The following is a 144,179-nucleotide window of genomic DNA, read 5'->3' on the forward strand; positions in this document are numbered from 1 at the left end:
CCAATTTTGTGTACGGACGAAAATGGATCAGGGTTAGTGTATGGGGTTTTTCTAAAAGGATCTCAACCTGATTCTCAGATCCTCAGCTGGCACAATCTGCCTAATATAGCTATCCTTCTAAGCACAGGGTACCAAAACAAGGAACAAGCTCGAAACAAATCTTTGTAATGCAATATCCGTGTCGGAATCTTTTGCATTGTCAGTATACGGGCTATTCCTGTTTGCCACATGGTACGTTCATTGAGCAATACCAAGAAGAATTTATTATGAACGGTAGCTAACATAAAATGAGTAATACATTAGTTTGTATAACAAATTTCAACTGCTGAAAGCTGCTGTTATCGGTATAACGTATAACGTATAACGTATTGCAGACTTTTATAAAAAGGTTAAATTAACTTTCTAACGCAAGCGATACAAAAATATATTTACATTTAATTGTAAAACTTTTATAACCTTCAACCTTAATAAACCTTTTAGCCATAATAATATATGAAATTAATTGGTTCCAACCGTATGCATATTAGAAAAATCTATCCATAATTAAAAATGTTATCAAACCAAAACTATGTCTATTCAAGTTCTTCACAAACAAATCTGCTTGAAACGAGCACAAGTAAACGCTAGACGAACCGAAAAATCATGGCAACACATACTTGAAATAACATATTTATCGACATATTTATGTAACATTATATTATAATTTTTTTACTTGTGATTCCGATTCAAAATAACTTTAAAGTTCTGACGGTAAAACGAAGCTAGTTCATCAAACTTTACATCTCTACCTCAATATACTGTTCGATGCGGAGGAAAATTTCTGTTCCAAAAAAACACGAAAAAGCATAACAAAAAGAAAATCCACTCTCATCTACTCACTCATGGTGAACGTGACACAAGTCAAATAAAACAATTTTCTTATACATAAACGGGCATCGACAGAGAGCGCAGATTTCCTCAATGGAGACGCACCTTTCTTGTGCTTTCTATGCCTTGTTTGTCTATGTACAACAAACAAAACGAAACGCACATGGCACATGGGCGCGAACGAGAAAATAAACAACTTCCTTCCTTCAGGCAGAAATTACCCTCACGTGAGATACAAAATTACATGATGAGATACACACGGAACGCCGAAAATGCTTTCGGTGAAGTTATGATGTGAAAATGAACAAAAAGACAACATAAACATCCCCAGTCAACGAAATAGAACAGATTCGTTATAGAGATTTTGTCTCACATTAATGATCGCTGTTATACGACGAGTGTGTCTGTGGCCTATAATCATTGCTGTTGATGGAAATGATGATGATGACGATACGTTCACTCATACACTGATATGCACTACCACTACTAACGGTCTTTTCCATCATCATCATCATCATTGATATGGTTGGGTGGGAGCATAGGGAGCACTGCGTTTGCCTTTGTCTCATATGGTCCTTTCCTCCTGTGGTGAGGTCAATCCTCTCTTCGGCGGAAAACCCATCGCCATCACAAACACACGTGCCTCGGATGTGCACATAAAATGTGGCTCTGATTCTCGACCGAGAGTTCAGCTTCGGTTCAGCTTTGGTGCGCCATTTGTGACGCGATTTTTCCCGCCCCCGGCAGGATCCCAGTATCTGCTTTTCACTCTCTGCGTCATGTTTAAGCTCTACCGTCCCGGACATTCTCACATCTGTGTATGGGACACGCGTATGGGTGCGATGGAAGATTCAATGATACATTCCCTTGGCGCTTTGTGGACGCTCGTTGATGCTCCCCAGACGATGTACTACACTTTTTTGGATCAGATTGCTGCCATCAGATTGTGTTGGGACTCGGCCTGGCAAATAAGTGATCAAGGCGTTGGTTGTCTTGTTTTGATGCTTTTGCTCGTTGATAAATCGGCTTCATGGCACTTTTTGCTTATAAAAATTGTCAATGAGAGAAACTGTGGAATAAAGCGAGATCTGGCAAAAAAACTTGCTTAAGTTTTACCAGGTTACGCATTCTGATGCAATTCGAGCCTATTTGATATTCATCCCCAAATAAAAACGATCTACACCTAAATAAAACAAACAGACAAGTTGTTGGGAATGCTGAACAGATCCTTTTTCCGTATTTTAACCTCTGGCCATTAAAGTCAGCCATGTGAATGAGATTGAATCTCGTGATTCCGCACGACCGAAACTGATGATAATGGTTCGGATGCCAAACTCCACGCAAAACTACTCGAGTTTTTGCTAGGTTCGTCGACTCACACTTGCTCTCTTTTCTCTTACTCATCCTGGTCGGTATTTGGATGGATAGTAACGGATGGTTGTATTTGTGCGATAGATTTTCCGTATCCGCCCCCTGATGCGCTCAATCAGTGCTTTTCCTTCCGTCATCACAGACGTGTTTGATTTCCGCTTCTCCGCCTGTTTGAGACCACTAGACTAAACACTGTATGTGCGTGTAATAAAAGGTACAGGACTTTTTCCAGTGATTTTACGTTTATTGCTAAACGTGTAAACCTTTAAAGCATGGCATCACATTTTCGTGGTCAGGTCAGGAAATTACATTCCATATTACTTTTACCGGAGACAGCTGTCTACAGTTGATTCACGATTCCCGATCCGTAATTTTGCATTTACTGAACCTTATCAGTAATCCACGCAATAATTGAAGTATTTTTAGAATTTCTTCCTACAACCGTTTTGACACGATTTCATGAACATCAAATTAATTAAAATAGTTGAGAAAAGGGTTCGGAATCAGTTCCGACCGAGATTATGATCTGGAGATCTGGATTGTTTATGTTTGACCTTTTATTCTATTTGGTCCTAATGGTGATAAAGCTTTCACTAAACGGGAAAATCAATAATACCTTCTCAACGGCATTCCACGGTATGGATGAGTGGATAAGGTCAAGGGCGTAGGTCCAACGGTAGTAAAACGTGAGACAAAATCAGGGTCATTTGACGGAGCACAATCACAGGGTACATAAGCATCGGTGGGTTCTGATTTGGGTCGGCACAGAGAGATATTCGATGATAATGGAGTTCCAAGATGGATCGTGTGTTTTCGGTGAAATGGAAAGGGTAGACGTGAGAAAAGGTGCTCCGTTTTATGCTCCATTCTATCTTCCGGTATAAGTGTGGTATAGTGTGTCCTCATTTTATCCGCAAGTAGATTTCTAAATTGCTCTATTTTTTCCGGTTTATGCCAGAGATATGGACCGCAGATTAAACTAAATGACGAATTCCAACGATAATTGTAAACAATCTAGAGCTTTTGTTTCGTTTGTTATCGTATCTACATATTTCATTAGAAAACTAGAACTCTCAATTGGAAATTGATAGACATGTCTTATTAGTATAAACTCTTCCCCATAATTCATCAAAGAACAAAGCATGAATTTCACCCTCCGATCATTCGATTCCATTTTATCATTTTCGATTTAATATCACCTTGCACACGACATTGGTATGTGAAGCAAACTGGTTCAACCCTAAGGTGATCAATAATTAATGACTGTTAAGTATTTCATTACAAATCACATAAATCATTGTGACGTTAATTGCCACCGATGGGAAATAGTTGCAGATTATCGTGAAAATCCACTTTTATAAGTTGTCGTTTGAATATTTCATAGTCTCGTGTTAATGGTTTAGCTTGATATATACAAGAGGTTGTCGACTGGAACACGCTTGTATTTTGCCAACAACTATCCAGGAAATGTATGTAACATGTACAACAAAGATATGATAAATTAATTCAGTTGCTGTTCATGGCTATTTGAAAATACATTGCACAAGAACTCACAAAATGAGGAAAATATATCAAATTTCTAGCCTTGGGCAGATTTGGACAATTTTTCATCACTGTCGTTTGATGTTGTAATGCGAAGACTAATCTGGTTGATTACAGCGAAAATCCGACAGCGATTTAGGTTTCCAACGCTACGGTCCTTACTGATCTACCGGTTGATGATAATTGAATCAACACTGGCAGTACGAGGTTGATTTTGATTGACACACCCTATGTTATTTTAAGAATCACCTACTATCCACAAATACGCAGCTAAAGTAAAAGATAAACACCACATCAAGCGTCGGTAAACATCAGTAAGAGTACGAACTATTAGCAAACCCGTGCCACAACGGACAGGTTGACGGTGTAAAAGTGTCGAGCCGAACGCTGTGCTGCATATAACAGAAACTCTACTCCCCTCTACCTTTCACTTGGCCGGAAAGGATTTGCCATCGGATGATAAGCGGTAAAACGTTAAATCGTTCAAAGTAATCTCATTTTCACACTACCATGTGGCCACATACAAACACACAACGCCACCACACCACATTCACATATGTACACCCGGCAAAAGGGAGTTTAATGTTACAAATGGTTCGCGGTTTTGTTACAAATTAACCAGACAGGATTTCCACCAGGCAACCATTAGACAAGGTACAGGCTACGATAAGGAAGCTGGAAACAGACGAGAAACGTTGCACCATAAATTGGTTTTGAAACACGAAACCAGACCAAACTAGATCGACCAGAATCAGAGCAGCAGACGTAACTCAGTACGGCTTATGGACATGTGGTTACGGAGTGGGCATGACTGATGGAAAAGATTTGTATTGCGAGGCACAAGTATGTGGCTTCGCGGGCAAAGAAAAAAAATCATTTGAATAATTGTTACGTCGCAGTAAAAATCGTCTTCAAAAATATTACAATGTGTTGTTTGTGTGCAATAGCCTAACGTACACCGCAAAAGCAAAATGATTGTAATTATAACAGCAGAATATTTTTGTTTGCTCTGTCTGGGTGTGTTATCATCGTTCATTTATTTCCACTTTTCCGCATACACATCCTGAGCTGCTGGGGGTGTATTATTAATGAATCCGAAACGTTCTGCGCACGGTAGGTATTTATGATCATTTGTTTAATTTTGCACATACCCCGACTTGCGCCAGGTCGATAAGCCTAGCATACTGCACCGAAAATCCTTATTCTCGTGCAAAATTACACATTGTTCATCCTAACCGTTCCCGTACCTGTACCTTCATTACATCGGTAGCTGTATAAACTGCTGCTGCATCAACCATGCACCCTACGTCAGTATTCATAAATTTATAGTATTTATTGCACCGGAACCAATTCTTGTGGCGACCGCTCACTGTCCTTATTGGGATGGTAGAAACTCTTTACATGCTTATGGAACGTACGTTGTGGTTTTGAAGTTGAGGTCACCCTTGAATGTCCAGTAAATGGCTCTTACCCACTCCGAGAACACAACAAAGTCTATGTGGTAGTGATATTTGCCGTGTTCTAGATGGTATGACCAGTACCACCAGCACGGCATAATATGGAAAGTAATTAAATGATGACCATTATAATGCGACCAAAGCCATTCGAAAACTTCTACCCTATTGGGTTTGTGCGGTTATAGTTTGCGTACCGGGGTTAAGCCATTTCAGGACGTCTTTTGAGTTGAGTTCACACAGCAGTTGAAGTATTTATGAGCGGGAGCTGTGGTTGTGCAGATTCGAGAAATTGACAATCACACGTGGAATGGTTCAGAAAAGGAGAACTGGTGCAGGCGGCATGCGTCGAACGTGTGGACCACATACCTCATCTTGCAGGACGTTGGTCAAACTGCTTCCCTTTGGATATACAGCACCAATGCTAGAATGTGGGATGGCATTTCACACGGGAAATTTGTGGCGTATCAATGGCGTGAGATATTAATGATCAATTATTGATGTGTTGCAGACGATAATTAATTTTGTTAGGATTTACGGATCAAGCAGATGCTACTTTGATATCAGTATCCCTCTTTCACTTATCGTTCGTTGAATCGTGCTTTAATTATAAGCAATTTCTTATCGAGCATTAAGGCTTTTAAATTTCCTTTTCCTTTCATTTTCCAATTTTCTGTGTCATACCAGCTGTAAGAAAGATTATAAAACTATTTAGCTCATCAATAGCAACATAAGAAAAAAGCAGGTTCCCTTTACTAGAAGTCACTTTCATTCTCGGTCTTGTCTACAAAAATTATATTATTTTTTCAAATTACTTAATGGTACACCGCTACTTATCGAAAATCAACTTGGTAGACGGGCTACCGTAGCCCATCACTTAGATGTGATGCGTAGGTGCGTAACATAACATAATCAACTCCAACCATTTCAGTGAATATCAATCCATTGAGGTCCGAAGGATGCGACGATGAAAATTGTCAACCTCGCTCGTAATTGACTCTCCCATTTTCACCTTTTTTTTGTTTGTAATTTGTGTAGACACTGTCAGCTCGGAAACTGATACTTGAATCAACCCCGTATGTGTACCCAAGCCACAATCATCAGTGCTGTTTTACCGTTCCCTGCAATGACTTGCCATCATTCATCAACACACCATATTCTTCCAGCAAGGTTGTAGTCACTGCGATTGTTTTCCCAGAAATTGCACGACGTTCCCGTAAATTCGCTGGAAAAAACAATACTCCTGACTGGAATTTAAAACCACCAAAAATTGAGTTTTAGTGTGATGGATAAGTTAAAAATATTATTACTTTAATGGATCTGATGATGATTGCATTATATTAAAATTGCTCAAAAGGAAATTGATTCTTGTATTTGCAGGCAACTCTTGGGCAGAGAACTCTTCGTATTGGTTGTCACTAAGTGGAAAGTTGACGCCAACGTGCGTCATCAATTTATCGTGTTAAGGAAACAGGTATGTAATATGACACTGATTTACCCGGAAACATTGAACATTGCTTCTTGTTAAGATATTATCAATTATGAGAAGGTTATTATGCATTAAAAGCTTATCATCATCTTTCCCGCCTAAACATGGTGATATGAATATGAAAAAGCGATGTCAGAAAATAGGATCCAACTTAAAATTTCCTTTATCGCAAAATTATTCAACAAATGGGTTCGTCAGCAGCCGAAAATTGTTTTCAAACTTAATAGAATATGTAGAATGTCTTCGGAAGGAAATTTATTAGGAACATTTTCATGATAATTATTGCATCAAACAACCTTGCGGCATTCAGTTTGAAGATGAGAAAAGCTATGCAAGGCCTGGAATGTTCTTTCTGTCCATCAACTTGCGAGTAGGACTTCGTGCGAAAGTATTCAGTAATGAAACGCGCTTGTAATGAATTCACTAGACCCAACAAGAATGTGCAGGCAAAAAACCGATCCCTTCGGCAAACATAATTTGTAATTTATTCGTCGCAATAACGCAAAATGTAAAGCAAAACATGAAACACATGAAACTGAGCAGCTAAACATGATTGCAAGATAGGTATGCTGAAACAAAAGGATACTCGTTGAGGATACGAATTTATCCAACGATTGAGTGATGATGAAAACTAGTCCATGAAAACTGCTGTAAACAGTGTGGTTACTTGAAAAGGATTGTCTAAACGAACGCAGGTAAATTCCTTCCATCGTCTCTACTCTGCTCGTGGAGAACAATATCCGTATTATCGTTTATCTTTGCAGGCATTCACCATCTTCAGATATCCGACCGATCAACCCACCAGGGCGGGATAATAAATTATCGTGTAAATCACTATGAAATTTATCTTGCAACGATTACCGTAATATGCATCACCCCAAAGAATGCTCCTGCAAACATAAACAGCAAATCTTTAATGTATTGCAAACAATATGAATGAGATCGGTGTCCAAACAGCAGAACAAGCTTGTGTTAATATCTTATCTATTTCAAAGGTCTATTTCCACAATACTAGTATATAGTAGTAGAAGGATTGGTATGCTTTTTCCATTTATATCTACTCGTTGTTGCAAGAGCGTTAAACAATTCCCTCAAGTTATTTTCAAACTAATAAAGCTCCAGCGATTGAGAACATTTAAGAAATTTTAAAAAACTTTGCTCCAATACTATATTTTGTGACTTACAAAAAAAAACATTCCACATTATCAAACAGGAAGCAGCGAACTCCTTCGTGATCTTTGAACAACACTCAAATCACCCTCAAAGCGACCTTTGGCACTGTGCTCAAGACAAACGAAAATATATTGAGTATATTATAAACAATACAACAGCACCAAGAAACATCATCGCACTGAATAATAATCTGCATTAAAATTATATACTTAGAAAAGAACTTCATACTATTACCTGTGGCCAATAAAGTTTGCATCATGCTGAACGAGCAGCACAATAGCTTTTCCACAATTGATAATGTACACCAAAACTCGTTGAAAAATGTTACGCTCAAGACGATGCTTCAAAATGTTCTCCTCAATACAATAATAAACATTATCATGCTACCGACGTGCTGCATTAAACCATGCACACACCGTTATTATTGTTTGTGGATCAAGTTCCTCGCTTTCCCGGTGAAACAAAAAGAACTGACACACGAACGCACGAACGTCTTCATAATTTGCATCCCGGTGTACATTCGTGTTTACCATTTTGCCGCATTGGAGTACCGTCCAAGGCAAACGAGTGAAAGGATTATGCTTGGGTTGTGAAATTTACCCCAAAATATAACCCTGCTGCTTGAAGTGTACGTTTTTGAGATGAAAGATCTACCTTTATTTTTGCTTGTTATCGCAATTCATCTTCTTCCAAAGTCCAATCCCGGCCAATTTCAAACCGGTATGAAGTTTAATCTACGACACAAAGTTCCCGCAGTTCACTCCATCATACTTCAATTAAACTTCCTTTCTCACCTAAAACAAAGGGTACGATGTGTAGCACAACGAAGAGACTTTTCTGCAAGTAATAATAATGTAAATTTTGAGCAAATGAAAACGTCTTCAGCAGCAATAATAAGCTCACGGTATGCAGCGGTGTGCTACTTCGGTTAGCCCCAATGGCAATACTTTTCAAATTTACCTTCCTCTGCTGGAAGGTGCTGTGACTGGAGACGGTACTGAAGTTTGATCTCCGTCCCTAAGGAGATGTGGTTTTCACTAGCAAGCTCGAAGGAGTAATCACATCTTTGGCTATAGGTGTATTGCACTGCAAACATCTTGCAAGAAGGTGGAAGGCTCGTTAAAAACAAAGCAAAAGTTTTCTCCCACAATCATCCCAAGAGTGCATTGAGATGCTGGTGGCGTAACTGTATTCCCAGGGCCTGAAATGTTTTGATATGCCGCATTGAGGAACTCAAATTGTCATTTAATAGCTAAACAGGACTGGAATGGTAGTACAACGATGAAACAAAGGAGAACGTTTAAACAAAAATTAGAATAAGTTTCAAGTGCGTTTGCAAGTAAATTATTGCACAAAGGTGAATTTCAAAAAGGAAACAGGGTAAAATTTTTATTGTTTTATTCCCATGTAAAACGATTTTAATGCAAGATGTGACATAGAATTACCTGTGTTGTTACAATAAGTCCCTTGAAGTATTTAAGTTTGTAATATATTACATAGATCATAGTTTGATTTCTTCACAGACAAAGAGTCGTCAACAAATGGAACCCGAGCAGGAATGATAATTTGTAGTTATTTTCCTCTTTATCCAGGTAAAGTGCACATTGATCGTATCGATCTGATCGCGACGTCGTTGACCAGATTAGCAACGTGCAAGCTGATGGTCAATAATTTCCTACCATACCGAATGGTACAAATAAATGGGGCTTGAATCCCTTGAAGTCGAAGTCGAAGTTCCAGAGTTTGATTAGAACTTTCTAGAGCCTTAAGAGGCCAAGAGACTTAGAGCAATTTTTTACTTTCTTCGGTGGCGCTCTCCGACCGATTCGGTTGGGATGTACGTCACATAAAAATATAAAACATTTCACTAAACTTATGACCCTCTAATTGAACGACAACTGAAAGAAGCTCGTTTCGTTCGTTGCTCCCAATTAGCAGATTGGTTTCCTCTGATCATTTTTACAAAGTCAAATTATTACGACCGCCGCTGTGAAAAATCTCACGGGAAGCAAAAAAATGTCTTCTCAAATTATGTCCCCTATAAATATGTAAACACATACATAAGTCAAATACACGTCACGCTGTAGGTTACGGGTCGGTGATATGATTCCCGTTGATGGACAGTTGGCATATCAACCGTCTAGAAGACGTCCGCCAATACTCATATGCTTTCGTATTCATATTCGTCGAAACCCCGAAGGAATTATGACATATTCTTGCGGCAAAGGTAGGCGAACGGGTCGAGTTAAAAGTAAGGACACGATCATAAAAGAAGCCGAATATCAATCTCCTGGCCTCGTGTATATTTTCAATCAAGCATCAAAACCAATCAAATTTACCTTAGGTTCTCTGCTTCGGTCACAACATCATTACTTTATTTGCAATCTTGAAAGATATCCTCTCCAATGGTCGAGGATTGCACACGGGCTGCTCGATTTAGATTCGAATTATGATCGTCATAATCCTTTACTGGCCAGTTTCGTCATCAAACGTTTTGACACGATTTCAATTTATTGGAAAAAGGATCCCGCCGTTACAGGGTTGAACGGTGATGGATTCATAATTCATTCGTCTTATTCTAAGACACGCTTGATTCCAGCATGAGTAAAGACCAGCCAAACTTCTACCAATCAACCGTCCATTTTTTTATGACTTCAACGCACCAATCGTTCTGTCTCTGGGGGCTGTGCTCAACTCAACGTTGACTCTAGGTGGCTCACAAGATACAAACACATCGAACCCACACGTTGTCACACCGCTGAAAAGAAAACTGTCCCCTGCCAATCATTGGAGTGTATTCCCCGCAGTGCGGCCAACTGATGCAAATGGAAAGTAGAGAACCCTTTTTTTGCGATTGAAGCGAACAAGCATGAGAAGTGCCCGGGTTGTCTTTCGAATGCCACCAACCTTTTGCGAAGACGACATGGGGGTTTTTTCTTACTCCTGGATGGGTTTTCGAAGAACCGGGCATGAGAGTTCCATAAACATATTGCCATCCTGGAAATCAACCAATCAACCAGTGTAGTGGCATCTCCGATGCTGCCCATGGTGATTGGGCGGGTCAGTCTGACAGGTTGCGGTTAACCCAATGGAAATATGAATATTAAATGGGAAACCCATTTCCACCTTTACCGGTGAAACTCGATTTTCCACATTCGGCTAGCGATTGACAGAATGTTTGTTCAATAAAATGACACCTAAAGAAAGGATGCTTTCAAGATGCATGATCTTTTCTTTTTATGTTGAGAAATGGCCATAAAAGAAAGCAGGTAAGTTAAGCAATTGAGAAAATAGTGCTAGTAAATTATCCTTCTGAATGATCTAATCATTTGTTGGACAAATTTAATTGAACTCCAAATGTGTATCTTTGTAGAGAGCCCCCAAAAATATATCACTATGATACTTTGCGATATTCTATTGCTTGTGAAACTGTATAATGTATTAGGAAAAAGATGGACAGTTGATTAAATAATTTAACCTATTTGTCAAAGTTTTCCTATAAACTCACACAAGTGTAAGATACACAGAGAGCGAAACAAGATTTTGAAGACCTTTCTTAATGAATCTTTTTGAAACAGTTCTGCTGCATCTAGCCTGTAGTGTATCCTCAATAAGGAAAGTGAAAACTAATTTCAAATTAGTGTAAATAATTCATTCAGAACTCTGCAATTTCAAAGAGAAAAAAATCTAACTGAGTGGTCGTTAGTTTAGGATTATTTAACCATTTTTAAGAAGCAATGATAACATTAGCTGATGTTTTAATAATGATAGTTCGAGCAGCTTTATAAAGTTTAAAGCAGCTAACTACTTACCACATATCAATACCACATACAACTTCACCTTGTCCGAAAGTCATTTTCCAGCAGAAAGTTACTATAATTCACTTGCCGCATATCACGCTTGACAGACGGTATTGAAAGCAACAAAGCTTTTGGCGGATTGGACAAAGCAAATTGAAAACCTTTGCCCTGGAAAACCGATCCATCAATTCCCATGTGGGCTTACAATCATTTGTGTTTCTTCTTTTGAAAGTGCATCACACGCAGTGCCGAGTATTAAATGCTCAGATGAACAGCGCCAAAAAAAAGGCAAATAGCAAACACATTCGATCCGATTGGTTTCAGGATTGGTGCGCATCACCAGGGAATGAAAATGGCAACAACAAAAAAAAAGGTATTCCGATTGCTACCGTACCCACTCGACGGAACACTTCCAAACCGGAACTGGGGCTCCGATTGTCCACAGCGTGAAGGTATGAAGTTAAAAAAAGTGAGAACGAAAAGATGCGCAGGGTATCGTCGGCGGACGGCGAAAAACAATCGCCGTACGTATTGGAATAAATTGCTTTATAGATATTGCAAATGTCGTCGTTTGCGAAGTTATCCAAAGGGGACCCATTTGGCTAGCGGATTGGACAATTCCGGCGCTGGAAGAAGTGGGCCCATGTTTCCAGTGCTGTAAAATAAAAACCAAAAACCGTTCAAAATCGTTTAGGAAATTGAATGTTGGGGAACAGTTTGGCATGGTTTCGGTTTGCGTATCGAAACGATTCCATGGGCACCTCGTGGTCAATTCGTATAAATGTGGTTGTTGTGGTTTCAATGATCACTACTCAACACTTAAAACCGAAATGTGTGAAGAGACCAAGAGATACATGTTAAGCCGATGATTGCAAAGACAATTAATGTGAACGCCTAGAAAAGTGATATGAGTATTGGAAATAATCACAATCATTAACAAACTCATCAATTGCTGGAGTTATTAATGATTGTGGTACTCCAATCGATAGCTGACATAAGTCGGATACAAAGAAGCTGGCTTAAGGACTCTTGTAAACGTAAAGAGCGTAGTTTAAAACGCATTGTGCATACGTATCATGTACTGTATCATTGACAAATTAGATTCATCCGCAGCGAAACGTTTCTGACATGACATGATATATTTAACCCACCGAACCCTAGAAAGGAGCAACCCATCTCAATAGCAGTGCTCTATAACATCACGAGGAGACGAACGCTTTCGTCTACGTGTATGGGCCACATCGAAATAAAATGATCATCCCTTCAGCTTTATTCCAGATATCGCTCTATTTAATAAAGCTATTATGCAAATCGGAACTCCATTGGCTTTATTTCAATTTTTTGGCCCATGTATCTTAGCAGGGCGTTTTCTGCAGCACAAAGTGTGCAGATGTTTCTCCAAATGTGACACTTTCTCGTAGTCTGAAATCCCTGGCGTGCTGCGCCTTCGTGTCATCCGTGAAATTCAGTCACGATTTCAACTTGTACATTTTCGAGAAGCGTTCACTGTTCATTCAACCGAGTCCTAAAGAAATAATAGGAATGTAATAAAGTAATAGTAATAGAAGTAACTATAGGAAGGGCTTCGTTTTATGTTTAGCATTTGTAGAATAGTGAAGGGTACCAATTGCATTCAGAGTTGCAGATATAAAGACATGAAAAAAAAAAACATTACTTTAGCTCACTAAGAAAACTATCTTCCTTTTCTTGATAAGATGTAAATTTCTCACATGTTTGTATTTTTATTTGTTTTGTTGGGTAGTAAGCTTCATGTGTAGGTAATATGCATAGGATACTAGGCGGCTCCATGATCTCTTAATAGTGACGATCGAAGACTACAGGACCGTCAAGTGAAAACACTGAGGATCTACCGTAAGGAAGGGGAAATAATAATACAACAACCAGCAAAACATTAGGGTATCTACTTCGTTTTTAACAAAGCTATCACTATCGGAAAGTGGTCGTGATGTACACGTGGTTGGAGCAAAGCAGCACGGTCGATCTGGGAATGATTTCCGACGTAAGATTTTAGAATCTTAAGCGATTCGAAATTTATGGATAATGGATACTGTGCCAATTTTTAATTGTTATGATGCACACTGAACAACTGAAGATGGTAAGAGTAGAGTTGTCGGAATTTAAAGATAACTCTTAGTACAAGTTTTGTTAGAAAAATCACGATGATTTTATTTTCCATCAGTAAATAATTGCATATCCAAGGAATTACGTCGAGTCGTTTTCAATAATAACGTACTTTTTAAGCCTGGTTTGAACAATGGAAAAATTGAATTTTCCACTGTGCACAGAATTCGAGTTCGAATTCCTAGCAATCATTACGCTGCGTTTATCACACTGGCTTGAGAACTTCCTAACTCACATCGTTTGACGTTTGCTGTCAAATTCGCCGCATTGCTTTTCTCGTTTTTTTCTTTCACCACAACCCCTTGTGATTCAGACGAAGAAGCGTGTTTTCTGGTAAATTCCGGCTGTAATTTTCCTGCTCGTACAATGGTGTCTCTCAATCCGGTTCGCATTCTGAAACATGAAGCCGAGGAGGAAAAGGGCGAAATTGCCCGTCTGTCCTCGTTTGTGGGCGCCATCGCCATCGGAGACCTCGTGAAAAGCACCCTCGGTCCGAAGGGTATGGACAAGATATTGGTCGCAAATGGTCGCAATGCGGGACAGATTGAGGTAACGAACGATGGGGCGACGATTCTGCGTGCGGTCGGTGTGGACAACCCGGCAGCGAAAATTCTCGTCGATATGTCACGAGTGCAGGACGACGAAGTTGGAGATGGTACCACATCCGTCACGGTGTTTGCCGCCGAGCTGATACGGGAGGCGGAGAAACTGGTGGAACAGAAGCTCCACCCACAGACGATTGTTGCCGGATGGCGTCAGGCGACGGAAGTGGCTCGTACCGCACTGCAAGGAGCTGCCACCGACAACTCAGCCAACCAGGAACGTTTCCGGGAAGATTTGCTAAACATTGCCCGTACAACACTGAGCTCGAAGATTCTGTCCCAGCACAAGGAACAATTCGCAAAGCTGGCTGTTGATGCGGTATTGCGTCTGAAGGGATCCGGTTCACTAACGGCGATCCAACGCATTAAGAAACTCGGCGGTTGTTTGGAGGAATCGTTCCTGGACGATGGTTTCCTGCTGGACAAAAAACCCGGTGTCCATCAACCGAAGACGGTGAAGAACGCCAACATTCTGATCGCCAACACACCGATGGACACGGATAAGATTAAGGTTTTCGGTTCCTCCATAAAGGTGGACTCGATGTCGAAGATTGCCGAGCTGGAGGTGGCCGAGAAGGAAAAGATGAAACAAAAGGTTGAAAAGATCCTATCGCACAACATCAACGTGTTTATCAACCGTCAGCTGATCTACAACTACCCGGAGCAGCTGTTTGCCGATGCGGGCGTGATGGCAATTGAGCATGCCGATTTCGACGGTATCGAACGGTTGGCTCTTGTGACTGGAGGTGAAATTGTGTCCACGTTTGATAATCCCAATCTGGTGAAGTTGGGCAAATGCGACCTGATCGAACAGGTAATGATCGGTGAAGACACACTGTTGCGCTTCTCGGGTGTCCAACTCGGTGAAGCTTGTACGGTTGTCATCCGTGGTGCGACACAGCAGATCATCGACGAGGCAGAACGTTCGTTGCACGATGCACTTTGTGTCCTGGCCGCTACCGTGAAGGAATCGCGTGTTGTTTATGGAGGCGGTTGCTCCGAGACGCTAATGGCAACGGCCGTCTTCAAACTAGCCGCCGAAACTGCCGGCAAGGAATCGATGGCTATCGAATCGTTTGGCCGTGCCCTGATGCAGCTTCCGACGATTATCGCTGACAATGCCGGGTACGACTCGGCCCAGCTGGTGTCGGAACTGCGGGCCGCACATTCGCAGGGCAAAAACACGATGGGTCTGGACATGACCGGCGGTAAAGTGGGCTGCATGAAGGAGCTGGGCATCACGGAATCGTTTGCCGTTAAGCGACAGGTGCTAATGTCGGCTGCCGAGGCGGCCGAAATGATTCTGCGTGTGGACAACATCTTAAAGAGTGCTCCACGCCGTCGCGTACCGGATCGTGGCTATTGCTAGAAGCACAGCTCACCGCGATCTTCGTCGGAATCTTCGTGCATTTGTTTCCGTTCATTTTATACCATCTCCTTTACGTTTTTGTGCACCGTTCGATCAGACTCCATTGCATCTCGTAGCATGGCTGGTGTCATCATTTGCATCATTGCTTTATTAACGCTCTCATCCTTTTTCTTTGCACGCGTATCGTATTAACCCCCAGTTCCATATCGTGGACTCACTTCAATTGCCTTCATATTGTAAAAGGACGTTTAACACACACTTACAAACATGTTTGCCCCTTTGAGGGAGCATCTGCGTTAAGGAATACTCTGTCCGGCGCAAGGAAAACGAATAAAATCATTTAATAACTATCTATTTGATAAGATAAGGTTGAGTTTAGATGAATATGAAAGAAGACAATTCATATGCGGTTGTGCTCGTGACCATTACCATTGTCAGCTGACGGCCAGGGTGGAGGAAGTTCCTTTTTCGTTTTTCCTTACAAAATTGCCAAATTTATCCTGAACACCCTGTATATGCACGCAGGATGGGAATTAATATTATCTTCTTATGTTCAAGATGGTCTGGTATCTGGTATGGAATTTCCTGCAAGCCGACGAAGAGTTTGAGAGAGATGAAGGATGCTTTACATGTCATCTTTCTCACTTGCACTAGCGATCGTTCTCCGAGTTTGATAATATGCATTACTAAAATTGTCCATCCCTCAATCCAGTCCTTCAGACATTATGTATTTAGATCAACAATACAGATACTATGGAACACAATTTGTTCAACTTATTCATTTTATTGTCCTGAACATCGTAAAGATCATATTAATAGTGGGCACCGTCGTATGTGTCTCCTGCTGTATTAAAACATTGACAAAATCAGCCTTATATTAATTGCAACTATAAAGCTTCTAAATCCCTCTCATATTCTACCTACATAATATCATTTGTGTTACGCCAAAAACAATATGTGCTCAATTCTTGCGAACCCATTGTACCTAGTCACTAGAAAAAGGTAACATTTAGTTTAATGTATTCTTTTAAAACCCGTGCACTAATGAGTGTCCTTATACTAGTCCAAATAAGGCAAAATAACACTATCAATCACATCATTCTTACGATGCCACTGATAGTGATGTACGTTTTCTCGCACTATTATGTGCAACCGGCCACTTTCTTCGAGAGTTTTCAGTCCTATTAAATCCTCAGTATAAATTTCACTTTCATGCAACGGTACCACATCGTACGTTTGATTATAAAAGCTGAAATGACTAGATTCCCACGGTGTAATAACGCCATCGTCCGGTCCACCGATCAACACCAACCGGTCCAGCCGCATGAGCGTGTCACGGAATTGCGTAGAATTTACGGACAAAATGCGATTATTTACGTACGGCAGGAAGATGCTAAACTGCTCGAACAGCTCCTGGTGGTGTGGATCGTTCCAGTAGTTGGCCACAGACGTGTGCTGCCCCACGTACGTGTAAAATAGCTCGTAAGCCGTTTTAGCAACCAACGCGGGGAATATTAAATGTAAAAAGTCATCTAAAACAGGAAGATTTCGATAAGAGATGTTGGTAATCGACCCAATCGTAGTTAATTACCTCCAAATTGACCAGCCTGTGGTGAGCTTAGTGAGATAAACGTTTTAACGCAATGGTCCGGATATGTTTGAAGAACCGCTCGTCCGAGAAGGCCCCCCTGAGAATAGCCAATCATGTTGATGCCCTCTTCGGGATGTAGATCACAGATAGCTTTTAGATTGGTCTGAGCTTCCAACACCTGATGCCAGGCATTTTCCAAGCTAGACCATCCACCGAACCGTTGAAAGTTGTACACCACCGTATCTGGATGAATCTGCGGGCGCGATAATTAAATTAGTATCAGTCCCCAAAGTTGCGCTCCGCACTATACATACCTCCTGAATCCGTTCCACCAAGTGATTCATACTATCTGCACCGGTGAGAATGCCATGATAGATGAAAATTGGTCGATAAGCCATTATTAGGCTTGTTTTTAATATCAATACAGTTACACACAGTGCTGCGAACATTTTCTGCGATAACAGAACACTTCCCTGTTGATAGTACAATTTTATGAGCTAATTACGAAGGCACGGGTTCGATGTTTTACTCCGTTGTTTATCAGTTTCCTGCAAGTAAAAACATTTAATTGGTTCAATTGTAATAAAAAGGAACCCACAAATTACTCACTGCAAGACGGTTTAGACAATCACATACTATTGTTTTCCTTATGTGATGTGTTTCGAAGTTTGTGTAGAATGTTTAACTCGCTGTACTACGAATTTTCCCCTGCTTTATCCAATTATTCCGGAACAATTGCGTTAAATTGCCTGTGTTCCGTTTAATTTCCTGCGTCACATAGCGTGAGCCTTTGTTTTGGTTTGCTCTGTCAGTGTGTGAGTTTCACTATACACGGTCGTCTAAGGTACCATGTCCAAGTGTTGTAATAAGACAACTATTCGAAAAGGGAAATTTATTATTGAATGAAATTGATGATTTTTTCATTTATCCAATGCCTTAAAGTGATGAAAATAGAGCAATTGCAATTAAATTGGCAAACATTCAAACAACGCGCTTGATAAATCACAATATTTATCAAAATATTGCCACTACACCGAACATTTTTGAAAGAGAAAATGTTTCCCTTGTTTCATGAAATATTTCATGTGAAAGATTTTGAAATCTTAACGGTCGATACAAATCAAACCCTTCAAAAACTAGATAAATGTGCCGCGTTTAAAACGCCACGTTTTACATTTTTGAAATGTGATTGTTATTGCTTCCATAGTTCACATCGTTGCAGGTGCTGTAGGAGCGCTGCTTTAACGCTGCTGAATCGCTGCAATAGCATAATAATAGCACAAACAGTAAAGTACACAATTCACCACACAACCCGGTCTGGGTTCAAATTTTCGCTGGATCGTGCTTTTGAATGAATGTAATATGAATCTAACAGATAGTTATCCATTATACATTGCAAACCAACACCATGGTAAGAAGTAAGAACAGTTTCTTGTGCAGATATGTTATTTTATTTCAGTTATTTTCCAAAAGTTACAAAATATTCCATTCCATTATCCTGTTTTCGCACACGCTGGTACGAGCTTTTGGTTGATATAATCCAACATCTCCGTACAATGGGCAATCGCTTTCCTTCTTTAACATTATTGTAGCAGCTGGTTAGGGAGTGTTTACCCGCGCACCTTGCACACTTGTCTACTTAAAACAAAGTTATTTGGAATAACTGCATGAATAATATCGCAATCGAACAGTGTTCAAGATGTACATTGTAATGGAAAAATTATGAAGCGTTTCACCGTACATTGTTGACACCTTTTTACCGACGTTGTATTACATATGAAGTTTCGCAAACTCTTTGCTGTTTTTCTCCCATTTGTTCTACGTATCGTTTGTTCCATGCTGTAGCTTTTACTAGTGTAGCATCGATACTTTCGGTTGTTCTATTTACATTACCTATGCTGATCTTGTATTATCACTATTCCCAACTATAAGAGCCTGATACTACTTCAATGGTAGTGTCTTGTATTGATCATGTCGGGTGTTTTGTTATCTCTCTGGCTATTCTATAAAAAAGACACACTACTTTATATATTTGAAGTTTAATATTTTTTTGTTTTCTTTGTCGTTACGTTTCATGAAGAGTACATATTTTTAGCTCCCTTTTCTGTTTTCTCCTTTTTTATGTAAATCTCTTTATCATCTGTCGGCTAATGTCATGTTTTAGTTTTAGGATTTGTTACTGTTTTGATTTTAATTCTTTTAATGCTAGTAGATTTCAAAATGAAAGCAAATATCGTGATTTAAAACTTGGTATTTGATAAAATAACAAACTTGATACTCTTTAAACTGCTTGAACAGGTAGAACAATCTGATAATTCCGCTATTTCTGATCTGATAATAATCAATGCGAAGAATTTCTCTGCTTGCCAGGATTTTTTTAACTAAAAATAATAATACAATTACGTACAATCGAAACTTTTTCAATAAGCAAATAAACTATGTAAAATAAAAGAAATTTTTTAAATTCCATGTGGATTTGTTTTTTTATTTAAACTTCATATGTTTAAGAAGAACCCCATGAGCTATTGAGCGTTCCAACGTTTAATCCAAGCGATGAAACGTTCGCTATTTAGGTATTACATTTAAAAAGCTCGATGAGTAATGATTATTTTGAATGTTGGTAGTAACGGTATAATAGCTATGTAGTATATTTGTATTTTGATCCTGTTAGTTACCACCTCTTTCATTGGCAAGATGTAGCACTAGTCAAATTGATGTTTTTGGCTACACAGCATCATTTCCAAGTTGTTATTTTGATTCTTCATTTTTTTTTTAAATGCTTCTATCTCTTGAAAGTGCTATGGTTTATTCATCTCATTTTCATGACTGTTGAATCATTGTATGGTTCTATTTTTGTTTTCTCTGTCCCCTTTAAAGCTTTTGATGATTATTTTTTGAGTTTTAAGTTTTAAGTAACATGTTTCAAAATGCACACACAGAGTACCAAATTTGATCTGCAAGTTTGATATAATTATTTCTTATAGCGAGTAAGGAAGGTAATAGTAATCTTAAGTAGTGAAAGTATTAAATAATAACATGAATTATCTATTCAAATATTTAAAAAAGTACCGAAAATCTAAAAAAAGAACATGACATAAGAAAAGGAAATAGAAAAGGAATAAGAAAATAAAATGAATATGGAAAAACATAAATAAATTCTAATTCAATTTTATAGCAAATTTGTTTAAAAAAAAGGTTTTTCTTTAGGGTTTAAGTGGTATTGATGGGCGTTCAAGAGCAATTTAGAATAATGGTTTAAAAAAGGTACATTGGGGCAACCTATGGAATTATTCATCGCCTACACTGGCCACAATCAATTGTTAGGCTCAACAATTGGTTTAACGAGAACAAAAACTTGATTTAACATTAAATATTTTCAGCATTCTACACAACATTTCAAGGGGTTTTTCTTCGATTTATGCTACTTTAACCAAATTTTTCGTTACAGTGAATGTTCTAAAGACAACTTGTAGAACACTGATCCTAAAAGCAAAACCAAACTCAGCAAAAAACAGGTATCAATCGTTCCATTCTTTAAATATTCCTTACGCTACGTTTTGGATGATAGTTCAAAGATGAAACACGTTAGTTTATTTGTAACTATTTTGTAAGCCTGCATCCACTATAAATAACAAATCCTTCCTTCATCCGCGTGTCCCATCTGTCGTCGACCATGTTGCTTGCTTGTGTGCATTGATTCACTTGGTTATTGTGTTTCCGTTTGTTTTAAATGCTCTACTTATCGTTCTTTTATTGTTTCCGTTTCCATAGTTTATCTGTGTACTTTTTGTTCGCTTTTTTTTCTCAAAAACCAGAGTAGAATTATTATGCTGTTTTAAAAATGTACCTATATAGCGTTGTATTAAACTTACATGCAATCATTAGAAACGGAGGCGCATTTATGTTTAAGAAATATGTGGCAACAATCACTATGACGTTTCAATTATATACTTTTTATTGTTACGATGCGCGTGATTATAACTAATGAAATTTAGTCGCTAGTAGCTTAGTGTAAGTTCCATCCATCAGCACCATCATTGGCAGCAAATGGACGTGGATGCAAATTATACAACTTTTCTTCAATATAACATTATTTTACTTCTTATTCGGCGCCTGGAAATGTTGTTTTTATTGTACATTTTTGACATCAATTTCCCCATTTTCATTTCCATTCTGTTTTATTGTTGAACATTCCGAACGGCATCGATACCGCACCGGTTGCTGATGCTTTTGATGATACGTTGACTGTTTTGTGTCTGTTCCTGTTGATGTCTTTTGTGCTACTCCATTAGTTTATTCTAAACACCATTGGTTCCATATACTTACCGAACCAGTTTGTTACTTTTGTTTTTGTTTCTTTGCGAGTTGCTTAATACTATGTTACGAAAGTTTGAATCGATATAAACCGGTCTTAATTCTAGCTGCTACCACTACTTGCTTTGCTGGTTTTTGCCTTCTTTTGTTTTTCATCTTCCTCAACTCGTTTATTAACTTGTTGTTTTCCTCTCGTCAATTTTTCATACTTTCTCACACACACCTACGCTTTGCTACAGAAAAGGCACAGATCATTTTTCTTTCCACTTTCCACTGTTTCACACTTTCAACCACCGTTTAGTGTTTAAATTGTGTATTCCTTATGAGACTTCACGAATGTACTTCCATGACTTTCTTGTCTTGGTTGCTTTTTTTCTATTACGCCTTTTGTAAACGCTCTGTATTTCATTGCGGGAAAGCTTTTAACTGATAAAAATATCAAAAGAAAGGGAAGTGAGAAAAACGGAATGCAAACATACGAATTAAGAACCGTGGTTGACAATTTTTGTAACGGACAGACAGGCACAAAGATCTCACACAATACCTTCCGCTTCTTGAATGCTGTGATTCCGGTCATTTTCCACACAATTTCCACGCTCGCTATTTTTAGCCTCCAAATAAACCAAGCTCTCGGAATTGGTCGGAAGTGGTCGTGGCAATTGGGTTCAAGCATGAATGTTGATGGTTCTGGTTGTGGGTGCTTTTTTGTTGTAGTTGCTTCTTTGTTGCATTGAACCAAATATTAATCAATCTTTCAACGATTTGGCCTGTCTTGATTTTCACGTGACGTGACCAGTTTTTATGTCTCCCTCTTCGATTACGAACTGCTTCCAACATTTTTTGCCGGAAATGGCACCTCAAACGACACGTTGCACAGTAAGTGATGGGGGAAAAACCTAAAAGCGAATCGGGTGTGTATGTGTGTTTTTTTTTTGACTTCCACTTTTTATTTGAAGGTCCTGACGTTTCTGATGATAATCGCTTTTCAATTTCCTGTGCGCCTGTTCGCCCCCTAAAATGGGGAAGCGAATGGAACCGCGGCGGACACAGCAGACACGAAGGAGTCACGGACGCAGATACGATCCATACCCCCCCATTCCACAGCAACCACAACACGGAGCAACGAACTGGATGGGCAAACAAAAAAACAAAAAAAGAAAAACAAATGCAAACAAACCAACCGATTCCGTGAAAGCAGGAACGGAAGCTCGGAGCGATGTCACCGTACGAAAATTGCGCAAACACAGCAAATATCCTATTGCCATCGGGAAACGGATTTCCTTTCGCTGCGCGAGACGGTCAAATGGGAAAAAGCTAAAATGGACCGCGCTCTGGACTTATGAAGCTGAAGGGATTATATTTGAGTGGATTAAAATGAAGGTAAAAGGCGAACCACACAGGGTAATCACACACCATTGATGGAAAGAAAAATTTGTAAATCGGAATAGAAGAGCACTTAGTGATGGGGACTCCGGGAAATAAGGTTTATTTTTTTCCGGTGGTTGAATGAATCTGACGCTGACACATTCGAAAGTCAAGTCCTTATTAACTGAAATCCATTATCAGTAAAAGGGGGTTAATACCAGTTTCCACACAAAATATCTAGATCACGACAATCACGATCCGTGGTACTCACAGTAGTCCAGACCAGCGAAGTCAATGTCAAAGCAGTCCGAAGTAATTCGGAGTAGTTGAGAGTAGCTCGGAGCACCGAAGTTGATAAACGATTCTGTCTGGGGAGTCGAAAACCACGGCTTTCAGCATCGATGTCGAAATGGATTAGAGAAACTCTTTACGATTTCTTATCACTTCTGCAGACAAATCTAACCGTTCACAAGAAACGATCGTTTGATCGCACTATCTTACAGGCTTAAGATTCAAATAGAACTAGGTGTCACCCTGTGTCACCAAGAGATGCTCAAAACCAATTACCTCCCCGACTTCAAAATGACATACCGGATCGGCAGTTTACACGGTCGAATCAATGAACCGCACCAGCAGAGTTCGACACATAAGCAAAATGAAGTCCTGTTCCGGTTTTAGCCCATTTCATTCTTCGCGCGAACGGCCTGACGTGGCAAACAGGACATCAAAAAGGCAGCACTATCGCTAAACTGGATTATCCTGGTAAGAAGGATGTACCGTTCGGGAAAGGTTACTTTCGGTTGGTATTTTGTGCGGAAAGCGCAAACCAAAACAAACAACAACAAGAATGTTCATGGAAAGACTCACCCCCGGGGAAATGGAAGATCGAACCGAAGAATGGGCCAAAAAATCGCCAACACACGCAGCAAAAGGAAATGCCTGATAATTGAATAATTGGGGAAGGAATTTTCGGATGTCGAGCGAAATGCCACAACTAAGCCATGGGAAAGCCCAGGGAAAATGGGAAAAAGCCACGAAAAGAAAACATGCGGCATAAGTACGATGATCCCCATTTGATGGTGGTAGGGCATCGATTGATTGTTGCGTTTTGTGTCTGTTGTCTATTAGCAAACAAATAAAAAATAGGCAGGATAGATGAGGTCCGAAGTAAAAGAAAACAGCTACAAACAGCAACAGAAAAGAAAGAAATGGAACAACGCAAATGGAAACAAAAATTATACCAATCCAATCACCGCCATCATCAACTTTACCATCAATTTTGGGAAGATTTTTCTTCTCTTTTTGTCCAGGACTGTCCACAGCGTCCCAGCCACAGGAAGATCAGAATGAAAACCCGAGTCTTCGACGCCAGGATAAACATTTCGATGTAAGCGAAAGCGTTTTCCGGAAAACGGGCGGATACTGGATTGTTAATTGAAAATTCCACAAGCCCAATTCTTTATCGTTTTGCTGTTTCCTGATTTCCCCGTGCCTTTTTTTTTTTTGGCAGCAAATCCTTTGATTATACCAATCACAAACCAACCACCGTAGTCGGTGTGTGAGTGCGTGCGGCGGTTAAGTTTTATGGGTTCTTGTACGGGTTTTTTTTTCGGGAGTTGGTCGTTTTTTAACAACAACAAAAGAGCAGAAAAAAACTCCATACAATTGAACGAATTTCGGAGAATTAATTGGCTTGGAGTTGGGGCAAAGATTGATATTTAGGGAGTTTGGTTTTTACGTTATTTTCCACGCAGTCATCATTTTTCCTGTGTATTGTAACTGATGGAGGAGGGTGTAAAAGGTGATCGTATGTTTGGGTTTGTTTTTTTTTACTGTTTTTGTTTTTTATTCATTAATATCGATGAGCAACAAAATTACAAAATGTTTAAACACGAATCAGCTTTTAAATTAAGATAGGTTACGAAAATTATAACTAAGAGTGGCACGGAAAAGAGAAAATATTGAAGAATAAAACAAGTAAGAAATAATATTAACCTATTTGGTTAAAAAAGGAAAAGAAACGTTAAAAACAAACAAAATTGAAAAACGAACAATCAGAAATGGATCTAATAAAAAATTAATGAAGAATTCTGCATTCGTCTGTTTGAAAGAGGACACAAAGGAAGTAAAAGCGACATTTTAAAGCAAAGAAAATTATAATATTTCTGTTACAACCGTATTTGATAACCACACAAGTAATAAACCTAATTTTTAAAATATAAAAAATGAATAAGTTTCCATTTATAAATAAACTAAACTGAATGTTCCTGCATTGTTGTCTGTTGTATTTTTGCACATATAGTGAATCCCATTTTTTTCCTAGTTGAATGCCACATGAAATTGTTGAATGGTGATAGTTGTAACACCGAGTAAACTAAATAAAATCATATTAAATAAAACATTTAGATAAGTAACATAACATCGTCGTCTATACGCATTAAACACATAAAGTACATATACAGGCAATGCACAACATAAAAAACATAGAAAAAGAGGAGATAATGAACATACTAACATGCTAATTCCAAACACAGAACATACTAACTAAACACTAGAAAAGAGCTCGTAGTAGAGCTGAGAAGAATCTTATTTCTTTAGAAGAAGAAAAAACATACAAAACCACTAACAAATTTAACACGAGAAGAAAATATTAAAATTGAATGATTAGAAAATGTGTCTTTTGTCGTTTACATGATCTCCCTGTCGTAAACATACGAATACGAATGAAAGAGCGAATGAAGAGAAGAATAATAAACTTGCCAACCACGTATGCAAAATGGCTAGCTTTACGGCTAGTATAATTGTATAAAAATGACACACGACTATGCCGGTTAACGGATTTGCACTGTCTCTCCCAACCATTTTGTTTGCAATAAAAGAAAAATGCACTTCGATTTTGATTTTTTTTAAATCCTTCGGTTAGCTGATGCACTTTTTCCCTACGTTCTGTTCTGCAAAAGAGCACAAACAAATATCATTACCGTCGATCGTTTCCGGTTGCAAATCATGATTTTCAAATAACTTTAGGATTTCGTAACTGTAAATTTAGCACAGAATGATACGCTTTCCACACCTGGCCTCTGGGACAATCAGAAAACGTAGCTTTCGTTGGGAAAACGGATGGAAAAGAGAGAAAAATAGTGCCTGTCAGTGTGCAAAAGACACGGTGGAAAGGAATTTTCATTTCCTTTGCATACATTTGCGAGTGAAGTTCCGATCGAGAACTTCCTACTGCTGCTCGGTTCGACTACGGCTCGATGATGGATAGTTTTCCTTACTTCCTGCTACCAAAATACGCTAAAGCTATAGAGCATAGTTCATCGGCTTTTTATAAAGCCAGGTCTTGGTAGATTTCCATTGCTTCCTGTTCTTTTGTGTGTGTTTTGTTCTTGCTACCAGGCGGTTCCCCTTTTTTTGTGAATTAATCGCCCACTCGGCTCACTTTTTCTTAGTCGCACTTTCACAGCTTAACACGTTTATGTCTTTTTTTGTGCGGTGTCTCAACTTGATTGCTCAGTAGAAGAACGTTGAATCTTGAAACCTGCTACCACCGTTCTCCCGTCTTATACATTTATGCTACATTTGATTTTTAGCTTTCAACTTTTCCTTGCTTTCTTTGTCCTATCTTTTCCGCAATCGCAATCCACACCACAAACACCCATCCCAGAAACGATTCCACCAAACCATCTTGTTCCATTTTTCGGCAAGGTAACTTGCACATCTTAGAGCAAAGAAAAAAGACTACAGCTCCATTCATATGTGTTCTATCTGCACAACTGTGTTTCAATGTACATTTCAACTTTCAAGTCTTCACATTCGCAAGGTGGAAAAGTTAATTTTCCAACAACAGCGTCTGTATTCGGAAACTTTTCCTCAACTCTTGAATTACCAGGGACAACTTCCTGCTCATACAGGTGGGTTGGTACACCTCGTGAAAAAGTATTCTATTCCTTTTCCCTATCCTCTCTCTCTCACCGTCTGTCCGACCGATGTCGCTCACAGGAAACCATTGCGTCGAGAATTCATTCCAATCAGGAACACACCGAAAATTGTCCCCTATGCAGCAAAATGTTGGTACGTGGTGCGTGTTGTTTTTTGGTGTTTTATTTACGTTTGTGAATTTTTGCCGTAAATTCGGATGGTTCCATTCCGACCACCAATTACTTACGGATGGAGACAATAACAAAGAGCAAAAAAAATATTCCTAGCGCACTCCAGTCGCAGCCAGTCGTCACCATTCGAATCGAAAGCCCAAACTTCTGGAAATGTTGGTCAAATGTAGAAAGCGCCAAAATCAACCATACGATGGTGGTGGTGGTTGATTGAATGACGACGTCGGTTGCGTGTGGTTTTGTTGCAGTTGTTTTCACCACGTTCTGCCAGTTGGCACACAGCAGTTGCTCGATCGAGAAAGTCCCCGAAAACTGCCCCGACAAGACAAATAAAAGCAATCAAATTATAGAAACATCTACCAAAAACAGAACTAGTAACGGTGGTTGTGTTACACCGTTTTTGTGTGGTGGCATTCATTATGCTGAGCCACACCAGAAACTCGTGGTTAGTTAACGATGATAACATATACGCGCGCTTTTGTCGTCTTGTTGTCTACAGAGAGTTTGATAAAGCTAAGAAAGAACATAAAAATAAAACACAACATACAATTAACTTTACTAACTAAACGTACGCTAATATGATAGTAGCAATTTACATTGCCGTTCGTCTTTTGTTTCGTGACAAGTTTTACTTTACGATAAATGTTTTTTTTGTTGTTGTTGTTTGATTACTTAAAGTAAACTCTTGTAATCTTCTTGTGGTCTTTTTGGTTGCACATTTTGCAAACAATTGATACACTTCGTATTCGTCTTCGTTCACTTATTGGTTCTATATGTAGTATAGCTACATCGATGTTTGCTTCAAAGAAACAATTCGAAAACAATGCATACAAACTATTTGGTATCCGGGAGGACGTTTTAACCGCTTACTGTTTCTTTACCGCTCCCATTTGTTTGGTGAGTCCACAACACCAAGTGAACTGAAACGTTGTTGTCACTGTATTGTCTAATTGCAAACGGCAATTTAGTGTCATTTCGTAACCTCACAAACCTCATTTACTACTAGTACATGTAAAGAGGCGATAAGAAAAAGAATAATTTAAAACCGCTAAACGGAAACCAAAGATAACGTATTTAACAGTTTTTGTTTACGGAACAATAAAGTTTAATAGCGGTTATAAATGCATTAACAGTTCAATTACCAAGAAATTGTAAGAAAAATACAAAATTTTGCAAAAAAAAAAGTTGGAAGTGAGGAAATTGTTAAAGAAAAACAGAACGATATCAATTGCTCGTTTTGCAGCATGAATAAGAAATGTTTTGTCATACGACGCTATTTAGAAGCCTTTTTTTTGCTATAAAATTCGCAGTAAGTAATAATTCAAAACACATATTCATGCACGTCTTGTAACATGCACATGCTCCCGCCTTTAGATGATGGATCCAATACGCTTCGATAACTATAACTAGCAATAAAAATATAACGTTAACTGCAGTGTTATACTTCGTACACCTCCACGAGACGGAAGAAGATCGTTACAACTGTTCTGCTGTGCGGTCAGACATCCTTTATGTTTTGTTGCCCAGTAGCAAGCTTTTACGCTATCGTCTAACGTTTGACATATATGATCCATTGTACAAAAAAAGTGTTATATTACATACCGCCGCTATTGGTAAGGGTTCATTACGGGGGTGCCTTTTCGCAATTGAGTACCCTCCTTTATCACCACACGCGATATGGTTATGCTGCCGGTGTATCCACTGCCGCTTCATTGAACGTTTGTTAATATATTGTATGTAAATAGGGATACACACACACACACACACACGCACGCCTCATTCTTTTCCAGTTTTGATTTATGGTTTTGGTAAAACTTTTTCTGTCCTTCTTGTGTGGTTTCATGTGCGTGCGGCTTTTCTTCTGCGATTGGTTCCAGTTGTGTTATTGTGTTTGTTATGAACATTCTTAACAAAAATATCCCTACTATTTTGAAGCTTCAGAATCTTTCACACGCTGCGCTATCCTTTACGGGGTGCAATTTGATCCATTCGGTTTGTGTCTTTTTTTCTTCGCTAAATTGTGATTCATGTTTTTTTTTTATAGTAGTCGTACGTCGACTTACGTTACGTAGAACACAATGTTTGAAATCACACGTGTTTTGGTCACAGTTTTGCCTTCCATTTGCCATCGGATTTCGTACAGCTTGCGTTTTGAGGCTATATTTACCACGTGCAAACTGAAAAGTTATTCGCGTGCCCTCCTAATCCCTACTCAAATTCATTATCGTGCCAGTCCACTCTAGCCCATTCCGGTAGTTCCGTTTCGTACTCCCAGCCAGGACCCTGCAAAAAAGGAATAGAAGAGGAAACAAACACACTATTAGTTGCGTATGCGACTAAGTTGCAGCTTAGTAGTAATTAATACATATTTAGGAGAATGAGTATCTTATGAGCTTTTGATCCATTTGATTGTCAGTAGTTGTCTAATAAAAATCTCACTATTTATTGGTCGTATTTGATCACATTTTTATGACGTGTGATCAAACATTCCACAGATTGTACCAATTACTGTGGGGCTTTGAAACGAGCATAAAATTCTGCTCTTGATGATTGCGAATTACGATCCATCATAGTGCACACATTAGACGACATTTGTTTGTGCCGGAGCTACAGAAAGGATTAGTGGAACCATCTGGGTTTTGTTTTCAACTTAGTCATCAGACATGTGCCGCGATAGCCAGAGATTACTACCAATGGTTGTCCAATGGTTTTGTCCAACTTCCCCAACGAGAGCGTATGACATTAAAATGTGCTAGAGAATGGTGATTAAACAGCACGGAAGAATGGCGAAAAAAAAACGAACTCATGGACATGCTTATGATGCGAACGGTATCCGTTTGGATTTTCCGCCAATGTGACCGCGCATAAAAAAATGTATGTGAAATGATAATTTCCTGCTGCCATTGCGGGCAGCGCTGTATTCCATTCTTGGCAGCAAATCGTTTAACCACCGGCTGACATTACGTGTGCGCAAAATGAGTGGCCAACTGAAATGACATCGAAATGTACGAAGGCAACAAAAAAAAAACATAATGAAACAAAACACAATTCTACGGCGGGAAACCACAAAGCTGGTCATCAGCTGGTTATTCGTACAAATGGCGCAAACATGCGTTCCAACGGGGACAGAGAGGAAGATGAGGATTACAGGGCGGCGAGTGTCATGATGGATATACGGTAGCCACGGTGATGATAAGCGAACAATTCAGTAAAACCCGTCGAGAGCACGAAGCATTTGCTTGCGTTATCCCTTTTCATATTCACGACAGACGTGCACGTCATCCGTGACACGCGAATGTGTCGCCGTGGTGTCCGAGAGAGCTGCTTAATTTTCTCTCCAGGGTTCTTTTTTTTTATCCACCTTCACCCTAGCTCCCAAGGAGTGTAAATGAAGAATTTAAATCATCATTGTGCATGGGTTGTTGATTTAATAAATTTATTCTTTACCGTCATTCGGAACCGTATTCCCGGATGATAATGCGGAAATGAACGTGCACATTGTTGTATAGTGGGGCCGGGAAATGTGTTACCGTGGCACAATGACTTTACGTTGTTTTTTTTTTTAAATAGCTCAAGTGAATAGAAACGAAACGAGAGGTAGCGTCCATAGTTAATCTACCAATCCATTAACCTTTTTGCCATCTGGGGTACAAAAGAAATGAATTATTTATTAAAACCGAATAAAGAAAGCTCGCATGTTCGCAACAGAGCATATACGTTGCAACCAAAAACCAAACATTACACAATTAAACCTTGTATTAATTATTATTCACCAACAAACATTTCGCGCACGGTAATATAATCGTTATCATTAATATCATTAAAAACCTACAACATTCGCCACCCACTTACCTTGTACTTCCAGGCGTGCAGATACATGACCAAATCCTGTGGCTTCGGGTCCCGGTAGCGCACTTTGCATTCGTAGCAGTGTTTGTCGGTTGTCATTTTATCGGGATTAAAGGCTAAGTCGGGCGATTCGTGTCCTGTTTGGGTGGCGACGGTAACCTGTGGGTTGGTTCCGAAAGAAAGACAAAATAAAGCGATAAAAAAATGAATAACCAGCAAGTGAAAGAAAAAAACACACACTTGGCGCGGGACATTGGTTATCGTAACAATAAAAAAAAACCAAACAAACGCTTTGCTTTATACTGAGAGCTTATGGGCGCTTATATTGGAGGATAACAATAAAGTAGAACATCTTCTCGCAAAACAAACACACAATCACACACTAAACCTTCTAAATGATATTTGTATGTACAGACAAACACACGCGTGCAGTACAACATTCCTTTAGGTGGAGGGTCAACTTGTTTGATTTGATACCGTTCAAACGTACGTGTGAAACAAACGGACACTCTCTTGCTACAAGACACACTTGTTAATGCGATGCTGTAGCCTGGTACTGGTAAAGCTACGACAGGATTAAGGGACTATGCAGTGGCCGGGTAAGCTATCACAACAAACCGACCGGGAGGGTTGCGGATTAGTGAGGAAAAACACATGAAGGATACTACGTAGGTGTTGGGTAGCACACAAAATGCTGCCTTTCGAACATACGCGAAGGAAGAAACGCAAACCGATAATTGGATTCGGTGATTAGATGATTCAGCAACTATCATGAAAGATTAGGGATGCCAAGGAAGCAATTTTGGTTAATGCATTTTTAAACTTAATAATTCGCCGCTGCTGCTTCTCGTCACACACGCTGCAACCAGCCTATGAGTCGGACTCGGTTCGGACCAAACCCAAAGATGCCGGACCGGTCGGATGCAGGCAGACGCGAGGATTGGGAATAGTAGTACCACACTGACATGAAATGAGTACCGGTACCATTGCTGTACATGGTGGTTGGCACTGGGGTTACGCGATGTTGTTGTAGGTGGAAGGGTTACAGGTTAAGCAATCTATGTGTACGTTTTTGGGGAAAAGCCGAAACACTTTGGTGCAGCCTAGCTGAAACTCACATTAGCACCAGTAGCATCAATGGCCACAGCAGCGGCAGTAGTAGCAGTAACAGCAGCAGAAGTAGTACCAGCAACAGCACTGCCAGCAATGGCAACACTCGTTGGTACTGTTGCCAATTTGTTGCACTCTTCAAATGCTGTTCCTGCATCATCAACCTGAGCGATGGGTGCTGCGGCTGCCAAGGTTGGGGACGGAGTAGTGGCACGTTTCGTGCATTCCCAAGCTGATTTTGGTTTCCGCTGTGAACACATACATAAATTTCATTATGAAAATCTATGGTCTAATATGAGGCGGGTCGAACGTTGAAGAGTGAAACAGGAGGAGATTTTCTAGATAAGAGCCGATGAGATCCTTTTTATAAAGCAAATGTTTTGCCTCATGTTTCTATGTGGTCCGGACACACACAAACTGTGCCGTTTTGCTTCAAAAAGATGGTAGCACCAGGCAGATCCTCCTTTCATTTGGTGGCATTCTTTAAACGTACAAACCAGGACACAATGTGGCTTGGGTAAACAGATTTGAACATACCAACATTGGAACAGTCCAGAGCACATGCCGCCATTGTTGCCGAAGCAGAACCAACCAATGGATTGGTGAAAATTAGTATAAATAACCACTAAACCGGTGGTTACCGGTGGGCACCCGTTAACCTTTCGCCTTTCTATTCTATTCGGCCACGGGCAGAACAACTAGCATCGAGTCATAATGGTCACGGTTTAGTGCAGTTTGTTCTACTTTTCCACACTCGTGAGTTAAAACAAAAAGCACTCCAAAAGCGAAAATATCGAGATTTCGACCAACCCTACTGAGAGAGAGAATGTGTGTGTGTGGAACACAACCAACCAACTGCAACTGTTGTCGGTATGCACTTTGGCTGGATTTAAATTGAATATTGCAAAGCTCCGGACACCCGGCACCAGGTCCCCAAATGGCTCATAAATCCCTCAACGAATGGTGAACCGAATGGTTTACGCGACCGAAACGGTGAAACCTGGTTGAGGGGGTAACATTGGAGCAATGCACCCTTTCCGTTTACCCTTTTAATGTAAGGCAACGGCCGGTTTTTTGAACGGCCGGATGCCGAGGCCGGATTGTCAGTATCTATTTATAATGAGATACTAATCAGGTTACGTGTTAGTAGTGAAATAATATCGTAGCAAATTGCCGAAAATGCAATAAACCCTCTTTAATATTAGATTTTGGTTGTAAATGGGTGGTTTTCACCCGTTTCTCGATTCGGTCCCATCGTTTGTAGCTTAGCCAGATGGTAAGCAAAGCATTCATTTAGCAAACTGGTGCCACCCACATCCACAGGAACACTCAACATACAGCAGGACTGTTATGGAGCTAATGTTACAAAAGCCTGCAAATTTTACAATTTGGAAGTACATTCCGTTCATTCCAGTCTAGCGAGATTGGACGCTACTAAAAAAAAACTCCCTGGTGGTAGAATCCGGCATCCAGCACCTCGGGTGAAAAGTTCGGAAATGGAACATCGCCCCCGCCGGCACCGTGGCCATTGCTAATGAATGGGCAATCGAATTAGTAATGCCACCAGGAATATCATTAAACAAACAAATTATCTTCCTCCGTTATCAATGGACGCGCTAACCGGGGACATAAACTGGGCAGCATAAAAGAGATGCACACACATATCGTCGTAACGGTGAGCAGCATATGCACAGGTACTAATTCAAATTTCCTTTTAGCACACACCTTAAGCGAGATTAATGGAAATGGGGATTAATTATGTGCTGGCGAGATTTTATGCTGCTCAGTAAATTACGCAAACCGTTGCATAATGCAGCACGAAGAACTTTCGCTTCTCCACGATTCGGGTCACCATCTCGCAACATTGTGTACTGTAATGTTTGGTCCGGGAAGTGGTGGAAAACGTATCGCTTTCCAAGGGCAGCAAATTAGTGAATTTTCTGCGCAACTGCACCATTGCGCTTCACGCAGCAATCAATTCGAGAAAGACTAATACGCTGATTATCAGTGGAATTATCATAAATGGAGACGGACATTTAGGTGTTCTTCCGTAAGCCTCATTAGATGATTGACTCAAGGATAATAGGGTATTTAGAGGTAAACTGTTTAGCGCAGACAATGTTTTTGAGCTTGCAGTAATTAAACTCGCTGCCAGACAATTATGTTAAAGGTATTTCGACACTTCCTTACGTTTCTTACACTTACTACTTACAGTTATCACAATGAATGCGAGAATTAGATGCCATGGCGCTTACATAGATTACAAAACTATCGTTTTGCTGCATACTGCTACCAAAACGAGATACTAATTTAAGCCTAATTAACATCAATGATTTCACTGTTCTGCTTCATTTCTATTTGCTCAAGCTGAATAAACATCATTATAATTCGTGCGTATGACGCCTGTGGCGGAGATAAGAAATACACACACAATGTTCGCTAAATGCGACTGTCTGCCGTTCGGTACCGTGAAGCGTTATGAGTGTCTGATGATTGCAGCTTTCTTAAAGTCACATAAACCGAATCGATGCAGGAATCGGTGACGGTGGGTTGAGTAAATGGTAGAATGTTCTTTGAAAATCTTTGGGCACTTCATAAATGAATGAAATGAATAAATCATAGCGTTGGTTATCAAATCACTACGTTTCTTATCATTGCTACATGTTGTCATAGACAGTTTCTTTTCTCTCAAAATAAAATTTGATATAAATTGGTGAACTGTGTGAGGACTTGATTTCTATATTTAAACAATGCTACACTATTTCAGCAACACTAATAAATTCAATTGGTACGGTTTTCCGTTCAAACAAAATAGCATTATAATTAAAATGGGTTCTATTTTATGACGGCACAAGTTTGAATTAGTTTTGCAGAATACAAGAACTCAACATTAAGTGTGTGTTCCTAAAATTCGTGGTATACCCGCATGGTTGCACCAACAAGGGGAACAAATAATACGCACTGAACAACATGAAATCCATTCTTCATCTATCATCCGTAAAGCAAAAAAAAACATCGCTTATCTGGCCCGCAGCGTTCTTGTGTTGCTGTAGCATTACTATTCCGCGAAAAGGATTCGCTGTGTCCAAACTGCCATTTTCAGCGTATTATTTTATGTTTGCTCGTTTATTCCGATAAGATATTACTCCGCAATCATAAATGGTGATGGCATTTCCAGATCATTATCATTGAAATAGTTCAACAGTCTACTCGGCAAAGTACACGGTTTCGCCGCATCGAGCGGGTAGAGTTTTCAACAGGTTGGACATGACAAGGGCTGGCATCTTATCGGTCCGGGCGCGACTGTCAGTGCCAGAACTATCACCGGAATAAAAGAGCAAACCATTACGAATTCAGTTGCGCACCGTAGGGGTAGAATCGTGCCAGCGCCGGAGGCCGAAGTGAAGTGTGATACTGCTGGTATTTAATTTAATTTCCTCTCCTGCTATTACGACGACCGAGTGAAATGCCAGAAGATGATGGCAACGGCAACAGAAAGAATGGAATAGACAAAAAGATTCATTTATGGGTGGTGAAAAACACTGCCACGGCGGTTCTATCGGAAACAAAAAGAGCACATACCGGAAAAAAAACCTTTATAATACTATAAATAAAATAAATGGTATAGGTCACAGTTCTGCAAATATAAGGACGGTAGCTCCGAAATACCTCGGAAAATATCCGAAATGCACTCGAGAATCACCTTGAAAATTCTGAGAGGTCGGTTAGAATACAAAATGTACCGTTTGCTTGTTTAACTACTACGATGAACAACTTAATACGCTCCCCAACTTTAAACCCCATATAACAGCTGTTGAACAAACCACTGGCGCTTATAGACAAAACCCGATAAAACGACAAATTCTACGATTTTTCAACAAAATCTGTTTCGCTTCCTTTTTCTTTTACTCTCTTTCTCTCCCCCAAGCTATAAATGTGAACAGTTTCGCATGGGAAACGAATGATTATCTTCGTATCACGATAACAAAAAGTTTTTCCATTCCTTCCGGGAGCTGATATCACGATTAGGTTTAGTGAACAAGCTGCGGCGCAGGCAAAGTTTTTAATGAACCTCGAAAATCGAATTACTCTTATTATTTAAAAATTAAATGAGCAAATCTCGCAAGTGCGTCACTGAGGTGCTAGCACGGCGGCATCACTTTTGGTTGTTCATGTTTGTGTTTAGAATTTAGCGTGTTTATCACCTTCTGTAGCTTGAGTGTTGCAAATATTTAGTTACTTCGACATTTTGCGAATATCTTCAACCCATACAGGTTCAGGTTGAGATAGCTATCCGTTATTAATGAATCAATTTGAACTGCAAACAGTTAAAACTTCACTATTCCCGGTCAGAAAAATAGGATTGAAACGTCTTTCTAAACAAATTGGTTATTTCCGTTAAGTTCAAATTTTCATAAAAAATTAAGACATCAAAGTAAATACAACAAAATGTATCTATCCATTTAAGGGTGGTGAATATATATGAATGATTTCTTCACGGTTCTAAAAGAATGTCAATATCTGAGTGCTAAAGTAAGCATGTGCCTATTTTAATTACCTTTTGGGACTGCATCCGACTGCACATGATGGTGTTGGTTCCCACCGCACTGACGGCACTGTTGCTATTGCCGGTACTAGTGTTCGTGCTAATACCAGTGCTGCTAACCGCGCACAGTGTATTAGGAACCAGCATCGAGGCGCACATATTCTCATGGGGACTTTCGCTGCCGAGCGATACGGGTCGTGGACTTTCCGAGCAGGGTGATGCCTCACGAGATACACTTTCCGAGTCATCGTCCGACAGTATTTGTCCTGTAGGCCAGAAATAGTACACGTTGATGCAATCAGTGAATGATGTTCACAGTGATCCATTATCCAACGGGACAATGGTTGCTGGTTGGTGGGAAGCAAATAAAAAAAAATGCTGCCACCCAATACCGGCGCGCTTACCTTTCACATCGTCCAGATCGTTTTTCATCGGTTTAAACATTGACAGTTCGGAGTCACCGTCGATACCGAGCCAATTTTCTGCATTGTGAATATTGATCAGATCCTTCACCAGCTGCTCGTCACTTTTGCCACCAATATCGCCACCACGACCCTTGGCCGGACCGAACACATCGTGGTTGTACAGAGGATCGTTCACTACCGGGTAGCCTATCGGTGGTCAGCGGGGAGCGAGAAAGGAAAAGAGCGCATGAGATAAAGCCTTATGCTGGTAGGCGTCATGGAGCAACACCAAGTCGTGATGAAATTGATTCATGGTGTGCAAACAAGTAGCACCGAGGGAATGGGACAGAGTACCTACCGAGATATTGCAGATGCACCCTAATCTGGTGCATGCGACCAGTGAGGGGTTTGCACAGGACGACACTGCTGCTGCCGTTGAAACCGAGCTTCTGGAATGTGGTCGTACATTCCTTACCCTTGGGGGAAACCTTGCACACACCGATCTTGTAGCTGACTACCTCGATTGGCTCCTTGCACTCGATGATGCCACTGAAAAAAGAGGAAAAAAATCGTGAATAAGTGTGTGATGCAAGGATAGCACGAAAGTCAAACTAAAACTGAATCAATTCCATCCGTCCATCCGGTCGGACATCCGGCAGCACTCTAGGTCCCTGTGCAACCTTACATCACTCAACAAACGCAGCAGGAATTGAAGGTTCCCCTAATCTTGTCTGCTTTGCAGATACTTCCCTTAACTACGACTTCAACGAACCATTGATCAGCTGATGTCATAGTCACGCAGAAAAGTCCACAGCGGGTGGTCGATTCGTTTTTCTTTCCCTTGCTTTGCTGTTTCAATCAAACAGAACCCGCAAACACACACACACACATATATCGAGCACGAGCACTTGGGCGGTGCGCTGAGGTAAGACTAACATGACACAGTTTTCTATCACTCGCGGAAGATTCACAAGAAGTCTTAAGAATTGCCCTCGTTACATGTCACACCGTCGGATTCATCCAAACGATGGCCAGGACCGGGCGTAGGGCCGAACGTCGCCAGCATCCATTAGTGTTTGTCTCGCTCGATGAAGCATAGTGTGTTTCCTTTCAAGGACTAACCGTGCCGGTCTTGGAAGCTTTCAGCATCGTAAGCATTCACAGTCCCTGTTAGTGCGACCACCGCTATCAGTTAACTCACATAATTGGAATCCTTATAAGCCGGCAAAAAAAATCCCTAACGATAGAATATCGAGGTCGAGGCTAGAATGTGTGTGGTTTAGGACCTCCTACGGTGTACACGCTGTGTTGAAAAGATTGCGTTTGTACAGTATTTACGTTAAACGATGACCAAACCTCGTAGAGAATAGCACATTCAATTGTACCACCTTTTCGGAGCGAGAGTGAAAGCCGTTTGATGTAAAAATCAACAATTTAATTTAATTGTAATTAACATATCGGCGAAACATCAGTCATTTGGGTGGACTTTGTTATTGTATACTATCGGTCTGATGTAATTACGAATCGTTTAAGGCTGATGGCTATCTAATTAATTTTAAAGATAACAGATAATCTATGCAGAAGTGGGATTATTTTGTCTTAGCTTGATTGTGATCAAACTTTTTCTGACAAACAAGCAAAAAACTCGATTGTATTTTCAGTAAAACAAACTTTATACCATTGATCTAGTTGAGCGTGAAGGGTTAGTGATACAATTTTCAGATTTCTATACATTGCTTTAATCCGTTGATGTTTTAAGAGTACAAAAACACAAAAACGAGTGCCTTGATTGTCAACTTAATTGAATGTCGTATTTCTTTTTCGGCTTAAAACAGGCTGGGTGATTTCGCTCCCAGGCTGGGAGATTTCGCAGGATTTACTTTTCAATCAGATTTCGAATCACAGTCCCAATCTACTTCACCAACAGCTAATTCATCTTATGTGTAATCACACAACGGCAGAACTGTTGGTTCTCAGTATCTGCATCTGAACCCGTTTATCCGATTAGCACAAGACGATTGATTGAACGGACGTGGATGATGCGCATGTGAGATTGCAATCACTTTGCATCTTTCAGCACTGACTCCACTTGCTCGGTCTTATCCACTGCTTGCCCCGTCGAAAACATTGCGATACTTACTCTGGAAATTCGCCTTCCACCCGGCAGATGTACTCTTTCTGCACCTGCCGATTCCGAATCTGGTGCTCCATTTGGCGGGCCTTCTTGGGACTGCGCCCAAACAGCAGCAATCCGGACGTGAGCCGATCCAATCGATGGATGGTGCGGAGATTTTTCAGATTATACTCCTTCGCCAGGATGAACACGACCGTATTGTGACGGTAACGTCCACAGGGATGTACCTTTTCGTCGGAGCGGTGAGGTAAAGTTTAAGTTTAGTAATGAGTTGCTTTTTTTGGACATTTTAGATTGATTTCATTTTGCCATCGGGCATTACACGAGCGAATGAATGTTGGAAAATCGAACAGTGTAAAAAAATAGGAAGGAAAATATCAAACAAATTCCATAAATGAAATGAAAGATATTATGCGGCACTTCTATTTTATGTTAGATTTTAAACTTTGAACATGTTTGAACGCTTGAATGTGGTAAAGAATAACAAGGGACAATAATTTACTATAGTAAAATATTTATCATTAGTAAGGCAAACGAAAATACGATAATAATAACGATAATACGACAAATCGAAATTAGTGATGTTTGTTAAGAATTAGTTTCTGAACATTGAACGAAGGATTATAACCATACTTATGTGTTTGATTTGATTTTTAACTGGTTGATTATGTTGTTGATTGTATTTTTATAATGCAAATTAAATTTGTTAAACTATTTACGGTTAATTAAAAAAAACACAAAAACATAGCTTAGCTTAATGAACGTTGTTACTGTGTACCGAACGTTACAGTCTTTTATGATTTGCTTAGTAAAATATTTATCGATTGCAGCGTAAAATTGAACAAGTGCTACACTCTGTCTTATTAAACTTGGCAATTAGGTCAAACCCATCCATCGTCTAATGAGTATACACGCAAGCAAAAGTTAGAGTAATCGGTGGGATTGGTTTTATGGGCAAGAATTATGAGATACAGTACCACACGAACTCGCGATGAAAAAAAGTTAATGCAAACGTTCAGTGGCCAGTGCACCTGACAAAATACTAATGGCGTGAAAATTCCTTAGAGTAATCATGGTACGGGTACGATCATTTGGCAGTGACCGGGCACTACAGCACAGACTTCATGTGGAATTATATCACGAGCATCGTTATCCCTTTTGGCCATCCAGACGTCCAGGTTGCAAAGGCCGAGGTCGAACAGAAATGCATTCAGTACGGTTTCACATGCTGGTTGAGGTGTTGTTGATGTGCCGTACGGTTGCACCTTTCGTGTAATAAACTATTTCACTTGCACGAAGCCTTTCGCATGTACTGTTGACTCTGGAACTTTATTATGGTTGGCTTTATTTGAGTGCAAAGTTGATATATTCCATGTTCCTTCCACTATTCAGAATAGGGGCTAAATTATGATGGAGTAACAACATGCAACCATATTTACTGCTTCATTTTACTCAACCCCCCCGGTAGACAAGACAGTCAGTTGATGTATATAACTGCTGGCTTTTACGAGCAAATAGTGTGAGATACGTTGAATCACTAACTATCTGCACCGTAATTGGGCAGGTGAGGTAAAATTAAATGAGTATTTCTTCTGAAGGTGACTACATTGGAATCGTATACCTTGCTTGTTTTTAAACTACAGCACCTGGACGAATAATGCAATATTTAGTGATGCACGAAATTCAATTTCCCTGATAAACTGAAATCTTTCGGTTATCTATTCAATTCAGAGATAACTTTTACGTCCCAAATTCAAACAAAACACTTCTGCTGGAACTACTAATCGTTCGGAAATATATGATCACATTTGTTTGTGCACAAGGTATTTTCGGTACCAAGTATGTAATCATCGTTTGGGACAGTAATCCTATTAGCACCCTTTTTCTCGGTCCTTAAGTCAAACCAACAAATCAAGCAGGAATTTGCCTACACTTTGCCACGCTGCTCGGTTGCCTCCATAAATCGACAGAAATTTATTACCGTCCCAAGGATACACCTACAAGTGTATCCGTGTAACATCCCGACCGCAAGGTGGTTTTGATACGCGATACGCTAAATCTCCAGTGGCGCAAATATTTTAGCACGAATGCAAAGTGATCCTAGTCGAAAAACAGATACCTTTTCCATTCGAAATTTCCCATTATCTGTAGTGAAAGGCTATGCGTACGCGCACGGTAAACGTGCCACCACGTACGGGTTTTCGAGGGAGGGGGAGGGTTGGTGGGAGGGGCTGAACCGATACCGAAACCATTGTATCGTTATTTGTGCTTGGAGCTCATGGGATTGAGTGTGTTTTAACGCAAAAGTAACGTAATGAATCCCAAAATTCCGGCTTATCGGTATCAAAACAAAAGGATAATCTTCTTAATATGAAAAGAAAAGCTGATGCAGGTTTAAGGATGTTTTTTATGGTCCCGCTGTGTATTGGATTGGACGATTTCCACAGAAAAATACCACTGGAGAATGGCTAAAGGGGCAACGCGATAAAAAAAGGCTACTACTTTTGTCTACGTGCTACTGATAAATATCTTCATGTTAATTACTGGCCAAGAAAACTTGGTCTAAGCTGATAAGGGATCGTTGGGTACAAAGATGGGGCGGTTGGGCTAAAATTAAGTTAATTTATGTGATTTATTGCTAGCGGTAAGTAGATAATTGGCCCTGTGTAGATCTGTAGGTAAATTATATTGTTGCAGTTACTTAGCTTTAATACAGCTTAGTACTCATTCGCCTAATATCTTTGCAGGAAATATTCTTGATACATAAAAAAAACACCAAAACCAACGAAGCGCACGTTGTATCTGTTAAGAGGTGACGAACAAAATTTATTGGCAACATTGACAAAGGGTTTATTAGGATCGACATAACATAATTGATTTAGAGTGTGTCACTCAGAAGCTATGGTTTTGAAGTTTCCATAGAACCCAGCTGCCAATCATTCGTGGTACGAAATAAAAAGAACGATCGATAGTATAACACTGTCCAAGCCGAAAGTATGGTTTACGTGATGTTCACCCTTTGGGATTGTAATTTAAAAAATAAAGTATTATAAATGCTGTATGCGATTACATGCCAATTTCAGTGTCCCTCATGAGCTTCTACATTGTCCAATAACTGAAAGAAAAATATGTTCCGTGCGCCCATTGGTACAAACAAATTGGTTGGTACAAAATGTGCCCATTTCCCGAAGCTACTTGTACGAAACTGATCGACTCAATAAAATGTGAACAAAATCATTAAAAATCCAAAACGGATACAGCCTCTTCCTTTCCGAGTGGAGAACTTTTACGTAGATGCCGCTCGCATCCGTTCGACTGTCAAGACTGTATTCGACGCGATTGCTACGGGCGAAGGTTTTTCCAACTTTTTTTGTTGTTGTTGCTAAGGTCCTATCCATTGGCACACCAAAAAACGTCCTAGAGAGTGTGTGTAACCATCGATCCGGTTTGCGAGGGTTCTTCAATTTGAAAAGATGCTTCCGTTACTCGCTCCTTCGATAGTTCCCCAGCTATCCTGCAGTGAATCGTTATGGAGCTACTAAAAGGACTAACTTTTCCCAACCTACCGAAGCCTTCTTTCAAATCCCATCGTTCCGTGTGGCAGGAGAGCAGCGGAACACGAATGGATGGCCACTAAATTTTGCTTCGTTACATCGCACCGGCGGGGAGAATCAGAAGCGTTACCGAAATGAAGCGGAAGAGTGAAATCGAAAACGAATAAAGATGAAAATTTATCTAAGAAATGGGCTCTGACAAAGCTTCCAATGGTCGCCAAGGGAATGATTGGGCCAAACAGGCAATACTTGCCTTTGAAACTACCGGGCTGCCCCGGGTTGCCGCACTGTGAAAACAATTTTCTTTTCACAACTGCTCAAACTAAAAGTGTTACGAAGTGGATGATGATAGTCTTCGGCAAGAAAATGGCCGTAAACTTGATAACGTCGATAATGTTGGGTTGCGTATATGAGGACACATTTGGTGCGGTTTTGAGCGAGTGTGACAGAGTTCCTCCTTAACAGAGGACATTCTTTTTATTGCCGGCATTACGATCTTTATATCATCGTTTGTTAATGCATAGGGAAAATTGTAACGGAGGTCTGTGATTTCTTTTGCTAGACGCCCAACACAAACAAGGCTATGCTGGTAAAATGTTATTTATTTGGCACTTAAAAGTAAGGCATCAAGTTGTACAAAGCCGGTGGGGCAGTTTTCTGATTATTGAGGGATGATGAAAGCGTTAGTTAGAAGACTTTAATATCTTCATAATTACATGCGTGTGGGTACAAAACTTGTTAGTAAAACACTTCTTTTAAGCGTGCATACCATAGGTAATCATTCTTGTAGACCAGGGAGGATTCAAATATGTGGTCGGCCTCAGTACAAATGTTTACAGGAATGCGAAATATAGCCAATCCAGTTGGTTTTTTTTCTCGGCAATGCTCGCCCGTTGTAGAAGAAGAACCTAGTACGGTTTGAGTGCATTCCCCTTACTTGAGGCGTTGTATAAAATACTGATCCAGCATCGTAATGTGGTTTCGCAAAATAAAAAAGAAAACAGTTGCTACAGCCGACCAATTGCCTGTTCTTGTCTGTAGATCGGCGCTAAGGGTGCGACTTCAACCAAACAACACAGTGAATAGGATGAGCCGTAGATACACAGCAGGCACATCGGAAGGAAAGGGGTTTGGTGGAGGGAGAAGAGGTCGAAAGACACTCGGCGATCTTCATGGTCAGTGGGGTTTGTCAAACTACTTTACTCACCGGCAGCGAACATGGTTTGTCCAGGACTACGAGATCATTATCGACATAAATTATTTTTATTGAATGATCTAGCACGGGTGTCTCATGTCTGTTGCGGCCGGCACGAGCGTAACATATAGCCAACGCAAGAAAAGAAACACAGAGGCGTCAAGGTGCCGATGGTGTGAGCATTTTTTGTTTCCGGATTGTTTCCGAACAACCGTGGGGTTGGGGTTTTTGATTGTTTTTGTTTTGTTTTAGCGCGCATCAACCACAGCATCCGGTGTTTAAGGTTTGCGCAGGGCGGCAGGTTCACATGTGACACGATTGCATTTTGCAAATGCGATGGCACGGCGGGTGGGGGGATCATTACCAATGAGAGTCACAGAATCCGATCGGCGTCCAGGTGCAGCCACCGTTACACACGCACACATACATACACACCCGGGCAGAGTAATATTTCAGTGTTATTAATATTTTTTATCATGGCCACGATCATCGCTGTCATTGTTTTGTTACAGGCATTAATTATTATGCTACAGTCGGTGAGAGAGAGCTGATTGTGGGTGGGATTGGATGGGCGGGGCAGGATTTTATGCATGAACCATGACAGACAAAACCGCAACATTATGATGATTATTTATAGTGCAATACAATTAAAAAGGGACAAGAAATTTATGTTCCACAGTAATATTATTCGTTTTGCTAACTTGTACGTTCGTCCGTTTATTCCTTCTGCAATACTTTAAGCGTAATTCCTATTCAACCCATATTCAAACAATCGAATTCAAACAAAGGTATTGTAATGGTAAAATAGGTAATGGAGTAGGAATAATTCCTTTGACAATTTATTAAGCTTTTGATAAGCTGAATCTTAGTGCCTCGAGTTACAAGCACAGTGTGAGTGTGTCTGTGAAATGTTCAAGTGTGTTTATTGAGTAATTTTTAGCAGATGCATCATCGACGTGCAATAAAGCAACAGGAAGTATGGATTCGATAGCAATGATAATTTAATTGTTGTATTTTCTATTAAGTAAATTAAAAACGACCATGCGCCTCCACCGACGAATTCATTCTCGATGAAGAGCGGTTTTAGCAGCAATTTATTTGAATTCGTTAGTTTAATAATAAACTTCAGCAAAAATAACACAAAATACACACACACTCAAAAAATTGCACGAGCACAAGCATTTTCAATAAATTCAGTAAATCTTTTCTTGCATTTTTATTGCGTACTTTGCGCATTGCAGGATTTACAAGGTTAATGATGCTACGGGTCGCTGGTGTACGCAAGACAATCCTATTAAATCGTTAGTCACATGTTGCTTCGGCTCACAAATATTTGCGGCAATGTTATCGCGCAAAGCAGAGTACAACACAAACACAAATCTTTCCTCTCTACAAGAGCCAGAGTCACAAGAAATCTTCATCTTCAGAACGAGTAAACAAACTTGCGACAAATATAAGTATAAATCTCTTCTCGTTTGAGCAAGGCCGATAGTGAAGCACAGCCTTTGAACAAAGCAGTAATGCAGGGTTATTAAGCTTTTTTATGGGGGAAAAAAGTGAATGATGAACCGGTGAATAACAGATTGAACGCAGGGTGGGATAACGGCGAGAAAAAAATGTTTTCTAAAGCACATAAAGCTTACACTGCTGACACTTTATGTTGCCCTCGGAGGACCAAAAAATATGCTCCCATGTTGAAGGGGCGACCATGTTTTTCGGTACGGAGCACAATTTTGTGTCATTTGCCGTAACCCACTCATATCCTTATCTTGACACACAAAACATACTTTGCAGTGATTTTTATATTGATTTTGGTTGATGTATGTTTAGTGCTTGTGTATGGATTTGGCTGCCAAACACACATACATAAATGAATGTTGTAGCTCTCACACAAGCACACAAAATAAACGGCGGATATGATTTGCAATATTTTATTAGATTAAAGTCAAATAGAATTGTTGACGTAGAACCGCGGCACCTACATGGCACGAGAGATTATAATTTTATCTTCCATTTCGTTCAATATTTCGCCCGACATTTTGCTTTCCGGTGTATGATAAAGGTTTAGCGAAGCTTTTGCGTAAAAAAAACATGTTTTGTTTTCTGTACAACCAGTGAATGATTTATAGAAGCTTTCATAGTTTATGTTAACGATTTTTTGCTGATCAAGTCACCACTTCAGCAAGTTTGGTAACAACAGTGTCTAGTCTGCGTATACATTTATATACATTATACTAAAAGAGGTTTGTCTTTTAGTGCTATGTTTTTCAAAAACATAATGTTTTATTTAAAAAAAACTTTTTCCTGATAGTATTTTTCTGAAGCATTTGATCATTTAAATATTAAATGTTAAAATTATGTAAACATAAGTGCACGAAAATTCTTCAGGTTATAGTTAAACTAAACAGAAATTAAAAAATACAACAAAATAAATTTCATTTTGAGAGTTACATTTTCCGGTTTAATAATCTTTGCCTTCCAAGTGAATTGTTCCTCCAATCACGTACCGAAGGAACCGTTATTCCCTGGTGAAATCAATCGAAAGTAGAGATAACTCACAAATACACAATAGGAATCGTTAGCAATGACGACTAATCCCCAACTGTCTGAGTTGCCAAAATTGGATCGACAGTAACCGCTTCATTATATTTTTTTTTGAAATACTATAAATTTTAAATCAACCATCTCAGTTGATCATCCGTTACTTTTCGTTTCGTTATGGTACGATGATATCGGAGGCAAAGCTGCTTTGATCCGCTCTATACAATGCAATCAGGATCTTGATTTCAAAAAACCTTTCGAAAATAGAGTATTATTAGATTGATACTCAATGCTATGGATATAGTTTTAGGTTTTGAAAACGACAATGAAAACTACATTATAAATCTTCTGATGCATGTGGCAGTTGAACCGTTGAATCCATTTATCAGTACAAAAATCAAACTTTCTCGTGGCATTGTAATCTAAGATCATTAATCTTAGATACAATTCGAATAGAAAATATTTAATAGTTAGAAACAATAGAAATTATGAAAAGAAAATTATTTCTCAACCTATTCTAATTTTAATACCGTTTTAAAATGTGAAAAATTGCACGACATTTGAGTGTCTTTTTGGCATACTGCATACCATGAAGAAGCATTAGGTAGATAGAAAAATGTAAAAAAACCTTAGTTTTTAATGATAAATGGCCAAACTCATGGTTGACGTCGTTTCCCAACATTGCACGAGCGTTTCTTTGTTCAGAACCACTTCAACTACTTGGTTCTGATCTTTGAAAGGGTTGGGCCAGTGCGCCGGCATTGTTTAGTGTTTTGTTTAGCTTTCTTTTAAATCATATTTTCAATTATAATGTAAGAAAACAATAACTGTGGCATACACAATTACTTCCGTTATCAAGGAAGACGAAAGAGAATGCATTAAAATGTTGTTTAATTTTTGGAAAAATTTACTAAACCATAGGACCGATTAAAAACAAGTTTTGCGTAAGATTAAACTTTAAAGAATCGTTCACGAAAGCGAGTATAAAGTCTAAATCATGAAAAATAAATTACGAAATGAGCTTTATAACAATTTCAAAATGAAGTCTTAACAATTTCAGCACTTATTTCTTTTAAACTTACGAAACGAATGGATATCGAGGTAAAATTTAAAAAAGAATGTCATTCTGGTGAAAAAATTGGTGGGAAAAGCGTTAATCAAATCAAACACAAGCAGGAACACATGTCAAATTCCGATTTGACGTATCGTTGCTACACGTTTAACAGCTTTTAATAATAAGCGTAACAAGCACTACGTATTAATTTGTAAACAACTATCCGAATGAAGTAAAGAAAATGGCGGTCATTTAAGCCACTTACTGGTATAGATGCTGGTTTGTTCACAACCACAATATCGTCGTCCATGTGCACTATTGTGATTGGCTGACTAGTTACTGGAACTTCATGTCTGGAAAATACAACACTCATATGTAGATGACTTTGGTAAGGGTTTTTGTTCGGGTTTGTTTGAAGTATATTCAATAGTAGAGAAAAGAAATTAACTGATTAAGCGATACACAAAATAACACAAGAAAGAGTAAAAAAAACATGTTCCAAACGAAAACATATTCCAAACGTTAATCAATAACTGCCGGTATATAATGAAGTTTTTGTGGTTTTGTTCATTTACATACTGTGACATTATTATCCCAATGAACTATGAAAGTAGAAAATGTACCGAACCTTGGGAAATATTGTATTGTTTATTTTAAGTGAGGTTTTAATCACATTTTATCGCCTTTCATTGATTGAATGAATTTTATCATTTTGCCTTTCAACAAAAATTAGAACAAATGGTTAAAGTTATCGAATACTTCTACGACTACCTCACAAGATCTATGCTTACCATTTCTGGTTTTTATTGATTTTATTTACCAGTAGCCGGATAGTCAGTCCTGCGTACGGGAGTTTTGTCTGGATGGAAATTTTAGATCGGTCCTGTCGTGTGAAGACCGGCGCCGCTACCAATACAACACCGTGCTGCGGTGATCAAGTTACATATCCTTTAATTTATCATTTATGGCTAGCAAAATACTTGAAGTTTCTTTTTACAGCGACCGGGCGAGTGGTTTTAAGCGTAGACAACTTTCGTAAATAAATTCCCCTTATCGCATGAGCATGACTTGGGTCAGTATGACCAACGGTGTAGCTTCTGATATCGTTTTTAAGTGATCATAATACAATGTTACGACGCTAAGCATAAATATTTATACGGCAAAAAACAATCCCATACTCTGAGCGGTTGGTACAATGTCTTCTTTCAGGAGGAAAAGGGGCAAGTTGATTAGGAGTACTGGAAGGAATGGCAAAAGCATAGGATAATGTAAAAGCATGAGCGAATAGAGTATATAGTGACAGTAAGGTATGTACGTTTGTAGCATGTTTTTTGGGAAATCTACTGTCAATTGTAACACAAAATTTAAGTTTTGCTGTTGTTTTGCACCAAATATTTACAATTAAATGCAAATTTATAACTTTGAGAGCTTGTGGGAGATCGTTAGTTCTCTCCAAACAAAAAAATGCGAAAAACTTCGTTCGTGATTTTGTACAGAACGTGATATGACACATGTTCTCGGATCGGTGTGTGGATCAAAGTATTGTTTAAATATTTGGTTAAAAAAGTACTGTGTTTGAGAATCAATATTCTTCATAAAGTTTATAAGCACCTTACAAAAGAAGGAACGGACATCTATTAAAGAAAATATTTGCTCAAAACTAGAGCTGTTTCGGGTGATAAGATTAAGAATAACAAAGAATTGAACTGTACATCTGTGCGATTGAACACAGAGAAAAATTAACGTGGTAATTTAAAAGATAAAGACATAAGCATGAGGAGTTATGATATCAAACAAAAGTACAATTTTTACAAAAAAAATATACCAAATTGAGGAACTAATAATAATGAAAAATATGCTTGTGGGGTAAGGTAATGTTGGGTTTTTTTTACAATTAATGTAATGATACAAATGATGACGAAACTTATCAAAAATGACGAACATAAATTTAACAATTCGGAACAAAAAGTTTTACTTGTAACAAATATTCCGCATGACGGATTGTCCTGTGATTTAAATAATTAATTCAATTACCTGTGTACGATGTTCGCTAGGAGATCGTTGTGTTTTAACCTATAGTCAGTTGGCACTTTTTCGTAGTTCACGGTTAGAGTACCTGCTTTGATGCACCGTTCGTACTCCTCGGCTGGGTGTGCTCGAAATTCTCGGGCAAATACGTCTAAAATTTTCTCACCAACCCAGCGGCCTTTAGTAAACGTGGTGAAAGTGAAATAGTACGGATAAACTTTTCGTAGGCCTGTTGAAGAAGTTAAATTGTACGTTAATATATCGCTGAATGCCAATCATATAGTGTGTTAATTATTCTACGGAGATACCGCTTTAAAAATAGGATATAGATTATGTGATTTTGTTACAAATCATGATGCTATTGCTAAGCAATATGTCCGTATATTAAAAAAAGGTTTTATTTAACGAATAACCAATAAGAAAATTTTCGCGGATTTCACTCACCATTTTCAATATAGTACGATGTTTCATGGTACCGCTCATCAGTGAAACCGGGCCGTTTTGCTTTCAGAGCTTTGGTTTCCAGCTTAGCCTGCAAAAACAAGAAAAACAATCAAACTCGATCACCTGTTTTGCGCTACGTTCCAGATATTCATGCATATATGACTAGAACTATATGACACAAATTGTGGCACAAGAACAATACTTAGTAACTATCTGTGATAAAATGCTTACATAGCATCGTAGTATTCAAGAAGTCTTTGATAATAAATTGATTGTTTGCTCTTTGGCCGTATCGTTTTCCCCGAATAACTGAACCAGAAGGGACAGAGTAATTGAGCTTGAAAGAGAGATGACTATAATTATACGCCAAACATTCCTAAAGGGGAAAGCATTTATCGATATCTGCATTTGACAAGTGCCTCCCGGACGCTGGACATCGACTAATGACGATTTAGGAAGAGGTTATTCCTTTACATGCATAAGCACCGTGTCATCCCTTCTTAGTGGATTTCAAATGTTCGTGATCAAACGATGTCAAATGCAACGGATATCCAGGAAGTTTGTCTTCAGAGTTGGGTAATAAATAATTAAGGTTACTCCTTTTGCCCTTATTTTTAAACATGAATCAATTTTGTTTTCTTTAATCATACAATCAACTCCCATGGTTTACTTCAATAATAAAAAAAAACTTTCGAGAATCTTTTTACTAATAAGCACATGAATTCATTTTTAACATAATTAGTTTTTTTAAGTTAATTTATTTCAATTACTTTACCATCCCTTGAGTTCCTAGTTTCATTTGCGGTCGTATTAATGAATATATCATGGATCTTTTTTTGTTACAGTTAGCAAACATATCTCACTATTTTCATGTTAAAATATACTCAAGCTACATAGCTTCAAGCAATTGTACAACAACTCGTTCATAACTTGGGGCTAACAAACTGTATACAATGGGTAATAACTTTGTTTATCATAGACCTTCCCGAACTCGCAGGCACAAAAAATGGTCTACATACTGAAGCGCGTGTCAAAACAACGGTGGAACGGTAGAAGAATATTGTGAAACATGTCACGCTTCTTTTCCTGCTCGGCATAACTCCAACTGGAAAGTTTTCTAGTTCTGCTGCATGTCGGCAAGATGCACCGCTTTGTAGTTGTGAAGAAAGCGGAATAGTTTGTTATGCAAAAATTATACTTGCGTTGGAATGGAGTTTCTTGCGCGGAAGTTTATCCATAGCCGCCGGATGTAAACCACACAGCACTAGCAAACTACAATGATAAACTCTTTCGCCTATGCTTTCACAGTTTTTGTTGCAAGCATATTCATTTCCCTGGGTTCCGCATCTGCTCGTATGCAAAACTCACTGTTCTTACATACGTTCATTATATTTGCACTTGCTCTCCCCATATGGTACGTTTGCTGTGCAAGGCATTTACGAGGAAAATGTACATCCAATTCGGTGTTGATGTGACTCGTTTACCGAAAAGATGCACATATTCTACACTATCACAGCCCAGTCAAAACAATTCATTATGCTTTGTTTTGTTTGATGAAAAAAGCCCATCTGATCCATATTTTGGGGGTTTTATGGATTCACCATCTCTGCTACGTACTCTCCATTAAGGTTGATTTGGTTCAAAATAGCATTACATGATACATGTTGTCCTATGTTGTGGATGAAAGTTGTTGCAAGCTAAAAAATAAACTCGGACCTGCGTATCTCAACCTCAACTCCGCTGTGACATAAGACGTACCAGTTTGGGAAATATCTGCATTAGAAACAATGCCTAGTGAATAAACAACTTTGGCGTAGACTTGTCCAAGGTCTAAGGTCTTTCATCTCTTCGGCGTACAGTGGACAGTAAAAGCAAGTTCAAATGAGTGTTACTATTTTGTTGCTACACTGCAGTCATTGTTACAGTATTTTATGAGTCTGTCGTCTGTGCGCTTCAGGTTATTTAATGGTTGATTACTCGCTATATAATAATACATTTCGATAAAAAAAAAATCATCGTTTCATACACGGTTTGTTGAAATGTTCAAAAAGCATCTAAAATAGACGGTTAACATTTTCAATATTAGCTTTTGTTCCGGATATATGTTACAAATAAACCGTTTGATAAAAAAGTGTCAGAAATCAATATTGCTAGCGCCAGTTCGCCCATCACCCACACACCAGCCAGCAAAATTCTTAGCGAAAGCAAATATTTTCCACTTTTCACTGTACAGTCCACACGCAAAGGGGGCAGTACTTTAATAAACCATTTGCAGTGTGTTTTTGTGCAATTTTACGTTTCGCAATCTTCTGGACGCCGAATGCGAAACCATATTTTACCAAGCCAGACAACATTCATTGTTGTCATAAACAATAACCTGCCCCGAGATCGGTTGGGCCTTTTATTAGAACCATCTCGGCCATCTCGGTGACGACGAGGATGTGGTTGGTCCGCTCCCAACAATACCCGGAGCGATAAGGCCAACGGTTCCATTGCCCGACTGTTGCTCGGATGCGCCCAGCGATTTTTTTTGTTTCTTTGTTTATTTCACATCTTTAGTATTTACGTCGATGACCAAACCCCATATCCGTTACGCGGGATATTTGCATTTGCGTTCGGTTCGTTCTTCGGCTCCTTCACAAAACGGAGGGTGATTTTCCGCGACTGGCACTAACACGCGCACCTCACACGCGCGAATATAGCAATAGCAACGCGCGCTGTCATACTTTTTCATTACGCCCCGTTTAATAACGCACACTGTGTTCCGCGCCGTGTTGTATAAATTAGCGTTTTCAATTTCATCCTTCGTCTGCGGCACTGAGGCGATATTTACTTAATCACGCGCATCCTGCCAGGCGTGGAATTTGCATCCAACCGCAGCTCACCGTTCGAAATTGTGTGCGCGTTAAGCCAGGCTATATTTTAAAATATGCTATCGCCCAGTATTTAACGGTTTGCGAGTGTGTCTCGGCGGGAATACTTTCTTCGGAATGTACTCGGTTTACTTTCGGTACAGAGGGAGAAAATTTATCACGCCAGAACATAGCGGAAGCCCGGATCCATTGGCAATGAACTTCGGAAACTGTTTTGAGCAATTAATTTAACAATTCAACGAAATCATCTTTAACGCCCATATTCTTTTGGAAGCGACCCAGTCTGATTGACGGTGTTAAGATGTGAAACAGATTAATCTTAAATACACGCAATTATTTCAGTGTAAGGAAGTTTCATTTCACCAGCAAACAGTAATATTTAATAGCTTGTTAATAATTAATCAATTGGAGCGGCCCATTGGAGTGGCATGATGGTAGCGGCGCCGGTCTTCACACGAACGGACCGGACCAAAATCCCATCCGGACCAATCTCCCGTAACAAGGACTGACTATCCGGCTACGTGGTAAAATAAGTCGATACGGCCAAGTCGCCCTAACTAAAAACAAAAAATAATAATTAATCAATCAGCTTTAGAGTTTAAGTTACAATTTTATTTGCAAGATACATCAAAATTTCGAAAGGGAGTGATTGGCATAACTGTACGTCGCGTTCTAGAAAGAATACAGGTAACTTTGCTGCTTTTTGTGCATACATAACCCCGAGATCAATTGATTTGAAAATGAAAAATTAAAAAAAATCAAGTTTGAAGTATTGTTTCTACCCCAGCATCCGGGCGAAGGTTCGCGCTTTGTTGTCGTCGAAAAGCAACTGCAAACCATTATCTTGATTGCTCTTATTGCACACATCCATCGCGTGATGATGGTATTTAATTAAAACGTGATCCAATATCTGATACGTGACAAAACACGCTCGATCGTTAATCGATTTACAGCACGCACGGTATCGGGCGCAGTTTACCTGATGGGTCGGCACCAATCGTTACGGGTAGATGGAATCACGTCAACCGGTGATGTAAAGCACTCCCACGGTACCGTCTTTTCTTTTGATCGGGCGGACGGGAAACAAGCTGATTCACAGCAAATAATCCACCAATGAGCAGGTGTCGGTAAAACAAGGTATACCAACGATAACGGCAAAGCGTAGATAGAAGGGCGCACTTGCTTCTGGTCCAAAAAACTACTTTAGAATGTATTATTCGTAGAAGAAGTTAACAAAAAATAAAACACATCAACGATACTAGTCAAGGGCGGTTCCCTTTATGGCTATTTCCTTTACACGGTGACGCTTTAAAAAGTACACAGTAAAACATGGCAAAACAACAAAAAACATAAACACACACACACGCACACACAACATCTAAGCCGCAGCATCCTACTGTTGGTACGTACCTTTTTCAAATCCTTGACCGGTTCGCTTTCGTCCGCTTTTCGCTTCTCGGTTGAGACCAGTTTCGTTTTTTCCTTTTCCGTCATGATAATCTGCGTAATGGGAACGGTCAGACGAGCGCCGGGAACCGGAAGTGGTTTGGGTTGGATGATGATGATGGTACGGACACGCGAATTAGATGGCCGAGGATGGGAATGCGAAAGGAGAAAAGAAAAAACAAGAAAGAAAATGCAAAATTAATCAAAACGAAACTTGGGACACTTTTTTTCTTGACGCGTAGGTTCCATTTACTCTACAGCGGTCGATCCACGCGCTGGTAGGATCCCTTCACGAAGTACAGATGTATAGGCGAGGTAGCATTCGCGGCGGAGTAGACGAATGGATTGAGAAGCAAAGTTTTTGCTTAGTGAACGGTAATCTTATTTTCGAACCTTTAAATATTTATATGTAAAAGCATGTGCTGCATTTACCCTAACGATTTTTATTCGCACATTAGGAACGGTCAAGTGAATGGAAACACTGAGGACAACATTCAATGAAAAAGATCCGAAATTCCGATCCGATTTTAACAACATTTTTATAAATCTCTCATACAAAGTAGAGCAACAACAAACTGTAAAGATTTCAATGCCTACAGTTGATGCAATTTCTGCGCCATATAAATCGGTACCTCAACTATTTGCTTTACCTTCACATACATTTTTCACAAGCATTCCAATGAAGATATCTACAAAGAAACATATTTACGGCTTAACTACATCTTTCTGTTTTTTTTACGGCAATTACCTTGAAAACGCTTTTTTTCTTACCCAAAGTCGAATGCCAGGTGCACGAAATTCGACAACGAGCTCTAACAAACTCTCTGCAAACTAGCGGAAAGTTATTCCACCGTGCTTTGGTAGGTTTAAAAAGGTAGTAGTAAAGGAATGCATTCTCAAAAAAAAGTTCGATTTCTTAAAACAAGCTTTCACTTCCATCCACCTCGTGCGAAGCGTAGCCTTTCAATTATTCTGCCATTTTCCGGGTCTTTTGGAACTGTTTCCCAAACGCAAAGACTTTCACAACTTTTTTCCACCATCATAACAAACAAAACCTACAAAAGAATGCAATGGCAAGGCTCAACGAGAAGGAGAAACAGAAACGTAAATCAAACAGCATCTCGATTGCAACGAACCCATCCTTTTGAATTCGAGAGTGTTGGACCACGGGTAGAAAAGTTATTTTATACTGTTTGCTGAAGAAATAAGACGTTAGATGCTCTCTCCCAGATTCCGTAGCCGAAAACCGAGGTGACTGTACCGAGCATCTGGTTGCACAGGGAAGTCTGTTGACCGAAGGTATTAGCGACCATAAGGTTCGGATTTCTTGGCCAAGATTTTTGACCGAAATGCGATTTGCCAATGGCATTTAGCAAAAGAAGTAGGAGCAAAAAAAACACACACTCCTCGTTACCCGGGTTAAACTGCAAACAGTGTTTTCTTGCAGAGTAACTGGTGGTTTGAGGTGGTGCTTATAACGAAGTGGTTGATTCAACTGTTGTTAAAAAAGTATGCCAGTTTGCATCACGAAGGGACAGTGGTTGTGAGTTGTTTCCAACAAGTTGTTTGATGACTTAATATCAACAATATGCTCCATGAAGTTCAAAGTGAAATGGTGCGATTAATTGGTTAAATTAGTAAACATTTAGTCTGTACGCAGACAGAAAATAGTTTGATATTATTCAGTAAATGAGATTGAAGTTTCAAGGCACATTCACCTGATTTCAACTATATACGCTTAGAGCTCTATTCATTCCTCTAGTTAAGAATCAAAGCGAATATCATAACCCAAATCAGGCAGTTATTCAAATGTAGTGCATGTTGTTCATTACCAAAACTCGAAGCTCATCATATGGTTTAAGGTCACACCGAGTGCAACTTGCATGCATGTCACCATGTGCGGAAATATGTGGTTGCTGATGCTAGGCGTTTGATTAGTATTCGGCTTCGTGACGCTTCCATGAAAATCATCAATAAGCTACTGGGAGGTAATGAAAATTATCCTACCTAGCCCGTGACTTCGGACTGACCACATTCTTCTGGCTGAATTCCATTTGCCGAACGGGTATTGATTTCAGCAACGCTCGCATCTTGGATACGACGTACGGCCACAAAATGCAATTACGATGCACAAATAGCATCATAATTTACGCTCACGATTATCATTTGCCGATTGCTGTGTGTCGGATCGTAGACCCGTGGTCAGGACTGTCATGAATGCGTACTGGAACAGGTTATGAGACGCAGATTTAAGCAGCTTGATTGTTATTTGTGGTTTTTGGTGATCATTAGATGTATTGCGATATGCTTCAGCATAAGGAGAAATAAGATTGTAAGAACAATCCTAAGACCATAACTTTGTTCAATTTTAAGAATTTGTTTGCAATGTTTCGTATTAGTAAACTCCATCCTAATGAAAATGGATTATTCCGTTGAAGCACTGTAATCCTGCAATACGCAGTGTATTTGTCAAAATAACAACTCGTTTAACACTTGCGAACTTATATATAAAGAAAAGGTATATCAATTGTACAAAAGCAGTATTTATCTGACACTCTGTTCTGAAAGTTGCACTTGCATTCGATCACTCCTCACATTACTCAGATCTCTGTCATACTGGAGATCATGCGGTCATATAAATAATGTTTAGTCTTGGGTCTAATCATTGGGCATTATTTGTAATTCAGTATAGGACAGACAGAGTTAAATGCTACATTAAGGATGACTTGTTTAGCAACTACTTGTTCCTCGATTTTTACAAAATATTTAAACACTGGATCAAAATTATTGAGAAAATTAATAATGGGGAACCTATCAATAAATACAATACTTCTCCACGTTTGTTTAATTTTTAAACTCACAGTTGGCAAGTATTGATTCGAATCACACCAACTCTACTCTCGGTAATCAAACTTTCCCATTTCATGTATAAATAAGAATAATATTTGAAAGAAATGCAAACAAATGGTAAATCTCTTTACTTTTCGATAAATCGTATTACATAACAAATCGGTGAGTGGGAACTGAAGGAAATATTCTTGGAGGAACAATTTCCAGTTCGTAAAATGTGGTGCCACAAGATGGTACGAGCAGGCAAAACCAGCTTGTGTAGGTAGAACATATGTATAAACAGACACGTTATGTTTATTGTGAAAACATAAGACGAACGCAACGTAAATAAAACAATATTGGACTAATCAGTAAGTTAATTTAAGCTGGCAAATTCCCGGGTGATCGTGGTTTCACATCTGCATGATAAACAGTCATATGTTTACGATGATTGATGTTCATCAAATTACACAATCGATTAATTTAAACGTGAAGATAATACTGCGGATATACCGCTATTATGTCGAAATCCTACAGAAATTAATTTTTGGTTCAATCCTATCTTTCCTATTACCTATTTTTGACATACATATTACTTGTTATAACGCCTGCAAAGAACGGATCGTACGGGTTTGGAATAAACTTAAACAAGTTTTAAAAATTAAAATTCTTCAAATTTTACAACTCAAAGTAACAACTTTTGACCAGAAACAAATGTAGCTTTTAACAGGTACAAGTAACACCAGGATTATCAAATTCGATTTTGAACCACTGTTTAACTGTTAATAGTCCTTGTTACAATTTCCATCACAAGTAACAAAAGCAAACAAGCGATGGCAATTAAGAATGCAGTATTTAATACTTCTCATCACTACAAAAAAAATCATTCACAAACAGTCCGAATGCGCAAGTTACAACCTGTTTTTTTTTGCCCCGTGCCTTCCTCATTCGCTTCGGTTTATGCCAATGCAGTAGCAATCAAAAATCGGCCTCCTTTTTGCGATGGCCAAGGAAACTAATTTATGACGAGGCAAATGTTATTGCTTCGTTGTCGCCACCCCTCGACACATCGGTCGCTGAGGCTACTCGCCTAACTATGAGCCGCGTTTTCGAAGGACTAGCACGGAAAAAGCAGACGGCAACTTAATGGTGAAAAAGCGATAAAAGTATTGATTTTTATTGTTTCAACGGCTCTCAAGCACTTGATTGACGTCGAAATTAGTACCTAAACTACAGGGTTCAATACCTATGACAACGGTTGGGCAGCGGGATCGGGGGTTGCATGTTTGCCGAAATGGTTAAATACGTTTGACCCCAAAACAAACAACTTAGCAACGACTAAAGCATAGGAAGGCGTTTGAGCTGCGATAATAACAGCAATCGGTGTTGTTTGACGCAATTGTTAGAGTTAGTTCGCTTTGTTTTTTTTCTGTACCCCAACAAAACTCAATAATACTTACGGAGTTAATATATGCGAGTGAGTGTCATTGCTCACAACAAAATCTTGTCTTTAAGCCTTGAATAAGTGCATCCATTCGTTTAGAAAGAAATGCTACGATTCTGTGCACTGGGTTGGGGTGAACTTTAAATTTTGAATAATTTCATTACCTTCATTCTACCACCATCATTGTACTGCCATCTTTAAATATGGAATGAAATAACCAACCTTACACAGGTTACCCCCAGGTCACCAAATAGATTCTACTATAAAAGTTTTGTTCTTTTATTGCAATGGAACAACGTACCAAGCCACCTTTTTTTATAAACCTGTGTGAGTGTTTCCATGACCTTCTTTCTCTTTGTGCTGATTTAGGATGAGCAAAAGTTTCAGTAACGGCGAAATCCGAGCTACTTAAGAAGGCAAAGCCTATCTCTCTTGTAGCGCTAAAAGGATGAGATGGGAGGACCAGCGCCCTGGCAAGGCGCACCGAGCGGCATAAGATTTATGGAGCTATATTTTATGAAATTATAATTATGTAGACAGAGTATAAACTTCTCACCAGTCCTTTGCGTTTAGTTGGTCCGACTTCGAAGCGAAGGATACGCTGGAAGTGGAAAATCTTCTGGGACAATCAGTGCAAAAAAAGAGGTGGCAGTATAAAGACGCCCTACGGTGAGGTAACACCTCGTAAGGCCAACGACTTCTTCATTCGTAAAACTTGCAGCTCGCGCACACCGTGACACTAATTTGGGTGAGCAACTTTTGCGTATGAATTTAAAGTTGTAATTAAATAACAGTCTATTGCACCCTGGTCAAACTCAATTTCCATTTCATGCACGATGAAGCAAATGCAATGACAAGTAGAGCAGTCAATCAGACTATATTCTTGGTTTTATTATTTATTTATTTATTTATTTGTCGCTCCTTATGAGCCAAATTTATTCCAGTTAAATGAACTCATTAAAATGGGTTGTTATTGGTCAATGTATGTATTGCATTTTATTGCATCATATCGTATTTTGTAACTTGATCAACATAATAAAATTCAAAGAAACCAACAAAAGTGTAGAAAATTATGGAGTTTTATTTCTTGTTTGAAATATCAAATGCTTACAATTTAAAATAACACAATATATCGAGGGTGCATTACAAACAGGAAGTCAGTAATAAATTTTGAAAAGAAGAACATAATACTCGGGAGTTACATTTTGCCATCGTGTAGATACTTCCCCCCTCAATGAACTATAAGAAGAACAAGAAGGATTTCCAAGAAGGAAGGAAACGAAAATCCTTTTTGCAGTGCATTTAAACGGTTGTTGTACGGATGACTTCAATGATTGTGTTCATTGGGTTCTAACGTTCAAATAGTGCGCAACGAGCATGGTTGCTGGTGTATATGAAAAATAGGCATGGTAAGGGTAGGGCATTTTAACTACGCAACAGTGCTAGAAGAAGGTATGTTATTTCATAAAGCTTCCCGTTGGGATTCATGACATTAAAATAGTTTGTTTATTCGCAAACTAGGTTGAGATACCCGTCCGAGTCGGCAGGCATTCGGTCGGTGACTCTTGCTAGCCACGGAAGCCTAACATACGCCTCAATTCAAACAGTTAAATCACATGGGTGTCGCTATGCACACAGTCGGAAAACTCTCCACTGACACGGAGGACATCGTTTCCTTTAGTTCACTAGTAAACGTGTGCCCCATGCGCACTGCTGAGCAAATAGCACACAGTGCAGCATACCCACCCAACTCGAACAGAGCCAGGTTGTGCCCGCAGTGTGAGGTGCGCAAGACGTTAAGAAACAGCAAAATTCAATTTAAAATAAATTTAATTTCATTGTAAACTTCTAGCCCAAAAGGTAGCATGACCTACGAGTATGCATGTTGATGTGTGTACTCTCTTGAGATGATAGAAAAGCATCCGGGAAAGATTTGTACGCCGAGAGGGCGGTTTTGGAATAGGGCTGAAGAAAGCCAAACATTTTGCTACACTTTTCTTCCTTAGCTTTTATTCGTGCTGGTACACAGCATACGACCACCATACACAGGTCTGGATTGTACACGTGGATGAAGCAGGACAACGCCGGACATTCATTGTTGGTTGCGTTGAAAATTGCTTGGTGTATTTGCTATACGTTTTTCTAGCCAATAATCGTGCCAACACAATGTACATATGCTGTAAGTTACAATAGTGATCAGAGCCAGCGGAATGTTAGCTGATAGCCCATGAAATGACTGCATGTTATTCATTCAACATCGTATTCATACTGCTTTTGTTCAGTCACTGTTTTAATTAAACATATTCAGAACCTTTGAAAAACAAAACAAGAATTGTATAGTTACTCCGAACAATTTATAACAATAAATAAAACCATAAGTAAACCATCTGACATCAGGTGAATAAATTTTAGATAATTATATTTAATAAAAATGGATTTAAGATATTATTCTTAGCTATGAGTTCTGTCTCAAGACTACAGACTTGGAATCACATATGTTGGACATATTTTAAAACATATGAATTATATTCATATGAATATGAATTATACATTAGACATTAGACACTTCAATAAGATTTCATTAGTTATACAACAATCATCTCTACAACATACCCGTCCAGAAACAGAAACAAAAAATATATTTTCAAACTTATGAAATAAACAACGATGGTATTGTGGAGGATGTGATGCATATCAATGTATGACGTTATGTTTGCCACACTGCAACTATGCGCTACGAACCATCATTCATAATCTTTGAGAGCCACCGACAATGATAGTGACTTCATGCGGCATAACCGACATGCGAAAGCCTCCGTATAAGCAAAGCGTCTGTCGTTCACCTGCAACCGAAGGCAACCGTGCATGTCGAATACTTAAAGGATGTCATATTCCCCACACTTGCCCTTCTCATCTGCGCCTCTTTTTCAAATGATGTCCCGTTTTTACAGCGTCGAGCAATTCTTCTCTATCAAGAAGCATCGACAGGTAAGTTTATATACACCCACACACATTCTCTTCCCTGCGTTGGCAGGTTTGAAACATTTCAATGATGGCTTTTGAGGTGAACCTCTTCCACGGAACAGCATGAACACGAATGGTGCACATCGATCTAGCATTTGCGCATCAACACCCACCAAAACGATTCCACCAAACTTTAAGGCCACCACACCTCTGTCTGCCAGCTCTATCCTGCCGTGGAAAAAAAAACATACGCCGTTCACTTACTTCGGTCTTCATGTTAACGTAGGGCGAAAGAGCGGCAACAGAAGAGCAGTAAATGAAATATGCAAAGCCGTTTTCATTCTGCCTTAACACGTAAAATATTAGAAACCATTGGACGGTTGAGTAGAGTGCCGGGAACCACGAACCAACCCTTTACCTCGTCAGTAAGGCGTCAGGCGTGTTTTTACAAGAGAACAAAGAGGCACGAAGCGTGGCAAAACGAGAGCGCTTCATCGAGATATCATAGGTGGATCTATATCATCGAGAAAGGTTCATATTTTACCGCGAAGATAGAATAAGATAAAACAATTTTAACAGCTCCTGCTGAACCATAAACTAGATGCATTTGGTCTGGAGCAGGAAAAATGTACTGTTGCAAAATGACAAAAGATTCGATAAAGACTCACAACTTTGAGTAATTTGTTGTAAGACAAAACAAGTGTAACACAAACAAGACAACACATAACGAAAGTGTAAGGCTTAAGCTATAGTCGTAACCGATAAAATGTAACTAGTTCTCCAAAGTTCAAGGTTTTAAGAAAGCTTTAATATTTCAAGTCAATATTTTTTATTCATTATCTACATTTTCAATCGTATATCTCAAATCCGCGACATATTCAATACCTGTGTTTTTAAAACCTTCTCGCTTTCCAACCATTCTTCGTTCAATAAGAGTGTTGATATGCATTTGCTCACCTGAAAATAAAAAAATTAAAAACTTATTAGATTTTTTGGCTAGTGCGTAGTTTAATATCGATTCTATACACGACACGTTAAGATATACAAATATACTTAATAAAACAGGGAAAAATTTCAATGTTCTGGTCGCGTAACAATAGACAACGCTGCTCGTGTTTATTTTATCTTCGTAATGAGCATTTGGCAGCCAGGAATTCATGAACATGGTCCACTGAGTTTTTTTTGCTTTTAAATCCATGGGTGTAATTAATTTACAAACTTCAACAAATCGCCCCGAGAGCGGAAAATCGAAAATAAAACAAAACGATTGATGGCAAGCGCGCGCACAAGGGTGCGAAAAGAAGAAAAAACCTAAATTAACCTATAAAAAATACGACCAGGCACAACGCGGGGAAAAATGAAAATTCAGAGAAACGAAAAGAATGTTCAAACAATACGGAAAACGAGACACAAAAGCTGACAGAACCATTAGACAACAGTGAAAAAGGTACACACACATACACATAGAGAAAGAACATCCAACAGGAAACCGTTCACGCAATCGGCCGTGTCCGTTTCGACAACCGCAAACCGTTCGTGTAGGTTGCGTCGGTCTGTTTATTTTTAGCCGTTTCTAAACGGGGACCGATCGGGGTCTCGTCTCTCACATACGCCCCGGGTCGCTAATGCAGTCCCTGAGTAAAAAAGACCACGCGGAGGCTAAGTTGCAAGGGCAGAGATGAAAGCCAAAGGAAAAAAACAACATCAACGAAAGTTTAAGAAAAACAGACAAAATTTCGTCCGAATTTTGAATGGAGCAGCATGGTGGTTTACTATATATCGTATGGCAAATGCTTTACGCTAGCCAACATAGAGAAATAGACAAAGAATGAGAACAACGCCAATTTTACTCTGAAAACGGCACGGGTAGCATAACGCAGGTTGTAATGGTAAACCAGACCACCGTGAAAACTGAAATTCGACAGCAAGCCAAAGGCATTGAAATCGTCTACACCACAAAACATTATTTTACATTAAAACAAAAGAATTTCAAGTTTTACTAAACACACTATTGTTATTATATACTGATATGAAACAAATATTATGTTTGGATTGACATAGCTGCCATACTCAGTTATACATATTTTTGTACTATGGTAAAAAAGCATCATGATAGGATATGTATATCTAAATGTGTGATGAAAAACAAATTCGCAACCCCTTTAGATTTCGCTATCTGATCCATAATGGTGACTTGGTGAACAAATATTTTGTATGCCCCGACGTACGGCAATCATTCTTGCCGACGATCACACGCGCACGAAAGGTGCGAAACGGATCGACCCCATAACCAAACGATATCCTTCGGAAAATATTACATTTATCTACACACCCAGGGAAACGAGAATGGTTTTTGTCCCGTTATGGTGTTGTTTTTTTCTTCAGTTAGAAAATCGAAAGAAAAACGTTCACACGACTGAATAGATGTCTGAACCATCTATCGTGTGGCCTATCGGAGAACAGATATCAAGATAAATTGTATTAAATATATTTTTCTGATTTATGACCCATGTGTGCTACACAGCACACCATCCGAAAGGGACTAGACTATGGGCACTACAGTATTAGGCAGGTAGACAGTTATTTTCAGCATCGACCAGAGTTTCAGTTTACTATGCAGTATATACAAAGCAGCCAAAGATAGTCTATGAAAAGACCGTCAGATTTTCAGGCTAAGAGGCATCCATTTCAGTGACATAAAAAAGTGGCTATAGAGTACGGCTTCTTTGTTACAATTTCCGATTTTTCAATGTGATTCTGATAGGCATATTTCAAACGTAAAACTTTTGTTCAATACTTTTTAGGCTACTTAATCTGTTCTAGGCTTTAAACAAAAATACTTTAAAATTTCTAGCAAGTGTTTCAAGCTATCATGCACAAGCTTACCTTATAAGCTGTCCTGTTATAACTAATTTTTCTTCACTAAATCTAAAGCTTACTATTCAGGTCAAGTACATTTCACAAAACACTGTTAAGCTGGAAATATTCGATGATGTTTTGTAGTATATATTTATAACGTCTTACAGTGACTTATGTTTCCCTTCCATAAATTGAATTTTAAAAATAAAAAAAATCCCGTTCAGCACCCCCAAAACACTATCAATTGTACATTTCAAATTCTCCAAACAATTACAAACACATTTCAATCGGCCCGATTTAACTAAACGATTATTTGACTGCAGAAAGATGTGATATCCTTTTGCACAGTTGTGGGTTTCGAGTAAAGACGAACCGAGAAGCTACAGTGTCTTGGACGGTAGTGCAACATGTTGCCCGATTTTGTGGATATAATCGTTAACTTTTAAAATCTCGTTTCATTTATCCGAATGCCTTTTTTTGGAGGGGGAAAACGAAAGAACATCAATTTCTCCACCCTGTCGATTAAGCACTCAATCGAAGGGAAGGGCAACCGTCAAGATCGTAACATTTTATTGAACGATCTCAGAATGATTTGAAACCTATCGTTCACTATACTGCACTGCTGTGGTCATACGAATCGTGCTGAAACTGAACCGAATCAGAGCAAATATAAAACTCGTTTGGAGAATTCTCCCATCGCGCAGATGATAGTAATGGGGCAATTGGATAATGATGATGACGTTTAGTGAAGAAAAGCGAGTAGAAAATTGTACGTTCGTCAGGATACATAATGCAATCGGGTTACCGATTTGTTTAAGCTATTTGAAGTATAAATCTCCAACGAACATGTAGGAAACAATGTGATTATTTGTAATTTATTTACTTTTCCGATGGTGTTATTTTGTAAAGCATTGGAAAGGATTTACAACTGTTAACGATATTATTTTAGAAAAAAACATAACTTCAACTTCATACACATTGTTCGGCTGTATTGACTTTTGAATGCAAGTTACTTTCGAAATATCGATTTTATCGATAAAGTTATTAATAAAACAATTGATTTTGGTCGTTTGTAGCGTTTGTTTAAATTAATGTACCTCTGTCAGTAAAAGCTCAGCATCGTTAATGGTAAACGATTCATAAAAACAACCGCTAACAAGAAGCTATTGTAATGGGTCTCAATTTATCGTTTCCATAAAATTCATTTTTATGATTTAATTGCGTACAAAATGAAAATTCTTCAGAAGCACGCAAACGCATCTGCGGACCGTCGAATGTATTTATTGCTCAAACGTCTACAACATCCCTATCCAACGAAAAAGGAACGAATTGAAGTTGTGTAAGTCTGTTTTTTTTTGTGGACCCCAATTTTACCGCCTTCTCTGTTATACGAAAAGCAATATACCTAGTTCAATCTTCAAGAGTTTACCAAACAGAAAAAAAGGAAGCAAATAATCAATTTTTTAAATTTCCAGACTTAACTGAACATTGTCCTACCAGTAAAATTATTGTTGGAGTTGGAACATACTACAAAAAAAAGCTCCAGACAAAGGCGTATGTTTGCTGACAATCTCTTGAGTTTTCTTTTTCTCCCCAGGATCATTGATGATTGCGCGCCTGGGTCATAAAAGAAGAAAGGCAGTAATTCCATACCCAGAGCAATCGTTTTGAATTTTTATGTTCGCCTGCGTCCGCCCGGCATAATCGAGGTGACTCATCGTAGACATTGTTGATATGTCGGCAATGTGAGCGTATTTTGACAGCCAATTGAAAGCAACATCGTTCCGTTGCCGACGAGCAGCGCTGCGATAATGCTACGTTATTAAAATGCGTTTCTATGTTTTGAAAAAAAAGCCATTAAACAGGCTTTGTGTGTGGAGCCGACAAAGCGGTGATTAGAAGTTCAGCTTCACCATGTCAGATAATCAGACAAGTGAAAGCATGCCGAAGATCCTTTACGTCGATTAAACCTCATCTCAAGCAATGAAAGTAGATTTTTTTTAAATAGTATTTTAAAGGATATAGGTCGTTCGGCATTGTAAAACTGACAGCATCCTCTGTACGGTACGAGCTTATTTACCAACTGTACCATTCTCACAACGCCTTCGTGCAATTGGTTAATGCATGCTTACGATACTTCAAGTTGACTTAGCAGAAGCAATATCAAAATACAGAAGTCAAGCGAACCGATACATCAACAACTACAACCGGAAATCCCAGCAATATATGTACATCCTTTCTGGAGGAAATCAGGTTTCTGGGAAAGAATCTTTTTGGAAATCTTTTTTTACCACCAGTCTACGTAACCGTTTATCGATTTTGCTCTCGAAGCCCAAGGCTTCGAAAAATACGCCATTCTTATTATCATTACCAGCAAACGACACATCGAGTGCGATGCGATATGATGCTACTGGTGATGCGCTTCGTATTCCCACCAGAAGCATTCGTTGGCGAAGTTATGTGGTGTGGTGTATATTCTATTTCATTTTCAATTTTTATTTCTTACAGCCAAGCTTCCTTACATAAATTTGCATGTGTCCCATTTGCACAATAAACAGCTATCAAAATTTGTTTTTCCCCTTTTTGCCAAGTGCTAGCATTATCGAACCCGCAGAAAGTCAGACGGAAAGGATTATGAAATCCTTCAGGGACGGAACATTAACGAGAGATGCATTGTCATTCTTTCGCCGCTAACGAAGAGAAATATATCCTTTTTTCCTTTTAGTTGTTGTTTGCTTAGCTGCACGATGAAAAATAACGATCGGTTAAATCTAAAAGGGGAATTATTCAAACGCTCAGTCACGAAATTCGTTGGCACAAGAAATGGCGTAAGAAATGTTGCTGCCGAACGTTGAGCAAATGGAAGAGAGCAATAAATACGTTCTTTAGCCCGGACGGTTAAATCGTTACATGCTTGGTTCAAAGAGGGAACAGCAACAATTAGACTGCATTTACGCAGGGCCCAAAAATCGACTGACTTGAAACCGGCCCCTTTTAAAGTCACACAAATTTTGCCCCCAAAAAAGGTACGGCCAGCGCGCCAGCTTTACCCGACACTACGTATGAAGGTCAATTATCTGTGATGAATCGGTGGCCTTAAGTTTATCAATGCAAGGGAAAGGGTTGAAATACACGCAAACATCACCCCATTACAGAGGTACAATCTCTGCCTTATACTAACACCGCAAGTACGTGTAAGCACGTAAAGAATGTAGAATACGTAAGAAAAAGGGTAAAATCCACCAAATGGCTAATGCGAAACTTTCTTGAAGGCGAGACAGACACCAACCAAACGGGGGTTAACTAGATTCGTGCGCTGGAAGGACCCAAGTGTCATGGCCCTTGTTTCAGAGAGCGCTTTTTACTCTAAGGAGCAAGCGAAAATGTCTAAAATGCAATAAAATTCTCTTGTTGAATAAAGTACTAGAAACGTTATAGGGAGCCACACATACAAAACACACTGCCACAGGTAAGTAGGATTTATCCAAACCAGAGTTGAGTTGGTCCTTACGTTACGACAGGTTTTATTTTTACTTTTAAAGTGGCAAGTTCCTACGGGAAGAAGAACATGGTTAACGGAGTTACTGTTGCTCGTCGAGAGAGAAAGGAATTTAATGATGCAACTGAAGTGCGTTGCTTGCCGATAAGACAGCTGTGATTTCGAATGTTTTTTGCTCCTCTTGTTTTGCCCTCTGTTTCGCGAACACCGTGCCAGAAAAAGAGAGCGATAAATTCTCCAAAGAACACAAAAGAAGAGGAACGATCTCTACTGCTCTTATCCCACCAGACACCGTGTAGTCCGTTTTTAACCGGTCCGTATCATCCGAATGCCCTTGGCCGGAAAAAAGGTAACCTCGCGACTCGAGCAAAGCTGTTCGCAAAAAGGAACGCCGGTAGAACGAGTTCTTACGGGATCAGGGGGAAAAAATGTGCCTGCAAAAGACGGTTATGGTAGTGTCCCTTTTGCGGGCACACGAAAGAAGTCGAATTGCTTGGCGGAGAGACAATGCTCATTAGAACCAACCATAACCCAAACGAAGAGGGACCATCCACTAACGGTGCTGCTTTGCCACAAAAAGGGGATACGCTTTCTGCTGTGTTTGAAGTAAAACACTTATGTCATGCCGAGGAAAGAATAGAAAGGAAATTATTGTGCAATCCCCTAGAGTAACGACCGGGACACGATTTTAATGGAAAGCTTACTTTATATTTTTTTAATATTTAAGAACGTACAGGTACTTCATCACTTATAAAGTTCCAAAGTATATAAGTGTTTCCTTTTGCAAAAGCATAGCATATTGTAAATGTCATTTCATTGAGGGGCTTTTTTGTAATTGATGATACATCACTTTAAACGTTATGATAAGTGAACGACTTGAAATAGATAGCGATCAGATGTGTATCTTGATTCGCCTGTTCAACCCTTTTTTTCCAAACGAATGCCCCAATATGGAGTCATTCTTCTCTTGCCATGATTCTAGACTGTATCTATTTCTTCGCAACCAGAAGAATGTATTTCCAGTACCATTTGGCACTCGGTATGGAATGGAATAAAATACCGGATTCTGCAAATAGTTTGCAGGCTGGGTATATAAAACGGACTAGCATCTGATGACGGCGCACCTTTAAAGTGAACTGGCGACGAATATGTTGCTTGAAAATTCTTACATCTACTGTTTCGCAATAAAAGTCCCTGCCGGCACCGATGGGTAAATTAATCCGAACCGCGAGATGGAAGTAAAAGCTTAGCCTATGGCCCCGTAATGTCCAAACAGGTTGTCCGGAGGCACATGCTGCTCATCCAACTTGATCACAAGCCGCATCACGAGTTGATGTGTTAAGTGAAGTGATGCGTGTACCGATGCGTGCGGCCACCATCAGACAGCTCATTTTATACAGAAGGACACAATAATTGTGTTCGGCTTCATGTTATTACAAACTATCCATCGTCATTTTTATTATATCTCCGGGGATATGGCAGGACTTGAAGGTTGTCCATGCAACCAGAGCACCCCAAACCTGTCTGATCGGTCGTTCTAGCAAGAATGCATTCTCTCGTCTCATGTTTGAGACAGAATGTGATCTTTAAAAAACCATCAAGACAAAATATAAACTTGAATCACCCGTGTTTTGATCGAAGTCGGGTCTGCTAAATTTGACCGGATTGGTAATCGAATTAACGGGCAAAGATGAAAATAATTGCAAGCAGACACAATTATCGTAAAGATACGCTGAAATTGCGTTTGATAACATGTTCCATTACGCTGGAAGACACAACCAGAAACACATGCGCACAGTACATGCGTTCAAGATGTACACAATTCTCAAAGGAAGAAAATAAGGCTTTTGAAATCTTACTTCAAAACAAATAACGAAAAATGCACTGATATCAGTTAGGCAATTCTGAAAACTTTATTTCAGTTTTTAGACTTGATGTACCAGAGCACTACCCTACTATTTTTGGCTATCATTCGTCATTCTTTACGCACACAGTTGTTGAATATTTTGCAATCATGTTTAACCGCAACTGCAAAAATAAGCTCATTAGCGTGGCGTACATTATATTTACTCTGAAAACATTGCGCACACACACAGGGTAAAAGATTCATTTGTCGTCACTGATGAGGCAGTCGTGATAATCTCCAATAATAAAAAAAATATTAATAAGGCAAGAGCAAACCGCAATCAATGGAAGTGAAGTGACAGTAATTAGTAAAAATCAGTTGAATGAGATGATTTTTTTCATGAGGATTTTATAAAGCAAAAACCCTTGAAGTAACAGGAAGCGATTAAGTTACGTTTAATCAAGTTTATTCAATCTCAAAACATATTTGTTGAGTTAATTTTAAATGGAACATCTCCCCAAGCGTATTGGTGCTTCTTATCTGTAGCAAGTTTTAATGAGGGTTTTGCTTATATTTTAACCGACAAATCCTAAATATTCCCAGATTAAACCTGAAAAATATTCATTTATATTAATTATATCCAAATGAGTAGAGATTGAAGAAGACAAAAATCAAGAACTGTTCCTATTACAAACTATAGAAAATTCTGTTGTAAAAAATGCAAACGAAACCAAAGTGTTGAACTGTTCCGTACCGTGACAAACGGATTCACTTGCCACTTTATCCCGATTACCTCGCTGCGAGCAAAATTCTACCTTTCTACAACACTACAGCAACGGAATGGACTAACATAAATCATACTTTTATGAGACCTTTCCCGAACCAACACGGGAAACCAGTTCCGAACACTTTTTGCTACTTGGTTATGCTTGATGCGCGTACACTATTAGAAAAAAAAGCATAGCACCAGGCTCTCCGTACAGTAAACGGTGGAAAAACAGTTCTATAGAATTACAGAAAAAGGTCAACCAATCGAACAAATCGCTACCGTTCGAGTAGGTCGGTTTTCAAGCAGCTTATTCGGCAGATGAGGTTCCCAGTGATTCCAAAAGGTCATAAATTACTGCGTCACTGAACCGATTTCTTTCGCCTTCGCCCTGGTACTTGTCTGTAAAATACGCACCTTCCAGGACTACCAACCGTTGTTAAACCCCTAAGAAAGCAGCAAAAGCCACGACAGTTATCCATATCGCACCACCCGCTTATGTACACGACGATTAAGAATCCCCGGCAAGCGTCATCGGGACGACAATGGCAATGTTCCCACACTTCATGGATTCCGCCAATGGGTTTTGGAAATGCGAGTCGCTTATCGGACGAAGCATTTCCACAGTGCACTTCCTGCCTTTCCAGGCGTAGAATTTTGGCACCGATGAAGATAAGTTTATTCTAGCTGGTCAACCGTATCCAATAATAGGAACGGAAACACGGACTGACAAAGTCTACCCACCTATGCAGGATTGCGGTGAACAAACGTTTACGGTATCAACCGGTTTGGGGAGGTCGTTGGCGTTCTCGGAAAATGTGCGTGTGCCTATCTTAAATTGGGCTATCTCAAGCCTGTTTTTAAAGCATGTTGATGCCCGGTGGACATCGTTGCTAAAATTTGGTTTTGGGCCGTTAAGAGCTTTGACCGGTTACCGTGCTTTGAGTTTCGGCTGTGCTCTGGCGTTGATACTGAAAGAACAAAACACATGTTGTGGCCGAATCTTTTGCATAATTTAAAAGAAGAACATGTGCGAAGGAGAAGCCAGAAATGTTGATAACTAGTTTTATCCGACACTGAAAGGGTACGGAACGGTTAGACCTCACTTTCCTTCGTGGTGACCCGTTATGCATTTGCAAACTTGACCACACAACTTTCGAACTACGCAAAGTTACGAGCCAGCGTGCAATATTCTTGTTTCTATCTGAAACAAATTGTTTGTATACGGTGTGCCCATGGCATTTGATTTTTCGTAACAATAATTAAAACAAATGAATCTTTTGCCCACCCTTAACAAGTATGTGGTAAATCGGAAAACGGAAGTGCTCCAAGGGTACCCAGAAGAAGATTTTTCACTACGAGTATTTCCGAATTATTCTGAAGCGATGTATCAGTACTAACGCAGAGCACCCGAAATGAAGATGAGAAAAGTTTGGACGATCCCTTATCATCTATGCTCGTTAACCGCCATAACAATCGCACTGTGTATTTTGCAGGTTAGGAGTTAAAGTTTGCGGATTTGCGGATGTTCACAACATGGTTGGATTAAAGTATAATCAACTTTATAATTCTAACTTTAATTTGTAAACACATCAAAATGTCACAAGATTACTTGTATCAACATTATTTACACGAGTCTTTAGTTATTCGGCGTAAGTAATATCATTCATTGAAACCTTACGTACGGTAAAGGTTATGAAACTGGATTTAAAATAAAAAATAGCAAGATGATGATGCCATTGAACGAACGAGTTGTGTACATCTATGCATAAGAGAAGAATAAAGAAACCCACTGGTATGAGTCATAAATATTCGGATTCGCGAGCCAGCAGAACCTGTGTTAACTAAGCCGGGTAAAGCTATAAATTCCGACTCATCCTCAATCAGGCTCATTATAAATGAGCGGTTCTTGGGTTTTGAGATTGTAAGCTGTATATTGTCCTGCTCATATGAACTACACGAAGGATTCCTTCCCGGGTGAGACTTCGTTGCGCTTCTCGCGGATGATAATGATCTTTATTGGCTTTGGCGGATGAGCTTTGGTCAGTCGTGATGTCGTTCACGCTTACCTACAGATCTTTGTTATAGGTAATACAAGAACAAATGCCAGGGATTTTGTGTTTAACATAATGATTGAATATAATGTAGTTGATGTATAACTTTAAATAAATAAACAGCGATGTAATGGTTAAGTTATGTTATTTTAAAGGAGTTAAAATTTGAAGAGATATTTGTAAAAACACAATTAATATAACTTTTATAAAGTGTTCATGCCTTAATTCTGCACCTATATTTTATTGAACAAATCCTATAAGCATAGCACCTAAATATAAGCACAAATAATGGCTAAAACCATACTCTATCCTTTTTCTAGACGACTACACGATGACGTGATGATATCCAATGCCAACAAACGTTTTCTGTTACAATATAACTCATCCATAAAGAGGTGAAGTACTATCACAGAACCTCGGTCCGTTTCCGACTAACATCAAACGGTGTGCATTTTTGTTGAATTCGGTGCGTTCAACGTATTTTGTTGAACGCACCCAGTCAATTATTAATGACAATGACAAACAGTCGAAATTACGTTATATCAAGTGTCCCATAAAGCATATGTATGCACGCACTCCAGCCTACATGTTCATGCAATGGCGTTGTGGACATCCAGTTTACTTTAGTAACTCCATTGCTACTAGTAGCCACCCCGCATGATCGTCACTGTGGCTGACAGCCAATCTTCCATATCAATAAATGATTCTGACTGCTGTATGATAAACCCTTTCCGTTTCACAACGGCCCATCTATGCGGGCTGGGTATCCAGAAGATCTCGCAAGATAATTATTCACGAGTTATATTCCCTGTTTGGTTGGAGCAATGAATTACATTATCATTCCTGGGATAGTAACCTTCAACATGGTACGGATTCGAGTAATTATTTTAAACATTTAAACCTTCCAGCACAAAATGTCATGTATGCATTGATTCGCGGGAACACATTTTACTGAACTTGTGTTCAGTAGACGTCGCTTCAGGGTGAAAATAACATTTATTTTCGTACCATGTTGGCAGCGCATCGAGTAATTTTTGCATCGTTTTGTATGGCATGCAAACTGACCAAATGACAGTTGGTTGATGGACACGCAATCGTCCCGCGTGACAGAAGTTTGCTAAACTAAGATTGACCTCCGATATGATAATTTCATGGATAGCGTTCCTCTGCCTGAACTACTCGCTTAAAATGCGCAGCTTGAAGTCCGACCACGGGCGAAAGAAAAGGCATGGCACTATACGGAAACAAACATAATTGCACACATTAATTGTTGTCAAGCAAATGTCCGAGCAAAGACCTTTATTTTTAACCTTAGCAAGCGTTCAGACAAATTGAACAAAAAAAAACACAAGCAGTGTAAAACTATGCTCAACAGCCCGGTAAAAACAGTAGATACAAACTCCATTAAAAATATCTATCCCGTTCAACAAAACACATGATCGAGTGATTGAATAGTCAGGCGATGTCCTCTTTTCAAAGCAAACAACTCCATCACCTTGAGATGCTTCACTAGTTCAAGGGCTGCATCGCACCACAAGAGCATCAATGGCATACAGTAAAAGTAGCGCACGGTCTGAGTAAAAGTAAAAAAAATGGCACTTCTTGATGGATGAATCCACAGGTGGTTTACGGCCGATTTTGTATAGTGAATCAGTTATCCAATAGATTATTCTAAGGGTGATTGATTGGAAATCATTATTCATTGCAAACGTTGATTACGCGAACCGTTAGAATCTTAATAACATGCAGTTAATAACAAGAAAATGTATTTACTATAAAATGAGGCTGGCATTAAAAAGTGAATAGGAAAATAGAAAAACGAATCTGCTCAATAAACTTTATTTTAGACGATAACCAAATGGATCAGATTTTGAATATTACACGATCGTAAAATCTTTTTTTTTATATCCAAATCTGAAAGCCTGGACAATAATATCCATATGAATGAAACATAACCAACCATAATTAAACGTTTAACTATTTTCAGTTAAGCAATGGTCCATTTGGTACAATTATATCCGTCCAGTTACCATTACTACGTAATTGACACATATTATTACTCATATTTGAGGGTATCTAAGTTCCTAAGCAAGTTTGTTGAACTTTCACCATATCCCATTTTGCCCGCGCAAGATGTTACTATGAGCAAATGGGAAATAATACTCCGAAACAACAATTGGAAAATTAAAGGCAACAGCGAATGGGTATAAGTGCGAAGAGAAGGTGTTGGAGTGTATCGCGCTTCCGTCCAATATTTCAATCTCGATTATTTCTCACTTCATTATTTTTCTGTCCGAAAACCATTTTCCACCAGAACCGGAAGCAGCTGAAATCGACCAGATTGTTTTGCCCAGCTGCTGAAGTCGTTTTAAACTAATCTTTCACCGACCGGTGCAATGTGCTTATTGAAATGAAAGCATTGTTTCTGCTCAGAAAAGTGCCAGAACGGAAGCATGCTGAAATGGCTCAAAGTGGTACAGGCAAATAGTAACGAAAAAGCCAAAGTACCCAAGTGGAGCAGTTGTTTCTCTGTACATTCCAGAATAAACAAACCCGGAGTTTGGTTGTTGCCGAAAGGGAAACGCCAAAGTAAGACAAATGAAATTATCAACATGATTATGCAACAGCATTTGGAGCCTCCGTACAGCAGCTGTTCTTTATCGCAATATAATTGTTGTAATTATTTTTCGCGCTGCCTCGTTATTATCTTCGTACTTTTGTGCTAGATCTGGATGGAAAACTGGAAATATCATTCAAATTGGCGCTATAAACAAAAACAAATGCATGATATATACGCATCATGAGCAAAACATTGCCTATAAACTGATGTAATAAAAAACTTGTTATTCATGATTTATAATTTCAATAAAAGATATTTCAGTTATACAAAAGGTGCATTTAAAGGAAGAATGAAGCAAAGTCACTGAAATGTTTGAAGACGGAAAAAGAAAAAAAGTAAAGAATTATGCAAGTAATTCTTATAATGAGAAGGTAATGGATAGTGAACATCAATCAATGAAAGCTAACAGACCGCAAACAAAAACACATGAGACTTGAAAAATAAGCCAATTATATTTTACTGCAACTATGCTCATTTGTTTGGGTAGAGTGTATATTGCAGAAAAAAAATCAAACCTTGCAGTGCTGTAAAAAAATAAAATAATGACGACGATAAAAACCAAAGTGTTTTTAATGCTAGTTTGCCCACCTCGAAATTGTATAACTTTTTATAGTTCGATTTATTTCTATGATATAAAATTGGTTTCTATTTTTCAAAATAAATGACAAACCATTTCGGTTGACTTTAACTGCTATCTTTACGGTGGTTTATCGAATATTTAAAAAATAAATTTCTATCCAATAAAGATACCCTACAATTGCAGCATAATAGACTAAATGGTAAGCTTTCCGATTCAAAATTACTATCGTATTCGTAGAACAACCACCTTTTATACAGTGCAGCAATAGAACCTTTTGCTACATAATCACTGATTCTAACACAATGCATACCAATTCCAATATTCATACATAAAAGTTTCTGGAATGTGGTCATGATACAGTTTAGTTTGGTGAAGTCAAATACCATCAAATAGCAACAATAGGGCAGAAAAATAATACTATTTACAATAGGATTAGCCTGAGGCTTAACCAAAGTGTCCATGGATACCACTGCTAAAGCTGCTGTAGTTATGATATTTGATTTCCTATTGAACTATTGTGAAGGTTAGGTTGTATCATTTTTGTTATGGTATACATCCCTTCACAGTAGGCATAAACTAAAGCCGGCAGGAGAATAATGCTTGTCTATTCCGGAGGAACCAATGGAATCATATTTCCTGATTACGCCAGCTAGTGTGACATGCCGGCAACCTGGAATATCACGATACCCTGGAGCATATCTTTTGGATTATTTGCAAAAAATCTGTTAAAGCGACATTCTACGTATAAAGTGTGGTTTCCATGGAGGCATTGAGAACATTGCAAAAGGATGATACGAAGCACATTCATATTGTGCAAATCTTTATTGATTTCGGACGCCGGATGACATGGCACGATGTCCATGAATGTTGCTGTATGTAAGAAATGTTACTTTCGAGATATAAATTACGCACATTCATTACACTCTCAAGCCAATGAAAACTATCGACATGAGTTATTCCATGTTTGATGATTGTGACTAAGTATTAACATCAGTAACAGTGTTTCTGTATGAAGTTAAATGCTTCATATGAGTATCATTGTTTATACACTTTTTTAATGGTTTCAAGTTGTTTAAGCGTGCAAATATTAGTTCCTAATTTGAATAAATATAGGATTTATACAATTTGTTAATTAATTTTTTAAAGTATAATTTTGATAATGCAAGCAAAAGAACCCGCTTACAACGAACCCACTCAACATTGATATTACAACAAAAAGACTTTTTAGCAGTGTGTGTTTACCGAACACACACATCTTGCGAAAGGTCAAAAAGTTCTCCAGCACAATTTACTTAAGTCACGCTTCGTGCGGCTACACGATTGGTCAACATGTCTCATTCCAGCGAGAGATACACTGGGCCAGACGAGAGCGTCGTCGAAATAAATTGTTTCCACCGAAGATCAGAAGTCAATTGCCTGCCAGAATTAAACGATCTTTCTTGCTCCACGTCGGTCACGTCGGTGCCATTAAACAAATTTCAACCACCGGGACCATTTGGTGACTTGGTGATACAACATTTGACCTTCGATAAATCATGTGTTCTACCGATGTGTGTCGCATTGATTGGTAAAATTAAAAATAATCGTATTAACAAGCAGGAGAAGAATATCTTTGTAGATGTCACACTTGTTTGAAGTTTAAGTTACTGAATAAGTCGTTTGTTTTTATGAATGTCAAGGGTTTAATATTGCGTTTAAAATTTGTTTTTATGACAAAATCATTAACCAAAATGCTTAAATTTTACTACACGACTTCTAGAAGTATTTAACAGGGCTGAAATTGCAAATTGATTGGCAAAAATAGTTAGTCATAACTATCATGATTGTTGCTCTCATCATTAAAGCAAGTAATAGGATTAATTTTAAAGCAGTGTGAACCCGACAAATTAAGCTGAATGCACAGGCAATCAAAACAGTAACTGCGTTTCAATTGCCTTTCCATCGATTTACTTATGCAAAATTATCAGCTTAAATCAATAAATAACTCTTGAAAGCAAACAATAATGTGCACCACGCTTCCGGAGGCGATAAATTATCCTATCTGTTCGATTGCTTTTTGCAAACGGAACCGTCTGTGGTAAACACGCAGCGTCCAAATCGTGTTGTGACAGAAGCGATTACGTCTGCTGGCAATAATCACACAAACGATAGCTTTTATACAATAATTAAAATTATATAAAAATCGTACTAATGAAAATTTAAAAAAATTAATAATATAGAATGGTTTTATACTAAAACCATTATGACTTCCAAGTAATCCCAAACAATATCCAATAAAATTCTAGATATATCGCATGTGTTTTTATACAATAATAAATAACAAAAATCGTACGTGATAGAAAGAACGTTACAAAATTCAATAGAAAGAATCCGCATGTATTTGTGGACACAACGCCATAAATGATTAATGATGTTGAACACGCTAATACGTACATAAAACTAAAACCGCTTGTAAACGACTATCGTCATTACCACAAAACATTGCCATCATTTCTTTTTTGAGTTGTAATTGAACCAAGCTGAGCAACAAAACTGCTAGAAAGTAACGATCAATGGAGGCATTATAGAGAAAAATAGCACAGACAAACAGGTCAAGAGATTACATCCTCAGTGCTCAAACTCAGCAGATACGGGACGAGCGCAATATAGTGGGTTAAGTGCAATGTCATCAGTTATGCTAATGGTCGGTCCTTCGTTAGGTTTTATGGGCTACTGATCTTTAGGTTGTTTTTTTTTGTTTTCCTTTTTGCTTTCTTAAGACGTCCAATGCTCTGGTTTCGTTTTGGACCATTTTGTTCCTTTTTAATGAGAAGGAAAATTTACTTACAAAGAAAATCTAAACATTATTGTTGAATGCTGCGTGAAATACATAAAAATCTTGCATTCTTATACGAAATCTGTTCGTTTTCAAATTAAACATAAGTCATATTGAATAAAGAGTTACAACTTAAAACAACAGTTACTACGACATCAATAAAAGTGTAACATCAACTGTATGTTTAAAAGTTTATTTCACAGTTGAAAAATACTAAAAAAAAAACTTCTAACGATTTAACGACCGAACCCCATTTGGGCCAAAGAAACATTCATACATATGTTCTGCTCTGGCACTCAAGTGGTGATACAAATGACGTCCATTTTCCAGTGGGCAACGCAACTTACTACTGTCAACAAGAAACACCGCGTGGCTATTCTAACTTATTCGGCTTATGTTGTATGATGGTCTAACAGGTCGATGGTTCATGCCAATGTGTGTTCGGAACGCGACGCAGACGTAATGAAATTTTGTTTATTATCTAATAAATAACTTCTCACCAACAGTTGGAAGCTGCGTACGGGTCGAACCCGGTCACCAAAACGAGAGTGCGTTGAAGTAGGGAAGCATTTTGCAGACAGTCGGACAGATAGCGTCCAACAGCTAGACGGTCAGCCGGTTGGCCGGCCATAATGGTTCGGCCAATCCGGATTTTCCTGTGCCGTACGTACTATGCAGTCGAACCAAAAAACGATACTTATGACGCGTATGTTAGCGCCACCGCTGTAAGCCACCTTCTTCTGGCGCATCATTTTCAACAGATTGTGATGCTCCTACCAATCCCCTGGACCAGCTGGACGGAAGTGGAAGCGTGGCGAATTTTCTCACTTCCTGACATACGCGTTGAAGCGCACCGATATGCCCACACATACAGCAATCGTCGAACTGCTGCACACGCTTGCCTGCTTACGCCCTTACGGTTGGTTTAGTTTTTCATTCATCCGCTATAATTTACGGACTTGATGATGTGAAGCTACATGTTCCAAAACTGTCACCAACGGCAAAACGTGATTGAGTGAACGTCTTACGCTTGACCTTTTGGGATGCTACTAAATTACATTATTGCACGAGTGCATCAATGCGCATGCTGTGAGCAGATCCAAATAGACCAAACTCTGAAGGACGTTCTAAGATACACATATAAACATAGAACACTTAAATTCCAATGCACCAGGAAAATTTACATGTCGTGCCAAAACGATAAACATTATTTTTCTAGTTCAAGTACCATTTCGTTATATTTTTGGGTACCATTTTTGGTTTTGTACAATTTACAAAATGAGAAGCAAATTGCTCAAAGATAAAACCTGATTCATTTGATTTCCTACACTAAACTAAGCAGCAAATTCAAGAAATATGATCCAAGTGCTTTTCAAAGTGAACATTGAACCGAGCCAATTTCTCATCAGACTTAAATTCCACAGACACTGGTTTGTTTGAGATATGTTTAAAATATCTGCAACATATATTTAAACGATCAGTATATTACTTCTCTGAATTCAAATTAATTATATATCTTACTGCGAGCAGAAGAACAGCGTATCACGGATTACACGACCATAGTTGTTGAATCGCTCAACGCCGCGATTGACGCAGGTCACGATCTCAGGCAACAGATTGTCATCCAAATCGAAAATAGCTTGCAGAACGCGCTCCAGCGTTGGCTGGGTGATTCTAGTGAAGTAGTCGTACTTTTCGTTAATCTGATCTCCAACAATAGCCGAGATCTGTTCCGTGTAGTCAATCGCATTCCAGTCAATGAATCCGCGAACAACGATGTTTTGCAGTTCCGTCGATGCAACCTGAGCGGCTTCCAGAGCAGCATGGACATCGGCAGTACGCGAGGTGATCTGAATATTGGCTTGACTGGCGCATCGCGACAATGCCTGTCCGACCCAATCGATCTCGATTTCCCAGTTTGCGGTGGCTACATTAACACAGGTAGCAGGAGCAGAAGTCTCGCCTACGAACGCTTCCGTATCCTCGCGGATCTGTTCGACCTCCTCCAGAGCTTCGTTCATGCGGGAAATCAACTGACGGTTCAGCTCGACCAGCTGGTCACTCATCGAGAAGCGGACATTGTCGAACGTACCCTCCATCAGCTGGTGGATAGCTTCTGCTTGATATTGGATCTCCAGCAGGTACTCCACGAACTCTTCTTGGCTTTGGGCCAGAGTCTACACGAAACGAAACAACCAAGAAACGATCACCATTGTGTAATGTAGAAAAGAATCTATGAAACACTCACTTGACCAGCCAGGGCCAACAGCAAACAAACGAACAAACTCTTCATGATTTCTGATTTACTAGATTTACTAGTTTAGCCTTTCAGTGACTTTCTTCCACCTCGGAGATCGACTGCTTTCAAACTAATCCAATCCACGTCGCACAATGCGGTTTAAAGGCAGCTCCCACTGACCGGATATCGTTTGAAACTGACCGATACGATCGTCTCACCGCCTTATCACCGGCACCAGCAATCATGGAGCATTTTTACGAACTCTTTTGACCCACCAATTTATGCCTTTAATTTAATCTCTTCATCTATTGCCGCCATTGCACCTTCTTCCTGCTCACACACACGTTCAGGTGGCATGTGGCACTTGCACTGCTTTGGTTCACACATCGTATGCCGTTATCATCACCTGCTTTTCGGAACAGCCTCATTCCTTCGAGTCCTTCCGATCTGCCTTAATCATGTCGAACACCCGCCGCTGATTAGGAAATGGTGATTACCTTCGTATGGGTAGCTTGTCTAATCATACCCTCATAATTGGCAGATAGTACCAGAACCACACGGCGATACGCGCAAACAGTACAGATAAATAAAGTAATATAGAGTGGTATTAAGATAATTGCGCTTTATCGGCAGAGAGACTAATGACGAGACAATTTTCCGTTTCCTCATGATTGTATGTGTATAAGCGAGAAGTTTGAATCACTAGCCTTTTCTTTCTACCTCGTCAAAGCCAAATTGGCCAGGGACAAGAAATCTTACAACTTTTTTTTCAGATATCACAAGATTAATATTGCGTCAATGAGATGGTAACCTTCCGGAATGAACAAAGCTTATGTAATGAACGTTGTTAATCCCGAATCAGCCGATACTTCCCTAAATCTTCACGAAGCAAAGGTAGTTCGATTGGGAGAGATCATACTAAAGGGAAGAACTGCAAGTATGAGAAAATTAAACTCACGATTCGATCAGATTTCAGGGTTGTTTTAATGCAGCCCAGCTGAGAACAGCGCAATTTATGTGAATTGCAGCCACGCCGATACCAATTGCTTCAACATATTAGTACACTGGAGAAGAAGTCAGCAAAATGTAGATGACTAAATATTACGTATAGCTTAAAAAACGCAATATAACCTCATCACGAATGCTAAAATTTACATAAACAATGTAATCTGCAACCTTATTTTTAAGATATACTTTCCTTATCACTCATAAATACATAATACTTGAACAGGAAATAAGGATAGTACCAAGGAAATCAAACACGACGGCATGCGTTGAACAATGCAAGTAAACCACGTCAGATTTACAGCGATTGGAAGATTTTTTTTATTGATAAACTGTGGTAAACAGTTTTATTACTTCCTCAATACTAACGCAACAGATATGGGCTTGCTGCCAAAAACCGTGAGCTTATGTTGTAACATCATTTTTTAGGAGTTTCTGATATGTTTTGTATAGTTACATAAATTCATGAAATAGGAAACTATTTAAATCCTACTTTTAGGTACGTGGAAGTGACATTCCAATCATGGATTAATAAAACAAGACAAGGAGGGCGCCAACACAATCGAAGATTTTCATGATCAACTGGCTTCCAGGTGCAAACCAAGATTGGAGGAAAAGATCTATCTCTACCGTTTGTATTTTCGTGTTATTTATAAAATGTTACCGACAAATCAGGTGATATTACTGGGATAACACACATTAACAACGACGTGAAATCTAATGTTATACCATTAAACCTTTATACCTTGATGTTTTGCTGGGTTTGTATTACGCTCGCAATAAGAAGCAAATTTTCCTTTGCTTATTGCGCGCAGAAGAACAGCGTATCACGGATAACCTGTCCGTAGTTGCTGAATCGCTCAACGCCGCGATTGACGCAGGTCACGATCTCAGGCAACAGATTGTCATCCAGATCGTCAATTCCTTCCAGAACGCGCTCAAGATTGGGCCGGGTGATTCTGTTGAAATAGTCCTCCCGGTACTCAATCTGATCTCCAACAATAACTGAGAGTTGTTCGTTGCTATCAATCGCATTCCAGTCAATGAATCCGCGGACAACGATGTTTTGCAGTTCCGTCGACGCAACCTGAGCGGCTTCCAGAGCAGCATGGACATCGGCAGTACGCGAGGTGATCTGAATGTTGGCCTGACTGGCGCATCGCGACAATGCCTGTCCGACCCAATCGATCTCGATTTCCCAGTTAGCTACGGCAACATTAACACAGGTAGCAGGGGCCGATGAGTCTCCAACGAACGCTTCCGTATCCTCGCGGATCTGTTCGACCTCCTCCAGAGCTTCGTTCATGCGGGAAATCAGCTGACGGTTCAGCTCGACCAGCTGGTCACTCATCGAGAAACGAATGTTATCGAACGTCTCCTCCATCATCTCATGAACAGCTTCTGCTTGGCTCTGTATATCCATCAGGTACTCCAAAAAATCATTCTCGCTTTGAGCTAGAGACTGAACATTGTGGTAAGCTAATAATTCCTTTACACTCTCTTTTTCACAAAATTTCTTACCTGACCAGCCAGGGCCAGCAGCAAACAAACGAATAAACTCTTCATTTTGTACAGTTCTTAAGGTTTTCCACCAGTCGTATGTCAGTCGTACGCACGTTCCGCGAAACTACTGCGTTGGTTAGCCTGCGTTAATCAATTTATTGATTCGTTGGTTGGTCTTTAAATAAGATTCATTATCTTTCGATTAAGTTCCTGCTTGCCATTCAAAACTTTTTCTGTTTTATAGTACCATCGCCATATCGGAGAGGTCAAGATTATGAAGTCCACCTAATATTTTCGATGATAAGACCGTCGGTTTGAAAAAAATTTTGCTTTCAAAACATTACGTGTGTGCAACATTACGTACGTACAACCACCGTATTTATCATATTTCATTATTACCTGCAATTCGGAACCTGCTACCGTGGATAAGGAACGACCTCGTGAACAAGATTAGTTAAAACGTTGCGTTGGTAGCGGTGTAACACAGTATACGCTGGCAGGTGGTCAGGAAATGTAAAGCATACACGCCTATCTTATCGTATCCTCTCGGTACGGGCCTATAGAGTAAGTACAGCTGATGTAGCAACATTTAATCACACACAGGTAATTGATTAATTGATTGACTTTCAAGCGATCATAGCCGATCAACTGAGTAACGCAATGATGCATCAAATTTCAAGTACCGAAACGAACATACATTCAGCGGGCTATACTTGCCAAACAGGTATGTCTCCTACACTAGGTGAAAGTTATGCGCTGAGCGTTTATTCAGCAAGTGTAGTTTAACTTTCATAAACCAGTTTTAACAGAAGGATACAAGCTTGCGTAATCGCATCAATATAATTACAGCTACGCATAACCTTGACACTGAGAAAGGTGATCTTTCTGTGATACCAACGTAGCACAGTCCATAAAAGTGCATTTTCACTGCCGGCGACGATACTGCGGGGCACCACATCATGTTTGCGACACGGTAAACGTGTTAATCGGTGTTTTGCCGTTAACACGATTGTATTCAGTGTTATTAGTGGCCACAAAGGCCAAATCTGCACACTCGCATGCCATACGACTAAGCACTTTAGCCGACGGTTGGTTGACGGTTTTCCTGTGTGGCCATCCGCCATGCTTGACATGCATTTATTCACGGCTACTGCATATGATTTGCATTCATTAAGCCCCATCAACCCTGCTAGCAAAAACATCGCTGTCAAAGGAAGGGTTGCACGGCGCTGCGAATACAGAAACCTTCCCCAGGGAAGATGGACTTCTAATACGTGGATACGAATCGGTTTGCCAGCGAGTCAGTTACCGGCACATACAGCAAACCTCGCAAAATTTACCAAAAAGATGAAAGATGAAGATCACGATACACTTTATAGGGGTAATTAAAATTTAATAGGTTCGTGCTACATTTTTATTCGCTAATTATAGACATTCTTCAACGGGCAGCGATCCCCACCTAACTAAATAATCAATAAATGTGCAGTTCTATAGTGAATTTTAACTGAATGCTGATTCAATGTCACTACATTTTTGATACACATTAATTATTTGGTACTTCCATTAAAATTTAAAACTATTCCTTGTTGAATATGCCAAAGTAATGTTGTTTAAGTAATCTATCAATAATACTTGACGCATTCCACATTCTTCAATTTGCATACAAACATGTAATATACTACTTTTTTTTCACCGAGTACATATATCAAACGTATGACAATATCATTTACATAATTATTAAAATTCAACTACTCGTTTTACAATTGATCGTAATCCAATCTGTCCAACCGCCTTGGGGCCTGGAAACCATTCCTATACTAACCCTCTAGATTCGATTTTTATTTTATTAGGGTGAGGGCGCGAAAAATGTGCACGACGATAGTTATGTGTTTTTCCTTTTTACCGCCCGCTGTGCGTGAATCGAGTGTGAATAGATTGATGAGTCTTGTGAATGGATGGAGAATATAAACGAATCGTAATTAATACAGATATGTATTTTTTTTCTCTTACTCTCTCTATTTCACACAGTTCTTTCCGAAACGCTTCCATTCAGAAACCGATGGTGTTTCTAACGATGTGTTGTGGGACAGTTTTATGATTCTCAAGTGACAGACATAATGATTATGATCGTCGTAGCTATCAACGACCGCGTTGACAAGTGAGTTAACAAAGCTGGGAAGGCTGTTTCCAATGTTTGGTCGATTGATTAAGTCATTACTGGGTCGTTCATCATTTCTTCTAGCACATGCAGAGAGGCAGGCAAGCAAATTGTGCATGTAGGCACTGTAAACGATTTCTCCAAACCGAACAGAACCTTACATCAACGATTAGTTTACAAAATAAATTAACAGACAAACGATACTTTCAAAACTAGCATGTGCCTAAATATCGCTAATGAAGACGAGTTAAAGATTTAAAAGCTTCGCTTGTTATAGCTTAAATATTCGGGACTGTGGAAAATGTAACCGTTACCTTTACGTAACTGGCTAACGATTGCATTCCTTCTCTGGTTCAACACAGCTACTGCGTACGGAAGCTCTAAAACTCAAAGGTTGGCCTGCCAGTAAAAGGGGTTTATTCGGACGGTCAAAACACCTTTCAGCAGGCACATGCTTAAACTTTCGTCTGATGCCTAAGCTACCGGTTCGACGATCCGAAAGGATCATCGCCCCGAGGGGATTGTGGGAAACTCATACTTTAACTACGCGATCGCCGAAGGAGTTGAGTGTGTTTCGCACGTTACAATATGCTATACACCCAGCAGGTTGGGGCTGGTATTCGAAGCGGCGGAATGTGCTGTTTAGCCCGCGTGTTGCCAAATGCGAAATAACTCGTGATGCCTTAAGTATGCGGTGATGGGAAACGCCACATATACGCGAGGCAGTGAAATTTTTCACATAACACTGCCAAAAAGTGGTACTTTCTGCCATGTCGGTTGTATGCGAGACCAGCAAACGGAGCCTCCCACCCGGCACACTATTTTACCGGCCGCTCAACTTTCAAACCAACTTGGAACAAAACATGGACACAACTTTGGCTTTATGTTATTTGGTCGAAGAAATTTCCCAATCCCGAGAAACTCCCTTGAATTTAGCTTTTGTTCCGGAACTTACGCATAGCGCAGCACATCAAACTCTACATATTTTAGTTGTAGATTATCGTTTAACACAAGAAATAAATGAGTAAACGCTCATAGCCGGTTTACAACATACACATATATGAGATACGTTGTCATATAATAATATCATGGAATAGATTTTGAATATTTTTGATAAACATACATGGAAGTTATATGCTGAAGAACAAATTTAGCTTAAGCATATTTCTCTTCATTATTTTGAATTTGCGTTATGAATCATTAGTCATTATAAACCATACAATAACTTACTCAATCTTCAAATATTTTATACATTAGCGAAGCTGACCCGAATTATGCGACAGATTGGAAAATTACCTGTTAAAGAAAGAAATAGAAATTGTGCATTTAATTATGGTTTAAAATCAAGCTTTAAATAAAATTTGATCAAGTTGATTATGATGAAACACGCCATCATGGAATGTTGAATTGGGTGGTCACGAATCGAGCTCTAAAAAGTTAATCGACATCCACGATCCATTTGTCACTCAAATGCGCTCACTAGCTCAATGCGTCTGTCAAAAAATTTACGGTTCGTGTAACCGCGCTAGATTAGTAAAGCACGCAATAAAAATCACGTAAACGGCGCATAACAACAAGTGTCACACCTAGTTTCAACGATTTCTACGCCAAGAAAAGAACGATTTAAAAAAATTGATGTTAAGTTGCTCTGATTTTAGGATGAATGAGCCAAGTTTTTTACAGAAAAATTAAACAGCATCGAAGGAGGAATCGATAAAAAAACATGATTTAAAGTAATAAATTTTCAATTTAATAATACATTTTAGCGGAAAGTGACAATAGATTTTGATCAATTGACAATAGATATTCATCAGCATACCAATAGAGAATGAAATTCATTGAGTTTTTTGGTTTGTAGTATTTTTTCAATTTATCTTTTTTTATCAAACAACTTCATTGCAACACATTTCAAAACTATAAGCTTAACTTACTTTACCCATACGGTAACTTAGACATCATATGCATAGGATAAAATGTGAACCATTAAAATGGTTCCAATTGTTTCATTGTTTCAAATCGATAGAGCTAATGCAGCCATGGTGAAGCAAGGATTTACATTTTTAGAATTTTCCTATACAATTCCAGCCAACTAACATCAAATTTCACGCTATGCGCTTATACCCAACCGCTATCTGCATGATTCTATTGTTTCGGCTTTGAAACTCACTCATGTGTTCCAAAATGAAAGGTCACCATGGATTCAATTGAACCCTTTTAAGCATCCACTGAGAGCTATTAAGGTCATCCTAGCCTTGCACTTGTTTGCGCACATTTACGCGTCGGTTGCATCCCGATTGTATCGGTTGTCCAGTCAACGGAAGGATAACACTCTATGTGTGTGTACGTGTGTGTTAGTTGTTTGTTTGTATAATTTATCAATTTATGCGCATTAAAGGCAAAAACCATGGGGGTTCTATGTGTTGTTTAGTATACCGACAGTTAAAGGCATAGAAAAGTGAACCATTTCCTGCAAATAAGAAGTATGGGATGAGGGTCTGGAAAATATTCAAAACAACGCCCGTTTCGTGGCCCATCCTAACAGGCTCAAAACTTGAAATATCCCAACGGGCTCCACACACGTGTACGTCCTAAAGCCTGTTTTGTTCCCAAGCATGGGTAGTTGGGATGCGGTCAAAATGAATATTTAATAGCATTTTGAATAGTCCGGATAAGTGTTAGCCGGTTGAACGGACCCAGCGAACTAGCTTTCCACTTTCAATCGCCCGAGCGCTTACGCGAACCAATCATAATCTATTCAAAAAACATTCTCGTTCTGTGTTATCTTTTCTCTGCAGCGAAACCGTTCTGTTTACAAAACAGTTGATTTTTATCCGCATCTAATAAAATTCATTCGATAGAATCTGACGGCTTTCGAGGGGAAGTTAAAAAAAGAAAAAAAGTTAAACTGAGTGCCACTTCTTACGCCAGTTGATACCTTAACTATGCTTTTAAATATTGAGAGTCTCTAATTGAGAGATGAACAGTACACCAATTATCGACATACATCCATACATCTATCCAACATATTGGGTAACAGCATACACTCTTGCACAATTCATTATTCGTAAACAAACACACTACCAAATTTTGTTTATTTGGTCAACAATGCTGTCAGAGATTAATGTCCCTGTAAAAAAAAAAGATTGTCCGATACCCTTTCAGAAACTTTTCCAGTTTACCAACTAGAACAAATGTGCTAATTTATTACGTACTACCCAACAATAAGCCACAGTCATGCCGTCTGAAATGAGTAAATAAAACACACCAGACAAACGTTTTCTTCAACACCACCTATTGTTTTATATGTACCGTCTACAGTGAGCGTACCGGTCGAGAAAATCCGGCCAGCATACAAGTGAAAGTAAAAATAATTTATCGTTCCGTACCCATAAATATCTGCTTGAAGCAAGAGCTAAATACAAGCTTAACTATACTGGGTAAGACGTAACCAACTTCCTATTCCATCCACGACCGGGGATTTTTCCGCCCGTCAGCGATATTGGTGATCCAATGAACCGTTTCTCGTCGTGCTGGAACCGTGTTAGAACGCGTTCTAGATCTTACAAAACCGTTTGCTGTTAGACGGAAAGAGGGAAACGCCAAAATCATGTCGATATGAACGCTATCGGCATACGAGCACAACAACACATTTATCGCCCGCACATTCACGACCAGAGCAAACGCATCCAAAGCAAAGTTCCCGGAAGTTTAATTTCCCTTCACGGTACCCCCTAACCTTTTGCGTTTGCCTACATTCCATCACAGTTTTCAAAGATGGAACCAGCGAGGTAAGATTAATGTAGTGCCCCGCCACGATCTTCCCTGGCCGTTGTTGGTATTTGTTGTACATTAGAAACTACCGATGTGTGCTAATTAGCCGACAACGAGCGCCACCGATCGTACATCGCATATTGAAATGGATTACTGAAAATCTAAAATCCATAACACCATTATCTGCCTCCTGTATTCCAGCGCACTCATGCTCGGATTTGTTAGTAGTTCGAACAGCATAATACTATCAACCGCAACAAATCGTTTCGGCGTGATATGAAAGCATCAGCCACAATAATTAGTGCGACAAACATAAAGGATGGTATGCTGCATTGTTTCAAGGGGAGTATAGCGACTAAACTAATGCGTTGGACAAAGTGTGTACTAAACGGCATGCTATTTTGTACGTGATATGTTTGGATTGTATTTCATATCTTCGACTTTAATCATATTAGCTATTATTTGTCATTGTGCAGAAATTTTTTACGCAAATCGATGCCATACTTGGTCAAAAATTAAGTTCAGAATAAAACATCATACAACGAATAGAAAATGCACAACAAATGAAAATTATGAGTTGAAGTCTAACAAAGAGAAATTGAGTAAACATACAAACACTAATTTGAAATTTAGTTTACAGTAAAATTAGTTACAATCAAATTTAAATAACGATTAATAACTATACATGCGTTGATTGCCGTTGTACCACATCTCCGCAATGTTCGATAAAGAATGGCTAACCAATGAATTTGCTATTTTGCTCCAAATGAGCTAACAACATGAGTCCAAATCACGTCATTTGTGAACCGTGCGAGTTCTGGCGATAATTAAAAGTAAATCAAGCAATTATACTGCTACAGGCAAACGCCTTTGAAACTTCGTACCGTAAAACACCACCGACCGAAAACTGCGGGATTATTAATCAATTATCGTCTGACGATCGGTTACGTTGTCGGTGTGCAAATTTTCACAACCCAATCAAACCTCAGCTCTGTGAAATGCTCTGATCTTCCCAGACCTACCGAAAGTATAAACGAACGGTAGCAGATTTTTCACGATTCACAGAACGCCCCAAAAAACCCCACATTTCGATTCCCTCACCCCCTCAATCCGCGCACACGTAGCGGAACGGGTCTCGTGAAACGAAGCGTCAAACATTGGTGTGCCTCGGCTGTTGCCTTTGGCTCCGGTGAGCGTTAAATGAGTATAAACAATCCACTGGGGGATAATTTAAATCCGTTTCGTTACCCCCTGCCAAGGGCGGCTTCTGCAGGATGGTGCGTACTACGATTTAATAAACGTTTGCTGCGTGTCGTTTTGCGTTGAAGATTTACATTTTGCGTAAAAACATGTGGAACGAAATTGTGGCTTAGCTTGTGGTGTAAAAACAAACTACAAGTACGAGCAAGAATTTAAACATAACTTTCAACGCAAAATCCTTTCAATGAAGTACAACACAGGAATTACTTAAACTCAGATTAATAACCATTCAAAATTATAATGACTAATTACATCAGTTCGGTTCAAAACTCGTCAGACACAAACGTACAAAACAAAGTTGAAATATAAACATCGGATGTCAAAGTTGTGCCAATACAAACACACGGTGCATCTCGGGGGAATCAAATGCGAGGTGTTACCAAAGATAACATTCCGTCCGGCATCAGGCGCATCACAGAAGTGCTAAAAACACACATACACAACTGGAAATTAAGCACGGTACCAGTCGGAGCTGTTTTGATTTTCCTAATAGAAGAAACGAGCGGTAGCTGTCAAAGCAATGCTTTATTAATGCTTAAAGCTATGATTTATTTTCTACTTCCCACACACCAGAGGCACCGTAATCGATTTATTTGACATGAAGGGAAAATATATTTAAAAAGAAGCTAACAGAAGCGAAACAGATAACTAACACCCTGCTCTTACGATCTAATATGCTCCCTCGGGAAAACCGCAACTGAGACTGAGATTAACAACTCTATTATTCAAACCAAGACCTTTAGCTTGTCTACTGGTGTCACTGGGCGCGAGGACAAGGCGGAAGAAATTCTGCTAATAGTGCAGCGTTAAAATTATCTGCCAACCGTTGGTGACACTTTTGAAGCATCGGAGATCATTGGAGGTCGTACTGCAAAAGTATGCCGGAACGATTTGGCTGAGAAGAAGATACGTCTACCCATCAATTAAAGGTTAACCTTATTGAGCGGTTCGATAATACCCTGGGGTGATGAAAGAAGCGGTAGTAAATTTTTATTAGAAAGCATATGTTTTGGAACCTTTTTGGTTTTGGATATATAATCACTGGTATATCTTTCCATATGACAACATGTCTTAAGCGAGGCATATCACGATGTATCCAAGGTACAAACGATTTAATTTTATGGAGTTTTCGAATTCAGGACAAGATAATTGCGACTATTTCTGGATTCTTTTCAAGTTGAAGTTGAATTTTTGAGTAATGAACTTTAGTGATTGACGAAAAAAAAAGTCGATGCTATACAAAGTTTCTTCCAACTTGTTCGCGAAGTTATTTGATGCAATGTGCGTGTTAATTGAGAATGCTTTGTACAGCATAAATTTCAGTGTATATAAGATGCAGCTAACAGCAAAAAATCTAAATCTATCGCTATATGTACTAGGCTCAACGTGAAAATAACACAGAAATTGTCCCAACTTTTGTCACTTAAATTCGGAACCCTTGTACATAGTTTACAAGTACCAATGTACAAATGTACTGAACAGCTTACTGAATGAATATGCGTGATCAGCATCATAAAATACAAACGGTCCCATTTTATTTAAAAACGGGTTCTACGCGTCATCATTACGACCGGTTTCAATTTTACACCCAAACGAGCACTGCTTTGAAGGCGGATCTCGTTGCATTAATAATTATAGGGAACGAGAATCGGAGTCGGCATCCCGGACCACACATGTAAAAGTTACGGTTCAGATGCACACAGATCGTTGCCATACGATGTCATGTCTGGTTGCACGATTACCAGCCATACGCTTAAGTCATCCTACGAAATGAAAAAAAGTGATGGAAATTTGGAATTTTCTTTATTTACCCGTCATGCTAAACGTTTCGAACGATATATAGAAGATACAATATTGTTTGCTTTTACAAAATTATGCAACGATGATCCTAGTATTCAACTACAGTAAATTGAGACCAACATAAAAATGATACTTAAATTGATAATGATAATATTAATTCAAGATAAACGATTTTTCTTGTTCCACTTTATGGGTTAAAAATGATTAATTAAAAAAAAAAACAAAAACTGCGATTCGTTTCCTTAACAATTCGAGCAAGGATTTTTTATTGCATGACGACTTAGCCCAATAATCATTGATTTCGCATGGTTGAATTTTAAAATGCTAATGGCTCATTAATGGCTAAATGGCTCTGCTTCGCCATTGTACTAGAGTAATTTGGTATATTTTTCAGCGATGGAACACAGCAGTCTGTCGCGCCACATAATACCTCTTTAAATATTACTTTCGCTATGCGCCTTGGACATTGTAATACGTACTGTAGAAATTATAAACGTTCGTACATCTTTTTTTCCAAATCCAACAAATGGTACCAATGCTTTGCCGAAAATCATTGAATTTGCAGTAAATTTCGTACCATTAACACTTTTACAACCACAAATGTTCACTCCATTTACCAAGCAAAATGTTTCACATTATCAAGCACATTCTCGGTCTTCCACGAGGGTAACAATAAATCACATAAGAAAATTGTTTGCTGTTCGCGTCGGTGCTGTTTTACCTAATTTTCATTTTCTGCCTCTCATCACACAATGACTTGCGTACGGTGTAATCACAAAACTGACACCAACAGCAACACCGAGAAACACATTTCTATTATACGACTCCAATAACTCTCCCCTGCTCTGCTCTCGACCCTAGAATTGAATTGAAATCAAAGTCTCATTTCATACCGGCGGAAAATGAATGCCACCCCACTTTCGAATTGATTTATTTTTAAACCACTCAATATTCCTGGGACAGCGAGATCAACATACCGCACAGGAGTGTCATCGTTGACAACGAATCTCTGTGCCCAGGCTCAGGCGAAGTGGTGTGCCAGGAGTATCACGTATGAGGCGACAAAACTCGTGTTGTGATAAAAAAAAACATCCACAAACCATCGTTACATTGTGCATGGTATTTTGAATTTTCACCGTACCGTCCAGCTTCTGAGCGATTTCACCCACCACGATCGAATTGCAATTTACAGCATACTCCGCACGGACAATTAATCATTTTCAAGTGTCATCAAGCTGGTTCTGGTTCCTGTTTTCTTTGCATCATTTTTCGCTTGGTGTTATTTTCTCTAACAGCCCACTTGTCGGCTAACGTTTCTCATTTTGCTCACAACACAACAATAACACCATTCAGCCACGCAAAAAATCTTCGAAACAACCGTTTTCCACAACTCTACAACCCCTCCCCCATTAGTCGGATTGAATTTGTTTTTCTCTTCTGCTTCAGGCGCGATCGAAATTGTATTTTACTTTTATTTTTGAATCGCCAAAGAATGGCCGATCTGTACTGATTATTTTTCTCTTTTATATTTCGCTAAATCTAGGCGTTTGCATATGTTAAATGATTTATTTTCCACCCAACATTCACACCGTACAACAGATTCATTTCACGCGTGCCTCGACATCAGCAAACCAAACAAAGAAAAATGATCAATTAAGTGTACACTTTCAGATTATTGTTTTCTGAAACGGAATCGCAACGGCAACATTTCATCGTACTCGCCCGGCAGGCGAACGCGTCAGAAAACTTTATCGCATTGCTACTTCCGAGTGAACGATCAATTGAATAAATCATCCAACCGTGAAGTATAACGCAAAAGACACCTTCCCTTACTTTTGCACAGCCTTGTGTATTGGTATCCTAAGGGACTAGCGATTTGATCCGAGACCGAGATAAATGTAAATGTGAATATTTAACCGTAAAAACATTCGCACATTTAAAATTCATTTTGGAACTTTTGAAATACTCAATGATTTGCGTTCAGAATGGAGAAAATGGAATGTTATTTCTTTTTATTTGAGAACAGCGACCGAGTTGTATTGCTTACAGCAATTGGTAGCTTAATTTATGATACAATTAACAATAGTTTGGAAGTTTTTCTTTCTTTAAGGAGTGTACGCGGCCGGAATGCTGATTGTTATAAAACAGTAACAACAGTATAACTGTTAACGTAAACATGTATATCAGTAATAGTAAACATAACATAAGAGTTTCCCCTGCCAATTAGTAATTATAAAACATCATAAATACATTTTACTAACCAACACACAACTAAATTGGACACAAGAATTCGCAACACTACTTCAAGCACAAAAATCTGCTCTCATCATTGTTCTGAAATGACCATTGTTCTGGCATTAAATCAATTCATCAAATAGCACTAGACCTACGTACGTCTCAAACGAAACGCTTTTTATTTGCATTTGTACTTATCTCGCACGCTAATAATCTGCCTATAATAAATATAATGCTCACTGTGTTAATGATGTGAACAGAACGGATGTCTACGTAGAAAATTGTCTGCAATTATGTGCAATAACCGTAGGTTAATATGGTTAAATATTTTTTTTAAACGCCGATAGTAAACGTGGATATATTAATAGTAGGATGCAACCTGAAACTATTAGTTTCTTTTATCTGAGATATAACAGATTTAAATGCACTTCAAACAAACTCATACCTCTTCGGACAACGGTCTGAAATCTCCAAAAGTCCTTGGAAGAGATGTGCATAAGTTAACAAGCGACATTTAATGCTTTTCGAATTTCGCATTTATGATAATAATGTCATACAAAGAAACGGGTTTGCGACGCAGCATAAACCACACCATGGCTAATATTATTCTGCCACTGAGAAAAGGGTCAACTTAGGCGGCACCGTGAAAGTACAATTTTTATCACCCTCCCAGGAAATGTAGACAGCCAAAGCAATACCGACAGAAAATGATGCCTGAAAACTTCCAAAAGTAGTCGTAATTCATGTATTAGGTAGAAAACTCAAATGATGCTCCCAGTGACACGCACCACTTGTGTTGTATTTTGAATCCGTGCGGGAGTTCCAAATAAAAGTGCGTTGCAGAAGTGGACCGGTGTCATAAACGTTGCCAATACAACCACCTTCATGGAAGCCACAACGAAATGGGGCGCACATACAGCGCACACCATCCAACGTATTCGGAATGGTTTCGTTTTCTCGCACTTCTGTGTGAAAATTCGTTGTTGATATATTTACCGTACGAACCAGGTGCTGATGTTGAGTAAAGAATATCACAAACAAAAATTACAAAAAAAGAGAGGTAAAAAAAATATCTTTCGAGAAAGCACTCTTGCAGACCGTCCGGTATTAAATATATATATGAGTAACACTGATGTCCTTAGGCAGTAAGTCATGAAAATTCATGCAAAACGATTCACTATTCGGTTCAAGCACAAAAAATCTGAAGTTGTTTTAAGGATACTTTGTAAATCCTATACGAAAGTATTACCTTAAGCAAACAAATAAGATTAGTTTGGTAGTAGCAGTTTAGCTATAAATATATCCGTAATGTTGTTGGGCGATCGATTGCCCGTACGCAGGACTGACTATCCAGCTAGGGGTAGATAAAGTCATAGAACGCCTGACATGGCAGGCCTAGACCTCTTGAGGTTGTTGTGCCGATCAAGAAAAAGTTTACTAAAGTTGGTAGATAATATTAGACGTAATAAGAAACTTTTTCGCCACACATTAAACAAGATTACAAAACAAGTGAATATATGAACACACGCATTAGTGTTTGATTGTTTAAAAAAATATTTAACCAGCAGTAACAAGTCGGTAAAGCTTGTTGAATGTCAATCAGTCAACAAAATCTAACTGCACAGTGATCGCTACCAGCCCTGTTTCAACGAGAGCCTACCCAAAAGCAGGATAAGTTGAATTTAAATTTTAAATGTAGCAAACGCTAGCAAAAGCAGCATCCACTTGTATGGAGCAGAAAGAACCAGAATGCTTTCCAAAGACATTCTTGACAAAGTCAAACGATACATTCGATTTTATTTGCAATAAAAAAACTAAAACAAGTACGGCGTACAGGAAACACAGTAATTGTCAATTTACAGCGATGCCTAATCGCTTTCCTGCCGATTTTGTTCTCACGCCCTGCTTGTTAGCTCAATCATCTCCAAACGCAATACCTGCAGGCATCGTCTGGTGGTGTGTTTTTTATTTCGTTCTCCACTGTGTATCAGATTTTCGCTTATTTTCCAGCCAATTTTATCACAAACGCAAGATGCCTGACCTGATAATCCAACCGTGGATGTACGGAGTGAGTGTGCCCGGTATCGAATGATCCTAGTAACGAACCGTGTATATGCCATCGCGGTAGCCAGTTTGAAATTCGAAGCTTATTTGCTGCAACCGGTATGAATAGGCGGATATGAAATTAATGGTAGGAAGCCACATTTGCGAAGGTCGAATTTAATCTCCATGAAATGATAATTTCGTTAACGAACAAACGTTTCAGTAACAATCCAATTTTCCGCATGATTAGCTGCCGAAATTTACTCTCACAGGTGATTGAAAATTTTACAATCAGTAGAGCGCTATAAGACATTTTCATGCGACGAGCAGAACTAAAATTAGACATAAAGACATATGGAAGTAATCTGCTGTCTCTAAATAAAGTACAGTCTCCCAACAAGTAACACAAAGTCACAATATGCCGACTGGTATTGTGAATGATATTTTTCCCCAGATTGCATTACAACAATTTGCGTGTTTTATCCAGTTATTGTTCAAAATTAATTTTTGTGTTCATTTTTAACCTATGAAATATGTTAATTGCGGCTACAATTACATCTACAAAAAAAAAATACTGTAATTAAGTTTGCTGCTTTTACAATAAATACCAACAATTTCGAGCAAAATAAATCGTTTTACGTTCATTTCTCCGATGGTACATAAAATTTCTTACAGACTAGTTCATGAAGGTCATATTAACGATGCTGCAGTGAAGATGCAAACGATTGACGTTCCATTTCAACCATACTCCGAGACATTAAACGAAAGCTGGTACATGTGGCATCGCAATCGGTACGCTCAAAGATGGTACAGGTCAACCTAGGGTGCAAGCCATATAAAGTGTTCACCACGAAACATGATTAACTCATCACCAGTCGGTCAGTCACAATCGAATAAATGTCACCAGTGACCGTCTTAGATGGTCGAGGTTGACGATGGCGCACATTTGACGCTGGCATAAACCGCAGACGGCATTATTGCAAATTCCTCGAATAAATCGTTCTTATGGTACCAATATGACCTGCCGTTAGGCAACGTCCTCTCAACACTCTGCATAGGTCAGACATCGATGGCAAAAGACCACATCTTGTCGACAGCTTCATCATCTCCTAACCGGAGGTTTCTCTTTCCATCGATGGTGTGATTGTACGCAGGACCAAACTGCACCAGTTTTGCACGATGGCAACAAGGTTTGCTAGCTGCGAATATTTATTACCGACGGTCATTAGTGGCTCCTAAAAGGACATTCCAGCCCGTTCGTTTGTGGCCCGTGGGCGTAACGGTCATTTGAAACGGATTAGCAATCGTGGACAGAAAATTGCCACCGTTGCCTGGAAAGTTACGGCAAAAAATCGGAAAATTGTGTACCATTCGGAGAGAATCTTTTGCAAACGAAGGACAACAGTATGGATAAAATTCGCCACATGAAACACAGTCAGATTGTGTGGGGGCATGGAATCACATTAGTATTCGCATGAAATATACATCTCCGTTTCTATTGGTAGCGTTCTAATCCAATCATTAAAATTATATTACACACCCATACGGCTGCTGCCCGGTCGGACTAAATGGCTCTTATCGCATGACGTTCAGTGACATCAACGATCTCGTTGTATATGATTTCGTTTATTATGGCGTGCTTTTGATACTTATAAGGACACTATTCACTGTGAAAAATGTGTTTTTTTTTTTTCAATGATTATTCAAGAAATAAATGTATTTTATCATAATTGTAAGCTTTTATGACTATGCAACAGACTAAAGGTTATTTAAGCAGTTAACAACACTTGGGACGGTAAAATTCTTCGAGTAAAGCTGCAGCACTGCGTACCATGGCAAACGTGCCTTACAATCTACCAAACATACGGCATTCGCTAGAAAACACGAATGACGCAAGCTGGCAATAGGTTTTGTTATGTGAGTCCCATAAAAATATGGAATTGCACTTACGCCGTGTGGCGGTGCTAAGTGCATCGAAACGCCAATATTTGTTTTATCGACCAAACAAACCAAGCTTCAAGTGTTTCCATAATAGACTATTACTCGCGCTAGAATCGGTCACCCTAGGAGAGATTTTAGCAAACAGTGCGAACAACGAACACGAAGGTGACTAGCACAATGAGATGGCTGATTTCAGGTATGAATAGCAGAACGGAAAGTAATGTAAACTATTTCTTTAAATATTTGAAAGCCTCTTCATAATTTAACAGTTCTCGTGTTTGTTTGTGTTTTATTTCTTGAAAAGTTCTTAAACTAAGCAATCGATCTTGCCAGATATGATTTACGATGTGTATATTCTATTCGTTCAGTTGCAATATTAATATATTAGTTATACTAAGTTTAAATTACATGAACTCACAGAAACATACGCCCACGTGATTTACAAATAAAAATGTGTTTCTTTCTCCTAACCAAGCATCAAAGAACAATGAATGAGCCCAATCTTTGTTTTGAAAACTCCGACGATGTGTCCAGCAATTTATTGCCGCTCGTAAAACCTGCCACTGATGTGTTTGATTGATTTTCATAGGCTCATAAATAAGCACAATATACGCAAGAAAGGACCATAGGTGTGCAGAACAATGATTTTTCCGACCATGAAGTGTTTGCAAAGTTCATATTGCCCCGAAGGAACTAAGCCTCCGCGCACCATGTTCGTGAGAACAAATATCGCAATAAGAAAAATGCCCCCAGGAGAGTGCAAGAAAACACATTTAGCCTGTTGATACAAAAGTGTACTACTCGCAATGCACAGCATACGATGGTTCGTTGTAAAGTATCAAAAACTCCAAGTAAGCTTTTTTTATTTTTAAGAAAAAACGATAGCCTAAAAAACGGAAAAATCCAACGAACGATGTTCAATTACGGCCACCAAGCGGGAACGGGCACTAAATTTCCGTTTCCGATGGAATACCACCCTTCTGCATGGGTTGCGGTTCAGTGGTTGCATCGGAAATGGGACACATTTTTCTCGCTGAGCGCACATAAATTTTTCCATCGAGTAAATAATGGTACTTTCAAACAAAAACGAAAGACACCGAACAGAAAGTAAAAAACGAAAAGCGTAAAAATACGTGTTTTCTACTCTTTTTCCTACCATTGTTTAAGGTTGAGAAAATCCCAATCTTCTAGCCAGACCGAAAGATGATGCATTACAGTACTTTAAGCTGAAGTACAACGGCGTACAATTTACGTACGCTCGCGAGCACGTCCAACACGTGTTACGGATCAATGATGTTGATGATATTTGGAGCAAAGGATCATGATAAAATTTAATAAAAGCTGATAACTCCATGTTGGGACTATGCTCATTTGCTGCTTTTTTCAATGAATGTATAAGACTTTTGAAAGGAAGTGGCAAAATTGTAATTAACTAAGTGCATTTCAAATTGATCAGTAAACTTTAAAAAATCATATCAAAATCCGCAAAAAGACGTTCGTTATAAAACGTGCTTATATTTTTTAACGATCATGAATGACCTTTCAGCAACATTTTTCAGACCATTTTTCTGTTCATACTGCCACCAACACTACCATGGAACCGTGTGAACGTGAATCAATTAGAGAACAACCTTTACTTTTTAAGATACCCGTGGCGGAACCATACCCTCTCCCTGGTACCCTAGAACCTTTCGTGCTTTGTCCTCCTCTTCATTAGCTTAATTAATTTCTCTTTTCCTTCTCTTCCCATTTCCACCAAGCACTCCCAAACGCTTCCTCCTCGAATGGCAGATTGTCAGCCGCTGTACAGCCCATGTGTCCATAGCAGCCGACCGATTGATTTCCGAAAGAGGAACAGCAAAAAAAAATCAATGAACTTGAAAACAAGTAGCGACGGACGGAGATAAAAACATGACGACTCACAGTAACACACACAAAAAAAAACAAAGACTGAAAGCATAATAATAATACCTTTAATTACGGTAAATGATCCCTTTTTTACGGCTTCGTGATTCCATCGGCAATGCTTCCGTTATGACGCCGTGTCTGTTCCGCAACTCACATTCAGCCGGCATTCAGGTTCTACTTTAATTGTTCTGTCACGCCGCGCTTATGTGTGTCGCCAAAACGAAGCTTAATAGCGCCGTCAGCTCATTCTAAAGAAACCACCATTCAAGGCCATCGTTATCGGTTTCATGTACTTCCATAATCCTTACTGCATATGTAACCAACTTGAAACAACCGCAGGATGATCACAGGAAAACCTGCATAGGTGTGTGATTTTTTCTTCATACGAACTTTCATACATTTCGGGTTGCGGAAATACTACGTAAATTTCAACAAATTTTCGCTACCTTCACTAAGGAGATTTTTCTCTCTCACATGAGTAAAATGTTATGCGTTGCTGGCATTATTTAGTGCAGGACTTGTACTACGCCATTGGCACTGCGGTTGATAAACCCTTGCGTGTGGTAGATTGTAACTGACGTACGCTGATTGTCAAATGGGATCAATTTATTTTAAACCACACAATCAACCCTGAAACATTTTTTCGATGCAAGTATCGCACAACCTCCGAATTGATTGACAGCTTAACCACATACAGAGTAGGTTTGGTTTAAGAACGATGGACGGTATTGGAATGTTTTATCCAACGTTTGTTTTTACTTCGTATATCAGGAAGTTCATGTAAAATATAATTAAATTCTCATTGAATTTGGTTTTGAAATTACTATGAAAACATCAGCAAAATAAATGGTATTTTAAAAACGCAGTTTAACATAAAAATACTACCACAACAAAATGGCACATGTGTAAAGATCAAATTAGTCCGCCCAATGTGCTTCGAGCCACACCGTAAACCAGTTTTGAAGTACTTCGTGTTTTTTTTTCTTCCTGACTTAAACTTCGCCATACCCTATCACTTGGCACGTGTACGCTGACAATCACGTAACGGTAGGAGCACTAGCGGCATCAACAACAACAGAGCCAATAATAAATGGCAACACCGACACCAACGACACAGCACCCAGCCTTTGCGTCACGTCGCGAGCACAAGGGTCTCGAGATTCGCGAGATGTTTCGTGCGAAAGAGAAATCTACGCATTCAGCGCTGTACGATCGCGAGCGCGCGAAGACGCTTGTGACTTCCAGCGGCTGTTGCATCGCCTCCGATTGCATCGCCTCGTTACACTTGAGCACTTCATCTTAACGTTCCGCCGCATTGCTAACAATGGCCTCGTCCAGTGCCCCAGGAGCTAGTGTTTACACTGGTTTGCGCGTAATTCGATACGCATATTCCACAGTATCCCACAGTAACCCATTTCATAAAGGTGAGGTACGATTTCAAACAAGTCGACTGGATTAGTATTTCCTTTCGTTTGGCACTGAGTAACGTACGCGGGGGAGGACGTTTATCTCGTGTTGTCATACCAGTTCACGATGCTGTTACCATTTTCTATGACATTTCGTGCCGACTGTTCCAGCGTATAATTAGTCATTCGAAAACAATGGAAATTTCATCACCGATCACTAAATTCAATCACGAAAAACTGATGTACGAAATGATGCATGGTTCTGTTTCACGATGCTCCAAACACCCTTGCATAATAGCCTTCAGCATTCCCAGTGAACCAAACGCCAGGCTAGCTGTTTCTTTGGAACAATAATGATGATGGTAATTGTACCTCGCGTGAAACACGCATCAAACCCACCAACGCACGTCACAAACCATACGCAATATTATAGATTTTTACTTAAGATGATCGCCATGGAGATGAGGTAGTTGCGCCCGGGCTTCCTGTAGCAATCAACGTAGTAGTCATAATAACCTCTTAGCCGCACCAACCATTGTGGTAAAGCAACCAAAAGCCTATACTTCCAACCATCCAACCGTGTTGACCGGGTGAAGGACGCTGGTCAAAAATTATCTTCACGACGGCTCTGGATATAGCAAACATGACTAGTTAATTGTGGACTGTCAGCGGATTGACTTGGCTCTCCCTGGATACATGTTTGTATCTCTCTTGTACCCCAAGCAAACACCAACCATAGAGGGAACAATGCCTCGACAACGACCGTGAAAATGAAAGGAAATGTTCCGACTGCGTTGCTACTGTTCAAGTTTGAAGGGCATTACTCAATTTCCGCTGTCTTACAGTTGTATCGCCACACGACTAAGAGTAGCTTAGCGAACCGCTTCAAATATGACTGCCTTTTATGATGCAATAGCTTAGATGATGGATCCGTCTTAAAATCTAAGACACGTCGATACACTGGCGTGCTTATAAACGTTACCACCGTCAAGCAACGTTAAACATCAGAAAATATCTAATGGAAAGGCATAGCTACAAGATAAAAACTTAACCTTGACTTACAAGTTTGTGGCGCTTTTGATTTAACGCCCTACGAAATTCAAGGATAATGTACCAATGAATTTAAAGTAAGTTAGTTTTGATAACCACAATACCAACAATATTTCAGCAATTTAATCAATATTCAATTACTTCAAGTTGTTGTATGTTTCGCCACTGAGATGTATGTCATTCGTCGTTTAATTCAGTACTTTAAGTTGTTTAAATTAAAAAAGCGAAGAATTCATTTGTTTCGTAGATTATCTGTTGCACAAACAAAAAACTAACCATACGTACCTTCTTTTAACGTCAATAAAAGGGTAATCATTTAGTTTGTTCACTGCAACGTACCTGAAAAATGGAAAGAGAGAAAATAGTAAAATGAAAATTAAATCGATTAAAAATGGTAGTAAAAATTACATCAACAAAAGAAATGAATGGTCCAGTTAGCTAACAATAAATCATTGTCCCATGGCAGAGTGTGAAAATAAGTACAAATATTACGCTTCTAATCGTCGTTGTTTGCGAAGCTTAAACGCAGTTGATTGATAAAAGGAAGACAATTTCCCACAAGATCCTTATCAACAAAATTAGCATCACTGCTTCATCCCAAAACTACATCATCACCTGTAATATGCAATACTCTTGCAGCACGTAGCTGTGTGACCGATTGGTTGCATTTCAACGTTACGCACTAACTGGTGCGCCGTCCGATAACGCGGCAATAAATTCATTTTCTGAATAATTAACTTCTGAATATTCATTACTGCTGCCACACCCGCTTTTCTGCTGTTCATTTGACTAGCGCTTCGGCTGCCACTGTTGATTAATTGCTCCGTGGGCGGGTGTGGAAAAAGATAGCAAAGTGAAGCATCGACAATTGGAGCGTTACAAAGAGGCAGTATTAGAGAGACGTTTGGTAAGCTAAGGTGGCAATAAAAGAGAATTGAAATAATTTGACGAAACGGAAATTTTATTTAACTTTTACTATGACAAGATAAAATTGGAATAAAATGACATTTGACATTTTGACACAGTTGATATAATTTCCAAAAGAAAAAGTTTACACTTTACTTATCTTAGCATTTATATAAAATGTTTCGGTTTATTCATGTTTGCTGAAGAAATGTGTAAAATGAGAAGCTCTAAAGTACGTACACGTTTGCCATCACACTGGATTAGATTTCAATAAGTGGCAATTTGTCTGAGTAGTATTTCACGTAAAAATATCTCACGCGAATGAAAATCTATCAATCGTCACTACCGGACGGGCCACAGAAATGACCGAGAGCTCGTAAAATAAAAATAAAACGATCAAACACCGATATCCGATGGCAGAACGCAAACTGTTTTCGTCGATTGAGAGCAAAGCCGGAAAGACAACTGCTCGAAGTCCTTCGCAAAGAAAGCAAACGTGGACTTCATGGATCTCTTCGAGCACCATTGCCCTTTGCTAGTCCCAAAACCCGGTCCACGGACACTGATATCCTCAATATTCCGTGTCCCCTTCGGTTTGTATACTTAGAGAAGCAGACAGTACAACAGCACGACGACGTGCGAAATGTCCTGCGAACGTATGGGATATTACTCCCTGCTTCATCACACCAAGAAACGTGCAGCAACAATCTGGCACACCGAAAAGTGCTTTTCAACCGGAAAAGAACCCTCCCGAAGATGTACACATGGCACGCACGTAAAGCTTGAAAGGGTCCCTGTGCATGAAAGGATATACTATTTTTTTACTACCTTTACATTATACGACACAAAACGGGATATACACACGATGCTGCCCGGGGAGGTGTGGTTGCTGGAGGATATCGATTTCTTTTATTAGCACCAGGTCACGTCCGGTCGCAGGGTACGGAAGAGCAGCGCACCCACAGAGCGCCAAAAGCGTACAACGGAAGCACTGAAGTTTTCCACCACTAAGCCGACCTCGGACTTTCTGGACGCAAGTCATGGCGAATATAGGCGAGAGTCCGTGTCGGGGAGAGCTGCCCATTCTTTAGATGCCACCCATAAAATGGGTGTCATCGTTTGCCGAAACACAAATACTCCTTCCTAGAAAGGAAGCGACATGACCTCGATGTCCGAGACTGGCCTCGAGAAAAAACGGGAGACCGCCCATGGATGTCACAGACGGCGAGAGCGTAAGGACATTAGCAAAAATCGATTTCAGGTTAAGATAACGATGAGCTTGGATAGTCCGTGTACAATCCCACCACGTTAGGACTCGACTCATCTTCCTTTGCGACAGGGGGAATGTTTGTAACGTATATAGTGGGCGTGTGGTAATGGACCAAGTACGGAATTACATCGGGAAACTGAATTTACACGAGGATTAGAGAGCAGATTTGGCAGAAAGTTTATTCAATTATCTCATCGACTATTGGCCCTACAGGCTAATAACAATAGGTCCATCTGTACTAAAACTATTGTCCCAGTCCTCATTGCTCTAATTGAATCAATGAGGAGAACATTCTTTTAGTTATATCGATAGAATACTTCCTGGCTTGGAAGCAACAGGTGTTGAACTTATACCACTTTAAATTAAAGCTGCAAATTTCTAACGCTAAATCAAATGTCTATTTCTAAAGCTCTAATGGATTGTTGTGGATCCAGATCACAGACACAGAAATTGAAGGTTGAAACCATGTTTGTAGAATATGTTTGTCTACGTAAGACGATGCAACTAAATGATGCATATTATTTCTACAAATAGATGTACTCTAGACGAGACAGCTAAAGCAAATGTAAACAAATTAAAATGCTTAAACCCCTTTTTCTATACATAGGTTTAAAATTCAGATTGCGTTGTTGGTGTTCAGTTCCTTCACATGCCTGCACCATATACTGCATTGGTTTGGTAAATGTGTACGAACGAAAATTTATTAGAAAAAAATGCATTATGCAAAGACCCCATCGATATGTCACATCTGGTGCGAGACACATGGCTACACAGTCCCTGATGGACGAACGCCGTTTGCTTAAATGGCTTTATTCCATTCGCTCACGATACCCTTCCTACCCAGGTTCGTCACTAGTATTGGCCGCGACTAGTTGTCTCACTTGAGGAATGACGCCAACCGACCAGCATCTTAGACTTGCCACCCCGGTTTTTGCCCAGTGCAAACTACGAGCGACCGTCTGCCGGTGTGTGCCACGACCACAGTTAGCTTGAGCTATTACCTTCACTCAATCCGGCGGTTACCGATGTTACACCGCAGGCGCCAGACCCCACGTGCCCTTCATCTGGCCAAAACTGGGACTGCTCTACCTTCACCATCGCAAAGGAAAAACGCTATTTGCTGACATTAAAGAGCTACTGCCTCCCGTCTCCACTAGCCCAGAGATCACGCGATGATCTCTAGCTGTACGTTTGTCTTTCGAGTGTCTTGTTCTAACAGCAGCCGCAACATTACAGTGACGACTGCCAGGGAGCTGAAGAACAAAAATAGAATCCCCAACAGTTCAGATGGCATCGACAACCAAAACAGACACCACCGTGTTATTCCACGGTGTATTCTCGCCGGCTTGCCAGATTTGTTGGACATGAAAGATAGAGGCAGACCTAGGAAAGGGACGGGTGAAGTGGTAGTGCCGAAACCAAGCGAGACACAAAAGTGCACGCGATTTGGATTAGAGATTTTGAAAGCCAACCAAATTAAAAAAAACGGCCAAAAAGCAAGAATAGAAAACTAAAACCTTTTGCCCTCAAGATACACAAGCACATGGCATGGGAAACGATGCCAAAAAATACCAGATTGTCTAGTATGCTGGTAGCTCGTGGTCGAAGACCAGCTGGTACATGGTAGCGTCGATTCACCAGACGAATGCCAGCGAGTAAGCACAGCTATAATCGTAAAAATAGCAGCAATACGAGGTCGAGGTAATTAAAAACGAGAACAAAAACTTTCGTGTTTTTATCAAAGTAATAAAAAATATTAAGATCAAACAAAGCAAACCGTTATGTTCTTACATTAGAGCCTAATGTTTAATTATAACCAAACAAAATTCTATGCTTTATCATCATCATTTATTAGACTACTATGCATATATTCTGTACTGCGATTTCGTTACGTACTTATTTGTTTCTCTGGTCATTTTTAACTACTGCGGCGTCTATCAACTTCAGATAGATAAACCTAATTCGTTAGCTAAAACCACACGAAAAGTCGTAAAATGAAGTGAACAGATTCTACGATATGCGCCGAGCTCACAAATCGCACCAACCTCATCAGGGATTGAAAGTCAGAGTTTAACGACGCATTTCTACTTCTCTGATGTGATGCATATCAAGCACCCATCGCTCCAAGCCAAATTTGAAATGATACCAACCCAGAGACCATCTACTCACATGCCGTGCAAAGACCATCACGAACATTAAGCTAGTGTAAATTGGCAATAGTAGCGGCAAGCCGACCAAAACCCTATGAACTTTAACAGCTTCCCTACGGGTTTGAGATCATTCCACAACGGAAGACACTACGGTACGTCCGGCAATCCGACGCACTAGGACCATCGGAGGGAAGATAATTGACTTTGTCAGCACAGAAGCAATCGGATGGGTCGTCCAATAGTTGCTTTTTCGTTAAAGTGACAGAACGAGACAAATAAAACTCATTTATCTAGTCACTTCGGTCAACCCTTTTTCCCTGCGCCGTATCAGTAAGCGTGAGACAAAGTTAGAGGACCGAACTAAAAAAAACTCTCTCACACACACATTCACACACATTTAACCCACAGGAAACGCATGACATTTTGACCCACAAAAGAGAATACGAACAACGATACGTTAGATTAAGGGAACACACACCCATTCCCCAAGAGCTTCTCGTAATAACATCACCAAATGGTCACACCACGTCAAATGTGGCTGAACCACATCGATAGCGAACTGCTCCAACTGTTTGCATAACGATTTTAAAGGAAAAGTAGGGCGAAGATGTTGTTACGCTTTCGGGCAACGGCAGTGAATGTTTATGGAAAGTGGAAGCGTTTTTGGAAGTGTACCAAATCGTAGAACAAAGCACATTAGCCTTCGAGCACATAAGCCGATAGACGAGTGTGCGATGGCGAGGACATAATTTATATGAAGCAATCAGCAATTGGAACGATCATCGATGGTATGCATCGCGATCCACCGTGTTGTCTTTAAAGATTATTCTATTTTGGACTTCTTCCAGAACGATTGTTGCAACGGACTGAGTGTATGACACAGGAAATGTCTCATGTCCCATTGCTAGCAAGCATGACGTGAAAATTAACAATTATGGTTGAATAATTTTCCAATTCATACGGTCTTCAAATGAGAAAATTACTTTATTGAATCTTTACGTAAAGAGATACATTAAAGTCAATTTCAATAGTTCAGAACGGATAGTTCCACAGATACAAATATCTTATTTATCGGACGTTTTCCAATAGAGAATATCACATTTTTATCAGAGAATATCAGAAGAACACATTTTTGAACAGCGCTTTTAAATTGTGAAATCGAAGTCACATGCGTAATGGTCTATTGCAAATTGTCTTAACCTGGAATTCTCTAAACAACAAGATTCATAATATTGGATCAGAGTTCGTTGATTAGGAATAATTCAGATTCCTAAGTATTTAGGAAGCAGTTACATCAATACTACATAAGAATTCAAGATTACATCGAGAATAATGAAATAAACGAAATTATTTTTACTGCACTTTACACATTTCAAGATGCATCAAGTAATGGTTTAAAAACTTTTCACGTAAAACATTACACTAACAGAGCAAACTTCGACTATGTTATTGAATGTTGCAAAATGCTTTCCTAACCACATCAAACATATTTCTGTATCTTGCTTACCGTATGTCGTTACCGACCAAGGTTCTTAACATATATACTAACAAACGTCAACCGGTAAGACCATCAGAAATTCACCGCAGTCTCACGCTATACGGCGGCCTATAGCAGCGACACGCATAGCGACACACGATGGAATCCATCGGAGGTCCATAAAATCGAAAGCTTCCATGTCCTGATCGTATGCCACACTCACGCGAAGCTATTATTTAGCTCCATGTTGGCATGGTGTTAGGATTAGTGTGAATAGTTGTTTATTTGTTTTAGTTTTTTTTTTTTTTCTCTTCGACGGTTCCACAAAGACAGCCCGTTGCCTATTTGGGCCTTTTTTGCTGAAGTGACGCGCTGTGGTTTGACAGGAGACCGTGTGTACGGGCTTTGCATTCGAAGCGGAGCGGATTGTGTACTGAGGAATATTGTGATGTTAGCCAGTTTACTCAAAAAGCTACTGGGTGCTACCAACCGACTGCTATGGAAACCCCCGGGACTACGGCAGCCAGGGACAAATAGCCATCGTAATAGTACCACCATCAATCGATTTTCCTTCCAGAACCGTCCAGGTGGTCGCCAATGCAGTCACACCACGACCGAACACCACACCAACAGCAGCGGCAAGTAGTACAGCAGTTGGTTTCACAACACTGCGGTGCTGGTATGTAATGAATATGAAACAGTTTATCCATTTTTGCCACGATTCCGATCTAAACCCACTGGCCCTGGGCCCCGCGGGCAGCATGGAACAGCAGACACCCTGAGCCGCTTTAGGTTGGGATTTTTCGCGTACAGTAGTCGAATCCAATCCAACTTAATACAATTCTTTACCGATGGCACAATTAGACCTCGGCACGAATCACTCACCGACGTAGCTAGAACGAATTCCGTGTGCTGTTGTGCAATTTATTCGCGTCGTACAGTACCAACCAATGGCGCATTGATCCAACGATTATGCTGTACGCGAACGCGATACACGGAGGCATTCTTAGCGGAATCTTATAATTATTTTCAGCACATCGTGCCTCGCGGACGTGAAAATGATGCTCGAATGGAGATTCCTACTCACTGAGGCATTGATACACAAAAAATACCGTCTTTCTTCAGCAAGCTCTTGAATCCTGTGCACAGCACGGACATCGATGTGCTTAACAGATCGTTAAGCAGTTTCACAAACACGATACCTTTTTATTTACCAGTTTTCCTTTGCAATTCCTTTTAAGTAAGTCGGTCGAAGACGTAACTAGTTTAACGAAAAGTTTAACTCCAGCAACGAAGCGACAGATCGTCTCCTTGTAAGGTACCAAACACAACGGCGCAGATTGCTGGCGGTGCAAAAGAATGAAAACTTTTTCTCCAACACGATGATGGTTCACAACTTTGAAGCATGAGCATCATTATCATTACTTTAGTTCGACTTTGTGCGATTGCTCCGTACGCCCAATATCGCATCATCGTTAGCTGCGTCGGTCACGTACGTGACTTTATGGCGGTGGGTAAAGATAGCAATCAACACTTTCCAACCTTACTCGCCCACACCGTAACGGACACGTGTGTTCCCTTAGGGATATGTTCTCGCCATAGCATGTATGTATGGCCAAAAAACGCAAAATCAAACAAAAGGATGACCATCAGTAACAAAATGCTTACCCGCAAAATTGGACAGTACACAACTCAGTGATCGGTTGTTGATCGAGGGAAGAACTGAAAGGATCTTTTAACGAACAAGGTTATTTACAACTAAATACAACAAACCAACAAAAATAAATTAACAACAATCTTAATACTTCACTGAGAAATGTTGCTTCTATCCCCCAAGAGTTGTCCTAAATGCTCTTTCTATAATAAAAGACGTGGAGCTCTTTTATTATCTGTAGAACAGAAAGAGATATATTCGACTTGAAGCCTAAAGCGATTAGCCATGATGTCAATAATCACAGGAATAATTAGACACCACGGTCCATTTCGGACGGAAAACCGATCTGACCCAACTGGTTCAATAACAAATCAGTCAATTACTCAAAACCCAAAACTGCCATTCATTTCCTGTAGATTTGCCTGAAAATCAATCTAAATTTCGCGGTTCAAAGACGTAACCGAAAGAAAGACGAAAGTCTACAACAACCTTCAATTAGTGCCGATCCAACATTTTTGCTCCAAGAGGAAGGATGCCTAATTAGTTTTGACTGATTGAGCGAGCTGGCTGAAAACTGGAAATTTGGCTCCGGACATCAATTGGCCAAAAGGCCAAATGAAAACAGCGGACGGATAGTAAAAACCGTAGGGCGAGAGCAAAACGTGGCCATCGGAGGGGAAAGCCGAGCTGAGGCAGTTACGAGACATCATCGATTTTTATCTCGTTTCACTCAATATTTAAGGCAGCTTCCGGACGTTCCAGCCAAAAATCAGGATTGATGAACGCAAGATCCCCTTTGGACGGGGGAATCCGCCTCAAAACGAGGCAACTCTGTTTCGCTTTGCAAGAATTTGTTGAATGCCCACCCCGCAGCAAGACGCTTCGTGGCGCCAAAGTAAACTTTTCATCCATCAACCATCGAATTTTTTGCCTCCGGCTTTGCCCTTATTCTAGTCGGTTACAGAAGCAGCAGAGACAGGCGTACGGACATTTTGGTAACATTTGGTGCAATGATTTATCACACTAGCAAGATCTGGGCAACCGGAAACCGGACTAAGAATATCGCTCCGCGGTAGCGGTTCCTTGCGAGTGCTCAACCTCAAATCAAGAATGGTGAAAAGTTTACTAATGCCCTCTAAAGCCGCCCTTTTCTGAAAGAGAGCCCTATTGAGTACGTTGAAATCTTCTATTACTTGATACACAGCAAAATTTATGATTCGAAAAACGATAAATGTCTCCTTGTGTTTAAGTATTAGTGGGCAAACATTGAAAGAACGATAATCGCAAACGGAATAAGTATTACTGTCGTACTCTACCGCTTATATAAACGACCGCTTATATAATATATATACTATTACTTATATGATGACGATATTTCCTCATTATCAAGTTGCAATAAAATTAAAGAAAATATAAGGAGGATTACTAAGCAAATGTGATTTAATTTGCTTGTCTCAAAGACGTTGAAAGGCTTAAAGGTGCATCGTGTTTGCATTATTTAAAATTGCAAATATATTTATCGATTTACTGTCATAGTCGCATGTGTAAGCGACTGATCAAATCATTTCGTTGATCTCAAGAGGAGCATGTAGCCTAATTCATAACCTCATATATTCGTCATATTTTATGGTTATTCAAAATTAACTGCTTTGAGCACATTTGTCTCGATGTGAAGCAGTAGTAAGTATTAATTTTGACTAATCTTAGCAGTACATATGGTACATCCGATGTTCAGACTGTGTGGTTTTTTTTAAACCGAGAGTACATAATTAAACAATCGTAAACATTTTAATCAAGATACCACGGTATCCTTCAACGCTTGCATTTCCTACGTTCAGCGTCATAAAATGTAAGTAAATATCGCCTCCACAAAATGCCACCCACCGGCATACGGCATAAGAAGTCAATTAAAACTTCACTAAAGTAATTAATCTGCTCGTCATGTTCGCCGTTGCACGGTCCCGCCTAAACAGCTCACCGGAACTAAATCCAACGAGTCCAGCGAGCACAAACACTTGAGACAGCGCTCCCAATGGCGTACCATAGTGCACAAGAAAGCAAACGAGGACGAAAGTCACCCACTATAAATAGAACCCGGTCACGGTGAAAAACGGGAGACTGAAACGCATCATAAAAAAATAATAATAATAAAGCCGGTTAAAAAGCTTCCGATCTGCTCCGGCACTGTGACAAAGCTTTCACTTTTCTTTCCGCCCTGGCTATAACTGCGGTCAGCTGCAGGCCGCCGGATATGACGGCACTATCACGACAGAGCGCGCATGATATAGCCGCCAGTGGCGTTGGCGATGGTGACGGTGGTGTTAGGCATGTCGGCTTTGCGTTGTTCGTTGACGGAATTATTATTTTATTTTGCAGAGCTCGTTTCAACCGCTGGTGTAGATGCGTCTCTATGCCCATACGTATTGCGCGTTTTAATCCCCAAAGGTCAGAACTTTATCACTCGCAGATAGTGAAATGGTAACATTCTCGTTTAGCGTCTAGTGAGACACCCCGGTAGTAAATGTGGAAGTCACCGGAAAGGTTGGTGTTTTATAAGCCGCCTCGTTTCACATCCGCAAGTCATAGTTTCTTAAGCTAAAGCGGACACACGGGGGTGAGGTTTAAACTGCAAGTTTCGAGAGCTGCCCGGAGATCCCTAATGCACACTTGCCACACGTGATACAGTGTTGCGAATTATCTACCGTTTTCCTGCTAAAAAGGATTCCACCTTAGGGATACAATACAACGAACGGTTGAACGATGACATTCGGGGTGCCACGGTTAAGCCGCATGGCTGGATATGTGTCACGAACTCATTTTCTTTAATTTCTTGCAAGTATGGCGCTTAAACTCAAAAGCCAAAGGAAAAATAAACAAACACACTACATGAGCAAAAAAATTGCACAAATGATAGCTATTTTTAGGTGTAGTGAAATACGCTTCACACAATTCACACGACTTGCCTCGGCAACGACCGTGATTAATACTACAATTTATCTTTAAAATAATAAAGTTAACGCTACGGGCGAACGGTCTCTGCTTCGTAAGGATTCGTGGTGAAGGAAGCAATACCTTGGGCAAAGTGGGCAAATGCTTCATCGGACAAGCACTGAAAGGGCGGACTCAGACGAGGCCACAAATGGGCCGTAAACGGTGCGAGACCACTCACTCGACTGGTCTGCGCTCTGAAGAGCAATGCGACCAATCCCCAGACACTGCCAACCGTAATGGTCTATACGGTGACCGATCTAGAACACTAACCGTTCGCTAACTGTCTTAATTTATGGCACATTGGAAGGGCACAAGCTGTGAAGGAGCGATTTTCTTACCGACTGTAGACGGTTTGCGTAAATGATCTAATTATTACGTTGCATCCCTAAAACACTGAACATTGTTGTCGCTTTCGGTGAAATCTTTGCCACACGTGCTAATAAAATCTTGTCAAAAAGACAGCAAATAGATCAGTTCAGCAGTAAACAATTCGTTTGCGTAATTCGTAACTCGTCGTAGTAAAGTAAGAACATACGCAATATTATCAAAAACGAGTAAACATTCTCATTTTTTGTCGATAGCCACTATCAACAAAAGTAAACGAGCACCCCAAAAAAACAGTATTTTATTTATAAATAAACTAAACACATTTAACAGACACCCGCCATAAGAGCCATTCGAATTCAGTGGTCTTCAGAGTCGTTACGTTTGACTGGCTCCATACTAAAATACACTGAAAACCACTAAAATCAAAATGCCACAACATTTGCCCAACCACTTCAAACATCCACTGAAGCATCTTCCCACGTAATGCAAATGTAACCGCGTGCATTTTGTCACCATTCCGAAACCCGACCTCTCTCCCCATCGTTGACTCGATATCTTCCTGGCCCGTTTTGATGTAGCTTGTCACCGCGTTGATCTGGCATTGTTTCTTAAACGCTGCTTAAGATTAAACGCAAGATTTGAGGGTCGTAAAAGTTGACTTTTATTGTGCGGTGTGAAACACGCACTATCAGGACGTAGGCTCTCCTGGAGCAGTCTGACGACCCGGCCCGGATCACGAACAAGTCGTAAGAAGCACCTTACCAAATTGCTTGGAAAAGCCTCGGGCACCTTTTGTCTCGACGGGGCGTGTGCTGGCGGTTTATTTGATTTTTTAGCATCTCATGCGCGTGCTGGTGACCAGCTCGACTGGGCGTTGTATATATATATATACACATTCTCGTGAAGTGGTAGGAAATGGGAGCCTCTTGAGCTAGAAGAATGCCACTGCTACTGCTGGCTTCCGAAATGGTTTGACTTGGTTCCTCCCCGACTCCGGATTTTGTACCAGACGATCGCGTGGCCCTGCTGCCGCCGACGAACGGAGCAGTCGGTCGCAATGATTCGATGTGACGCCTGGTGTCGTTGGCTATTATAATTATACGCGGTAGCCTACGAGCTCTACGTGCTCAAGTCACACACAATAGGGATCCCAGAGCACACCGTCGGGCAAAACCGCACCCGACCGTCCGGACTGATGTTTCGTGATGCGGCTGTGCTATTTTTGGCCTAGGTCCTATATTTACCAAAACCCACCCCAAACAGCATCACGGAAATCATTGCCTTCGCGCGGGACGAAAACCGTCCGGCATGCTGGCTCTTTTGGTAAGAGGAATTGGAAGCTAGTTCTGCAACCTAACCCCTCCGGGAGCACAACGTAGACTTGATGAGGCAAGACAGTGCGCATAAGAAAGAACCGAACTAGTTTAATTAGGATTGTAACACGAACGTACTCCAAATCTAACGACGGAAACGATTTCTACCAACGTTCTGCCATTCTGTCGGCTAATTTGGTCGGCGTTGCACATAGAGTGAACGATTGCCCAGCGAGCTTTGCGTCACGGAGAAAGAACATTTATATCGATTACCTTATGTTGGCGTATCATTTAATCGTCTAATTTGTAAGCGCATGCACGATGACTTATTAATCATGTCTAATTAATGTGAAGCATTTTGATAAGCTGCATATTCCTTATTGATTTAGTGCTAAAATGTAAAGCATTTAACAAAAAGTCACAAGAGAATTAATTATTCCCGATCGTTGGAAGTCAAATTAGACTAATTCATGGGCATCTTTCACATGGCTTAAATACACTGGAGTTAGACATATTCGCAACTCATTTATTGAGTCGTTTATTTAAATTACGTAGAAATACCACAATTCTATTAATAAACTTGAACACAAAGAAGGAGAGTTATGAAATAGTTAACAATAAAAAAATTGAGCTATACAGGTGAAAATACGGCACAACATATAAATCAATCAATATTATATCAATACATCAAAATTGCACAAATTTCAAATTGGATTGTAACAAATAAATATTACATCGATGTAAGTTTCTTCCCAATGCGTCAGAAACTTCATACTTTCTTGCGATGCGCTAGTTCTGCTACTTTTCTACCCAACCGTACATGCATTCATTTCTTATCGCGCAATCACGGGAAGAAAAATATTCAATTTGCATTTCATTCCTGTTTGCCTGGCAGGGCATCCACTCCAATAGGTACGATTGTGCCGGGCAAAGGGATGGGAAACGAGTTGACAAACACTGTTTCATTTCCAATCAAAACTTCTGCAGTCAAACGGATGGTGGAACCATGTTTCCGTATCGAACGCTACCGAACAAAACCGAACAGGCACAGTCGTCGGCAGTTCTCAGCAAGAGATTACATGCAAACATGCGTCACAACATGGGAGTTGGGCAGACTACGCTTCACGGACCCCACCATACGTACCTTTCTCATCGGCATGATGAGTGTGTTCGACGGGACGCTGACCGGAGCCGTCTTCTGGCGCACTGGTACGACACCGACGCTGTTCAGATTGATGGTGGTTAGCTGCGACTGCGTTTGGCTCGCTGTGAGCTGCGGTTGCTGAGGCTGCTGGGCGGTAGCCATCGGTTGCTGGCCCAGATTCAGATGCGGATGTGTGACGAAGCTACGCAGTGTCAGCGGTGTGAACATGGCCGCTGCAGCCGCCGGATGCAGCGGCTGATGTTGATGTTGATGCTGATGCGGATGCTGGTGCTGATGCTGATGCTGGTGCTGGTGCTGTTGGTGCTGATGCATTGCAGCTGCGGCGGCTACGGCGGCCGTGTTATGCAGTGCCGCGGCCGGATGATGCAACGGATGCTGATAGGCGGCCTGCTGTGTCGCGGCAGCCTGCTGAACCTGCGGACTTTGCACCTGCTGTACGGTCGGTGGCTGTACGGCAGCGGCCGCTATCTGTGGCTGATGGAACCCGGCCGTGGCCGGGTTGAACGGTACTGCCAGCATCTTCTGCAGCCCCATACCCGGGACGCCCCACGGAATGTACCACGAACCTGGATGATGCTGCATCTTCACTGCAGCGCGTTCTCCCGGTAATGGAGACGAGAGAGCGAGTCAAGGATGCAAACACAAAAACCAAACCCCCCACACTGGCACGGAACACAAAAGGATCGCAGAAAACAATCAGGAATACAATCTACCCCAGCAGATTAAGCGGCACTTTAAACACCTTGCAGGCAGAGCTGCTCCGCAAATGGCTCGCGTTAGCGATAGAGAATGACTTTTTTTTCGTACACTTTCTTACACTCGCATGCTTCAGCTCAAATCAAAGCTAACCCGCCTACCGATATTGCACGTTTCACACCAAGCTGAATACAACCAATCCCCAAATGCCCCCGTGACACTCCAACCACCAAACCTCACTCACTTGGCCACACGAATCTTTCCACGAAACCGCAAACCGAAAACGAAAGATCCTATCACACAGACGCCAGTCGCGTCATAGCACTCACAACAAGCCAGCCTGCTACGATTATCTCGGTGCAGCTTCTTCCGGTGATGCTGGGAAATGATTGCACACTGAGCTGTAGAAGCCGAAGTCTTGTAGAAGGAAGAAAATGCGCCCGCGTACACTCTTTCACTTGCTGTCCGTTTTCTTCACACGCGTCTGCCACTCAGCAGCTGGAATTTTGAATATATTAATACCAACGACCAAACGGTTGCTTTTCCAACCAGCACACTGCTCTTCCTATTGAAAAGCGCAAGCAACACACGTGGCACGATAGTGGTGAAGTGATATAGGACGAAAGGGTACGCAACACCATACGTAGGTATTAGTGTTCCACCAAGAAAACCCACTCGACAAACTTTGCGAGCAAATAATTTTGAACCAAACTGCACCGACACCGACCGTGGTGGTACCTGATTGTGTTGAGCCGAAATATTCACCACCAAGCGTTAGTGACAACGGTGATGGTAAAACTTCGTCAGTGGTTTGTGCAGACTAAAGCTGAATGTGACATTTGCTGGATGTACGCGTGAAATGCGTGGTACCTCCGAGGCCTTTCGCTAACAGATTTTGATACTGATCGACACCTTTGTTATGTGCGTGTCTGAACGTCGCGAAATTTCCTGTCCGGCAGCACGTTAGAACATAGGACCGATGCCGAAAAGTGTCAGTGAGATGATGTGAAAATAGGAGCATACGCGGCCAAAAAACATTTGTCCACCACTGGTTAGTATCTCTAGTGCACGGCACCGTGCTACGGTAACGCAGCAAACGTTTGATTTCGCCGTACTGCTGTGCACAATCGAATCATATCCTTTTTTAGAATCGTGCACAGCGTACCCTGTTCAGGATGTCCGCTGTGGGTGCTTGCGAAACGTTGTTGCATTTCCAACGTGACTTGGAAAATGCGACGAGTTAGCAGTTAATTATCAGGCAACAACACTCAGACCATCGTTTTTTTTTTGTCGTTGTTCATGAAATGTGGTGGAGTTCGCACAACGACAAAGAGCGCGGGATACCGAAACTCAATTAGTATTCTGCCAACGGTGGAGCTCCTAAGAACAAATAACGATTTTTCGTACTTGCGCGCGTGTTATTTTCGTTGTCAAATTTACTAAATGAGGGAGGATTCAATTTTAGATTACATTAAAAATGTATGCACTAGCCACGGTTGCTGCGGGTAAGCAGTGGACGCTGCGGAGAGCTTGTTGTTTTGGAGGAGCATTGGTTAACATCTACCGTGATCATCATCGCACCGATCAGTGATCTCATGACGATGACTCTTGCGTTACGTTTCGTTTCGCCCTGTATTTTGCTTCTTGTTTTCAACTTTTACGTATCGCAATTCCAAGCTCTGAAAGGTGAAGAAAAATTATGCTTTAAAACTTTTTGATCATCAGACTCGGTGGTTTTCAAGCATTGCTGCTCGGCTGATTGGGTGCTACTGGGTGCAGTTAATTAGCGAACTTTTTTTTTTTGCTTGTTACTGGAAGGCTAGCATTTTCCTTTAACACAATGCTGTACGAACGGAACCCTACACATTTGGTACGTAATATGCGGGTCGTATGTAGACATTAATCCCCAATGCTTCTTGTTGTCAAGTGAAATCAGCATCTTTTTTTCCCGCTGCAGCAAAGAAGTATCATCTGCGCTTTTTTTAGGTAAAAATTTCGTAATCATGAAGGATTTCGATTTCGACACCAGAACCCACAGTTGCATCTCTCCGCATCACTTGACATTTTTGACTGATTCTTCGCTTTTTATAGCCTTGCCATAATTTCGAAGGCGGTACTTTTCAATCTCCTTCTTCGGAAGCGATGGCGTAAATGATGGGCGTGTTGTGCACCCGCGAGAGTACGTATTGCCGGGGCTACACAATGAGGCCAACAAGTCACAAAAGAGTTTACGATAATGATGATGGGCTTGCAGGGAAAAAGAGGGAAAACGCTGATGACGGTAGTAGCATATGCGTGCATATATAAACCGTGACGCGACGCCAAACCACCGTTACACGACCATTAAGGATAAGTCGCTTGCTGGCAGCAGGTGACTGATTGCGACTGAAATGTTTCCGCCTGCATTAATAGCCGGCTGAGAAATGAATGGGTACATCTTATCGCACACCCGAATAAGTGCCAAAAAATCAAGCTAAACAAGTGTGTTTCATAACACGTTAAAAATTAACTTAAGTATATTTTATGCGGCTAGAAATGTTTCGCGCATATGATGCAATGATGTTGGGTACATCAATCAATTTGATTCAATAATTCATAACTCTTTACGAGCACACCGGTGTAATTAATTTATCTTCTGTTGTCATCAGCATCACACACAGCTTTTTTTTATTGTCTTTTTTATAGCGTAGAAATCCTAGACGTAAGATTTTAGTAACTTCATGTCCTCAAAATATTAACACTGCACCTTTGCTATTAATCTCCATCCATTAATAAAACCTCCCTCAGAATGGCTCATGGAACCAAATACGCATCTCATGACAAAAATTAATAACGAAAGGTACGCTTCGTTGATGAGTGATGGCTTCCATGGATCATGTCGGTGCTAATTAGGGGCCAAAACAGATGCCCCTTGTTCTGCTACCTGATGGTTGCGATTGGTATACGATGCCAAAAATAGATAACATCCATTGTGGATGTAACCTGAGAACGATTTACACCGAACCTTTCATTTCGTTTGGGATAATCGGTTATGAGTCGTGTCACCTGTGGACGTTAGTTTGTTCCACCTCAGTAATGGAAACACCGTGGACATAAATCAATGAAATTAAAACTGCTGTCGAGGGTAATCGATGGATTTCGATTAATTCTTCTCGATTTTATCTTTACTGCATCGTCAACAGATTGGATCGAGAAATTTATGGATGAAAGAACAATTCTTCGACATTCCGAGTTTATTGTTTTTATGAATGATAAAACATCGAAAAACAAAATTCTTCCACAACTTCAGAGAACAGGAAAGCGATACAGAGCACAGCATTTCATTGTTTACCTTTCTGTTGCTTACTTAAGAGCAAAATTGTTACACATGTGTAGTACGGAATAACACCTCTGCTACAAAGCAATATGCATTTTTTGCATCCCACTACCAGAACTCCGTTTGGATATCGCCCCTCACTGGTAAGATCAAAGATTTCAACCATCGAATCCCCACGAGAGAAGCAGATCTGTGTCACATGCCAGTTTCTAACTCGTTGAATGAATATGAAGTTTGTGGGCAGGTTGCACATTCGCCCCGCATTCGTACATCCAAAAGCAGCAAACACACGTTGGTGTTAATGAAAAAGATTTATACACACCCAGACGCTAGACGAAATAGAATAACATTACGCTGCGCACAACAGCCAACGTTTCACAAGTACAAAAATGTATCGCCAATATGTAGTCTCACCCGCATGCTCACCACCGCAAACAGTGGGATTGAACTGCAAAAGGGAACATTTGCTCTCGTGCCAGCAAACCGGTAACATCCGATGAAGCCTTCATAACTTCATGTACGGACAAGAAAGAGCTCGCACACCAAAAAGAAAACAACATTCCACAGGTAAACAACGTTGTGTACGCGGACAAATCGAGTAATTGAACGTGAAGATTTGCTACCAACCGGCTAGCCACGACACTGCAATGGTCGCCGACCTTGACTGACAGAGTTCGTCCAGACCCGCTCCAACCTGGTACTTGGTTGCCTCTGTGGATGCGGCGGACTGCACACGCGTTTGCGAGACAGTACTGCACACGTATGGTCCATTCATGCATGTACACAGATGGATTCGCTTTTTGACTTCGGCTGGAACGAGATCGTTTGGTTCACGGTAACACAGGGCTTGTCTAAACATTGTCCGCTGCCGCTCTCGGAACCAGCAAACCGGACCCGCCGCCCAGCGTAGCTACACCAAACGGACCGGGAACTGAAGGATTTATAATATTTACCTTAAACATACGAGCAATTTCTAACATTGACCAGATCCGAACCATGGTGCCCGTTGGTATGATCGCGTTGGTTCAAGCAACGGACTAAAAAGCGACCACTTGGCCCAAACGGAAATGTATATCAGGATAGTACAAAACAAAACATAAATCTGAATTTGGTACATGTGACCGTGACCGGGGAGAGCATAAAGAACAATTCGCACGCCCACACAAACACACCTGGTGACGAAGACGGACCAAGGCTGGGCCTCACCCGTACCGGGATTCGATTCGCATGGCCACGATTTTTGGACTCGATAGCAATCAAAAACTTTCGCCCAACCGGGTCCGATGTGTCCAAACCGTTCCCGGGAGGATGAGTTTAACCTTTTTGCGAAAGGCGAACCGTGGCGCCATTCTTGGCCCCGCACCAGAGTTTTTCCATGACAGGGGGTGAACAGATGATTTATGGATAATTTTCAACCGAAAAGTCCCACCTGGACCTGGCACACTTGCCAAAGCTTGTAATCCCCAGCTGTCGATCTGTTTCTTTTTCGATCGACGAAAAAAAACCAAACGATGCTCCACAGAGCACACAGAACAAATCTAATTTCATGCGTCAGCGAACAAAGGATGCAACAGGACGGGAAATGGAAGAATTGTTGTGCCATTTCAACACTAAGTCCTGCCCTGCTCTGCTGGGAGCAATCAGTGTCCGTGGGCGCTGAGCGTAATTCGACAGCCCACTGTCAATAGGCATTGACACGAATGTCCAACATTCACCGCGGGAGGGTTCATGTATCTCGGCCACTTCTCCCCCCCTCCTCATACCTTTCCGGCTGGATATCGCTGATTACTGGCTATTAAAGAACCATTAGCTGAAGCAAGATACGTTGGAACGTGCAGCATCATTGCCACCGATTCGTTACGGAATTGATTTTTGCATTACCGTTCCGCTTGGGATGTGATGCTGGTAAAGGTGGCGGATATCGAGAGTTTCCTATCTTGTCCCAAAAAAAAAATCACCATTAAACAACAAGTTTCCACGGCCGATTTTCCCTCAGGGATATAGTGTCCCACCATCTTTTTCAGGATTTAAGCTTCCGTTTTCATCGGATGTATCCGCTCGATTGTTCCCCGCAGCAACGGAGTTTCGTCCTGCAGTCGAAGAAGAACGTCTAGTGGTAAGCAACTTCCCCGTACTATGCGGACAAGAAGCAACATATTGCTAACGTTCGGGTGCGCGTATATTAGATTTCAATCGAAACATCCAGTGTCGGGCATACGACCGATAACGCTACACATTCTCGATGCTCTTAAGTACCTCGAACGGCGCGAACAGGGGCAAAGTCCCGCTAATTGTGGCACAGCATAAGCATAAATGTTCATTAGGTGCATCCTTGCGAAATACACCCGGCACTAGTGTGGCAATCCGCCACAGGCAAAAGTGCTACACCTCCGTTCAATCTGTTCATTTGCCGTGCTTTTGCTCATCCCACACTCACCAGGCAACTTATCGTCGCGTAGTGCTATAGCGTTGCAACAACGTTGCTTTCTGGATCATGACCCCTACCATCTGGAGCATCACCTTTTTGGCAGCTTTCTCCAACTACACTGACTGATAGACTCACGGTATCTCTAATAAAGGACGAGTAGTGAACGTCTTCATGGGAAGATTGAAACGAGAGTTTGCAAACATCAGTCTCAGCACCTTTCCGACGCCGCACGAAATGATGGTGCTAAAATGGCATACAGAAGCAACAAAAGTACGCACAACCCCGCCAGTAAAATGGCATCAAACGCAAAAAAAGTACCTCCTGTGCTTGTGCTGATAGTGAACCGCACCGAGTGGCACCGAGTTTTCCGTTGGGCTTTAAGTAAACGCCGGAATCCGCTGGCTTTCTTATGCTCAGCGACCGGGTTAGTTTAGGGGTTCATCGCAGGGGCCGGGTTCGGTGTCCGAAAAAAAGTCAACACTTTCGTTTACCCAAAGCCGACAACCGACCGGCCGCGGTATAAAGGTGTTGATAAACGACCGCTCCTCTTTGTCCCAAAGCAAACACAACTAACATAACGATTAGCGCTAGAACGAAGAAAAAAAGCCGTTGCAAACGCTTTCTCTCTTGGCAGTTTTGCTGCTTTTATCCAGTAGTTTTTTTTTTACTTCTTTCCATATCTTCAGCCCGATGGATTACGAAGACCGTACACTGGCAACCAATACGATAGCCTGTGGGGCATCACTGTTGCTTGCAGGCACTGGAGTAGCTTTCGAGCCACACTGTGTACATCCAACAAACTACTCGGGCGAGTGGATGTTCATTTTTCAAGCACACGTCAAGTGGGTCGGCTCCATCGCTTTCTACTGCTTAAACTCGCGTAGACAACAACAGCAACAAAAAAAACCTTCCCTCCAGTATCTCATCATCACACCCCGACCGTAAGGATTGTTCTAGACTCAGACGCTTGTAATAAATAGCCGCACGAGCAGACGGCGAAGGAATCACCGTACCAGGCATAAGCCGTAAGCGCTACAGGGATGAATAAAGCGCCATGAACTGATTGATTATTTATTTGGATATTGCCAACGTTTAAGCTAATTTGACTGTGTGCATAGAGATGATCATCCAGCTCTGGTGAGGCGACCATCATACCGCGCGTTATGTGTGTGCGCGCGCGCTCGCGCAAAGTTCGTAACGGAAGTAGCAGATCGGAGATCCCGCTCTCACACCGCACCGGGGGGCTCCCACTTGACCATCAAAATGTGCCGAGCATAGCACTATTTCACATTCAAGCTGCTACAAGAGAATGATTATTCTTGATGTTTTTTTTCTTTTCTTTTCTTCGTCATCATTGTTTTCTTACTCCGCTTCTTCGCTCAATCGTTCATTCTCAAGAAGTTTGCTCGTCCTTTATTCTCAAGACGGGTGGCTTCAAGAGACGGGTGATTGATTTGATTAATTGCCCAGAGTGGTAAAGGACTCGGAGGGTGTGCACGTTTGTACGTATCCCGAGTGAGTCCATTTAATGTAAAAAAAACCCCGAAGACTATTTACATGTCACGGATGTATGGAATGCTGAGAGGAAATTGATGATACTCTCGCAAATCAATCGTACAAGGGATCACCGAGATTGACAGCGAATCATTTTGATTTGTTTGATTGAGAAATAGTGACGCTTGAAGAGTTGCTTTGCATAATCTTTAAGATTTCATAGAATAGATGGTAAATCTGTTGATGCACGCTAATTGATAGTCATGCGTGAGTTCTTGCGAGTATCTAATTATTCACAAGCAATATATTCTATATCTCATTCTATAAATTCCATTACGTACAGCAAGTCTATGAATAGGGTACAATGAAAAATTGATGATGCATTACTGTAAATGAGGTGAATCGAAAATGTGGTAATTGTTAAAAATATACCATAGCCTCATCCATTTATGAATTCATAAATCGGTCCATTACTCAGCAGCTTCTTAAATAAACAAAGCATAAAATACTGGTTAGCCATATGTAAGTCACGTGAACTACTTCAAGCATTTATCACACACAGGGTTCTGTTAGATGATCGACAAAGTTTATCCAGTCATCCCGAAAGATGTCCCCACTTAACCGGTTGTTGCTTGCCCAATGTACGATGTACGTCTGTTGCTTGAGCAAAGAAAGAGGTGGTAGTTGTGCTGCCCTGAAGATGACGATGTACGAAATGTGCTGACTGGCAATGCCGACAGCTAATTGAGTTAAGAGTTCTTTCGATCTATCTGGAAGGTTCGTTCCGTGTGTGTTGGCAGTGAATATTGCCAACCTGTTACACGGAATGAAGTTGTAGTATATAAAAAAAAACGCACAAACACACACATGAATGTATGTACATGGTCATCGTGAAGGCTCTCAGCATTACTTCAAGGGTTGAAGATCTCTCGATAATGACACAAATGTCAAAATTGTAGAGCACTTTCGTTGATATCCGCAACAAGGCAATACTGTTTATTTTTTTTATGGCTGTTTATCATCAATTATAACGATTACATTACATTCATTTGCTTTGAATGTGTACGAAAGATACCGCAAAGTCATGGGTGTGTACCCGTTAAAACAATCATTTCTTATTTGTACAGATTAGCACCACGCCGGCAAACAAGGTTCCACAGCCTCACACCAAAACCCCCAAGTGATGCCGCTGGTCGCTGCAGTCGTGATGGCGTTACCGCAGAGATAAACGAGAAAAGTTTTCCAAACCACCAATAAAACACTATAAATTATAAATCTTGAAGAATTATTCCCATAACCTCCATTGCCCCCAATCTTCCGGATCAGACGCAACACTCTCCCCGAGTGGGCCATATGCCCGCACTACGTAAAAAGTGCGTAACCTGCTCATCTGCCCTACCCGAGACTGCTCGACCGCACAACGAACAAGACGTTTTCTGCTACACCCCCGCAATAATCAAGGGATCGTTGTCTGTTTAGCTTTCCCTCAGTACAACCCCACTTTACACGCCAATGTCCCCGAGGCCGCCCCTAACCAGAGGCAGTGTCGGATGGAAGGTGTCTGGCATGGAAGAAGCAAAACAACACAAACAAACAAAGCGATCGCAGTCGGGAGAAAAATGACTCCTAACCTCGACCCGACACATTACGAATTGTACATCCGGCCCGAAGATGAGATCCGGGTTTTTTCGGCACAGCGTCACGCGGAAACGGAAGGAAAGCGAATGAAAATGGAGAAATATCAGTATAACTCTCCGGGATGGCAGTAAAACTTCCACTTAGATTATTTGTCCCATTCGTGCCGTTTTGTGCCTGCTGATGATGCTTGTGATGCTGATGATGATGATGATTCTTTATTAATTCCTTCCACCGGTTTCTACTGCCGCGGGTCAATGAGCTGATCTGGGGGTGGTGTTCTTTTTTCACATTATTTTTATTTTATTTCGCCTCACTTACTAAGTTTTCCACATTTACGCACTCTTTCTATCTCTCTCCCTGTCTCGGGCGCAGTCGTTGTCGGGATACGTTTCTAAAGCATTTTTTCTCGTATAAAAAAATAACAAAAAATCCGCAACACGACACGACAAAGTTGTTGCCGCTTATCTTGTGACAATTTCTTCTGATCTGACACAATTGGCACAACCTTCCGCAGATGTTCTCTTCTTTTTGTCGTACACGCTGATGCCCCAGCATCTTCGTGCTAGCGCAGTGTTTGAGGACAATTTTTGCCATTAAAAAAAAATAAAGAAAGCATCCAACCAAAACTTGCCTAAATGCGTCCTTACAGACCATAGCGGTCTCTCCTGACGGTGGCGGTAGAATCCTTGATTTATGGTGCGAAGTTTTCCATTGCGTCAGAGATTGCGTACGCACATCCGGTGGTCTAGGTGGTGTTGGCGGTTTTGTTTGACCGTATGGAAATTTAAATGAGATATTTATTTATTGGCTCCCTCTGCTGCTACGCTCCCTATATCCCGAAGAGGGAAGAGGATCCGGAGGGCCGGTTCGGTGCATTCGGGAAGCATCGCCGGCACAATCGAGAATACGATTTATGGGATCCATTCCCTCGGTCCTGGGCGTACAGCGATGAGTGATTGAGCCACAACTAAAATGACCGTAACGCGCTACCCCAAAAACCGCGCAATTCACGCTTTGGGAGACTCTTTCCCACAACCCCCACTTTATATACCAACACGACATTTGCTTTCCCAATAACCACACAACCACGATACGAAAACCACTCACATAAAGTACGTACCGCTCACAGCGCCACTGTACTTGGGTTTCTTTTACACCAGCGCGTGTACCCATTATTGAACCATTCTCAAGAAAGTACACACATATAACTCACTACTGCCGCACACTCCAAAAAATGGTGCGCCAGTGCGAAAGGAAATAATTAAAAGATTAAAGTTTGTTCCGAGGAAAAGCGTCGTTCTATTTCGCCTTACGATCGCCCGGGGAGCTATTTCTCTCAATTTTCCCGCTACCATTTTCAAGACACGCTTCTCCCTGCCACACGTTAATACCGCAAACCGACAGGACGGGCGGCATGATTGGATTGGCAAACGCGGACACGGTCTAGCGCCGCGATTGAAGTACGAGCGCACGCGGTTGGCGTGTTTAAGATTGCCCTGTGCCGCAAATGGCCAGAACGTGTACCCGCTGCTAATTGATTGATGCTGCAGATTGTATTCATGGTACTCAATTAGATTTCGTGCAACGGATTAAGAAGGGTAAAAGGTGGCGTTTGCGATTGCTTAACGTGACCTAATTGTACAGGAAACAGATGTTAATTGTTGATATAAATACAAACACCGAAAAAGCTGTTACCAGGGGGCATAGGTTTTGATTTATTGAGATTCAACAAAGTCACGCAGGAAGCGATTATCAGCAAACGGAACAGTGACTGTTTTGTTACGACTTCATTTTAGTTTTAGAGAGGCAAAAGTCCTCGTGTCGCTTTACGGTCTAAACTTTAGCAATCTGCTCGCTTGACTGAAACTACAAAAAAGTGGTGTAAGGATTATATAGACTAAACCAAAAAAGATAGTAGAACAGAGAACATTAAATTCCGTTCAAATTCAATCTTCACCCTCCACATTCATTCTGTTTTCATTAAAAAAACATCACACATATAAATTCATGACTAAGAATGATATACTTATACGAAAATGGGTAACAAAACATGCATGATTCATATGTGCTGAGCTCCTGTTTTTCCTTCCAATTTACACTACCATTTTGATTTGGCATGCACATAAAACTAACACCCCAGCTGGAATTTGACACCCAACCGATTACAAACTTTCCTGCCAATCCGTGCCCTGCATGGGATAGTAGCGAAAAAAAAGCCAAGTTCCAAATCCCACAACGCTATCAAACAGGATGGGAAACAATGTCATCACGTAAAATTTCGTAAACCCTTCAAAGAACGAATGGAAATCCTGCAGCATCGATACCAAATATTGCTCTACCCGCAGAAATGAAGAAACAGCTTCAAGAAATCTGGCCATCTATTCCAAACCGAATACAACGTGATTCGCCCGAAAACTGTCAAACGCGAAACTCGGTTCTTGACGTGCAGAAGCGGGGCAATGGAAAATCCCACGACTAAATCCCTGCCTTTCCAGATATTGGCTGATGAGTTGGCGCCCTGGTGACGGCTGGTGCATGTTAACAAATTCACCAATAGACATTTCCGGAAAAGTAGCACTCGTGAGGTGACTCGTGCATAGCGCCCGGTTGACAACGCGTCATCGAGCACGTCGTACAAAGGTGACGTATGTTCGGTGACAACAACCTTGATCGGGTGGTCCCATCGACTGGGTGGGAGGGTGGATGTCACCGAACTGCACCACCATATGTCCCAACATTCTTGATCCCACTATCACACCTTTTTTTATCTGTCGCTCTGCTTTCATTTTACCAAGGAATCGTGTTATTCGCGACCCAATTTTGTGTTTTTTTTTTCTTTCCTTCCATCTCCACTTGCTCACAAATTCCTGTTTGTTCTGGTATCCGCACTGTAGCAAATGGCAATATGCTATACCATAAAAATCTCAGAAAGAAAAAACCTTCCCCTGCATTACCCTTCGGGTGAAGCAGGATAAAAAAAATCGTAATCCTATGTTGTGCTATAATTTTTCCTATCAATCAATCTCCGGACGTAAAGGGTTCGACGTTCGATAAAAAAATATGGAGAATGGAAATTTTGACTGCACCCTCGCGCAGAGAAAGGAGAATATTGGACTTTTTTTACTGTCAAATCTTTCTTGGGACGCTTATAGTAAAGGGTGGCAAATGCAACCCGTCCTTAAGGGTTTAGGCTAGTGTATGACCAACTATAAAACATAATTCTAAATCTATCGTATAAAGCCCCGAATTTGTTAGATTTTGAACGATTGTATTAATTGTAATAAATCAATAGCAATAGCGATGTTATTTTACTAACGATAAAACGTTCATATAAAGAATTTTTATATCTAAAGTCGTAGAATTGTAAAAATAATAGTAGCAAAACCCAAACATAAGTCGATTTTTGTCAAAAAATATGTGTGTATAATGTAATAAGTAATGTCAATAATTTATGTAAAATGTCGTTTCAATATTAGTGTACTAGGCGCCTCCATTCATAGAGTTTATAGAATGATTATAGCAAAACAGTTATTAAATGCATTTTGTGATGCAAGAGCGTAAATATACAATTACACTTACTGCAAATATGATTTATATTACACGGGTTTCACTCGTTTAATAAAAAAATCAGTTAAGAAACTTTTCACATTTGACCAAAATAGACAACAAAGTACATACAATGCTTTCAAAAACTGTATGACCGGGTGTCGTATAGTGCCGGCTTTGTTTATCTAGCGGCATTGCTGATTTATTTTCGTACACATAAACTGCATCATTCCACGGCCGACTTATTAGAGTTGCTTTGCGGTAGGTGTACTACTCAGATATTCGTAGCAAACACACCCATGCCATTTTCCTTTACGCGGGCTTTAACAAGCAGCTGCCGCCAGTCGATACTTGTAGCGGTGTGCGCGCGTTACACATATGTATTGGCAACAGAAACAAGAACATCAATTTCTTGCCCCACCGGAGATACGAGAAGCTACCGCACCACTAAGCGCTAAGGCAAATATCTATATTTATTTGTACTAACTTCAAAATCGCCGTCAATCGTTACCCACCAACCGTTGTCACACGGCTCTCGTGCGCTGCAATATGACCACTTGAACCGTTCCCGATCCCACAAGAAACAGTCGACAATATGTACAGCCGCCAGGGGTTCATCTTTATTGCTTTCGGTTGGTCTTTCCGGTACCGGTACGCAATACACGATTAGTCAGCGTATGTCTGTGTGTCCGCACTTATTTCACATCGAATGACTTTCACAAAAACACAGCCCTGTACTTGTCGCCGGTGTCCCGGTCTCTGTTTGCGTAGTGTTCCTGCCGACGACGGTAACCCAAAATGCCAATGGCTGTTAGAGCGATTGTTGGTTCAAACGGACACATGTAACCATTCTGTGTGTATCTTTCCACATTCGTTACCGTGCGCAATATCGAGCTACACGCAAGATGAAGAGTGACAAAGGTGATGGTCTTCGATCAGCTTGAAGATATGTTTTGACAGCATATCTCTCTCTTTCTATCTCTCTCTCACTCGTGCAAAAAAAAGGATCATCCAACCCAGGGCGTCAATCCCCGAATCCCATAAGACGAACTTGCACCGGTTCTGACAGTTTCAATCTTTCTGTTTCAATGCAAGCAACATCCTTTTTAAAAAAACACAAAGATGGAATCCTAAATGAATGTTTCCCATGTGTTTGGTTTTGCTGACATAAAGAAAGGACGGCATGGCGGGTCGACTTTATTGCTTCGTGCGAAATGAACCGTGTGGGCGGTGAATTTACGTAGGTCAGTGAACAAACACTTTGCTTCAATACCTCCCGGCGAAAAACGATCCTTTTTGCGGTCGGTAAGCCGTTTTAAAATGCTGAAAATAAGTGAAAACAAATAAAACTCATCCCGCAATTGGGATCAATCGCACCGTTAGGATCTTTTGCTCATGGCAGCCTTTTGTAAACGCTGAATCATAATCGATTATAGAAAAGGGTCATGTAACGCTTATGGAACCCTATGCCCGGATCGGTCGATCGTGTAATTAGGATCGAATGGATAGGTTTGTAATGGAATAGTACGACTGGAAGGAAAGACTAAAGAAACACAAACAAACATCATTTCAGTTCGAGTTTTGTGTTTTTTATTTTTGTTTTACAGGATAACTCACGACTATAGAAATTATATAATTTAAATAGGCTAAAATGATGTACTATTAACTATATTATACTTCTATGCTATATTAAATAAAAACTATTATTATAAAGCTGCCATTTGCACACTGAATATAGCACTGGTTATAACATTGTAATTCAATTGTTATTACTGCGGATAACTAAACCAAGACAGTTCGGCACACGAATCAAACCAACCTGACGTAAAACCTAGCGCACAACGTCAAAGGACTCGCGCTCCTCTTTTACACTCCAAGCGTATTACACCACCCATTTACCTGTTTCGAAAGTTATCATCAAACGAACATCAATCGCCATTTTTCTGCACGAACCAGTGCAGTAACGGTGATTGCGAAAAAAAAGGAACGAATAAAAAAAAAACCCCATCACCACACAGTTCGCGAATAGCGATCCAATGCGCCGGCAGGCATGTTTTGCAGCCATTGTTGCGTGCTACCTATACGCTCAAAATTTCAGGATGCAATTTAATTTTAAACCCTGTACACCATTAAACCGGCGAGCGTGTGTGAGTCGCTTCGGCATCGTACCGCCGGGGGAAAAGCGTCGAAACCACCAATTGAAACCGAGCAATTCAATTTATGATTGCTGCCCCGGTGTGCTTAGGGCAGTTGAACGTCCATGGGTGCCGCACGTATGAAGTCGTTTCCACTACAACTGTATTTCACACGTTTCAATGTTCAACAAAACCGAAAAAATAAATCCATTCAAGCAGCCATAAAAGCAATTAAACGTCAGACGCTGGCGCTTGAAACTCCCATTCTAATTACTGTATTCGGCAAACCCACCTCGCCGCTTTCGGAAGCCTAGCGTACAGAGCCAAAGATTTACGCTTCGGCCAAAATTGTTATTTTACACAAATGCCAGGTCCCATACATAAATGTCAAAGCCATGGATAACTAACAGAAAAATTATAGTTTTTCTTACTCGGTTTTAGTGCATCCGTTACTCGTATACAACGCTAATTGAGTTTTTCAAATAGCACAATGGTTTGATGGCTCAAGAAAAACACTGTGAGAACTGCAATAGATTCATTATAAAATGGGAAAATGGGTGTTTCTAAAAATGATAGTAAAATATGCTAACTTGCAAATATGCCAGTAAACTTTCACATGCTGATATAAACCCATTCACCAACTACAGGGTAAAACTGCACATGAATCTCACGCGTTTGGAGTACCATTTATATGACATTATTGGGACTAGCTCGATGAAGTGTAAATGGCGCTCTGTTTATTCTGTTCTCGCCATCGAATTCATTGTCAGCACATGCTTATCGAGGTACCCTGTTGCATCGAAAATTCCAACATCGTTGCAACATTTGCTTTTTTGTGTGTGTGTGTGTGAAATAGTCCATGTTGGGGATCTTCCTGTCTTTGTTCCAGTTTCTCCATCCATTTCTCTCGTTTTCCTCATGCTCACCCGTTTCATTGATTCCAGCATCTTAATCCCGACACTATTCGAAACTTCAAGACTAACTTTTCTTAGCTTGTTCACTTGCTGTCAAACGATGAAGTTACGGCCAATACAGTCTCCACGGTGTTTCGTGCTTGTGCACTGATGCAAAAGCATCGATAGCTCGCAGCTAAAACTTTGCCAGCTACGAAAGGATAATGCTCTTAATTTTAAAGACACAAGAGAACCTCGAAGGGAAGGTAATTGTCTTGTGTGCACTTGTAGAATAAGGTCCTAAGAGAATTGTATCCTTGTAAAACCTCCCTGGTCCAAGTAGTTCAGAATGTCCTACAGTGGTAAGTATATTGAAACTTGTTTCAGACTTTTATTTGCACTTAAGTTTTTTTCACTTTTTTATATATGTAGTATGACGTTATTACGCTAGTGTTAAGTTACCAGACTATTATCGACCTTCAATAGCAAAATAATTTAACTAGAGCTGTGCGCGATCGACAATGTATTAGCTGTAGTGATCCAATCTCCACCATTACTATCCCGATGTTGCTTTTACATTGCCGGCCGAGAAGCTATCGAATTGTAAGCAGGTAGTCCGCACCACACAAACACATACACACACTACAAAGCCCACAAATTGGGCGCTTGGTAAAACACCTTCGAAAAACCATCTATATGCTAATCCTGCCATTGGCATATTTGGTAAATTATTCATACAAATAAAGGAAAGCCAACATTCTCACTGGACCTCCCCATATGCCTTTGTTTGCCCATTTGCGGACCATAGAATGAAAATCGGCGCCCGGATAGCGAAACAACAGCCGCATACGGCTTCTTGTCGCGTTTTCTCACCATTTTCGCAGTTTTCCATTTTACTGCTGAATGCATCGAACGTACGCATACACTCCTAGTAAAACGGCACACTTGAATATCAGCTCTCTCATATTCATATTCATTCCGCTACGATGCAAACCATTGTGTGGGGATGGGGTGAGTTTTTTTTTACTTGTCAACAACAGTGTGGGATTTGAATGAACCAAATAAATTTAAATGAAAATAGCTAAATGGTAAATTTGACTACCAAGGGCGGCTTTCTTTGAGATCTTTAAAAGCTTTCCATAAACTATATCCTCGTTCAGCTGTACCATCTGCAGAGCGTTGCTTTCTCTCTTCCACCAATGATAAATAGTTTATGAATATTTTAATGGAAAATCTGGTCCACATTTGCCTTTTTGCAAAAGCGTCGCACGATTTCAATATTAGCTGGCAACAGCTGATATACTCTCCCGAAAAATTGTAACTTCTTTCCATTGATGTAGCTTCCATCGCTACAACTACTCTGTTGGTTGGTACGAGGAGTTTCATATAAGAATGGGAATCAAGAGCACCCAATACACCACTTACAAATCCCTTGCAAAACAGACGTTTCCATTTTTTTCTGTTAAATCGTTTCAAAAAACTTGTTCAAACTTTGACATTCGCTACAAAACATTAAACAATCTAACGTTCTATTCGTTTCAAAACACTCAGCAGCATGACAACAATGATTTTGAATTCTATTTTTGTGACGTCTTAAATGACATTCAACATAGCACGGAAATTTCCCCAACACACACACCCAGCAAAACAAATCCTCTAAGTACTGTGCTTTCAACAACTAATCGATTAAACGCGACTATCATCATAGAACTTTTATTTACGGTTCAACTATTTCGTAGTGATTTCGCGGAACCTTTCGCTAACGGGGCTTTTTTTGTTGTTGCATTTCCCCATTGTTAGAACACTTCATGGAGTTTGAAAAGCGGAAGGGCTTGTTGCCAAAAATGGAGACTAATATTTTAAGCCAAATTTAGGCCGAAGGTCCTTGACGCTGTCGGCAAGTTGACAGCCACCCAATGACAATGACGCTGTCATGTTATTTTCTTAGCCCTGTGTTACCTGCTACAAGGGGGTAACCTTTCGGGGCCGTTGAATAGCTTTTCCTCATTTTATTTATTATTATTAGTACTTTTTTCCGTCCTGCTTTGCTTCATCGCCCGGTAACGATCCCTTTTGCTACGGTCGAACATTTTGCTGTACCTTTTTGAAGTTTTGTTTTTTTTCTCTCTCTTTCTAGGTTTTGGTCTAATGATTTTGCTTACTTTTTTGTTGCTGCTTTCCATTGAATCCGGAGTACCGTGCGCTCAGAAATAATTTTTAAAAGGCAAAGTCGAGAAGCAAGTGAATAATACCTTCCGGCTACCCATTCTGATTGATGGTGCTACTTGATCGGCACGGTTGGATGCACAAGGAAATGTCAGCAGTGATTTTTCTTTTCTTTTTGAAACCGTAATGCACAGTGTAAATCTCTAACCGTGTTTTTTCGGTGGACATTTGTTCGAAGTCGCTATGGAAATATCGAATCAACACGAATGTTTATATTTCATTCATGACAGCTTGGGGTGTTTTTTTCAATACTTAATTCACATCACTTTTCTATATCATTTTGAATATTTCCTTAGGGGTTTCAATATACAAAGCTTATTTGTTTTGGTGAGTTTATTTGCAATATGCCCATTTATTAAACGATTGATCCATAGGAAACTGGAATTATTGAACATAAGCGCAATCTAACAATCTTCTAGATCACGTGGATAAACGATCAATATCTTATTGAGTAATAGAGAAAAAATGACTTCATACCTGGTTTAGATTAAACTCTTTGGCTTTACGTTATGAGTATGTTTCGAAATTTTATTCAAATATCCCATAAAAGTGAACACTTTTCAAAAACGAACGAACCTTAAATGTAAGTATCAAAACGAAAAGGTATATCCATTCTAGTTACATCAAAACTCTTTCACACATGCGCCGTTGCTCTTCTCAAAACTTAATGCAAGGTAAAAAAAAATATGTTAAGAACACTCAATTTAATGTACCCTTACAGTATCATTGGCCAAAAAAAAGCCAATGGAACGTAATGGTGGTCGCACCATGCGGCTCCATTACGTATGACGAACGTTGCGTGCGATGTTTTCCCATTGATTTTATTAGCTTACTTTTATGTCTGCACCAAAGCTCCAAAGTCTGTTTATCATAAAACTGCATACCCGCAATGCTGTTCGATCATTGAGTAGTGTGCGCAATATAGTGAATCGTTATCGTTACATTGCGTGGCGTTACAGTACAAGCTATTGAGCCCCATTACCTGCTCAAGACATCTAACTATAAAACACAGTATTTCCAATATGCTACATTTAGCTTTTACGAAAATAAGTTATTTTCACAGGACTTCCTCGACCATAAGTATCGACACAAGTAGAGTGGTATCCCTGCAATTACAATCACAGAAAAAAAAACATAACTTAAAGTATAACTCAAAAGAAGAAGATCCTAACCAGAGATGTTTTTTTTTCACTTTAAAATTTACAACAGTAGAAGAACCTTCCAGCTGAATCAAACTAAAAGGATGGTCTTGAACATAACCGCAATACCGCTGAGAATAGCAAAAGGGACAAAAGGGACGTGTCTCACCGAGACCAAATTTGCGCTATAAGTATTCTGGTCAAGCTGGAGCAACATGAGCAGAATTTAAATCATTTCAAACATCATCCATTATTCCACTTTCGTCAGCAAATCAGACGAAACATTTTCGTTCGGCCAAAAATAGCATTGTTTCATCGAAACGGTGGCTTTGTGTAGCAAATAGAAGGATTTTATGAAGGTTTGCAAAACTCCGAAAGCCAACTAGTAGCAACTTTCATAAAATTTGTTGCAGGGTTTGAAAATGATGCGGTGAATGGTGAGATAGTCAGTTTCCGACTACAGACGTTACTGACCTTATAATATTCATTCATATTTGACGATCAACTCAACCCCCCAAGCGAGTTTACATCTACGTGTCCCATTGCCTAGAGATCGGTTTTAAACGAACGGCAAAGAATACTAGGCACCTTCCGCTTCAACAACAACAAAAAAAACTCAGATTTGTTTTGGCTGAGATTGGTGAAAACCTGCAAAAATACAACCTACCCCGATATAAAACCAGATATCATATGGGAAGCACACAATCTTATGCGATCCATGTTGTCCTTGCAAACGACAAAAGAGAAAAGGGACGACCAGATGTAATTGAAATTAAATTATCCTAATCTGAGAAACATCTACCATCATGCTGGCTAGTTTTTGACTCGTGACTACCATCATGCACGACGGCCTTAGATAGCCACTGAGTATTGGAAAAGGAAGTCTCACCAATATAGCCAGTACCAAGGTTTCCTTTCTTTTCACTGAAATGGTACCGGTCACATTTATTTCGAGCCTAAGCCTATCGTTCAAACGCTGATTTCTGAACCTTGTTCTCTACAGTTCCAAATCAAACCTACGACAAGCCAGCCAAGTGCCGTGCACCAGCACATGGCCGACGACTTTAAATTGCTCTTTCAGACCAGCAAACATTGTTGGGAATTGGAATGTCGACAGACCATTTTAAAGCCACATTTTGCACATCCCTTTTGGCACTGTTATATGGCGACATTCAGCACCAAGTAGGAAAATCTGAAAACAAATTCCAAACGATCCTGGCTCGGTGAACGGTTTTCATCCACAAAGCATACGTGATATGCTCGCCATGCATCCTCTGTTCCATCCCGTGGATGCTACTATCAATCAGTGTGTCATGTTTTGCTATCAATCAGTTCCACAACCCGTACTTTTAAGGGTGATTTTCTGTCATAGAAACACATTTCCAGAAGGACTATTCAAAGGGATGGAATTTAATCTTCCTGGCGCCTTAAGTGCGATGGAAAGAAAATCCGGAAAAGCGAAGAATATGTTCCGCGTGCTACACAGAGAAAAAACGAAGCCGAGAATGAGAGTGAGAGAGCGCGAAACTTCGTAATCAGCTGAATAAAAGAAATTGATTTCCTATTACTGTTGGGAACCTAATGGGAATTGGTAAAAAAGTTTCGTGTTTTGGACGTAACACCACAGCGTGTTTCCGAAAATTGGAGCTCTTTTACAACTAATTGAAACGTGGTCGGTTGTCTTTTTTGTTTGAGAACAATGTTTGACATAAGAAAAGCGCTACTTATTTGTTTCAGCATGGTGAACGTTGATTAGTTTGCGGTATAAAGGCTGGAACCACAAACAATTTTACCCCAAATCGTACAACATCTTCCTTACGTCATGCGCACCAACCCTGAACCAACTCGGTGCGGAAACTTTCAAGCATCCTGTAAATCGACATACATCCAGAAATCACGTAAATATTGATAGTAAATCCACCACTTCGATAGCTTCTGCCATTAACCCACGTTCGATCCTTTTCCCGGGTGGGCATAAACTGTTTTCCCTACCACCCGGTAAGGGATCCCGACCCGGTTCTTCTCGGTGGCATCATAAACGCGATGCACTATAAAATCCAATATTCATTCATGGTCGGATTCTGCACCAGCCCCGGAATGATCTTATTGCTCACTCCCTCTCACTTTCACATACACACACACACGCTCACTCGCGTTCCAAAAGGTGCGGACTCGCGAAACTCATAAGAATCGTTGAATGAAAATTTATCCCCACGAAGATCTAAGAAATAGCCAAACTTTGTACGTGCCAATATCCTTCACCGTACCGTGGCACAGCGGGTCGTAACGAAACAATCGCAACCAGCAACGTACCAAAAAAAAAAAAAAAGAAAGACCTTTCTCCACTAAAGAACTGATAAAACTTTTCCGAAAAGCTGACTCAAGAACGATTGAGCACTGAAAAAAAAGGTGTATCTCGTGCCGCAGGGCTGTTTGGGAAGCGAAAGGTAGAGCATGTTCGGCTTACCCGAACTGAACCTGAAAGCTCTTTACTACTGGGTGGCTAAGGATTTGCCACATCAACCAGCTGCGCCTGGTTGTGCGAAAACAACAACGTGTGAAAAATAAAAACGGAAAAAACCAAACCAGTTGGTTTCGGGACCCAAGGCACAGGAAGAGGATGTATTCGCGCGAGAATTTGTATCAGTGCCTACATACCGTCGAGTGCGCGATAGCAAAACCAACAAGGCGACAATATTTTAGACTATTTCTTTGATCGTGAGCCGGTTTGCAGCACTATACTATCCTTCGGGAAACGCAAAAGTATGGCGCGTATTAAATCCTCTTTTCACCTTTTCCAGTACATCCCGGTTCCTGCCAGCCAGCCAGTATGTACTAATGTACGAAACGGGACCGAATCTAACAATAAAAAAAACTTCATCGGCTTACAATTGTAAGCAAGCATTTTTGTCCCCATGTTTGTCTCCAGCCGGGATGGCAGTTGGTAAGCCATGTACGACATTTTTAAGCCATACCTTTCCAAAACCAAAGATTGCTACTCTCGCCAGAGCTGGCACAGGGGAGAGCAAGAGTATTTGTGGTTTCGCAGGTCACATTTGTTTCACTTTCGAGGTTTCGCGGATGCTTCCAAGACCATCACCATGCAACAAGAAACCGGCTGTTCCGACATATTCTCCTGGGTGGGTTATTTTGACTACCAATCGTTTTTTTTTTTTTTTGCAAAACCAACCCGTCTGTCTGAACGCAGAATTCAGTCGAAGCGAAGAATGGATGGCATACGAGCTATTGTTGAGAGTTCTCACCGAAACCGAGCACCTTTTATCCGACATCAAATGTGAAGAAGAAAGTATAAAATTTGTGCAAATGCTTCACGCCCACATAACGCGTAAAGCAAGCAAAAGAGTGAGGTTAACACAAAAAAAAACTCCAACCACAAAACGCCATAAAAGTTCACCGATGCGTAAAGAAAAATAAAATGCCGAATCCAAATCACCATCAATATAGCAATCTACTTGGAATTCATTTTAGTGCCCGTTACTTGAAGGAGCTCGCACGATGAGTTAAAGTCGACGTGCTGATGTCCTCTCACGGCGATGGTTCCCTTCGTTGCTTTACACGTGCGCATCCTGTTTAGTTGGAAAAGAGAATTTAAATAAGAAAAAAGGCACTCCCTTTACTTCATCACCGTTGTGCACGTTGCGGCAAGTTCCAAAATTGTGGATTGTAGGAAGTTCAGAAATTGTGAAATCAGTACTAATTAAGAAAATTTAACCAAATATTGACCTATTTTATCGTGCAAATTTTCCTTCCGAAAACGACCTTCATTTCAATTGACACAACAATCCATTACACTTGATCCAATCAGTTCAAGGCTTTCGGCAAATGGATTTCATGTTAGATGACGTAAAAGTAACCATTTACCTACAGCGGCGTAGCGTGAGGTACACCCAGCTCTAAGCCAACTACGAATGCCACATCGTCTATCGGTGCGAACGTGACCAACATCGATACTGCAGATTATGCCTTCAAATCAGTTTCTGCGAAAGCGAAACACAACTTCACCACAAATAGGTAATGGTGTTTTTTTGCTTGCACTGATAATGCAATGGAAGAACGATTGAAAAGCTTTAAATCTTTGCTTGACAGAAGTAGCATAAATCTTCATTTCACCATTTATTTCCTTCCTTTTTAATGTGATATTCAATTAAAAAGTGTTGTTATGAATAACTTTTGTGAATGGTAATGGACTTATTACTTATTGGAAAATGAAAAAATAGACATGAAACCCTATTTTGGTACATTAAATTATATAACCATTAATGGGGGCAACAGCTGTGAAATTGCAAATATTATCCAATGCTGCTTTTGGGAGAACGTATCACATAATTATGCCAGCCCGTTACTGTCTAACCAAATTGCGTATGCTTAAACGAAAAACAGGGGAGAATAAATCAAAATCTCTGTTAACATTCGCTGCCTGGTTTCATCGCAGTCTAAAGTGGCCTAAGAACTCCATTAATTACTCCCGCTGTTTTGTTTTACTTACTCAACCCGCAACTCCGGCACGGCCAAACGGTGGCCCTCTACAACTTTTCCTCCCCCGTGTTGCGTTGTGTTGGATCGTCATTAAAGATTTTTCCTGCAACGCCCCCTTTGATACGCCACAGTTCAGCCCAACCACTCGCCGTCGTCCTGGTGCCCTAAAAACCCAACTGACCAGAAGGGTCAGAAATTAATCTACAAAGCATGAATACAAAGTACCTGCTCCACGGCACACGGGGAGACAGTGGAAAGATTTATGGGACCTCGACGAGTCCGACAGCGAAAAAAAAGCACATAGTGAGGCAAAAATAAACGATTCTACCGAAGCTTTTCCAAAAACAGTCGGGCAACGCACTTGGCCTCCCGGTTAGCTGCTATATACGCATTACGTCTCGAAACAGGCGACGGGACGGTTCTGTCCTCGCGGGCTGTTAATGTGAAGTGTGATTGTTCCGACGCCAGGGTGCTGAAAGGGAACTGAATCGGAAACGGCGACGCCCCGAATGAATAAAAGGACGATCATTCGTAAAAGAAACTGCCACCGGAAGGATCCCCCGTTTACGGCTGAATAAAAATAACGATGTTTTGTATGTAGCACAAAGCAAAAGAAGAAAAAAAAACGATTCCCTCGTAAGTTCGAGTGAAACAAGCTTCTAAAAGTGAAAATGGTCCTTCGTTTAGGTGACGTTTTCGATTGAACGGAGAGATTAAGATTCGACGAAAGGACTAAACGCCCGTATGACCAAATCCCAACCTAACGAACTGAAGCATATTAAAACGGTTGTTGAAACACTTTGGGAACCATGAAACACCACATCTCAAATCGACTAACTGGAGATCTCTCATCAGTTGATTGACCATTTGCATTCAATTCGGTGGCAAATTCCAAGAAACAATATGTCTAAACACTAACAGATGCGAACATGAAATGTAGTCACATTGTCATACTTTCCTCTGCTATCGCTATCCAACCTTTAGCGACCGTAAACGCTAGGTTCAAACGACCAGTGGAAGAATGCGTCACATGCTCATTGAATATTGAATAGGAGGTCGGGCATTACAGAAGAGACAAACTGTACATAAATCTTGAATGCTGCTTCTGGTTCATCATAATCTCTTGTTTCGTTGTCATTAATCATTGAGTTACTAGCAATCCTTGTCGCGGCACTGATCTCTGAACCGGAAAACACCAGATAACCATACATCATGGGCACGTGAAAAAGTATAGTGACTAAAACTGGTCCTAGGTAAATAAAGATTCGCGCATAGAAATATTTACAATTCAATAAGAGTTATTACAAAATTGCGGATGACAACAACTATCTTCCAAATTGTAAACTATTGTGATTTGAGTATTTGTGCTTCTTTTGTTTTAGTTGTTTTGATGAGTCGTATTTTTCATTTAGTCATGTAGCCATTTAAGTACACACCATTCACCACTCATAGAAATGGTGAACGCAGTCAGGTCTCAGAACATTTGTTGTCCTTCTGCTCGTACCTACGGAGACCATTGGGGGCAATCTGCACCCTAGTCAGTTCCCATCCAAAACCCTCCTCGATGCGCGTACAAGACTTTCATAAAAAACATTCATTTCCCTTTCGACTTACATCGAATGCTAACGGACGGACAGAAGGAATGGCAGGACCGTCTTTAAAGGACCACAATGTAATAACCTGATACCTGGAGCGACATTTCTACCGTGGGGTACCTTTACCGTTGGGTAGCCAAAGTGAAAATGATGAGAATATATGCTTTCTCCCTGGATTCACAACCTTTTGGTCCACACGGTATGTCGTAAATAGACACCGTTCCAAGAATTGCACTATAAAATCTATCCAAACTATATATATACCCGGGTAAAGTTACTGGCACACATTCTAGTGCATGTTGAAGAACCGTTGTCACTGAAAGCTTTGGCAGTAACATCACAAGCAGGAATTTAATTATGCATTGACTTTAAGCCCACCGTGAATGGTAGCATGGATGGTAAAATACTGATCTTACTTTCGCTTCGAAAAACATGTCAGCATTGAAGAGCCACACTTTAGACACACCATAAAAATACATTCTCCAGTTATCTTTCTGCTACAATGTATGAAATAGCGAGCGTTACATGACTTTGATTCACTGGAATGTGTTTATTGGGGATGCTATTTTTCACCGTGAAATAACGAGGGAAAAATTCTAACTATTCTGGATAATGACACTTTGCGGAATTTTGATGGATGAGGACTTTTTTTCTGAATAGTGTTTTTCTATATCAGTTACTGCGTGTTATTTCGTCATTCGTTATTATTTTTAATTTCGTTGTTCGCCCCGAAAGACTTATGCAGAAAGATAAATAACGTAATAAAAATAACGACCAATTTTTTGTTTCTCACTAATGTATGGGCCCCATCCACCACCAGCATTGCATCAACTAGTTGTTGAATAGTATAATTTTCGCGTAGTCATACCCCCTCTGGGTGTATCTTTACGACAAACGATGCTGTTGCGCACTTGGCGCCCGTTTTATACCCCACCGTGCTGTGTGCCCTATATCTGACCGGAAACAAAGTACACTAGAAGGCACACAAACAAAACAAAAAAACAGACACTCACTCAACTCAACTGCAGATAAACAGGGCAAGACGGAAATACGACAGAGCAGCACTGTGGGCAATCCGTTTGCCCGTCGTGTCTACTTCCTCGGCAATCGTTTTAACTTAATCGCTCCCCGGAATCAGTTCAAATTGCCTGTCGGAACGAAACCCACGACGAGATGGTACGATACGGATGATGCAATGTGGATGTGGCCTATGTCCTGTCTGCTTTGCATAGAAAAAATCTAGATACCATCAGCTGGAAATTGGTCTTCTTGCCTGCAGGCAAAGATTGTTGAACATTGGATTTAGGAGCGGGCTTTGCGAAAAGAACCACTCTAGATATTTTCAACACATGCAAATGGTGAAAGTTCTTCCCAGTATCCTCGCCAGGTTCTCGCTTGCTCTTCCTCCATTCGCTTGGTATAAGCTTAAAGAAGGATGCAAAATTGAACACCAAGTGTGCGAACTGCAGTACCAGTAGGGGGAGTTAGTACTAACAAAACAGAGTACACCCATTTGCCACCAAACAAAATGGTCTGAAATCGTTTCAAGCAATACTGATACTGAAACACACTTGTAGTGCCATCATATCAGGTGACGCATCGGCTGGGTTTCTCCAACTCATCCCGAAACTTTTCTCTGGCAAATGGCTCCATTTCAATGGTCTCGTCCATCGGCGATAGGGGGCTTCCCCTCTAATGTTCAACCACAAGTGCTGAAAGATGAGTGCTTTGACAAGTTTCACACACCGATTGAAACCATTTTGCGTTTGCATAAACCATTAGAGCGTTAGTTAAAATTGCAAATTAAGTATGGACCTGCCCGTAGAACCGATGTGTGACGTTTGGCCCACTTATTTTGAGGAAAAGTTTCACTCTGACAAACGATTGGTCGAAAAGATAGCAACCTGTAGCTCGAGTAGCCTCTATTCGATCCAGCTCTGCAGGTGGCAACAAAAACCCTTGTCCATCATGCTGGCACGCCGCATCGGAAAACAAGTTCACAGCACTTAAATACTTGAGTGAAATTTCGAACATTGCCCAAGCCCCAGGATATTCGGACGGACAATTATCATAGTCTTCATTTAGGGCGCTAAATTATGACAAAACTTGGGACCAGCAGCAAACGGGTTCACCCAAAATTACATCCCACCATTAAGCTGCCACATCTTGGCGACGGCCACTAGGCATTGGGCTGGGACTTTAAATAGCGTCTAATACTTTCTTCAAACAAACCTTAAAGTCACATAAATCTGGACGGTGGTTTATGGAAAACTCTGATTTTACATTTATCTTTTACTCACTCGGTCGGTAATTGAGATTGTAAAAGCGTAGTACCGTGAGGCCGCGAATCCCCCAAAAA

General features: G+C 40.2%; 5 protein-coding genes across 5 annotated transcripts; 1 reads left to right on the forward strand and 4 right to left on the reverse strand.

Moving 5' to 3' along the window:
* The first annotated feature begins 14,204 nt into the window (after positions 1-14,204).
* LOC128711289 (T-complex protein 1 subunit beta) lies at positions 14,205-15,809 on the forward strand. Its single transcript, XM_053806156.1, has one exon. It carries the CDS (start codon positions 14,205-14,207, stop codon positions 15,807-15,809), a length of 1,605 nt encoding a protein of 534 aa, XP_053662131.1.
* A 1,059-nt stretch (positions 15,810-16,868) lies between these two features.
* On the reverse strand, positions 16,869-17,849 carry LOC128711525 (lysosomal thioesterase PPT2 homolog). The gene is made up of 3 exons (XM_053806405.1): positions 17,715-17,849; positions 17,401-17,653; positions 16,869-17,341 (listed from the first exon to the last, which is right to left on the reverse strand). The coding sequence occupies exons 1-3, from the start codon at positions 17,847-17,849 to the stop codon at positions 16,869-16,871; spliced, it is 861 nt and encodes a 286-aa protein (XP_053662380.1).
* An 11,550-nt stretch (positions 17,850-29,399) lies between these two features.
* LOC128715791 (uncharacterized) lies at positions 29,400-116,799 on the reverse strand. The gene is made up of 12 exons (XM_053810706.1): positions 116,197-116,799; positions 54,334-54,423; positions 50,051-50,138; positions 49,613-49,835; positions 47,844-47,931; positions 39,241-39,461; positions 37,459-37,649; positions 37,101-37,307; positions 36,709-36,962; positions 32,159-32,398; positions 31,044-31,199; positions 29,400-29,474 (listed from the first exon to the last, which is right to left on the reverse strand). The coding sequence occupies exons 1-12, from the start codon at positions 116,797-116,799 to the stop codon at positions 29,400-29,402; spliced, it is 2,436 nt and encodes an 811-aa protein (XP_053666681.1).
* LOC128715793 (uncharacterized) lies at positions 80,163-80,938 on the reverse strand. Its single transcript, XM_053810707.1, has 2 exons — positions 80,894-80,938; positions 80,163-80,822 (listed from the first exon to the last, which is right to left on the reverse strand). The coding sequence occupies exons 1-2, from the start codon at positions 80,936-80,938 to the stop codon at positions 80,163-80,165; spliced, it is 705 nt and encodes a 234-aa protein (XP_053666682.1).
* Positions 82,692-83,455, reverse strand: LOC128715794 (uncharacterized). Its single transcript, XM_053810708.1, has 2 exons — positions 83,411-83,455; positions 82,692-83,351 (listed from the first exon to the last, which is right to left on the reverse strand). The coding sequence occupies exons 1-2, from the start codon at positions 83,453-83,455 to the stop codon at positions 82,692-82,694; spliced, it is 705 nt and encodes a 234-aa protein (XP_053666683.1).
* Positions 116,800-144,179: the final 27,380 nt, after the last annotated feature.

The sequence above is a fragment of the Anopheles marshallii genome, chromosome 3 (genome assembly GCF_943734725.1).
Source record: "Anopheles marshallii chromosome 3, idAnoMarsDA_429_01, whole genome shotgun sequence".
NCBI classification, from domain to species: Eukaryota; Metazoa; Arthropoda; class Insecta; order Diptera; family Culicidae; genus Anopheles; species Anopheles marshallii.

Bases quoted from the DNA above. Each gene is read 5' to 3' on its own strand.
- LOC128715791 (XM_053810706.1), bottom strand. From the start codon at position 116,799: ATGCAGCATCATCCAGGTTCGTGGTACATTCCGTGGGGCGTCCCGGGT. The intron at 49,836-50,050 runs GTGAGTGAAATC...CTTCTTCAACAG, and splicing joins ATCGTACTATATTGAAAATG to GCCTACGAAAAGTTTATCCG. The intron at 37,650-39,240 runs GTAAGTATCGCA...CTCTTTTTTCAG, and splicing joins GTGGAAGGCGAATTTCCAGA to TGGCATCATCGAGTGCAAGG.
- LOC128715794 (XM_053810708.1), bottom strand. From the start codon at position 83,455: ATGAAGAGTTTATTCGTTTGTTTGCTGCTGGCCCTGGCTGGTCAG. The intron at 83,352-83,410 runs GTAAGAAATTTT...CACAATGTTCAG, and splicing joins TGCTGGCCCTGGCTGGTCAG to TCTCTAGCTCAAAGCGAGAA.
- LOC128711289 (XM_053806156.1), top strand. From the start codon at position 14,205: ATGGTGTCTCTCAATCCGGTTCGCATTCTGAAACATGAAGCCGAGGAG.
- LOC128715793 (XM_053810707.1), bottom strand. From the start codon at position 80,938: ATGAAGAGTTTGTTCGTTTGTTTGCTGTTGGCCCTGGCTGGTCAA. The intron at 80,823-80,893 runs GTGAGTGTTTCA...CGTTTCGTGTAG, and splicing joins TGTTGGCCCTGGCTGGTCAA to ACTCTGGCCCAAAGCCAAGA.
- LOC128711525 (XM_053806405.1), bottom strand. From the start codon at position 17,849: ATGTTCGCAGCACTGTGTGTAACTGTATTGATATTAAAAACAAGCCTA. The intron at 17,654-17,714 runs GTATGTATAGTG...TCGCGCCCGCAG, and splicing joins TGGTGGAACGGATTCAGGAG to ATTCATCCAGATACGGTGGT. The intron at 17,342-17,400 runs GTAATTAACTAC...TTCCTGTTTTAG, and splicing joins ACAGGCTGGTCAATTTGGAG to ATGACTTTTTACATTTAATA.